We start from the raw sequence: 144,179 nt of genomic DNA, 5'->3' as shown, positions 1-144,179 counted from the left end.
GTATGTTTTAACAATATTAATTCTTCCAATGCAAGAACATGGGATATCTTTCCATTTCTTTGTATCATCTTCAGTTTTCTTCATCAATGTTTTATAGTTTTCAGAGTGTAAGTTTTTCACCTCCTTGGTTAAGTTTATTCCTAGGTATTTTAGTATTTTTGATGTGATTTTAAATGTGATTTTTTTCTTGCATTCTCTTTCTGTTAATTCATTGTTAGTGTATAGAGAAGCAACAGATTCCTGTATGTTTATATTGTATCCTGTAACTTCACTAAATTCATTTATTAGTCCTAGTAGTTTTGGGGTGGAGACTTTAGGATTTCCTATATATAATATCATGTCATCTGCGAATAGTTACAGTTGTACTACTTCCTTTCAAATTTGGATGCCCTGTATTCCTTTTTCTTGTCTGATTGCTGTGGCTAATTCTTCCAATACTATGTTAAATAGAAGCAGCAAGAGTGGGTATCCTTTTCTTGTTCCTGATTTTAGAGAAAAGGCTTTCAGCTTTTCACCATTGAGTATTATGCTAGTTGTGGGTTTGTTATAAATGGGCTTTGTTATGTTGAGATATGTTCCCTCTATAGCAACTTTGATGACAGTTTTTATCATAAGTGGATGTTGAATTTTGTCAAATACTTTTTCTGTGTCTATTGAGATGATCATGTGATTTTTATGCATTCTTTTGTTAATGTGGTGTATCACATTGATTGATTTGAGAATATTGAACCATTCTTGTGTCTGTGGAATAAATCCCATGATCAATCCCACTTGATCATGGTATCTGATCCTTTTTATGTATTGTCGAATTCAGTTTGCTAATATTTTGTTGAGGATTTTTCATTTGTTTTTGTCAAAGATATTGGCCTGTAATTTTTTTTTTTTTTGTAGTGTCTTTGTATGGTTTTGGTATCAGGGTAATGGTGGACTTGTAGCATGAATTTGGAGTGTTCCATTGTCTTTAGTTTTTTTGAATAGTTTGAGAAAGATAGGTATTAGCTCTTCTTTATATGTTTGGTAGTATTCCCCTGTGAAGCCGTCTAGTTCTGGACTTTTATTTGCTTGGACTTTTTTAAAAAATTCCATTTCTCTACCAGTGATCAGGCTTTTCAGATTGTCTATTTCTTCCTGATTCAGTCCTGAAAGACTGTGTGTTTCTAGAAATTTATTTATTTCTTCTGTGTTGTCCAATTTTTTGGCATATAACTTTTCATAGTATTCTCTTATGATTATCTAATATTTATATCGCTTGTTATTTCTCCTCTTTCAATTCTTATTCTATTTATTTGGGTCCTTTCCCTTTTCATCTTGATGAGCTTGGCTAAAGCCTTATCAATTTTGTTTTTCTTTTCAGATAAAACCTACTCTTGGTTTCATTGATCTTTTCTATTTTGAGGGGGTGGGTCTCCATTTTATTGATTTTCTCTCTGATCTTTATTATTTGCTTCCTTCTGCTGACTTTGGGATTTGTTTGTTCTTATTTTTCTAATTCCTTTAGATGGCAGATTAGGTTGTTTATTTGAGAATTTTCTTGTTTCTTGAGGTATACCTGTATCTCTATACACTTCTCTCTTACAACTTCTTTTGCTTCATCCCATAGATTTTGGAAAGTTGTGGTTTTATTTTCATTTGTCTAGGTGTCTTCTGATTTCCTTTTTTATTTATTCACTGACCCATTTGTTTTTTAGTAGCATGCTTTTTAGTCTCCATATGTTTGTGCTGTTATCATTTTTCTTTCTGTAATTAATATCAAATTTCATACTGTTGTGGTGAGAAAAATGCTTGATATAATTTTTAGCCTCTTAAATTTGTGGAGATTTGTTTTGTAGTCTTTCATGTTATTTACCCTGGAGAACATTACACATGTACTTGGTAAGAATGTGTATTCTGCTGTTTGGGGATGGGACATCCTGTAGGTATATATTAAGTCCAACCGATCTATTTTATTAATTAAGATCACTGTTGCCTTAATGATTCTATGTCTGGATGATCTGTCTGTTGATGTAAGTGGAGTATTAAAGCCCCCTACTATATTGTATTTTTGGCAATTTCTCCCTTCATGTCCAATAATATTTGCTGTATATATTTAGTTGCTCCTGTATTAGGTGCATATATGTTAACAAGTATAAAATCCTCTTCTTGTACTGCTCCTTTTAATCATTATATAATGCCCTTCTTTGTCTTTTGTTATAGATGTTGTTTTAAAGTCTATTTTGTCTGATATGAGCATTGCTACCCCCTCTTTCGTGTCATTTCTGTTTGCCTGTCTTTTTCCATCTCACTTTCAGTCTGTGTCTTTAGCTCCAAAGTGAGTCTCTTGTAGGCAGCGTATAGATAGGTTTGTTTTGGCTTTTTTTTTAAATAAATTTATTTATTTTTGTCTGCATTGGGTCTTCATTGTTGCGTGCAGGCTTTCTCTAGTTGTGGCGAGTGGGGGCTACTCTTCATTGCAGTGTGTGGGCTTCTCATTATGGTGGCTTCTCTTTATTGCAGAGCACAGGTTCTAGGTGCATGGACTTCAGTAGCTGTGGCATGCAGGCTCAGTATTTGTGGCTCGCGGGCTCTAGAGCACAGGCTCAGTAGTTGTGGCGCACAGGCTTAGTTGCTCTGCAGTATGTGGGATCTTCCCCAACCAGGGCTCGAACCCGTATCCCCTGCATTGGCAGGTGGATTCTTAACCACTGTACCACCAGAGAAGGCCTGATAGGTTTGTTTTTTATCCAGTCAGCCACCTTATGGCTTTTGATTGGAGCATTTAGTCCATTGATGTTTAAAGTGATTATTGAAAGCTATGTACTTATTGACATTTTATTACTTGTTTTCAAGTTGTTTTTGTAGTTCTTCTCTCTTCATTTCTTTTTCTTTTTGTTTCTTCTCTTGTGGCTTATGATTTTAATTAGTAGTAGGCTTTTGTTCTTTTCTAGTTTTGTGTATCTATTGTAGGTTTTTGATTTGTGGTGACCATGGGGTTCCTATACATTGACTTATAACTATATCTACTTTAAGTTCAAGCACATTCTAAAAGATCTACATTTTTTGCTCCCCTCCGCCACGTTTTGTATTTTTACTGTCATATTTTACATCTTCATGTTTATCCCTTCATTGTTTATTGTAGTTATAGTTGCTCTTACAATTTTTGTCTTTTAATTTTCATACTAGCTTATTTTAGTGGTTGATCCTAGCCCTTACTATTTATTTGCTTTTCCTGGTGGGATTTTCCCTTTCCTTTAGATTCTCACTTCTTGTTATAGCCTTTTCTTTTCCACTTAGAGAAGATCCTTTGCATTTCTTTTAGGGTAGGTTTAGTATTAATGACCTCTTTTAGTTTTTGCTTGTCTGAGAAGTTTTATATGATCCTTCAGTTCTAAATGATAATCCTGATGGGTAGAGTATCCTGGATAGTATTTTCTTCCCTTTAGCACTTTGAATATACATATACATATATATATATATATATATATATATATACATATATTTTTTTATATTATAGGTGGCAGATTTCTTTTCTTTTTTTTTTTTGAGATGCTCATTCCTTTATTTATTTAATTTATTTCTTGGGCTGTATTGGGTCTTTGTTGCTGCATGCAGGCTTTCTCTAGTTGCAGTGAGTGGGGGCTACTCTTCGTTGAGGTGCGTGGGCTTCTCATTGAGATGGCTTCTTGTTGCAGAACATGGGCTCTAGGCACGTGGGCTTCAGTAGTTGTGGCACATGGCCTCAGAAGTTGTGGCACACAGGCTTAGTTGCTCTGTGGCATGTGGGATCTTCCCAGACCAGGGCTCGAACCCACGTCCCCTGCATTGTCAGGTGGATTCTTAACCACTGCACCACCAGGGAAGTCCCACTTTGAATATATTTATCATGCCAGTCCCTTCAGTCCTCCAAAGTGTCTGCAGAAAAATCAGCTTTTATGGGGGGTCCTTATAGCCTTATGGGGGGCGTCCCTTGTATATGACTCTTCGTTTTTCTCTTGCTGCCTTAGAATTCTCTTTTTATCTTTAACTTTTGCCATTCTAATTGTGACATATCTTGCTGTGGGTCTGTTTGTGTTCATCTTGTTTGGGAACCTCTGTGCTTCCTGTACCTGGATATATATATGTCATTCTTCAGATATGGGAAGTTTTCAGCCATAATTCCATCAAATACATGTTCGATCACCTTTTCTTTCTCTTATCCTTCTGGGACTTCTATAACGCAAATGTTGGTATGTTTGCTATTATCCCAGAGATTGCTTAAACTGTTTTTATTTTTTAATTTGTTTTTCTTTTGCTATTCTGATTGGGTGATTTTCATTATTCTCTTTTCCAGGTCACTTATGCATTCTTCTGTATCACTTAGTCTGCTATTAATACCTTCTAGTGTGTTTTTTATTTTAGTTATTGTATTGTTTAGTTCTGACTGGTTCTTCTTTGTATTTTCTAGCTCCTTGTTAAAATTCTCGCTATGTTCATCTATCTTTTTTTTTTCATGTATCTTTTCTGTAATTTATTTAGCATTCTTATTACTAATGCTTTGAATTCTTTAACTGGTAAATTGTGTATTTCTGTTTCATTATCTATTTTTCAGGGGTTTTCTCTTACTCTTTCATTTGAGACCAGTCCCTCTGTCTCATTTTGCTTAACTTTCTTTGTCTCTATGAATTTAGTGAAATAGTTACCTATTGTGGTCTTGAAGGGATCTCTTTATGTGGGAGCATCCTTGTACCCTTCTTGTTCTCCAGTGCCTTTGCTGGGAGAGCTGGATTTGACTTGAAAACAAGTCATGTCTTTCTTCAGGGTTTGCTGGCATCTATAAGTTTGGTAGGAGGTGGGGCTGGAGACAGGCTAGGGCCAGAACCAAGAGTGAAGCAGGGTTTCCCCACTGCTCAGTGGCCATAACTTCCCTGTTGGGTGTGGGGTCTGATCCCAACTTGTTGGAGCAGAAGCTCTGTGGGTCAGGTCCGAGCTGGCTCTGTTCCTTTTAAGTGTATGTTCTCCCCTCTCCCAGCAGCAGCACCCTTGCCCCTGAGGGGAGCATTGTTGGAGCAAGAGGGGTCCATGCAGGCTCTTGGCTGGTTAAGAGGTGGGGGCTGTTATGGGCAGCTGCAGACAGAGGTCCAAACTGTCTCTAATGTTCCACCTGTGCAAGTGCCAACAGTGGCTGCCCTCACCCTGCTCAGACACAGCCTCAGGCCTGAGTCTCCTTTGTTCCTCACAACTAATCACTTCCCCAAGCCTCCATTGCCCCTGCCCCATTGTGGATCTGCACTGAGGGACATGCAGCCCTGCATAGGCTCTCAGTGTGTATGGGGCAGGGACTGTGCTATCAGAGATCAATATTACCCCTGATGAACTCCCTGTGTAAGCACCAGCAGTGGCTGTCCCCACCCCCCTCTGACACCTCCCCAGGTCCAAATCACCTCTGCATCCCATGGCCAAGCTCTATCCACAGTTGTTGCAGCCCTCAGTCCAGTGTTGACCTGTGAGGTGAAGTAAGCAGGGCTGGACCGTTTGCTCGGCTCAGGCTGGGGCACATGCTGGGGCTGTCACAGGAAACCTTACAGCCACTGAAGCACTCCTCAATCTGCCCTCTCCTCCCTGCCTTGAGGGCAAGCCAGTGCAGAGTCCAGGCTCCGCACAGCCCTCCTGTTAGTCCCAGCACCCCTCCAACATACCGAGGGGGCTCACCTTCCCTGAGTTGGACCCCAGAAATGTGGTGCTCAATATTTTGTTCAAACCATTCACTCCCCAGGGTGTATCTCCTGCTGTGTAATTTCCCTTCTCTTCTGAGTCTCCTCCTAGGGGCACAGGTCCTGACCTGATCACTTCTCTTACCTTCCTATTCCGTGTGGATCTTTCTTACAGCCTAGTTTGTACAGGAGTCTTTCTGCCAGTTTCCAGTTAGATTTCAGTGAGAATTGTTCTATTTTTGAGGTGAATTCCATGTCCTCCTACTCTGCCATCTTGATCAATCTCCTGAAATTTGTCCTGATGAAGTTCATTACTCATTTATTGAAAATTAACTTAGAGCCAAATTTTTCTTGGTCTTCCTGTCTCCTCCAATTCCTTTTGTCACAGGATTGAGGAAAACAATTAACCTCCTATAGAGACATAAAGAAAGATAATTTAGGGAACAATATATTAAATTCCATTTAGTGTTCTTCCCCAAGTTCCATTAGAATCCTCACCTGTCTTGCGCCCTGATCCAGTGGTTGGTTGTAGGGTGGATTTCAATGTTCCCTCAAATGCTGGATTGTATTGTTTTCACTTCCTGGAACAGTACAGACAGTCCTTGTTCATGTCCACAGTGCTTTCCTGTAAATCATGCCATATAGACATCTGTGGCAACACAGATCACTTTCGCTCATAAGATTAGCATCGTAACTGAGGGTCATAGTCCTAAATAAGAGACACAAAAACTTTCCAGGTAATTTGCCATAAAAATCAAGTTTCAACAATGAGATATATCTATAATATTTAAACAATAAAAATCATACTCCACATCTCATAAAATGGGCATGGGGCTCCCATCTACATTGATTACACAGTGGGCAAATGTACCTATAGCACTTTTAAAAAAATCAAATTCAGCTATAATATATTTATCATAAATGAATCATCATTAATTTTCTGTTCCTTTTTAGAAAGTGTAGGATAAGTTGTGGTTGTTGGCCCAGATCTTTTTTAAAAGAAATCCAAGGTATCAGCAAATGTGTCTCTACTTTTTTCTTTGTAAATATCCATATACAGTCATTGAAAATCACTCCACAGAGTAGAAGGAAGAGTTTAGTGAATGATTTTAAGGATGATTATAAGAAAAAAGATGACAATGACAATGGTGAGGACCTCCCTTGAAAGCATATTTTCCCTTTAACCTGTCCCAGTGTCTCAACTTATTCAAAGCTGCCTTTGTGGCTGTTTGGAGACAGACCAACACATTGCTACAAGGATCTTACATCATCTCTTTCCCTGATATGTTGGCACTGCCAACATGATATTCTCTTTCTGCTCTGCATAAGAATATTTAGGTAGAGGAAAGCATGAGGAATGGATTTGAGAGATGTCTTCATAGTAAATTCAGCAGAAATTGGATAAAGACAGGACATGGTAGAGTAAAAATGCCTTCCAACTCTTTACTACTTCTTCCATTAAGAGACTGCTTCTCTCCTTGAATCTCAATAGTCTTAGTGCCTTGCTTGATCAATGTGGCAAAGGCGGCATTCTGAGACTCGTGAGGCTAGGTCATAAAAAGTCTTGCAACTTCTTCCTGGGCCTCTTGGAACAATCTTCTTTGTTACTCAGTGACTGTGCTGTGATGAAACCCAAGAAACCCTGCAGGGAGATCCACATGGAGAGGAACAAAGGCCCCCAACCAACAACCCAGCTAAGCTTCCAGCTGCCAGCCAGCAGTATCTCACTCAATGTAATTGAACCATCTTGAGCTACACCAGCCGACATCATGTGGAGCAGAGGAAAACTGACACTGCTGGGTCTTACCCAAATTGCAGATTTGGGAGCAATTAATAAAATAATAATAAATTATTGTTGTTTTATTAAATTTTTTACTGAAGTATAGTTGATTTACAATATTGTGTTAGTTTCAGGTGTACAGAAAAGTGATTTAGTTATACATATATTTTTTTCCGATTCTTTTCTATTATAGGTTAGTTGAATATAATTCCCTATGCTATACAGTAAATCCTTGTTGTTTATCTATTTTATGTATAGGGTTGTGTATCTGTTAAACCCATACTCTTAATTTATCCCTCCCCCACTCTTTCCCCTTTGGTAGCCATAAGTTATTTTCCACGTCTGTGAGTCTGTTTCTGTTTTGTAAATAAGTTCATTTGTATTAATTTTTAGATTCAACATATAAGTGATATCATATAATATTTGTCTTTTTCTGTCTGGCTTACTTCACTCAGTATGATAATCTCTAGGTCAATTCATGTTTCTGCAAATGGCAATATTTCATTCTTTTTTTTACCGAGTAATATTCCATTGTGTATATATACCACATCCTCTTTATCCACTCATCTGTTCATGGACACTTAGGTTGTTTCCATGTCTTGGCTATTGTAAAGAGTGCTGCTATGAACATTAGGTGCATGTATTTTTTCGAATTGGAGTTTTCGTCTTTTCTGGATATATGCCCAGGAATGATATTGCTGGATCATATGGTAACTCTATTTTTAGGTTTTTAAGGAAATTCCATACTGTTCTCCATAGTGGCTATACCAATTTACATTCCCACCAACAGGGTTCCCTTTTTTCCACACCATCTCCAGCATTTATTATTTGTAGACTTTTTGATGATGTCCATTCTGACTGGTGTGAGATGATATCTCATTGTAGTTTTGATTTGCATTTCCCTAATAATTAGCAATGTAGAGGGTCTATACCTGTGCTTCTCGGCCATCTGTATATCTTCTTTGGAGATATGTCTATTGAGGTCTTCTGCCTATTTTTGATTGGGTGGGTTGTTTTGTTTTCTTAGTATTGAGTTGTGTGATCTGCTTGTGTATTTTGGAAATTAACTCGTTGTCAGTCATATCATTTGCAAATATTTTCTCCCAGTCCACAGTTTATCTTTTCATTTTGTTTATTGTTTCCTTTGCTATGAAAAAGCTTTTAAGTTAGATTAGGGTCCAGTTGTTTATTTCTGCTTTTATTTCTTTTGCCTTGTGAGACTGATCTGAGAAAATATTGTTACAATTTATATCAGAGCGTATTTTGCCTATGTTCTCTTCTAGGAGTTTTATGGTGTTTTGTCTTATATTTAAGCCTTAAGCCACTTTGAGTTTATTTTTGTATATGGTGTGAGGCAGTGTTCTAACTTCATTAATTTACATGAGGCCATCCAGCTTTCCCAACACCACTTGCTGAAGAGATTGTCTTTTCTCCATTGTATATTCTTGTCTACTTTGTCAAAGATTAATTGAGCATAGGTGTGTAGGTTTATTTCTGGGCTCTCTATTGTGTTCCATTTATCTATATGTCTGTTTTTGTCTCAGTACCTTGCTGTTTTGATTGCTGTACCTTTGTCGTATTGTCTGAAGTCTGGGAGGATTATGCCTCCAGCTTTGTTCTTTATCCTCTGGATTGCTTTAGCAATTCTGGGTCTTTTGTGGTTCCATATAAATTTAAGGATTATGTGTTCTAGTTCTGTGAAAAATGTAATGGGTAATTTGATAGGGATCACATAAAATTGTCAATTGCTTTGGGTAGTATGTCCATTTTAACAATATTAATTCTTCCAATCCAAGAAAATGGGACATCTTTCCATCTCTTTGAATCAATGATTGTTGTTGTTTTAAGCTAACAAGTTTTGGGGCAGTTTTTTATACAGAAATAGATAACTGGAAAGAGAAGAGAGGCAACAAAGGTAAACAAATTTAATGTTTCAGGCCTAGATTAAACAAGAAGTTAATACATTATCCAGGAGAGAAAGCAAAGGAAAGTTGTAAAGATAGAACATTTGATTGTAATAGTGTGGAAAAACTTGGGTGTATGAATGGTATTGCTAGAGATCAGTAAAAATTATAATTTGAATTTAATCTTGTTTACATTTATTAGCCATGGTATCATATCTACCTCTATAAAATCCAGTTAAATCTAGAGTGAACTACAATTTTATTTAAAAATGTACAGAGCAAGAAGTGGAAGTTTTAAGAAAAAAATGATGGACTATTGTTAAGTAATTTGACTGGATAGTATATAATAATTACCTTTAATAGGATATGAATTGTGCAAATAGTGAATCAGATCAATATTGGTCTTCATTTATTCTCAGGAAGGAAATTATCTTAAAATCCATGAAACAGCGACATTCAAAACTACTTTGACTTTCTCTCTGTCTCTGGCAGGTTTCAGGGGACTTCCAGATTTTGTACATCTAATCAGTGAACTGCAGAGGTCATTTCTTTTTAATATTTATTTATTTATTTTTGGCTGTGTTGGGTCTTAGTTGCAGCGCACGGGATCTTTCGTTGCAGTGCATGGGCTCTTCGTTGTGTCACATTGGCTTCTCTCTCATAGTGATGTGTGGGCTCCAGAGTGCATGGGCTCTGTAGTTGCAGCACTCGGGTGCTCTAGTTGTGGTGCTTGGGCTCAGTAGTTGTGGCACGTGGACTTAGTTGCCCCACGGCATATGGGATCTTAGTTCCCTGACCAGGGATTGAACCCATGTCCCCTGCATTGGAAGGCAGATTCTTAACCACTGGACCACCAGGGAAGTCCCCCAGAGGTCATTTTTATGAGAATGTGTGATTCTAAAAATAAGTCTCAAGAGAATTATTATATTTCAGAGAAATCAATATATATAATCTATAAACAAGTTATTTATCTATTAAAAGGTGTTGGCTAGAATTATGCCTATATGTAGATTGCATTTAAATGCTCTATTTGGTCATACAATGTAGCATATGTAGGCCTCTTTTTTCTCTAAAAGTAGGTAAGCTCCTAAGCACATAATTTTTTTAACATATTTATTGGAGTATAATTGCTTTATGATGGTGTGTTAGTTTCTGCTTTATAAAAAAGTGAATCAGCTATACATACACTTATATCTCCATGTCTCCTCCCTCTTGTGTCTCCCTCCACCCTCCCTATCCCATCCCTCTAGGTGGACACAAAGCACCGAGCTGATCTCCCTGTGCTATGCGGCTGCTTCCTACTAGCCATCTCTTTTACATTTGGTAGCATATATAAGTCCATGCCACTCTCTCACTTCATCCCAGCTTACCCTTCCCCCTCCCTGTTTCCTCAAGTACATTCTCTACATCTGTGTCTTTATTCCTGTCCTGCCCCTAGGTTCTTCATAACCATATTTTTTTTTCAGATTCCATATATATGTGTTAGCACACAATATTTGGTTTTCTCTTTCTGACTTACTTCACTCTGTATGACAGACTCTAGGTCCATCCACCTCACTACAAATAACTCAACTTCATTTCTTTTTATGGCTGAGTAATATTCCATTGTATATATGTGCCACATCTTCTTTATCCATTCATCTGTTGATGGACACTTAGGTTGCTTCCGTGTCCTGGCTATTGTGAATAGAACTGCAATGAACATTGTGGTACATGACTCTTTTTGAATTATGGTTTTCTCAGGGTATATGCCCAGTAGTGGTGTTGCTGGGTCATACAGTAGTTCTATTTTTAGCTTTTTAAGGAACCTCCATACTGTTCTCCATAGTGCCTGTATCAATTTACATTCCCACTGACAGCTAAGCACATAATTTATCACTTTAATCCATAACTTTGGAGATGAACTATTGCTGGAAAAGCATGAGCCTAATGGTTGGGTAGAAGTACAACTTTCACCCTTACTTTTAGCTCATACTGTTAAATAATTTTGGAAAATAACTTCTATTGACTCATTCCTTTTACACTCTATCCATTTTGTTAAGGAGGATTATGGCAACTATTCATGCATCAAAAAGTTTTGAAGACATAACTCATAGCATCTCTTTAGTGAATCAAGAGTCAGTGTATTTTTACAGCACTTAACTTTTCATAGAATGACTTTCACCTTTTCCTGAAAAGGTCAAGATAGAAAAAATATTGGAATCTCTTATCTGTTATGCAATCAACTGTAAATATTCTTTGTATGCACGGTGCCTGGCACATCGTAAGAAAGAAAGGAGAAATAAAGGGAGAGAGGCAGGGAGGGCTCCCTTGGAAACCTGCTTTTGCATCACATTAAGAATTAACCTGAGACTGTTCTGCTCAGTCTTTGACTGTGATTTACAAAACGCAAATATACGCTTGTATCTGTAGGATAATATGTCGTAGACTGGGGAGATGTCATTCCAACAGGGGAAACATTGTTTGAAATACTAAGCATGTCTCTTCTCTCACTACCATTAATGATACCTGGGTAAACCACAGAGTCCTCATGGCATGACTTTTATTAGGGCCATGTCCTATTAGCCATGCCCAAAATCTAGACCTTGCTAGGTCCCACTGCTGAAGATATGACAGAAAAAGGAACATAATTTACCATTCTGCAACAGTGACGAACATAGAACTGGGTAGAGTTTGGCTTTAACTTACTAAGCTATAAAGGTTTGGTATATATATATATATATATATATATATATATATTCTGTGCTATATAATATCAGAACAGCTATTATCAGGAGTGGTTATAATAAGCATCATAATAACTACCACTTAGTGAGTGACCACAAATTGAGGCACTTGGCTAAGCTTTTTTTTTATTATTGTGCTCAATTAATTACAACAACCCTGCATGGTAGTGTTGTTCTGCCTATTTTGAGGACAGGGAAGTAGAGGTTAAATAACTTTGTAAGGAGTGGATCCAGTTATTTCAACTCCATCAGTCACCAAACCTCCTTCTCATTCCACAATTCCCACACATATTCAAAACCACTATATTCATTGAAACGTTTTTGAGTGGCCACTACCATAAATGGTATTTGGTGTAGAATACATGTGAGTTCCCAAATTTATTTAGAGAAAACTGCCATTAAAGTTTTCCTGTGGAAGTCCAACCCCTAGAACTTGTTTCTTCTTTCTTTATCAAAGTCAGTTTCATGGATTTATAATTTATGTAAGACTATTCAAGTTGCCTGAATTTGAGGACTCTAAGAGCAAATGTTGGATCTCAGAATTTCAGGACAGGATTGATTAATTCATTCCACACTGACTGTGTAAGCACTGAGTTTGACACTGAGTATACAGAAGTAATGACGTGCAGATAGCCTTGACCTTGATGAGCCCACCGTGATACCTTTCCTTTAAAGTCCGATGAAACAAATTGCAGTAATGTTATGAGGGTGGAAAATGTATTAAAGAGAACAAATGACACTAATCATTTAGAGGCCCCTGAATTGCTAGGTCTGGAAATTGTTGAACTGCTAAATTCAACACCAGATTGTCTTGGGGCAGGTAAAAATATTGATCTGTCCCAGGACCGGCACTTAGGCTCCCTCTTTCAAAATAAATGTCAGAATATCATTCTATTATGAATTCCCAGACAGAAATGGAAGCTCACTGATGCACTTTAAATTCCGTCAAAGGATTAAAAAGGAGAAGAAATATAAGAGAAGCTTTGGACATGGTTGGGTACCCTTAGATATTGTTAATACATCCTAATTCTGCTTGCAAACACTCCTTATATTGAATAACAAGAAGAAATTAAGATGTGGTATAGTGAAGCATGCTTTGCCAGAAGCTGTTTAGTCCATAACCTATGACATGGACTTTCTTATCTAATACTTCTTTTTGAAACCTTTCTCCGCTATACCCCTGTATAACTGTAAATACATCATCCTATTTATTCCTCCTGCTCTATGCTTCCAACTCACGTCTCCTTCAAGTTAAGGAAATAGGCTACCCCTAGAGTAAAAATATTACTGACAACTCCGAAGTGAAAACAGTTCTAATGGGAAATACCTTGGTACCATTGCAGGGGGCTACCAGCGCGGCTGTTTCTAGCAATCAGTTAGGAACTGGCAGATGTTAAATTGACATATGTTAGGAAATAGCTTTCAGAGACTCATGTTTCCAAACGTATAAAAGAAAAACAGATGACACCACCTTTTTTTGGCTTAAACTGGATAACTAGAAAATCACACCGGATGTGTTAAGATGTTTCCCTTTAGAAATATTTTCTGTTTCCTGAGAAAGAATGAGCAAAAGCAGAAGCGACATATGTGCTCCTCAAAGTGTGCTTTGGTCTTCTTTTATAAATTTAAATTTCTATTGTGATTAAAGTATTTGACCAAAAATAATGGGGCAAAAAAACAATGAATTCAGTATTTTTGTAATTGGTATAGATTTTATAAACTGATGAATTATTCAGTTCTTCATAAGGATTAGTTAGTGGGAGATCTAAATAGAATCCTAATGGAAAACACATCATGGAGAAGCCTGAAATATGAAAAACAATTGAATGAGATAACTTATTCTATTCAATAAGAATTGAAATGTTAATCTCACTTTCCTGACATTTTTATCTTAAATGATTCATTCTGACGTAGGTAAGGTATTAACACAGAAAAACATACTTAGGTTGTTGGCATTTTCACTGTACAGATTACAATTTGACAAAGACATTTATTGGTTTTGCCTGTTTTGTCATTGCTCTCCTTCAGGTGACAGCACGTCTAATATATATTTGAGGAACCATCCCTTTTCCACACTCTATGTAGCTGTTCTCCACACCTGGACGGGCTGGTCTCCAGGGGTGAGTAGTAATCTGAGATTGGCCAATCAGTGGATTCTAATCTCATAGTTGCAACGATTGACTCAGTGTTTGGCACATGGCTCAATTTAGGCCAGTAAGACACATCCATGGAACTCTTGGTAAGGTCATGAAAACATGGACTTCTCTTCTTATTGGAATTCAGCTTGTTGAATATAATCCTTGAGCTCCTAGAAGACATTTTGCCACCATGAAATAAGGGTCTATTCAAGAATTAAGCCAACACAGAGGAAAGCAGGGGGATGGGGGAGGAGTAGACAGGGGAAAGGAAGAGCGAGAAAGAGGAAGACAGAATGAAAGAGAGAGAGGGAGAGACTGAGTCCTGATGGTACCTTTTTAGCCTGTGCATCTAACCTATTCTTGAACTTCTCAATTAGTTAAGCTAATTCCCCCTCTTTGCTTAAGACCAGTTTGCACTGAGTTTCTTTCATTTGCCATCAAGAGAGCATGAAGCTACATGAGAAATCACTTTAGACTGAGGGAATTAGGGATGTTCCATGGAGGAAGTAGTACTGGGCAGGATCTTGAAGGAAGCTAAACTGGAGTAAGCAGAGATGGAGAGAAGGGCATTGCTGAGTGCAGCTGCATGATCCAAGGCATTGGGGTCGATCTGAGAAGGGAAGTTGCTACAGGGTTATAATCTCAGGATCCATGAAGGACTCCACGTTGGCTCTTAGTCCCAGTTACCCCATCTAGACCCCAAACATCCTTATTGACAGCACAGTATTCCATGAGGTGGGATGTACTCTCCTAAAGAGAATGGATGTGCTTTCGTGTGAGGAGACACACAGCCTGGAGCCTGCATGAATAGACACTGTGTACAGTAGTAATGGAGACAAAAGCAGAGGGACCAGCCTGCGAAGCTGGGAACCCTACATCCGTGGTCTGAAAATCCTGGCCCAACCAGCATGGGACCTTCAGGACTTCCCTATAAATATATTGGTTGCTCAGGGAGAACTGTGGAAGTCTAGATTGGCTGGAAAAAGGTCACCACTGAGGATGGTGGCTTTATAACATTTTTGAGCAGAGTAAGAAAGATATGTTATATCAGAGCACATATACAAATAAACCAAACAAAAGTTTACACAATAGGACTTACTTTCACTACTGGTTATGAACCCTGAAATTTTCTATTCTATTTCATTCTACACTCTATTTCTTTCCTTCTTTTTTCTTTCCTTTCTTTTTTCTTTCCTTCTTTTTCTGAACACACTAAAGTGATTTCATGGCCCACTTTCAAACTAGCAGTTTTAAAAACACTGACCTAAAAGAGCTGTTGGGAAGTACCAGCAGATGTCACTGTAGGTGACCACACCAATGTAACAGCTGCAGCAGGTGACCATGGCAACGGCAGCTCCCTGCCAGGACAGCATCCAATTTAGTGTGTTTATTGTCATTTATTTTTTTAAAGGCCATGTAGTAATAAGGTTCTTCATTCCAAAAATGTAAAAGGACACACAGGGAAAACTCTCCTTCCCATTCCTGCCTCTCAGCCCTCCTCAAGGGCAATGAATGTTACTAGTTTCTTCTGTCATCTTCCAAAGATGTCTTCTGCATATATAAGCATAAACATATATTCTTTTTCCCCTTATTTTACGTGAAGAATAGCATAATTCAGGGCTTTCCTGGTGGCACAGTGGTTAAGAACCCACCTGCCAATGCAGGGAACACGGGTTCCAGCCCTGGTCCAGGAAGATTCCACATGCCGCGGAGCAACTAAGCCTGTGCTCCACAACTACTGAGCCTGCGCTATAGAGCCCACGAACCACAACTACTGAGCCAGTGTGCCACAACTACTGAAGCCTGCATGCCTAGAACCCGTGCTCCCCAGCAAGAGAAGCCACTGCAATGAGAAGTCCGCATACCACAACAAAGAGTGGCCCCCGCTCGCTGCAACTAGAGAAAGCCCACGTGCAGCAATGAAGACCCAATGCAGCCAAAAATAAAATTAATTAATTAATTTTAAAAAATAGCTCTTAAAAAAAAAGAATAGCGTAATTACAACATCGTTCTGTACCTTTCTTATCTCCCCTTAGCATATCTTACTGATTATTCCACCAGTACAAACACAGAAGGCATCCCCATTCTGTTTATGGCTGCATAGTATTTCACTGTACCTTGTGCCATTATTTATTGAACCAGACACCTACTGACTACATATTTAGGTTGTTTCCAATATTTTGCTCTTGCAGACACTGATGTACTGAATAATTTTCTGGCTCATCATTTTCCCCATATGAGAATATTGATGCCAACATCCTTAGAAGTGGAATTCCTGAGTAAAAGGGAATATATATTTGTAATTCTGATAGATACTGTCAAATTGCCTTACAGAAACTACTTTTCTAGTTTGTACTAGTTTTACACTTGCATGTTCTTAAAAATAGTGTTATTTAAGTTTCCCAGTGTTTGCCAATGATTTGGTGAAAAATATTATCTCAATATGGTTTTAATTTACATTTCTTTTATTATGAAAATGACTGATCATTTTTTCTATATACTTAAGAGCCAAGGGTATGTTTCCTATTACTCTTTTTTCACTCCTTTACATCCACTTTGAAGAGCAACCATCAGCTGACAAGTAAAGCAAGCACTAGCACTTGGCTTAGCTTGTCTAAGTAGTAAGTAACTGTGTATTTATTGAGCAAATACTATATCCTTGAGAGCATTGTGCAAAGTACTATGGAGTAGAAAAAAATGTATCCTAGTTATCATTAATCTGTGTGGAGACAACCTAATTATTTCAGCTGCTTTCATAGCTGATACGCCCTCAAAGGCCAGACAACCCCTAGTCCAATATCAACCACCGGATCAGATGAAATAATCTGCAATCTAAATCCTAACATACTACACTAGGTGATGGTGATTCAAAGATAAGTAAGACAGAGTTTTGAGGGGGAAAAATAAACAAAATATAGCAACCAAAATAAAGCTATCTGTACTGAAAGTTATTCCTGGTACAAGAGGATGAAGTTGGGAGTGGCCAGTTCTGCTAGGGTGACAAAGTTCACTGAAGGAGTTGTTGCAGATAAGCCCTCAGAGCCCTTTCTTGAGAGGTCTGCTTGGTTACAAAACCCTTTCCACCTCACCATCCTTGCTTGCTTGAGTTCTCATAACTTAATCTGATTTTCTCAACAACTGAATGCTAACTTTGTTCATTCCTTCAAATTACTTGTCCCATTTGCTTTACATTGGTCACTTATCATCCTTCTAAGTTGTAACCATCTGAAGGCAAGGATTAGGTCTTACTTATACCCAAGCCTGTGCAACATAGGCATTCAGTAGATACTCTTGAATGGGTGAAAGGAAGGGTGAATTGATGAGTACATTCCTTCCAAAAGGTCCTGTCTGGTGACAATTACCCTACTCACCACATTATTGATCAGCCAAAGCCATTCTTTGCAGGTGCAACACTCTGCAGATGTCAAAGCCAGCCCTGACCCCTGCTCAGAAGACACTGAGGGACCTGTCTCTTTAAGGGTGTCAATTATGGAACAACCCCTGATTATGGAATATTATCAGGACCCTAGATTATCAAATGGCTGTATCTGGGTCAAGGAGGTGTTACAGTTTTTATAATATCTCAAAGAGTTATTTAATTCATACTTTTGGAAAAGACAGGTAAATAATAAAAATGTTTACTGAACTGCCAGCTTAGGTATATGGTTATGTATATATCCCAAATGTTCCCTAGGATTTGTTTATGAAAATAATGAATATGTCTACTATAGGTACAGTCTTATTAACTAGTAATCTAATTTTACCTGGGAGTTACATGCATATAATTACATATACATATATAAATTGAAAGAAATAAACCACTAGAACATTTCCTATAGGTGCCTGATCTTCAAAGGGACCACAACCTTGGACCACCAGCTAGAAGGCCCATGACTAGTTCTTTGAGCCTTAAGTTTAAGGACGCCTCCAGATGTCTCCCAAATTTCTCTTATCATGCTGCCCATCTTGATTCCAATGGCTATGCTGGCCATGGGAAGCCTTAACCCAATTTGGTCCCCTGAATGGTACTTGCCACACAGTGTTCCATGGCTGGCTCTCTCTGGGCTCCTCTGACCATTGGGTTTAATGATTTCTGTGGCTTATATTTTAGTACATTGCAAAAATATGTCTTCTGTCCATGTTTTGCGGCTAGGAGGAATAGCTTACAGAAGAAGTTACTTTCTCAGAGCTCTTTTCCTCTTCCCTATAAAAATTGCTTTTAATTCCCCTGTCCACAGTTATGACTTGGTAACTAAGGCTGCTGGCAGGAATTAACAAACAAAAATCTTTATCTTTTGGCTATTTCTGAGTCAATGGGAGCTCAAAGCTCAAAATGTGCTTTTCCCCTTGTTTCTCAAGTTAGATTTTGCCATCAGTGTTGTTAATAGCAATGTGAGATAAGAAATCTCTTTTGTGGAAATTTTTTAAAGCTTAATTTTCTTGCTTCTCTGTTTATCTATTTATTTATTTATTATTTTGGCTAAAGTAAGTTTGCCTCACTTCCAACAGTAAAGTTACTTTTCAGGGTTTTACCTGTTACTTATTTGAGATTATAAAGGGTCCAGAAGCCACACTGAAACTCATAAATATTGTACCAATGCCCAGACCTGCCAGGCCAGCTGCTGTATATAACCCTTATGGTGTACCCAGTAGGTCAACCCACAGACCTCAAATGACAGCTATATGGTCCATTCCAAGTGCCCTGTGAGGCAAGGAAGAGTACAGGTATGTTAGATATATGGCCATTGATTCTCTTTTGTACCCAGGATGTCTTCACATTAATAAAGCAAACCAACAGCAAAAATCTCAGCCTTCTCTGACGGCACTTTAAAGTTTGGAAGAGAAACTTTTGTTTTAAAAAATTCATTCTGGTGAAATTCAAAATAGCCTGAAACTATAAAATTTGGGGAAATTTGGGTTCTTATTTTAAGTTAAAAATGCTCCCAGACGAGAGAGAATTTTAAGTTATGAAAATACCTCATTTATCTCTGTGATGTTTATAGAGTATTTTTATTAGATACAATTTCATTTTTGTTAATGTAGGTTCTCAACTACATCAAATGCTTAATGCAGTAAAACTTTTAAGTTTTATTATCAGAGGCATGCAAACCATTTTTTTTTTGGCGGGGTGGGGGTGCGGTATGCAGGCCTCTCACTGTTGTGGCCTCTCCCATTGCGGAGCACAGGCTCCTGACACGCAGGCTCAGCGGCCATGGCTCACGGGCCCAGCCACTGTGTGGCATGTGGGATCTTCCCGGACCAGGGCACGAACCCGTGTCCCCTGCATTGGCAGGTGGACTCTCAACTGCACCACCAGGGAAGCCCCAAACCATTTTTGATGGTAATATTTTTAAAAGCTACACAAAAGTCACGGCTGGAGACTCTCTCTCTGCTTGGCAATACTAAAAACTGATATATTCTTACATCTGCAGTCCCTCCTTATTTGCAATATCCAATTAAAATAAAACAAATTATGACATTAAATCTTGAAAGCAATAACACACCAGGGATGTTCACAAATCCCATGACTGGATGGTCAATTGTATTTGAGTACATGGTTGGTTGAAACATTTCCATCATAAACAGAAGGCATCAGAGATGAGTAACAGCTCTAATTTGGTTTCAGTCATAGAGGTTCTCCTTTTCCAAGAATATTTGGTACTAGAAAAAGTACTTCCAAAGAGTTTACACTTAAAACTGTGGCAAAGGCAATGCTTTGTGTTCACCTAGTCTATTTCATTTTCTCTTCCTGAACACAAGGAAAAATAGCATGTTACAACTTTCCTTAGGGTTGGTTGTGGCCATGTGGCTAATTCTGGCCACTGGCCTGAAAGTGGAGTGGAAGGTGCCTCTACCACAGCAATGATGGCCACCTGTTGAGATGGCAAACCCACAAGATGGGAGCTGCCTGAATCCTTGAGTCACTACTGGTGGAGAGTATCATTCTTACATTAGCATTTTATGAACAAGAAATAAACCTTTGTTGTGTTGAGTCATAGAGATTTCAGGATTCGTTTACTACTGCAAGATAGCCTAGCCTGTCCTAAGTGTCCTAATCAGAAAAACAAATTTTCAATATAAATGGTAGAAAAATTATTTGATTTGGACTTTAACTTAAAAAGAAAAATTATGGAAATCAGTTTATTTTCTCTTATGGCTAATAAAATTTAGATTATAATGTTATAATTGTGCTTAAAATGGAGGATGAATCAAATGTTAGGCTTTTGACATTTTTTCCCCTTAAGGACTCATCTATGCCTAGTAGACTTCAAAAGACTACTCTAAGGTTGGAGTATGTCCCTTTATCACCCTTTGGGACTATATAATATAATACATAACCTAAGGATTTCTCTTAGGTAAAAGTATGAAATTTAACCATTGGAAGGAAGTCTAATTTTTAAAAAGTTAAAAACTGTTAACTTCTTGGAAAATTCTTTTGGAAGTTTTAGAAAAGTTGTTTTATAAACAAGTATTTTACATACTTCTTAAAAAGAATAGATACTGTCATTTTTACTGAACTTCAGGGAATTTCCTAACTCTAGATTTTAATTAAAAAATAAATTGGAATTTATTTTGGGCAGCTCAGCTAAAATCAGTGAAAAACAATCTCTTGTTTAGCTACAAACAAGCCCAGAAAGGAGGGTCTGACAGGTTAGATGTCATCCCAAGACCCCACACAGGGGGTTTGATACAGAAAGAGAAAGTGACTGCGGCAAATGGCATAGAAACGTTTTGAAAGCTTGAATACACAGAAATTATAATATGTAACCAGTGCGTTAAAAAAGTGTCCATATAGGCAGCACTAAGAACCCATAATGTTAGAATATACCACATATAAAACAAGAAAAAAAATCCTTAGCCTATCTGATGGGATATTTTGGACACAAATACTTTGACAAGTATTCCTTGGAAAATAGAATAATTCTATCATTTTCATTATTTCATTTTCCCAAAGGAAAGTTGTGTTTTTAACATTCTTCATTCTTGTATAAACTCCACGATGAACATAAAAATTTGATACCTCATTAGGTATACATAAATCTTGTATTTCAGGTGCATTTCATTTACTTTAAAATAAAAGGATTCCAGAAGCTTTGTGAAATCAAGAAAATGCCTTATACAATTGGAAAACATCCTCTGTTTTCCAATTCAGTATAATAAACAAAGGAAAAAATTATTTTCACAAGAATTTATTGTACAAATTTCATGCAAGTGTTGATTAGATCATTTGACCCATTAAACTCAATTTTAATTTCATATAAAAATTTTAGAAGTTTGTATATTTTGTTAATTTGATATGAACATTAATGAGTTACAGTTAGTCTAATTAATGTTAATTAATTTACTGAATATGTGTTACATTAACATAATTCTAATTTAATTTACTGAATATGTATTACATATTCTGATTTAATTTACTGAATATGTATTACATTAACATAATTCAAAACTCAATAACTTTAGAAGGTATGCAAAATGTAAAAGTCAACCTTCCATCCATATTCCTTATCTGCCCAGAGCCTACTCTCCTCTGTAGGTAACCACTGTTCTTAGATTTTTATGAATCATTCCAGTGTACTCTATGTGCATTGAAGGAGATACAAATATAAACCAATGATTGTTTTCACTTCTTAGCTTACTTGTTTTCTCTGCGGCAGTGAACAAGGCTCACTATGCTCTATGTCTGGAAACAGTGGTTCCTTGGCTTCTCTCCTGGTTTTTCTTGTATCTCTCTAGCTGTTCCTTTTCCTTCTCCCTTGCAGGCACGGCTTCCTTTGTATGTCCATTTACAAACCGATTCTTCTTTTTTCACATGACGTGTTCCCCACGTGAAGATCATCTATTCCCATCAGGGAGCAAATAAAGGTATTGGCATCAAAGTAATTTGTGGACAAGAAAGTCTTTTCAGAAGAGATTATTCTGCAGGAGAAGGAGTTAGCTAGAAAAGAAAAAGGGTAAAAGGATATTTCTAGGTGGAGGGAAGAGTATAAATATCTAGAAAGACATATAGATAAAAGAGAGACAAAATTTGCAAGTGTAACTTAATAAATATTTGCTGTGAATATTGAATGAAAGAATGAATATTATAGAAGGATTTTTTACCAGAAAAAAGTAATTATTTTGCTAAATCAGCCCTGCAAATTATACAACCTGAATGAAATTAAACTAAATCTATAAGAACTGATCTGTGAGTAATTTGAATGAATAAAAGTGAAACTATAGAATCCTCTAACTAGTAAACTAATGTCTCAATCTGCTGGTAATTGTCAACATAGCACTCTGCTTTATGTCATCTTGATGTATGGGAAGCTTGTCTGGACAGCTTTGCAGATTGACAGTCTGTGAACCTCTCTCCAGATGCTATAAAAGATTTTGCAGCAAAACCTTAAAGTATACTTCACCACAGGGTGGAAGACCTTCATTTTTAGTTGTACCACTTTTTAAGTCTATCAACCATAAGGGCATGTCAAAATCCAGTTGCTTTCAAATGTAATAGCCCAATGACACACTGAGTGGTGTATATCCCCTTTGCGGATACAGTTTTTAAAATAAACATTTTCATTTTCTTAGATTTCTCATTCTCTCAGCAGAGAGAATAGAATAGTCTCTCAAAGTTACAAATTCATATCCAAAAGCCGGAATGAAAAGAAGCCACTCTCAGCCTCTCTGCCTCTGTGAGGACAGTATTTTGACTATGTAGGTCATGGGATTTTTGCCTTTAACAGAATACTTCCTGTTGTTTAATCTTTATGGTTTTTTGAACTGATTGTTTCCCTGTCTGTAAGATTCCTATAGTTGCATCAACAATGACTAAGAGCTTGAGGAGCAGTTCCCTGTGCAGAGTCAGAACTTCAACCGAGTCCTGTTGTTCCATTTCTCTGGACCACATCGTTCTCATCTGTGCTAATATCACAGAACTGTTAAGAGAATCATAAAATAAAATTGCTTCTTTACATTGTAGAATGCTATCATAGAGTTATTGTAGAAATCTCCTAAACTTACAGGAATTACCTCCTGTTTGGGTTAAACTTCTTTTTATTGCAATGAGAAAGAATTAACAGGATATCAACAGATAGAGCATTTCATACTCCCTTCATTCCCTATGAATTCCCAATTAATAGTTCCTCCTAGTTCTTTGTCTAATGGTGAGAATCTTGTCTGAACTGTCCTGAGCCCCAGAGCTGAGGTCTCTTAGGTGGCAACTGGGGAGTATATGACACAAAATGTTTTTTCATAGTTCTAAATCCAAGTCTCTATCGCGGCAGGGTGCTCCCTACATAAAGAAGGGTATATTCTGACCCTTTTTATTATTTTCCACAAGGTAAAACTGTGACTTCAATGAGAAATTCAATTATAGATTCATTGCAGGAGTTGCACAGATATTACCCACATACTCACACTCCAGACATACAGCCTCTTTTTCAGAAAGGGCCCTGTGACCCTGGGATACTTTGCTGAAAAACAATGGTCATGAGCTAATAATTCCATGTTCCCATAAGAAAAAAAAATCATCGCATAGAAACACCAGAGGTCTCAAGCCCATTCGGGAATTTTTGGGAAACTCTCTCATAACAAGTAGTATAGCATGGTTGCACAAGAACTGCCCCAAAGTAAGTAGAGGTGGATTCTAGTCTGGTCATCCTACTCTGTATTATGTAACTCTGACAAGCCACAACTGTTGCAGTGTATGTTTCTTTACCAGCAAAACAAGTCCATATGATCTCCAAGACCCCTTACAACTCCAACATGCCATGATTTTTCTCATTAGAGCTGTCTTTAAATACACAAACGCTGATGTCATGTATTGGAGGGGAGAACAAAACAGAGTTTGACATTGAAATTATTGCCCTCGGTCATCCATACCTAAAAACTTAAGGTCTGAATAAGCATACTTTATAACTTTAGCTTACCTAAATGGTCACAATTGTAGAAAGGTAAATAAACAGTCTCATAAAAGCAGTAAGTTATAAAGAATCTGTTTTATGGAACAAGATTAAACTTTTTCCAAAGGAAAAACTAAAAAAAAAAAACCAGAGTTTGAATCTCTGTCTGTCTCAATGACTTAAAAAGTTACAGTTTTTAATCAGAAAGGCAAAATCTTTAGTGGTGATAATGAAGGACCAATAATGATTTTCTCTTCTTCATGCAAACGTAGAAGGATGTTATCTGCATAGAGGCTAATTTCGTACACCACTGAACCAGAACAGATCCAATGACTAGGCCTGAACATCTATCTCAGTGAGATTGCAAAGGGCATTGATGAGAGAGGAGGTGAGAGGAGATTAGGTCTCTGTATCAAATAAATTATCTATTTGCATCTAAAAGCCACAGTGTCTATTCAAATGCCATGTTTTTGAAAGGGACAAATATTCCTTGACTAGTTCAAAAGCTATGAAGCCATTTTGGGGTTTCTATTCAATAGAATAAAAGGGAAGAACCAAGAATTCTAAGTTCAGTTCAGGATTGAAATACTCCTAAGTGTCAGCATACTGCTAAATATATGCTACATGCATAATTTCCCAGACATCACTGACTATGTCTCTCAGTTTACTGATAACTTTGAAAAATTAATTTGATTCAGTATCAAAAGTTGTCAACATATTATTTTAAAGTAGTGACATTAGGGTTTAAGTATAGGGGAAGTCATCTTAGAAAGGTTGAACTTAACAAAAAAGCCTTGATTTTCTCCATACAAAGATGATCTTAATAAATTCAGATAAAAAAAATTTGTTTAATTAAAATCATCTGCAAGCCCACCAGTCCATTAATATTATCATGTTTTTTCCTTTGTATTTTTTCATATACAGGTGGAGTTGCACTTTTTTTTAACAAAAATGGGACCATGGTGCACGTACTGCTTTTTAATTTGCTTTTCTCACCAACCCTCCATATTGAATGTCTTCATAAATCCCTGAATTTTCATGTATAAACAGTTTCAAACTGGCACTTTGAAGAGACCTAGAGCTTCCTCTGAGATTCCTGAGGTGTTTTCAGGGTTTGGACTGTGGCTGAGTGGACAGGGTGCCTCCCCACCCCCACCCCATCCCAAATCCAACATTCATCAATAGGAGATTTGTTTTTAAACATGCTTTACTTTAAAAAAAAAAAACTTATCTCTTTAAAGGGCTCTGCTGCTAAAAAGAAAAATTAAAAATCACTGCTCTATATAAATTTTAATGTCTGTAATTTTAGGCATATACATATATATGTATATCATATTCTGATTAATAGATCCCTTTTGATATAGTAGGTAAGAGTCACACTTCCTAGGTTTGAATCCCAACTCTGTCACTGACCAGCTGTGTCACTATAGTGGTCTTAAAATACCCACAAATTCTTCGACACTCCTGCCATAAGTATAGTTATAGATAGATATTAAACAAAACCTGTATTAATCAGAATACATTCAACTTCAATGACAAATAATCCAACCCAAAATGATCTCTGCAAAAAGAAAAATAAAAGAATTTATTTATTGGCTTACATAGCTATTCATATTAGCTTCAGGCAAGGCTGGATCCAGGTACTCATCAAATCTCAGTCTGTTTCTAACTCTTGATCATTCAGTCATCCTCTCTTTTATGCTAACTTTATTTTCAAATTTATCTTCTTGTCAGGGCCCCTGAAATTTCTAGGTTTATATCTACCAGTTTTACATTATAGTCAGAGTTCTTACTTGTAACCACAGACTCTGAGTCTGAGGATTAAACAGAAAGTGAGTTTATTAAATGACTACTTTGTAGGCTACAGAATGGTAAAGGCTAAAGAACCATGCCGGCAGCCAAGCTTCCACCAAGAATGGTCTAAAGAAACTACCATGATGCTGCCACTGACACCACCAAGGCTGGGTGCTTTGTTTACACCGGTGCCAAAAGCTCAAATGCTGATGGTAGTAAGGCCACTGCCAGTCCAGAACTCAACCGTGCAACCACTGCCACCCTCAAAAGCCATACACCTTAGTCGTTATCCTCGCCAGTCAAATAGGGCCCCCAGAGCTTCCTTCCTTGAGTTGTTGACTTCCCAATGAAAGTTTCACATGACAGAGTGATTGAGGGAGGCATAAAGGTCATATGCCTGTTTCCTCACTGCTAAAGAGACTGGATTTTCAGTGTTCTACCTTGGTGAGGCAGACCTCATAAAGTAGAAATTCTGTGAAACTTGGGCATTTGTTCAAAAATGCTGGGCCAAAACCACGATGAATATCCAGAAGAACAGCTCCAGGGTAGAGTGACTGTGCAGGAGTTACTGGCTTAAATACAGAACCAATTACTCTATTATCCACATCCAGAGCATAGTTTGACTTCAGCCTCGTCTCCTCTCCAGAGTCAGAACATTAGCCCGTATGAACCAAAACCAAGATGGAACGGTGTCTTCTTTCCAGAATCCTTCCAGCAGGCAAGCTATTTCATACAACTAACGTATCGTGAGCTTTAAAATAAGTGCCATGTGAGAAAGGAAGTTAACCTGGCAAATGATCAAAACATAAAATTGCAAATGAGTTAATGACATTTCATAATTTTAAACTTTGCCTATTTGAAAAATAGTTGAGATTTACCACTATCTCATACATGAAAAGTTTAAGAAAAGAAGAATAATGTGCAGATGCCATTATCTGAACAATTTTTAGCTGATACCGTAGTCCCTTTGGTATTGTTAACATGCTTGGATCTCTCACTCAGATATGTGCTATGGTCTTCACAAAGGGTTTTAGGACATTAATCACTCATTCTGGAAACAAATTTACCCTCATCTGATGCTGATTGCTATTATACAGTTAATAAGATAAAAATGCATCAAATATTAAAAATCAATTAAGTTACAGAAAACATGATGAATGATCCAAAAGGATTGAATGCCGTCTAGACTAAGAACAAATTTTTGCTTTTATTATTTTATGGATATATCTTCTATAATTAATTTAACTTGGCAATTCAACATTTATGCACCTGTCTATTGCATTGCATAATATAAAGATAAATTTCTCAGGCTATTATCCATGCTTTTCTTACATGTTTTTCTCCATATGGAAACAAATTTCTTACATGCTTTTCTCCATATGGAAACAAATTGAAAGTGCTGTGCTTGTCAGAAGCTAGATCTGGTGTGTATAGAGAACTATATATAGAGATGGCCCTCAAGAACTTAGAAATGAAGGAAATGGATTGCTTTATGAGACAAACTGTGAAATGAGCATAACTACCATATCTTTGATGGGCAAATTATCCTGCAAAAGAGATAACTTTCTAGCCCTTCAGAACTATAAAGTTTGGATGATGCTTATATCTGTACCTGTCATGTCAGCCCAGGAAATCCAGAAAAGGAGAGTCATGGAGTGTAGTTTGGGATCCTTCCCTGCACACACAAAGGAGAGTTATCAAGGATAACATTGGCAGTGTCCATCTCAATGGGTTCTTAATGAGAGGGAGTCTTAGGCATCATACTTTGAATACTGTCTCTAGGGCAAGACTATGTCCATGGAGATTTGGACACATCAGCCCTAATAGTAACAATCATTTGATTTATCTATTGCCTGTTGCTAAAATTTTTATGTTCAGATAACCTTTTAATCACATAAACTTGATTATAGAGAGGGAAAAGCTCTTCATTCTGACTGTGGGTCTTCTAGTTCCCATGACAGTTGTTTTTCATTTTTAGTTAGTAAGTTCTCATTCTGATATCTCCTGCAATCTCCTGGGCAGCTTATGTTAAATCAGTGTCACAGGACTTCTAGAAATTGACCATATTCAGTGGCCTCTCCCTGAGCCCACTTGCAAATGCTGATCTACCTGGGAATTTCTATACTTGATCCTAAACTAAGCCACCATGGCTACAATATTAGAAACCAAATCAAGGTCTGTAAACCACAGTTTGCTAAGAAAAAAAAGAATTGGGGATGTCTGATATCACAAGGTGGATTTCAACATCCACCACTGTGTAGGCAGCCCAATCAACTGAAACCTACAAATGAGCATATTCTCAGAGCCTGGAACAGATAGATGTATGTGGCTCAAGCAGCCCTTGAAATGAGATGTTCCTCCCTGCATAACTGTTAGTTTTATGGTGAACAGTGTGTGTGTGTGTGTGTGTGTGTGTGTGTGTGTGTGTGTGTGAGAGAGAGAGAGAGAGAGAGAATCTAAATAGATTTTCCTGATGTCCGACCTAGAAATCAAACTAATACCAGCTCATAATTGTCACTGTGGTGGCCATTGTGATAGGTATCGATCATGCAAGTAAGAAAGGGGGAGCAGGGTTGGAGTACCTTTCTGTGTAGCTGTGTATCGTATATCCTGGGTCTGACCTAATAGAGGATAGAGGATAATTCCCCGGCCAGCATCGCTGCCTCCATTACGCCCACTATGGTCACTATTACCCTCTTTCCAAGCTCCCAAACCTAGAAGGGGACTGTGTTTCAATTTCAAGCTGTCCATGAACAGAAATTTTCTCAAATGTGGGTTTTGCCACAAGTCAAATAACAATTTACTAGCTGACATTAATGGACTGCTTGGTATGTATCAAGTGGTTATGACTGACCCTGTTAACTAGAACTACTGGAATGGAAGAACACTTTTTAACAAAAGGTTAAAGGCTATCTCCAAAAGAGGAAAGATGTTCTGCAAAGACAAAATTAGAAATGTTTTAATTTGTATTTCTCTAATATAAGTGAAATTGAACAGCTTGTCACATATTTAACAGCAATTTTTATATCTTTTTTTTGTGAATTGCCTGTTTCTCTCTTTCCCCCATTTTTTCTAATGATTTTTGATCCTCTCCCCCTCTATTTTTTATCTTATTTTATTTTGAAAATAGACATTGTTTTAGAACAGTTTTAGTACTAGTTAGATATTCCATACGATGTCCCACTACTGGCATTTGTCTTATATTTTCCTCATGATAAGACTGGAGTCATGGGTTAGGGGGAGGAAGACCCCACAGGTCAAGTGTTGTTTTCATCACATTTCATTAAGAATATGTACTACCAGCAAATGATTTATGAATATTGATGTTGATCTTTATCACCTGGCTGAGGTGGTATATGTCACATTTCTCTGTTGTAAAGTTACTCTTTCTTCCCCACATTCCATACGGTCCTCTTCAGAAGGAAGTCACTGTGCACAGACTGCCCTTAAGGAGTGGGGAGTTATACTTCCCTTCCTTGAGGTTGGAGTATCTACATAAATTATTTGAAATTCTTCTTCACAGATTTGTCTCTTCTCTCCCATTTGTTACTTCATTTAATCGTTTGTTTCTATCAGTATGGACTCATTGATATTAAGTTTCCACTCTGGGCTGTAATCCATACTACTTTATTTTCTTGCTCAAATTGTTCCCACTTTGGCTAGTAAAACCATGGGTATGGAGATTTCTCTTTTAAAAGGTTTTAAACTACTAATTCAATTTCTTTGATAATTATAAGACTGTTATATATTTTATCTTTTGGTGTTAAGGAGTTTGTCCATTTTATCAAATTATTGAATTTACGTATGTAGGGGGTTATTTTAGTGTTCCTTTATTATCCTTTTAATTTCTGAAGAGTCTATAAATATCCTCTCTTGAATGCCTCATATTGATAGTTGGTGTCTTCTATTTCCATTTGTCAGACTTGCTAGAGTTTTATCAATTTTATTAATCTTTTCAAAGAAACATGTTAATTGATTTTTCTCTTGTTTTTATACTTTAAGTCTCATTAATTTCTGGTCTTTATTATTTTTTAATGCTTGCATTGGATTATTTTGTTCTTTTTCTAGTTTCTTGAGGTGGAAGCTTTATTTATTTGAAACTTCTTTTCTTATAGCATAAGAATTTTAATACTATAAATTTACCTCTAAGCACTGCTTTAGCAGTATCCCACAGATTTTGCTAAGTTGTATTTTCATTTTTATTTAGTTCAACATTTTTTATTCCCCTTGAGAATTGTCCTTTGAGTAGTGAACTTAGGATTTTAAATCCCAAGTGTTTAAAGATTTTTCTGTCATTTTTCTTTTATTGATTTCTAGTTTAATTCCATTATAGTCAGAATGCATTTTGCATGACTTCAATTCTTTTACAGTTGTTAAGGTTGTTTTATGACCTAAAATACGATCTATCTTGGTAAGTGTTTGTGCACTTCAAAAGAATGTGTTTTCTGCTGTTGTGGATGGAACACTTTATAAATGTTAACTAGATTCAGTTGGTCGATAGGATTCAGGTTCTCTCTGTCCTTGCTGATTTTCTTTCTACTGGGTCTATTTTACTGATAGGAGAGTGTTGAAGTTTCTCCTGCTTTCTTCAGTAACAGAACTTCCAAATTATAGCCGGGCATTTCACTGCCTAGCTAGAGGTTGCATTCTCCAGCTACTTTACAGCTGAGTGTGAACTTGTGATTAGTTCTGGCAATGGGATGTGAGCTGACGTGATATGTCACTTGCTAGTTACACCAAAAAACAAAACAATACAACTACCTTACCCTTATCCTTTCCCTTTTTATTTGTCTGGGAAATGGGAAGAGCTAGAGCATAACTATCTTCATCCCACAGAAGGAAACCACATGTTGAAGATGGCATAATAGCCTTGTACTGCCCAACTTTGGACAATTATGCTGCAAAAGAAATATGCTTTTATCTAGTTTTAAGCAACTCTGCTTTGAGGGGGTTTGTTACTTCTCTTTAGCTTATGAACTACTAGATACCAAAATTTAATGAATTATATTTATATATTTCATCATGTATAAAAGCCCAAAATACAATTTTCAGTGAAAAGAAGTTGTTGAATGATTTATACAGGTTTATATAAGTGTGAAAATATGAAAAAGAAAACTACATATTGTTTATATATAAATAAATAAAATTATAAAATGTATGCACAGGAATGATACATTCAGGTTAGGAGATATATCTAGGGAAGGTGAGAGGGAAATGAGATTAAAAAGACTGCACTAAAGGCACTTTGTTATATTTTATTTATTTTTAAAAATACTGACGTAAATAATTGTATCAATAAATATAATTGCAAAACTGTATGGTATACATGTATATTCATGATAAATTTCTCTAGATTTTTATAAATGTTTGAAATATTTCACAACTAAAAAATAATTAAAAATAAAAGCCTACATGGAGAAAGTGGTATTTCCCTTGAAGGATATATGGGATTTACACAGTCATATTTTATCAGTCTTAGTTTCCTACTGTTGCTGTAACGAATTGCCACAAAATTAGTGGCCTTAAACAACACAGATTTATATCTTACAGTTTTGACGGTCAGAAATCCGAAATATGTCTCACTGGGCTAAAATGAAGATATCAGCAGGGCTGTGTTTTTCTGACGGCTCTAGGGAAGAATCCATTTCCTTACCTTTTCCAGCTTTTAGAAGCTGCCCACATTCATTGGCATATGACTCCTTTCCATCTTTAAAGCCAGCAATTGTGGGTCACATGTTTCTCTCTCTTTCTGATTCTTATGCTTCCCTCTTCCCCATTTAATATTGTGTGATTACATTGGGCCACCTGGAAAAATCTCTTCATCTTAAAATCAGCTGATTAGCAATCTTAATTTCATCTGCAACCCTAATTCCCCCTTGCCATGCAGCGTACTATATTCAGAGGTTCTGGTGATTAGGTTGTGAACATCTTTGGGGAGCCATTATTTTGTCTATGACGGAAGCCATCAGTATTCTTCGTTTACAAGCAACAGAAATTGTCTCTAACTTAAGCAGATAGGGAATTTATTAGATGGATAAAGGTTTAGGTCATAGAGTTACAGAGAAGCTGAATAATTTTGTGTTGGAATGGATGTGAAACAGAGCAGCTCTGGATAGCTAGAAAGTAGATGTTTGACAATCTTTTTAATAGACACTACTATCTTGATGAATAGTTCCAACTATGTTTATTCTTATGCTGCTCAAGATTGAAATTCCAGGGAGAGATAGATTCTGACTGGCTTTCCATAAGTAATATATCTATTCCTTAGCCAGAGTTGGGATGAGCACCTTGATTGATGGACCCACAAAAATTGTATACAATGAGAGGAAGTTCTTCCCCAATGGAAAATCTAGATATTATTATCAGAAGAAGAAGAAATGTATGTTAGACAGGCAAAATAAAAGATGCCTCCTGTAGTAGGAAGAGGTATCTTGAGTAATAATAGCATTGTCAGCTAGTTGTAGTGGAATCACAATAAATTTTATATATTATCAATAAGTTTAGTTTGGCTAACGTAGAGCATGTAAATAGCCCTTCCAGGATAACAACAGGAAAGTAGGCTCAGCTGTGTAGAACTGTCCCTGAGTGTGCTGGTGAGAGATTTTACCCAAGGTCACAGGGCATAGACAGCTACCAAATGCTTTAGGATTGAGGAATACTAATAGCCACTATAGTTAAGCAATCTCAGGTCAATGGCTTTGGGAACAAACGGAATAGCAAGTTAGATTCAGAATACAGTTATGCCACTAATAGCTAAGAACAAATCTTACCTAGTTATTTCCATTCTCTCTTGCATTAGAAACAAAGTTTCTAATTAGTGAAAGACAAGTATGATTTCCTAGAAATCAATTATTTCTTCAGATCTTTGGGGAAGAAGGCAAGATTCATGATTTTCTGTAAAGATGTATCTAAAAAGTCCTACACAGAGACTCAGCATAACCTCCCATAATGACAATCATAGAAGCAAGCATACACAAAAACTTCTTTATCCTACTCCATTAATTTTTGTCTTTCAGGCCCCTTAATTATCTACCTCATCGTTCTTCCTACCCAGTAGCCATTTTTTCCCAGTTATTCAGTAAAGGAATTTGTACATTCATCCTAGCCAAATCCTTAACTAGAATATGCTCCACACAGAATTGTTAGATGATTTTCAAAGAAACTAATTTTAAAAGTCACACATTTGAAGGTTGATGTTTAGGCTTCACAAAGAAAAATTGCTAAAGTAAGTAATTTGATGCTCAAAAATATTTGCAACTTACATCCACGACAAAGATAAAAAGAATTCCTGGCCAGAACTACTACTCCTCAGGAATCCTGGAAGCAATATGAAACTCAAGCTGTGAATCTGAAAAGGAATGTAAAGTATTAACAAGTACTATCAATGTACCATCATCATTGACTAGAAATATTTTCCCCTTGCTTCTGAAACATCATCCATTTTTATCTGGATTATAACAGCTCCTCTTCTGTCTCTCTTGTTTTGTTGGCCAGTGGAATAGATGAGTCATTTCACCATCTGGGCTAGAGGAAAAGGAGATGTATTGCTGAATAAAGCTGAATATTATCTGCATAATGATGGCCCTGCAGTCCAAAATATCTCTCTTTCTCAGTGTCCTCATCTACACTTAGTCTTTCTTCAAAACAAAATTAAGGGGTATTCTACAAAAGCAATTTCTGGCTACTTCTTCCCATCTCTAAGTCAACATTTCCAAACTTTTGGCAATATAAACTCCAGGCAGCATTGACTTTTCAAAGGCTTAGTAATGGCTGAAAAGCCTGGATTAAATTAATTTAGCAAAACAAATACACCATATTTTTTGAGGTGCCATTCAAATTTCTTCATAGCAACATTCCTCAAAAGCAAAGTCAGAAGTTGAAGAGATAAATGTCAGTTTTTGTTTAGAGGTAGAATTAGGGTTGCCCAAATGTTGCAGGTAGATTTAGGGTTGCCCACATGTTGCAGGTTTTCAGTTCATCGTGTGTGTGTGTGTGTGTGTGTGTGTGTGTGTGTGTGTGTGTACATTCATGTATACTTTGCTAAATGCCAGGACACAGCAGAGAAAAGGAAAGACATATATCTTGTCTTCATAGAGTTTATAGAGGAGTGTGATCCAACATACAATCTACAGGATATATATGTATTTCTAGGAATATAAGACCTGTGTTTAAAACACAGGTAATCATATTTTGTTTGTGTAAGATTACTTTCTTTTCATGAGTTAATGCAAGCCATATGGTTCATCGCTTTATATTGTTGTATTATATATATACATATATATGTTATGCTCTATTTTCAATTTTTAAAATACGACTAAGAATTTCAGTTATCTGAAGAAACAAGCCTACTAATAAAATAATAGCTTGAGTACTGACAAGCATTGCTGAGGAAACGTGACAAATGCTGCGAAGAGTCTATTAAGTTATACAAGGTACAATTGAGGGAACTGGTAATGTTCAGTATGAAAAACAGATGACATGTGTATACAGAATCTCAGAAGTTTAGAGATGAAAGGGGCTTTATTAAGATAATTTAATCCAAGTGTTTCATTTTGCAGAAAGAATGATATGGTAACTTCTTTTAGACTATGGAATTTGTCAGTGGTAGAATCAGGATTGCAACCGAAATCTCACAACAGTTCAGTGTTCTTTCTTCAGTTTCATTCGACATTTCCATGGCAGCTGACTTTCAGTTTCAGAAATGCTGTTATCATCATCATCTTCAGTCAGTCAATCATTATCATCACTAATATTTGTTGAATGCTCACTCTGTGTTGGTTACTGATCTAAGCACTAAATTACTATATTATACCTCATAATAACTCTCTAGGGTAGGTGCTGTTATAATCCTTATTTTTCAGATGAAGAAAATAAGAATTAGAGAGGTCACCCAGCTAGTAAAAAACAAAGTCAGGAATCAAATATTGATCTGACTCCAGTAGTTAAAATAAAACTTTTAAGTATTGCACTCTATTCTGAATAACTAGAGTCATCAGATCTAGGACTCATGGGTGGATGTTATAAGAGAGAAAAGTTCATCTTATATGAGGAGGAAATTTCTAACATCACACTACTAACAAGTCTGTTGGAATGAAACCCCATTTCGATGAGCTCCCTAAATACTACAAGGGTTCAAATGGATCTTGGGGAAGGATTTCTGCATTGAGTAAGAAGCTGAACCATTGATATCAACTCTTTCTCTTAAATCTTCAGATATTTTATCTTTCAGAAATCATTTGATACAGTGTTGTAGATCTCACAGCCTATTTATCTCTGCATTTTGCTGTTACTATAATTAGAAGAATCTATTTTCTAAACATATTTAAGCATTCACATTTCTAAAAGTTATGCCGAATATTGGTTCTGAATATCGGCTATGTGCTCTGCGGAGGCCATTTATTACTTCTTTTGGTTACCTGGAAACCAAACTTCTTTGCTGTTTGAGGAATTTCTTACTATGCAAATCCTAAGGAGAGGCAGAGCTTCCCATTATAGTAGCAGAAAATGCCAGATACCTGCTTTCCTACTCTCTACTGGCACATGACTTAGGCTCTGGTAATCAGATGTCCCCTCCAGTGACTTTGACTCAGGAGCTGGTGATGTTAAGAAGCATAGTCAGGGAAGAATTCTTTTGGCAATAACAGCAACCAATTTTCAGAGGCAGAGTTGCCAAGAGTAAAATCCAGCACTGGTGCAGGCTGTATCATCCAGTGCTCAGTGGGGTGGCAGCAGTGTACTGATAGCACGGTTATGTGGCGTATCTCAGGCTATGATTCTGCATGCCAAACCTCTATTTGTCCCTACCATTTTCCCAAGCTTACTTCTGCAGTCTTCTATACACTTCTGGGAACTACCCAATATATATATTTTAATTGAAGTATAGTTGGTTTATAATATTAGTTTCAGGTGAACAACTTAGTGATTCTAATTTTTAAAGATTATCCTGCATTTCAAGTTATTATAAAATACTGGCTATGTTCCCTGTGTTGTACAATATTTCCTTGTAGCTCATTTATTTTATGCATAGTAGTTTGTACCTCTTAATCCCCTACCCTGATCTTGCCCCTCAATCCTCCTCACTCCCCACTGGTAACCACTAATTTGTTCTCTATAACTGAGTCTGTTTCTGTTTCTTATATTCCTTTGTTTATTTTTTAGATTCTACATATAAGTGATAAAATACAGTATTTGTTTTTCTCTGTCTGACTTATTTCACTAAGAATACTACGCTCTAGGTCCAACCATGTTGTTGGAATGGCAGAAATTCATTCTTTTTTGTGGCTGAGTAATATTCTATTGTGTATATTTTAAAAACACATCTTCTTTATCCATTCATCTGTTGATGGACACTTAGGTTGCTTCCACATCTTGGCTACCGTAAATAATGCAGATCTGAACATTGGTTTGCATGTATTTTTGGGAATTTGTGTTTTCATTTTCTTTGGATATATACCCAGGAGTGGATTTGCTGGATGATATGGTAGTTCCATTTTTAGTTTGTTGACAAACCTCCGTACTGTTTTCCACAGTGACTGCACCAATTTACATTCCCACCAAGAGTATACTAGGGTTACCTTTAATGCACAACCTCACCAACATTTGTTATTTATAGTCTTTTTGATGATAGCCATACTGACAGGTGTGAATTAGTATCGCATTGTGGTTTTGCTTTGCATTTCTCAGATGATTAGTGACGTTGAGCATCTTTTCATGTGCCTGTTGGCCCTATGAGTGTCTTCTTTGGGAAAACATCTATTCTTGTCTTCTGCCCATTTTCCAATTGGGTTACCTTGGGGCTTTTTTTGATATTATGTTATATGAACTGTTTATATGTTTGGATAGTAACCTGTTATTGGTCATATCATTTGCAAATATTTTCTCCCTTATAGTAGGTTAGCTTTTCATTTTGTCAGTGGTTTCCTTTCCTGTGCAAAATCTCTTAAGTTTAATTAGGTCCCATTTGTTTATTTTTGCCTTTGTTTCCTTTGCTTTAGGAGACCAATCCAAAAAAAATATCGCTATGATTTATGTTAAAGAATGTTCTGCCTATGTTTTCTTCTAGGAGTTTTATGGTCTTACATTTATATCTTTAATCCATACTGAGTTTATTTTTGTAAATGGTATGAGAAAATGTTGTAATCTCATTCTTTTACATGTAGCTGTCCAGTTTGCCCAGCACCACTTATTAAAGAAACTGTCTTTTCTCCACTGTAATTCTTGCCTCCTTTTTCATAGACTAATAGAATAAGTGCATGGGCTTATTTCTGAGCTCTCTATTCTATTCCATTGATCTGTATATCTGTTTTGTGCCAGTACCATGCTGTTTTGATTTCTGTAGCTTTGTAGTATAGTCTGAAGTCAGGAAGTATGATAACCTCCAGCTTTGTTCTTTTTTCTCAAGATTGCTTTGGCTATTCAGAGTCTTTTGTGGTCCGATATAAATTTTAGGATTATTTGGTCTAGTTCTGTGAAAAATGTCATGGGTGTTCTGATAGGGATTGCATTAATCTGTAGATGGCTTTGAATCGTATGTACCTTTTAATAAAATTAATTCTTCCAATCCATGAACATGGGATATCTTTCCACTTATTTGTATACTCTTCAATTTCCTTCATCAGTGTCTTATAGTTTACAGAGTATAGGTCTTTCACCTCTATGGCTAAATTTATTCCTAGATATTTTATTATTTTGGGGGCAATTGTAGATAGGATTGATTTTTTAATTCTCTTTGTGATAGTCCATTATAGTGCATAGAAAAGCAATGGATTTCTGTATATTAGTCTTATATCCTGAAAATTTACTGAATTCAGTTAGTAGTTCTAATAGTCTTCTGGTGGAGACTTTAGGGTTTTCCATATATAGTATCATGTCATCTGCAAAGAGTGACAGTTTTATTTCTATGTTTCAAATTTGGATGCTTCATATTTCTTTTCCGTGTCTGATTGTTGTGGCTAGGACTTCCAGTACTATGTTAAATGGAAGTAGCAAGAGTGGTCATTCTTGTCTTGTTCCTGATTTTAGAAAAAAAGGCTTTCTGTTTTCACCATTATGATTTTAGCTGTGGGTTTTTTGTATATGACCTTTATTCTGTTGAGATATGTTCCCTCTATACCAACTTTGATGAGGTTTTATCATGAATGGACATTGAATTTTGTCAAAAGCTTTTTCTTCATCTATTGAGATGATCATATGGTTTTTATTCCTCAGTTTGTTAATGTGGTGTATTGATTGATTTGCAGATATTGAACCATCCTTGATGATCAAATCACTGATTGATTTGCAGATATTGAACCATCCTTGCATCCCTGGAATAAATCCCACTTGATCTTGGTGTGTGATCCTTTTTATATATTGTTGAATTCAGTTCAGTAATAGTTTGTTGAGGATTTTGCATCTATATTCATAGAGATATTGGCCTACAATTTTTTTATATGTGATGTCTTTGTTTATAGTATCAAGGTAATTGTGGCCTCATAGATGAATTTGGGAGTGTTCCATCCTCTTCAATTTTTTGGAATCATTTGAGAAGGATAGTATTAGATCTTCTTTATGTGTTTGGTAAATTCCTCTGTGAAGCTGTTTGGTCCTGGACCTTCGTTTGCTGGGAGTTTTTTAAATTACAAATTCAATTTTACTACTAGTGATTGTTCTGTTCAGATTGTCTATTTCTTCCTGATTCAGTCTTGGAAGATTGTGTGTTTCTAGAAATTTATCTATTTCTTCTATGTTGTCCAATTTGTTGGCATATAATTGTTCATAGTATTCTATTATTATTTTTTATATCTCTGTGGTATTGGTTATTTCTCCTCTTCAATTTCTTATTTTGTTTGTGAACGTGGCTAAAAGTTTATCATTTTGTTTATCTTTTCAAAAAAAACAGCTCTTTGTTTCATTGGTATTTATATTGCTTTTTTGATCTCTATTTTATTTATTTCCTTTCTGAGCTTTATTATTTCCTTCCTACAGCTGTTTTTGAGCTTTGTTTTTTCTTCTTCTTCTAACTCTTTAAGATGGTAGGTTAGGGTGTTTATTTGAGACTTTTCTTGTTTCTTGAGGTATACCTGTATCGCTATAAACTTCCCTCTTACAATTGCTTTTGCTGTGTCCCTTAGATTTTGGAAGGCTGTGGTTTTATTTTCATTTTTCTCAAGGTATTTTCTGATTTCTTCATTGACCCATTTGTTTTTTAGTAGCATGCTCTTTAGTCTCCACATGTTTCTGTTTTTCTCATTTTTCTCTCAGTAATTGAATTCTAGCTTCATAATGTTGTGGTCAGAAAACATGCTTGACATAATTTTTAGCCTCTTAAATGCATTGAGACTTGTTTTGTGGCCTAGCATGTGATCTATCCCAGAGAACATTTCTTATATTCTTGAAAACAATGTGTATTCTGCTTTTTGCGGATGGAATGCCATGTAGATATCTGTTAAGTCCAACTGATCTATTGTATTAATTAAGACCGCTGTTGCCTTAATGATTTTATGCCTGGATGATCTGTCCATTGGTGTAAGTGGAGTGTTAAAGTCCCCTACTATTATTATATTATTGGCGATTTCTCCCTTTATGACCAATAATATTTGCTTTATATATTTAGTTGCTCCTGTATTGGGTACATATATGTTAACAAATATAAAATCCTCTTCTCGTACTGATCACTTTATCATGATTTAATGTGCTTCTTTGTCGTTTGTTATAGATTTTGTTTTAAAACCTATTTTGCCTGATATGAGTATTGCTACACCCACTTTCTAGTCATATGTTTGCATCATCTCACTTTTAGTCTCTGTGTGTCTTTAGCTCTGAACTGAGTCACTTATAAGCAACATATAGGTGAGTCTGTTTTTTTTTTAATCCAGTCAGTAACCATATGTCCTTTGATTGGAGCATTTAGTCCATTGCATTTAAATTGATTATTGACAGTGCTTAATGTCATTTTTTAACTTGTTTTCTGATTATTTTTATAGTTCTATGTTCATTTATTTTTGTTTTAGTTTCTTGCCTGTGGTTTGATGTTTTCTTTAGTGGTATGCTTGTTCCTTTCTCTATGGTTTTTGTGTATCTACTGTAGGTGTTTGATTTGTGGTTATCATGGGGTTCATATATGTTGACCTAGAACTATATTTACTTGTTTTAAACTGTTAGTCATTTAGGTTCAAAAAGAATCTAAAGCATCTAAAATATCTACATTTTTTACTCCCCTCCCCTACATTTTGTCATATTCTACTTCTACTTCTTCTACTTTGATGTCATATTCTACTTCTTCAAGTTTATCCCTTCACTGTTTATTGTAGTTATTGTTGATTTACTTTTTTTGTATTTTAATTTTTGTACTATTTAAGTGGTTCATCCACAGCCTTCAGTATTCATTTGCTTTTACTAGTAGGATTTTTCCTTTCGTATAGATTCTTACTTCTTGTTGTAGCCATTTTTTTCTACTTAGAGAAGACCCTTTATATCTTTTAGGGTAGGTTTAGTATTGATGAACTCCTTTAGTTTGTGATTGTCTGAGAAGTTCATTACCTCTTCTTCAATTCTAAATGATAATCTTGTTGGGTAGAATATCCTGAATTGTATGTCTTTCCCCGTAGCACTTAGAATATATCATGCCACTACCTTCTGGCCTGCAAAGTTTCTGCAGAAAAATCAGTTGATAGCTTTATTGCCGGGGTAGGGGGGACGTCTCTTGTATATGACTCTTTTTTTTTCTTTTGCTGCATTTAGACTTCTTTCTTTAACTTTTGCCATTTTAATTATGATATGTCTTGGTGTGGATTTGTTTGAGTTCATCTCTTTTGAGACCCTCTGTGCTTCTTGTACCTGGATATCTGTTTCTTTTTTCAGGTTCAGGAAGTTTTCAGTGATAATTTCATCAAATCCATTGCCTACAACTTTTTCTCTCTCTTCTCCTGGAGACCCCTACAATGCCAATATTTGTACCCTTCATGTTGTCCTAGAGGTCCCTTAAACTGTAAAGTTTTTGTTGTTCCTTTTGCTGTTCTGAATGTGTGATTTCCATCATTGTATCTTCCAGATCACTTCTGCATTTCCCCATATCACCCAGTCTGCTATTAATTCCTTCTGGTGTATTTTTTATTTCAGTTATTGTATTTTTCAGTTCTGACTGGTTCTTCTTTCTTTAGTTCTGACTGTTTCTTCATATTTTCTAGTCCCTTGCTAAAATTCTCACTGTGTTCACCTATTCTTTTCCCTAATTCACTTAGTATTCTTATACTAATGCTTTGAACTCTTTATCTGAAAAATTATTTGTGTTTCATTAGCTATTTTTTCAGGGTTTTTCTGTTGTTCTTTCATTTGAAATAAATACCTTTGTCCTCTCATTTTGACGAAGTTTCTCTTTCTCTATGAAATTAGGTGAAATAGTTACCTATTGCAGTCTTGAAGGGGTTTTCTTATGTGGGAGTGTCCCTATACAGTCTTTGTGTACCCAGTGACTTGGGTGGGAGAATTGGATCTGATGTGAGCATGAGTCATGCCCTCCTCCAGAGTGTGCTGATGGCTATCACCTTGGTAGAAAGTGATGCTGGATCTGGAGGGACTAAAGCCAGAGGCAGGTGTGAGCCAGGGCTTCTCCTCTTCTCAGTGGCCAACACCACCCAGCACCTTGTGGGGGCAGGGTTGGGTCCCAAGTTGCTGGAACAGAAGTCTTGATGGTTGGGTCCAAGCTGGCTCTGTTCTCTGTAAGAGTGTGCTTTCCCCCATTGCAGCACTGACACTTTTGGCACAGAGGGGAGCAATCCTGGAGCAAGAGCATCTGGAGCAGGTGCTCATTGTGAAACAGAGTGCAGACTGTGTCAGAGTCCTGGACTGCTCCTAATCTACTGCCTTTATAGGCACCAGCAATGGCCACCTTACCCCATTCGGATGCCATTCTGGGTCCAGGCTTGTACTGTGCCTTACAATTCCACACTACCATAAGCTCTGTCAGCCCTTACCTTAATGTGGAGCTGTGCCACAGAGCAAGTGTGGCCAGAGCAGGAGCTTGGCTCAGACTGGGGGGCACACAGTGGCAGTCACAGGAAAATGGCCAAAGTCCTGGGCAATTTCCATCTGCTTCCTCTGCCTTGTTTTGGGAGTAAGCAAGTGTTGGCTCACCCTTCACAAGAAGAGTCTAGGTTTCTAACAGCCCTTCTGCTAGTCTCACTGGTTTTCAAACCAGCTAAGCAAACCAATCTTCCAGGTTTGGATCCCAGGGCTGTGGTGCCCAATATGGGGCTCAAACCACTCATTCCCCAGGGAGGATTCCCCTCTTCTTCTGTGTTCCCTGCTAAGTGTATAGGTCCTGACTTTTCTACCTATTACGTGTGGATTTTTTCTTACAGCCTTGATTGTGCAAGAATCTTTCTGCCAGTCTCCACTTTGTTTTCAGTGAGCATTGCTGTACATATAGATGTATTTTTGATGTGTTCATGGGGGGAAGGTGACACCATGTCCTCCTACTCCACTATTTTGATCTCCACCCCAGTTTCTTTTTCAGTACTTTCACTTACCTCTTTAATTAACCACTTTGGGTTAATTACAGCCTTAACTGATACAGTCCCCAACATAAGGAAACAGAATTCATCACTTTCAGTTTAAATATATACTCTCTTTCTCTTACAAGTATGGATGCATTCGAAATTAAATGAATCCCTACTGTTTTTAGTGCTCCTTGCCAGGCAATGCTGAAGACATATCCGAGTATAAGATCCAGAGAAAGACTTATAGGCTTGAATAATCTATTAGATCAAAGAGTATTTTTGAAACAGCATGTTATCTCCTCTTCCTCTTGAATCTACATAAAAATAATATTTTTTAAAATTTATAAGTATAAACCCTAAATTATAAAGGTAATAGGAGGAAGGACATCAGCACATGAGAGACTTCAATTAATTTATAGGAAATAGAAATCAAATGGAAAATGTAACTGATGGCACCAGTCAGAAAAAAGCTAAAATCTCAAGGATACTTAGAAGGAGTTATAGCTGATGTGGGAAATTAGCAAACTTAAAAGAGCTTCAGATATACTTGGTATTCAGCAAGCTAGATACTAGAAGTACGAAAAGCATTAAGTAAGATATGGAACTGAAAAATGATCATTGAAAGCTCTAAAGAAATGCTAAGCAATAGAAATATACTTTGAGCCAAATATATAATTTTAAATATTATAGTATCCAAAGTAAAAAGAAACAGTGAAGTTAATTTTGATATATTTAAATTAACCCAACACATATCTGAAATACTAATATTTCAATAAGTAATCCATATACAAATTTTAATGAGTTTTCTTTTTTGTACCAAATCTTTACAATCTGGTGTATATTTTATACTTATAGCCATCTTAATTCAGACTAGACTACATTTCATGTGCTCACATGAATATAGTAGCCACATGTAGCTAATGGCTACTATATTGCACAATGTAGCTCTATATGAAATTCCATGGGGAAAAGTAAAACAGTCAAGTGTTCATCTCCAAGACAGAATAGTTAAATATGCTTTCACTCCCCTGAAAAAACTGAATGTCCCTGGAGCAATATTTTGGCATTTAAATATCTGTGATTCTCGCAGAAAAAGAGCTTCCTCCGCTTAAAGACAAATAAAAGGCTGTCTTCCAGTCAACAAGCCCCATTCATATTCACAGAACTTGCAATTTACTTATTATTTTCAAATCAGAACACAAATCAAGGGTCATCATATATGTAAAGAAAGCTTGTAATAGAAGGGAGAGGAATACTGATATTAAAAACTACTGTAAGTAACATTGAAGGAAACATAACAGAAGGGAGCTTTAAAAAAATAAAAGAAACCTTTAATTAGAATTTTTGGGGTCAGCAAGATGGCAGAATAGGAGTTTTCTATCATCATTTCCCCCACAGAACATTGATTCTGACAACCATCCATGGATAAGAGCACCTTTGTGGGAGTCCAGGAGTCCAGCGGAGAAGTTTCAGCACACCACTGGAACAAAAAAATCCAAGAATAGATGTATTGAAGAAGGTACGAAGAATAGTTTCACTTTACCCATGATACCCCTTCCCCAAGGCAGCACAGCTCAGTGCTGAGAGAGGTCCCTTTAACCAAACAATTTCTCCCACAGGGGAAAGTGAGAGCGTAGTGAATGAGTACCCACAGAAATGAGACAGATAGAGGTATCTATCTATGGAATACTATTCTGCCTTTTAAAAACTTGCCATTTATACACGTGTGAACCTGGAGGACATTATTCTAAGTGAACTAAACTAGACACAGAAAGACAAATACTGCATGATCTCATTTACTTGTGGAATTTCAAAAACTCAACTCAGTAACAGAAAGTAGGATGGTGGCTACCAGGGTGAGAGAATAGGGGAGATGTTGATCATAGGTACAAACCTTCAGTTATAATATAAACAAGTTCTAGAGGCCTGATAAATAGGCCTAACATAATATATGGTGACTATAGTTAATAATGGTGTATTGTATACTTGAAATTTGCTAAGAGGGTATATTACAAGTGTTCACACACACACGCACGCACGCACACACACATAAAGTAACTGTATGATGTGATTACTATGCTAATAAGCTTGATTGTGGTAATCGCTTCAAAATGTATATGTATAGCAAGACATCAGATTGTATACCTTAAATATATACAATTTTTATTTGTCAATCATACTTCAATAAAGCTGAGTGGGGTGGAATTAATCTTTGGAAAGATTCAAGAAAAGATTACATCCAAAAAATAAGAGCAGTATGGCATAAAAAAGGAAGAAATCTTAGAAATAAAAAATATGATGGCTGAAAAAATAATTCAATAGGAGGAATTAATAGTTACAAACTCTTAGAAAGCTGAAGAAAATTTTAGAGGATGAAAGAGTGAGAGCAAAGAATTGAAAGATACCTAGAGAGAGAGCAAAGAAAAGAGAGTGAAGGAAATTATCAATTATAATAATATTAAAAAAAATTTCCCTGTGCTCAGATTTGTCTTCATACCAAAATGTACCCAGTGCCTAGCACGTGAATCAAAATAGACCCACAATTTAGAACAACTTGTTGTAAAAGTTTAGAACACAAAAGATAAGGAAAATGTGCTAAAAGCTTCCAGAGGGGATAAACTACAGGTCACCTACTATATCATTTAAAAACAGTTTCAGAAAACTGAAATCCACTCTAGTAAAATTTCTTATATGATAAAGAATGGCTGGGAGGAAGGGCTGATGAAATAGGCTCTGATTTGGGCATCCAAGAACTATCCATAAAGTCGCACTGAAAAGCTGGACAACCAAAAGAACTTCTGCCCTTACCATGAACAGAAAAAAGAGTATCAGGAGCTGTTTGGCAATTCAAAGAAATGATCACCTTAGTTCCCAGCTCCAGAACTGCATCATCTCCACAACAATCGACACCAACATAATGGATATCTCACCTCCTAACTCTGGACTGCCACAAAACTTAAGAGCAGACACCAGGATCTCGGCCACAGTTGCTAGAGATAATTCCAATTCTTACAACCTGGGCTTACAGCAGAAATAAACAGAACAGTAGAAGGGTAGCATTGACTTGTGAGATTCACTTTCATCTTACAAATCTCACATGAGTGCATGTAATTGGCAGAACCTAAATCATACCTGGAAACTTAGCAGCAATAGAATCTAAGAAGGAGAGTTCTTAACTTTCCAGTTTTCAGATATCTCAGAAGGTTGTAAGGAAAGCTGAAGAGGTCAATAATCATTGTCTGTCATACTACAGCCCCCACTTTCTTCTTTTCATACTTAAACTTTCACACAAAAACAGCTACCATATAACTGCATTTAGTCTTTCTAGGAAAGAGAACCAAAGTCTTATCAGTCACTGCACCCACTTCTCAAACCAATATTGATGTTTTGAAACCCAGTGATTCTCAAATCCTAGCCTGCATTTGATTCTCCTGGAAGGCTCATTAAACACACAGTGCTGAACCTCACCCCCAATGTTTCTGATTCAGTAAGTGTGGGATACACCTTGAAATTTTGCATTTTCAACAGGTTCCTAGGTGATGCTGTTGCACTTCTGCAGGTTCAATAGGTTGAGAACCACAGGTGTAAGTTTTTTTTTTAGGTCTTAAAGCAAAATTCATATTTGCTCATCACATTTTTTTAATTTTATTTTATTTACTTTTTTATACAGTAGGTTCTTATTAGTCATCAATTTTATACACATCAGTGTATACAGGTCAATCCCAAGCAACCAATCATCACACCACCATTCCCACCCCCCCACAGCTTTCCCCCCCTTGATGTCCATACGTTTGTTCTCTACACCTGTGTCTCAATATCTGCCCTGCAAACCTGTTCATCTGTACCATTTTTCTAGGTTCTAAATATATGCGTTAATATACGATATTTGTTTTTCTCTTTCTGACTTATTTCACTCTGTATGACAGTCTCCAGATGCATCCATGTCTCAACAAATGACCCAATTTAGTTCCTTTTCATGGCTGAGTAATATTCCACTGTATGTATGTACCACAACTTCTTTATCCATTCGTCTGTCGATGGGCATTTAGGTTGCTTCTGTGACCTGGCTATTGTAAATACTGCTGCAATGAACGTTGGGGTGCATGTGTCTTTTTGAATTATGGTTTTCTCTGGGTATATGCCCAGTAGTGGGATTTCTGGATCATATGGTAATTCTATTTTTAGTTTTTTAAGGAACCTCCATACTGTTCTCCATAGTGGCTGTATCCATTTACATTCCCACCAACAGTGCAAGAGGGTTCCCTTTTCTCCACACCCTCTCCAGCATTGGTTGTTTGTAGATTTTCTGATGATGCCCATTCTGACTGGTGTGAGGTGATACCTCATTGTAGTTTTGTTTGCATTTCTCTAATACTTAGTGATGTTGAGCAGCTTTTCATGTGCTTCTTGGCCATCTGTATGTCTTCTTTGGAGAAATGTCTATGTAGGTCTTCTGTACATTTTTGGATTGGGTTTTTGTTTCTTTAATATTGAGCTTTATGAGCTGTTTATATATTTTGAGGATTGATCCTTTGTCTGATGATTCATTTGCAAATATTTTCTCCCATTCTGAGGGTTGTCTTTTAGTCTTGTTTATGGTTTCCTTTGCTGTGCAAAAGCTTTTAAGTTTCATTAGGTCCCATTTGTTTATTTTTGTTTTTATTTCCATTACTCTAGGAGGGGATCAAAAAAGACTTGCTGTGATTTATGTCAAAGAGTGTTCTTCCTATGTTTTCCTCTAAGAGTTTTATAGTGTCCGGTCTTACATTTAGATCTCTAATCCATTTTGCGTTTATTTTTGTGTTTGGTGTTAGGGAGTGTTCTAATTTCCTTCTTTTACATGTAGCTGTCCAGTTTTCCCAGCACCACTTATTGAAGAGACTGTCTTTTCTCCATTGTATATCCTTGCCTCCTTTGGCATAGATTAGTTGACCATAGGTGCAGGGGTTTATCTCTGGGCTTTCTGTCTTATTCCATTGATCTATATTTCTGTTTTTGTGTCAGTACCATATTGTCTTCATTACTGTAGCTTTGTAGTATAGTCTGAAGTCACGGTGTCTGATTCTTCCAGCTCTGCTTTTTTCCCTTAAAACTGCTTTGGCTATTCGAGGTGTTTTGTGTCTCCATACAAATTTGAAGATATTTTGTTGTAGTTCCGTAAAAAATGCCTTTGGTAATTTGATAGGGATTGCATTGAATCTGTAGATTGCTTTGGGTACTATAGTCATTTTCACAATATTGATTCTTCCAATCCAAGAACGTGGTATATCTCTCCATCTGTTGGTATCATCTTTAATTTCTTTCATCAGTGTCTTATAGTTTTCTGCATACAGGTCTTTTGTCTCCCTAGGTAGGTTTATTCCTAGGTATTTTATTCTTTGTGTTGCAATGGTAAATGGGAGTGTTTCCTTAATTTTTCTTTCAGATTTTTCATCATTAGTTTTTAGGAATGCAAGAGATTTCTGTGCATTAACTTTGTATCCTGCAACTTTACCAAATTCATTGATTAGCTCTAGTAGTTTTCTAGTGGCATTTTTAGGACTCTCTATGTATAGTATCATGTCATCTGCAAACAGTGACAGTTTTACTTCTTCTTTTCCAAGTTGTATTCCTTTTATTTCTCTGATTGCCATGGCTAAGACTTCCAAAACTATGTTGAATAATTGTGGTGAGAGTGGACATCCTTGTCTCATTCCTGATCTTAGAGGAAATGCTTTCAGTTTTTCACCATTGAGAATGATGTTTGCTACTGGTTTGTCTTACATGGCCTTTATTATGTTGAGGTAGCTTCCCTCTATGCCCATTTTCTGGAGAGTTTTTATCATATATCGGTGTTGAATTTTGTCAAAAGCTTTTTCTGCATCTATTGAGATGATCATATGGTTTTTATTCTTCAATTTGTTAGTATGGTGTATCACATTGATTGATTTGCATATAGTGAAGAATTCTTGCATCCCTGGGATAAATCCCACTTGATCATGGTGTATGATCCTTTTAATGTGTTGTTGGATTCTGTTTGCTAGTATTTGGTTGAGGATTTTTGGATCTATATTCATCACTGATATTGGTCTGTAATTTTCCTTATCTGTAGTATGTTTGTCTGGTTTTGGTATCAGCGTGATGGTCGCCTCATAGAATGAATTTGGGAGTGTTCCTTCCTCTGCAAGTTTTTGGAAGAGTTTGAGAAGGATGGGTGTTAGCTCTTCTCTAAATGTTTGATAGAATTCACCTATGAAGCCATCTGGTCCTGGGCTTTTGTTTGTTGGAAGATTTTTAATCAGAGTTTCAATTTCATTACTTGTGATTGGTCTGTTCATATTTTCTGTTTCTTCCTGGTTCAGTCTTGGAAGGTTATACCTGTCTAAGAATTTGTCCATTTCTTCCAGGTTGTCCATTTTATTGGCATACAGTTGCTTGTAGTAGTCTTTTAGGATGTTTTCTATTTCTGTGGTGTATGTTGTAACTTCTCCTTTTTCATTTCTAATATTATTGATTTGAGTCCTCTCCCTCTTTTTAATGATGAGTCTGGCTAATGGTTTATCAACTTTGTTTATCTTCTCAAAGAACCAGCTTTTAGTTTTATTGATCTTTGCTATTGTTTTCTTTGTTTCTATTTCATTTATTTCTGCTCTGATCTTTATGATTTCTTTCCTTCTGCTAACTTTGGGTTTTGTTTGTTCTTCTTTCTCTACTTCCTTTAGATGTAAGCTTAAATTGTTTAATTGAGATTTTTCTTGATTCTTGAGATGGGTTTGTATAGCTATAAACTTCCCTCTTAGAATTGCTTTTGCTGCATCCCATAGGTTTTGGATCGTCGTGTTTTCATTGTCATTTGTTTGTAGGTATTTTTTGATTTCCTCTTTGAATTCTTCAGTGAGCTCTTGGTTTTTTAGTAATGTATTGTTTAGCCTCCATGTGTTTGTGTTTTTTACATTTTTTTCCCTGTAATTCATTTCTAATCTCATAGCATTGTGGTCAGAAAAGATGCTTGATATGTTTTCAGTTTTCTTAAATTTACTGAGGCTTGATTTGTGACCCAAGATGTGATCTATCCTGGAGAATGTTCCATGCACACTTGAGAAGAAAATGTAGTTTGGGGATGGAATGTCCTATAAATATCCATTAAATCTATCTGGTCTGTTGTGTCATTTAAAGCTTCTGTTTCCTTATTTTTTTTCATTTTGGATGATCTGTCCATTGGTGTAAGTGAGGTGTTAAAGTCTCCCACAGTTATTGTGTTACTGTCAATTTTCTCTTTTATAGCTGTTAGCAGTTGCCTTATGTATTGAGGTGCTCCTATGTTGGGTGCATATATATTTACAGTTGTTATATCTTCTTCTTGGATTAATCCCTTGATCATTATGTATGACAAGATCACTTGTCTCTTGTAACATTCTTTATTTTTAAGTTTATTTTATCTGGTATGAGTATAGCTACTCCAGCTTTCTTTTGATTTCCATTTGCATGGAATATCTTTTTTCCATCCCCTGACTTTCAGTCTGTATGTGTCCCTAGGTTTGAAGTGGGTCTCTTGTAGACAGCATATACATGGGTCTTGTTTTTGTATCCATTCAGCAAGCCTGTGTCTTTTGGTTGGAACATTTAATCCATTCACGTTTAAGGTAATTATCGCTGTGTATGTTCCTATTACCATTTTCTTAATTATTTTGCATTTGTTTTTTGTAGGTCCTTGTCTTCTCTTGTGTTTCCTACTTAGAAGTTCCTTTAGCATTTGTTGTAGTGCTGGTTTGGTGGTGCTGCACTCTCTTAGCTTTTGCTTGTCTGTAAAGCTTTTGATTTCTCCATTGAATCTGAATGAGATCCTTACTGGGTAGAGTAATCTTGATTGTAGCTTCTTCCCTTTCATCACTTTAAGTATATCATGCCACTGCCTTCTGGCTTGTAGAGTTTCTGCGGACAAATCAGCTGTTAACCTTATGGGAGTTCCCTTGTATGTTATTTGTCATTTTTCCCTTGCTGCTTTCAATAATTTTTCTTTGTCTTTAATTTTTGACAATTTGTTTACTATGTGTCATGGCGTGTTTCCCCTTGGGTTTATCCTGTATGGGACTCTCTGAGCTTCCTGGACTTGGGTGGCTCTTTCCTTTCCCATGTTAGGGAAGTTTTCAACTATAATCTCTTCAAATATTTTCTCTGGTCCTTTCTCTCTCTCTTCTCCTTCTCCTATAATGCGAATGTTGTTGCATTTAATGTTGTCCCAGAGGTCTCTTAGGCTGTCTTAATTTCTTTTCATTCTTTTTTCTCTATTCTATTCCACAACAGTGAATTCCACTGTTCTGTCTTCCATGTCACTTATCCGTTCTTCTGCCTCAGTTATTCTGCTATTGAGTCCTTCTAGTGTAGTTTTCATTTCAGTTATTGTATTGTTCATCTCTGTTTGTTTGTTCTTTAATTCTTCTAGGTCTTTGTTAAACATTTCTTGCATCATCTCGATCTTTGCCTCCATTCTTTTTCTGAGGTCCTGGATCATCTTCACTATCATTATTCTGAAGGTTTTTTTTGGAAGGTTGCGTATCTCCACTTCATTTAGTTGTTTTTCTGGGGTTTTGTCTTGTTCCTTTATCTGGTACATAGCCCTCTGCCTTTTCATCTTGCCTATCTTTCTGTGAATATGGTTTTTGTTCCACAGGCTGCAGGACTGTAGTTGTTCTTGCTTATGCTGTCTGCCCTCTCCAGGTGTATGATTTAGAATAAATTGTGTCACAGGCTGTAATTGGTATATTATTTGTAACCTCTTTTTCAACTACCTATTTCTTTTTTCTTTTGCCCTCTGGGTGGTCAAAGTTCTTTTTCACTATTTGGTGGGGAGTCTCAAAACAAACTTGGAACACATGGTTGTAGATGACTCAGGCTCTCCAGGATGGGTGATTGAATTACAGTATAAAAAAGTACCTCTCCCCCATCCCCTTTCTCTCCCACCAGTAGGTGGTCCTTATGTCTACAGCAAATACCACTAGACTTCTCTTGAGTTTCTCCATAACATTTTAGGGTTTATCTGTTACATTATCTAGTTTTGCTTAATTAATACAAGATTTCTTATAACAAAATATTGTAAATACATGGCACTGACCTAGCAGTTGGTCAGCAGATGGTAAAGTGTCTGATAGTAGATGCTAGAAAAATGGAGATCCATGCTATGCAGTCTCAAAGCTTTTGGTTATAAAAGAGCTGTCACTGTGGTAATTTGAGAGGAAGATAAGGTGCCTGCAGAGTCTACAAAATTTTGAAAACAGAATGTTAGAGGTGTGTGCTGTTGCCACCAACAGTTTATCAATGTATAAGATGAAAGAGATGAGCTCAGGCAAGAAATGGTTGTATGCAAATAGAAATAGAGAAATTCCCGAAGTTTGGAGCTGCAAATTACTGGAAAAGTGGACTTCCACTCTAAGCTGTGAGATAAAAGACAGAAAGGTTTTTATCAATACAGGCCAATGAAGACTAATCTTTAGTCTTTCCCACCCAAGCCTGATGGCCTCGAGGTAATCACCATTAAATGGAAATAGAGAGGCATGGAGGTTAGAAAGCAAAGAATTAAACAAGACTTGGGAATAAAATCTGGGAAAGAAGTCTTGATATGTCTAATATCACCTAAGACTGCATGGAAGAAAAAATGTCAAAAGTTTAAGATTTGAAATGAGTTTTATTGATAAAGAACCATGATTTTAAATGATGGTTCATGACTAAAAATGTGTTTCCTTGTTCAAACTTTAAAACAATCATCTGGTGTACTTCTGGTTGCAACCACAATTGATAAACATCCATCAGACTAACCTTCCCACTGAAAGTAATTATAAAAATGGGGAAAATATATAAAACAATGTTTGAAGGCATTGAAGAGGTACCAACACAGGTAGGAGTTAAGAAACTATGATTCTTGAGAGAAGTGAAACATATGGGAAGCTTCACATTCATCCTGGATTTTTCCTTGAGAGCATTTACCATATTGTGGTGCCAAGTACTAGAGTTGAAGCCAAAAGTGGCATTCTTAGTACACAAGGAGACAAGAAGTCAGAAGACAGGGCTGTACATAAATGATATTATTACCAATGGTTTACACAATCCAGAATCAGCATTCCAGGAAAATAAGATGGTTTTTTTCAGTAAAAAAAAAAAAAAGATATGAAGAATGAAAATGCATTTTGTTAAAGGGAAAAAGGGTAGTTTTGTTCTAGAGCTGGTTGTTTCTGAATGGAAAAGAAAATAGGGGACGGATCAATATGGATACAGAAAGTTATGGAAGGTTTGTGGAAGAGCAACACTGAGGGAGTTTTGTACTTGGTCAGGATTGGCTAAGATAAGATTGAGTTTAATTAAGAAAATGGATTTAAAGGTAAAGTGGTACTAAACCTGAATTTGGTTTTCTCTCTGAGAGGACAAAGTTTTCTTAAAATATTGAACTGCTTTTGATAATAGGTTGTGTGAGTTTCTTTGTATTTAAGTGATTTAATACAACCTTTGAGATCTTTTATTGTCACTTTGGTTGAGTGAATGGATATTGTTTCACATTGATTTATGATCCTATTTGACCAGGTGTTTTAAAACTTTTTGATATTTTTGACAAAATTCCCAAACATCAAATTTTAAATAAAGTTCATTTGACTTCTAGCTAACTTTGAGGTTTTCCAAAGCGTCTCTGAAACACCTCAAAATATTTGGTTTTTTTTTTCTATCTCAGAGAGAAATATTAAAGTAATTAAACTTATTTGGTATGTTGAATTACATGGGAAACATTATTGAATGAGTGGTGATAAAACTTCTTTGGTTGTATCATGTGGGTAAATGGTATTAACATAGATATTCTAGAAATTATATGGAACTCCTAAAATTCTGGTATGTCCTGGTAAAATGTTATCAGTCATATTTCTAGTAATTATCTTAAATTGCTATATGTCATAGCAGTAGCCAAGTTTCTTTTCAACTGCATTGTAATCAGTTCTTTAACCTTGACTTTTTAAGTCTTTTGTCATTTATTGTTGCACTCTGATGCTTTTGCAAAAATGCTTTATCTTCAAGAAGATTCATAGAAATGACTTTTTGACAAGTACAGGTTTCTGATAACTTTCAGATCATACCACTGAACTGGGTAAGGAATTAAAGAATTCTAGGAAAACCTGATGACTTCAAAAAAACTACTAACAGAAGATTAAGATCAAGGATAAGTTACATAGGACTGAACAAACTTATGAGTATGGTTATAATTTTTCTTCCTGTCTAAAATATCACTGTTTTTTAACCTGTGTTTTCCAGATATAAGGAAAGCTTTAAGTTACACCTCAATAAGTAGAATTGAAACATTTATCTTTCCTCTCTACCTGATCCCTCCAGAATTTGGAAACTCTTAAGTTCCCAGAAGCTTTCTCAGGCATAAGGAAGGCCAATTTCTAAAAAGTGCCAGAATCTCAAGGTATTTGGCAACCTCCAGAAGAGAAGAATTCACCCAAATCCATCACCCAAATCTATAGATATCACAAGTGGAATCTATGACACACCCCTGGTGTGGCTTTCCTGGCCTTGAGAGTTTTTGTTTTTTGTTTTTTTAAAGTTCAATCTGAGATTACTTATGAAAAGTTCCAGCACAGCCAGTTTGAAAAAGCCTATGTCATCAATTAACCAGACTTATTTTACAAACAGATTAGTCTTAATTTGGCTATATTTGGTAGAAATGAGGGTAATTTTAGGGAGAAAAAGATTATGTTTTAGTGAATATTAAATTCTAGTTTTGTTAATTGAGGTCTGTACTTACTGGCAAAGACTCACTTTCTAGATAGCTCCTTGTAAAGTTTAGTTATTAAAAGGACACTCTAAATTTGTTTCTGAAGCTTATCACGGTGATCTAACTTTGGCTGAAGTTCGGATTCACCATGACCTGCAACCAGGAGATTATTCACACTGGAAGAGATTTCACATAAAGGACTCTCTACAGCCACCTTGGAAGAAACCATCTCAGCCCTCTCCTGGATGAACTGCAACTCCTGTTTTTGACACTTGACTACAACTAAGACCAGCACTACCAGGGATGAGAAGAGGATGACATCTGAAGTATACAGCTAACCCAGGACACCAGACTAGGCCTGTATACTGATTACTTTGACAATTGCTCATGCTTTTGCTTATAAACCAAATGTATTTCTTCTTTGTGCTCAATCTTATGCAAGTTTCAAAAACTAATCAAATTGCTGAGTTTATGGCCAATTACCTATGTCCATTACTCCCTGTTTGCCTTGGTGGATTTCTCCTCTCCAGGGCTCTAACTGGATGGCTCTTAGAACTTTTTATTTTAAAGGAAAGAACTCTAGCACCACTCAAGCTAATGTTACCACCAATGTCACTGAGACCCTCTTACCCAGCCAATTAATAATGCCTATTCTGAACTTGGCCATAAATACTCATTTTCATTAGATATTGAGTATTAGGTGGCTCCTAACAGGACCTAATGGATTTCTGGAAAAAGTTTATGACCTTGGCTCTCCCCAGATTGCTTAGGAAGGTATATAATTGGTGAAACAGCCCCTGCCAATCTGCCAATCTGCCTTTAATGCAGGCACATGGGGCTTGATCAGTTTTCCAATAGTACGATCATTTGATCTCATTATTTGTTCCTTCACTTGGAATAGAAGATATCATTATTCATATAAAGGCTTTAACAAAATTCACTCAGCAAGATTAGAATGATAGTAATCAAACCATTAGGTGCTCAATTTGGAAGTCTCCATGATGAAAAAAGCAATCTTACAGAATTGCATAGCCCTCAATATTTTAGCTACTTCCCAGGGGGGAACTTGTGCTGTAATATGTACTGAATACTGCATCTTTATACCTGATGAGTCTTCAAATGTAACCAGTCTTATGACCCATATGAAGTGTCACATTTCTGCTCTGAACAATCCTCTTCCCAGTTTAGGGGAAACATTAGGAAAATGGTTTGATTCAGGAAGATCTTGGCTTAAATCTTTGCTAATGATGTTGTTGATCCTAGTGGCAATTTTAGCTACAGTTTGTGGAACTTGCAAGGTAAGAGTTTCTTGCCTTTCACACTATGTTTCACTTGCTCATACTAAGATAATGATGTCTAAATGACTTGAAAGTATAGATTACACCAATAGTTCTCTATAAAATAATGGACATACACAATGGACATGTGAGAAAAATAGGCTTAAGTCTTACTGGACAACCTAGAATTGACTGTCAGTCCTTGCCAAACATTCTGCTATTATAATAAAACAGAGAACCAGGCTATTAAGACTTGGCATTGGGACTTCCCTGGTGGCGCAGTAGTTAAGAATCCGCCTGTCAGTGCAGGGGACATGGGTTCAAGCCCTGGTCCGGGAAGATCCCACATGCCGCAGAGCAACTAAACCCGTGCACCACAACTACTGAGCCTGCGCTCTAGAGCCCACAAGCCACAACTACTGAGCCTGTGTGCCACAACTACTGAAGCCTGCACACCTAGAGCCCATGCTCCACAGCACGAGAAGCCACCACAATGAGAAGCTCATGCACTGCAACCAAGCGCAGCCCCTGCTCTCCACAACTAGAGAAAGCCCGTGCACAGCCACCAAGACCCAATGCAGCCAAAAATTAATAAATAAATATATTAAAAAAAAAAGACTTGGCATCAAGGGACATGATGACGCAGTGCAGGCAAGCAACCACCCTGGAAAATATTTGCTCATCTACTGCTTTCTATCAAAAGGTTAATGATCAAAAGGGGGAAATTGTGAAATAAAATTCATATTTTATGACAAGACAAGAAACAGTTAACCATAAAAAATTTTTTTTCTTCTCCCTTTGGCTTCCTCTCTCCCCTCTACTCTGCATTATATATTGACCAAACCTCCCCCATCAGCAGAAATAACTGCTAACCATAAAGAGCAACATTTTCCTGGCATCAACAAGACAACTCCTTAAAAGATAACATTGCTTCTTGATCTTGTAAGGGACCGCGATGATGCTTAGATATGGATTATGTAAACCTTCAATAATACATCATTTAATGCACAGCCCTGTCTCAAAAAGCTTATATAACTGTGCCTTGAATTCTAATGGGCAGATTATTCTCAGAGCTTTCTGAGTTGCTGTTCCCTGGGTTATAATTCTCAATTTGTCTTGAATAAAATTTTCCATTTCTTTCTTATATTGACTGATTAAGTTTTCATCAGCAGTGGTGTGTGGCCATTGATGATTCTGTTTGGTTAGCTTCATGCTCATCTAATGATTAGACAGAGATTTCCTTAGATGCCTTGAATCAGTATGTCTCCCAGGGTTTGTTGAGGGTATGTGTGTGTGTGTGTGTTTTGGGCAGGGCTTCAACACCAAGCCAGGCAGTTGACAGTTCTCCCTTAGCTTTCACTTCTTCCTTATGCAAAGCCTCAAGGTCAGCCTTAGGTGAATGTTTAGGGCCTTCTCAGGTCTTTCCTGAGCTTACACACTGCTTAGCGCAGCCCTGGGCATGTGTGTGAGTTTCTGGATTCTCATGAATATGTTGGAGCTTACAAAGTTCCTACAGACAAATCTCCAGCTTTTCCTTTTAAGCTTTTTGGTTAACCTATTGTCTGCCCCAACCTGTTTCCACTGCCTAAGGTGTGGCAAAATTAATCAATTCCCTTTCATTGTGTTTTTTTGTTTGCTTGCTTGTGTTTTTTTTTGTTGTTGTTTGTTTTGTTTTGTTTTTTACAAACACTTCTGGGGAAAAACCTTTTCCCCAGAAAACCACTGGTTTGGCTCTGAATCAAATCAAATCAAGATAGGCTTGCAAGTGAGATCTTCTGGGGAACCACCAGATAGGTTAAATGATGACTCTTCTCTTGGAATTAGGCTTTGGAGGAGTTCCAGCCTCATTCTGCCTTGTCTGATATCTGCCAGGCTGCTCTTTTCACCATGATTGTCAACTATTGTTTTTCAGTGCTATAGTGGAGTTGGAGATGATGGGATTAGATTAGAACAAGCCAAAACATTACAAACCTTGCTCTTCTTACTGAGATTCAGCTGTTTTCTTGAATAAATGCTTCCTGGGTTGCTGCAAGCCCTTGGTTGATTTCCACAGTTCTGAAAAAGTTGACTCTGACAATTTTGCCAGTTTTCTCATTGCTTTTACGGAGAGAAGAATTTTCAGAGGTGCTTACATCTGCATTTTTGCTGATGTCACTCTAAGGATGTAATTTGAATTCAGGTCCTCTCACTCCTTTACCAATCCTCCTTCTGTTACATCTGTGGTTCTCCAACTTTGCGTGCATCAGAATCACCTCAAAGGCTTGCTAAGATACAGGTCGCTTGGCTCCACACCTAGAGTTTCCAATTCAGGTCTGAGGTTGGACCTACCTGAGAATTTGCATTTTAAAAAAGTTCCCAGGTAATGCTGATGCTGTTGGTATGGGGATCACTCTTTAAGAACTAACTACAGCATTACATCCTGTGGTACCTTCAACTCATTGCCTTAGGGAGTGTTTCCCACCTCTGAAATCAATAATAATACATATGTCATTAATACATATCTCTCTATATATTATGTAATAATATAATACATAAGCCAATATAAATATGTATTTAGTACTTACTACATGCTAGGTATGATATGTTCCACATTTATTAGGTTATTTAGTCTATAGTACAGCAGGTCATGAGTAGGCTTTATTACTTTCCACATATTTAAACTGGAAATTGAGGCCAGATATGTAAGAGTCCAGAGGCACTCAGCAATAAATGCGGGAGCTAGGATGAGAGTATAGGCTTTTGATTCTGGAATACATGCTATAAGCCTCCACAAGAGTGTTTCTCAAAGAGTAACATAGATCACTTCTGATGCCTTGGATAACTTTAGTTGGGACATGCATGCAGGATTAAAAACAATGACTATTTTTCTAAACTTTGATTACATCATGATAAAAATGCCATTTGCCTACCTGCTTTTTAAATGTTTCTAGTGCTTAGTAACACTCCCTTTTTACAGGGAGTAGTCTTTAGCCTGAGAGATCTTAGTAGAAAAAATACTCTCTATCCCCAGAATTTAAAAACATTGTTTTATGTTCACTTTTCTTTCAGTTACTTTCAGCTTAGGAGAGGTGACACAGGTTTTCCATTAATAGTCATTTATAAAGGTTTTACTCTTAAAGAAATTGAAGGAAAGACACATTTATTTAAAGAAAATAATAAATACTACTGCGAGTGGTATACACAGATATGGTATGAAAGAGATTGAAATTTGGGGAAACCCTGCCCCAACAAACTGGTTAGTGTACCCAATTGAATCAATATGCAACAACCTAAAAGGAGATCAAGGAAATGTGATTAAAGTATCAATTCTCTTTCAAAGAAGGAGAGACTTGTATGGAGAAAAAGCCACAACTTCTAGAGCAACATGTGTAAAGCAGAGAAATATCAAGTGGGAAATGGTTTCTGGGTAAGAAATGTACTACTGGAGTGGGCTGAGAGTTAGTTTGGCTTCACAAAATGTCAAGCAAATTCTCATAGTCCAAGTTTTATAGGAAATCTGGGATAATTTGTTTTCATCAAAAGCAAAAAAATGAGTCTTGGTTCACTGGCAGGAGATTTCGCAGTTGCCAGGGACAGCACAAGAAATGGGGTTCTTAACTCTTGGCGGAGGGGATGCGATAAATATATCTTGGGCATTGGGCATGTGTGCGGAGGGGGTGAAGAAGTGAAGAGAGTTGGGGGTAAGATGGGAACAGAGTGGTACTGTAATCAGAGAAGCGGACACGTTCAGGATGAAAAAAGAGGACATATACAGGATGAAGAAACAATTAAGCACCAGTGACATGACTGCCTAAACTGTTATCCTTGTTTAAATTAAGCAAGGTGTCCAGGGACTACAGCTGTTGTTATTTATTTTGGTTGCATGTGATGTTACTTCCCGGCTTGACAACCCATCAGCCCCAAGGTGCAACTGGAAGTCTCTGGTCAGGCCATAGCTATACAGAGGAAACGCGGGCATCCCCTATAACCCGCCCCCACCCCCAAAAGAATCAGAAAAGAAGGGGCAGGCGACTGACTGGGGGACTGCGGAGTGGGAGGGGAGAAGGCACTATATAGTGTGCAGGCAAGGTGGGTTGGGAGGAAGACCTGCCCTTCCTCCGTCTGCTATTTCCTCTTGGCCCATCCATATCTGAACTGCAAAGGTTTGAACTTCATGCCAGGAGACCCTAATCTTGTTAGTTAGGTTTCCAGTCAAATTAGGATTGATTTTAACGCCTCCATCTTGGTTGCTGCTGTTGGAATTTCTGAAAGTCTAGCTGCGCCAGTTCTTCCTTTAACTCTCCGCACCCGCTTCCCTTTCCCTGAGACCCCGCCCTTTTCTCCCAGCCCAAACCACAAAAGGCCTGCTGTTCCAGCCCTAGCATGGTGCCCCGCCCCTGCCCCCCAACGTCGCAGTGCTGCAGGGAACGGAGGCGGGGCCAGGCAGGGGTGGGTTTCGTCCTTCCGCTCTACGGCCAATCGGTGAACTTGCCCCTGGGCAAGAAAGCGGGACCAGGGTGTAAAGACAGTCCAAGTATGTTTCCCTTTTTCTGCCACGTCCCAACCATTGACGTGAGCCCACTCTCAGGTTCCGATTGGGTATGTGGAGTTTTCCCGCAGAGGTTCTTTAAGCCTATTGGTCGACCCTGTTTTGGGGGCGGGGGTTGCGTTCCCTCCTCCTTCTCCTCTACCGCGGCGCAAGGGGCGGGACGCGCCGCGGCAGCTTCTGCTTCCGCCGCCGGCGCCGCCGCCGCCGCTGCCGCCGCAGCCGCCGCCGCCGCCGCCAGCCGCTGCGCGTTCGGCGGGGGAGGAGTCGGAGGCGGAGAAGAAGGCGGTGGTGGCTGTTGCAGGATCGAGCGCTGTTCCCGCTCCGGAGGCGCTGCACAGTTCGGTGAGGGTTTTTTTTTTTTTTTTTAATCTGGCTTGTTCTCATGTTGGGAAGGTGAGGGACAAGGCGAGGAAATTGCTGCCTTCACCTCCTCCGTTTCTTAATTTCTGTCCTCGAGAAGGAGTGGGGCCTGTCCCTGGCCCGCCGCGCCGGCCATGGTGGGTGGGGTTGATGGCTGGGAGAGGCCTTCTTCTCCTTCTGGGCCCTGTCCAGCCCGAACCTGGGGCCACGCTCTTGTTGGCGGCCGCAGCGCCCGCTGCCTCCGGCGATGGCATAGATTGGTATTGGGGTCTCCACCGGCCGCTTTTTCTTGCTGCCTCTTCTGCTGTCCTTGGTGCCTTGGCCAAGGACCCCGCTGCCTTAATCCCTACAATCGCAACTGTGTTAGAAGAGTGTGTCACCTACTAACACCTCTCACCCGCCCTCTCTGCCCATTTCCAGTCACCCTGTGTAGAGCTGATCCATCTTACGCTACAGGCCTGCATCAGCACCCCTTCCTCGAAAAACCTTCCATTGCCGTCGCTCTACTGACTGTATTTGCATTTTTCCCGATTGTCACCGAGGCTCTGTCACGCAGACACCCTGTACAGACCATAACAATCGTTCATCTCCCGATATTAGCACCATTCCATCAATGCTTCGCCTAGTTAGAGCTGTCAGGTCAGAGCACGCCTCTGGCGGATGCACCTTCAATTTCGGCCTCCCTGAGATTACTGCTTGTTAATCATTTTGCGCACATTCAAAATGGTGAGTTTAAAGCCGCTCAGACCAAGTTGAAGAAGAGGGGAGGAGGTAGTCTTTTTTACTGAGAGGAAGAATCTAATATTTAGGAGACTTAACCTTTCCAGGCATTTTTTTTTTCTTCTTTTTCTTTTTTAACATACGCATAGGCACTGCTTTGAGTCTGCTGGTTCGGGGAAGTTTATGATTTTTTTAAAGGCCTAATATGTTGTTATTTTTATCATATCTGGTAAGTTAAATTTCTTTACATTGGCAGCCACCTCTGGTGAAGACTATAGATCATTTGCAGAGTATGTAAATAAACATGAAGATAAACGTTTTAAAGATTTTTATAAACGTTTAAACTATTTTTCCCATGTCCTCTGGAATTTATCATTTTTATATGAAATAACTTTAATTAAAAAAAATTAATTACAGACATACGAACTAGATGTAAAATTCAGCAATACAGAAAATGAACTATTAAGTAAAATGTGAACATTTCCTTTCATCCCCCAGTCTCATTCCACTGTCTAGAGTTAACAGTATTGTACTTCTTTCTCATGTACACTTTTAAAAACATATGCATACATGTAAAGTTGGGGGAGTTTGGTGGGATATACCAAACACATTGGTATATCACTTGCTTTTTTCACTAAATTACATATCTTGGCCATCTTTACTTGTTAAACCTGTCTCCCTGATACTTTTTAAAAACTAAATGATGTTTCAATAGCTTCAGTGGGCTGTAATTTACTTAACCATTCCCTTACTGAAAGACATTTGAATTAATTAGTTTCTTTTTCCTATCACAAATAATGCTTTATTTGAAGCCAACTTTTACATTTATTTGTTTTTAATTACAAACTTTAAATCTTCTTAAATTTTAAAACTTCAGACAGTATGGAAGACTGTAATGTAAAAAGTCTTGTCCTTCTAGTTCTACCTTCATCCTAAGAGCTGTTCAGGAAACTTCCTCTTTATGTGATTATTTCTGGAGCATGGATTCCTAGAAATGGAATTGCTGGGTTAAAAAGAGAATGCATATTTAAAATTTTGATAACCATTTCTCCCTCCTTATTACTCATTTTGAAATTATTCTTGACTCTTATGCATTTCTTCTCCAAATGAACTTTAGACTCAACTTGTAAATTAAATTAAAAATCCTCAGGTATTTTGAATGAGATTATATTGAAATTTTAGATTAATATGGGGCAAACTGACCTTCGTGATAACTGGGTCTCTCCCCTCAGAAATATGTGTATGTATGGTATGTCTCTACATTTTATTCACACCTTGCTTAGGGAAAGTTTTATAGTTTTATTCCCATATGTATGACATTCCTTCTTAGTATTCCTAGCTATTTTATGATTTGATAGCTCTGGTGGATGGAAAGTTTCTAGTAACATTTTTTCTCTTTTTTTCCCCCTCCAGTTACATGAAAGCTTTTGAATTTTTTTCTGCTTATCATGTATCTAATCACTTTATTGAGTTATCTGAAAATACAGTTTTGTGGCTTTCTTTTAAATTTTATAATTTATGTGTTTTCCTCCTTGCTTTGGCTATTATACGTTTTATATAATGTTAAATAATAGCAGTGATAGTTCAACTTGGTGTTGTTTCAGACTTTAAGGGGATTGTTTCTGATGTTTTAGCCAGCAATTATGATGTTTGATGAAGCTTTCTGATAAATGGAGAGTATAATAGGTTAAAATGTGTTTTTGTATTCTTAGCTTTCCAAGATGATTTTATTGTTGTTTTTCATTTCTGATGACATTTTTAAAAGCCATAAATGGATATTGAATTTTATTGATGTTTTTGATATCTTTTGAGTGGTCGTATAGGGGCATCACCAGTATTCCCTGGTTAATATTTTCCCAAGAGAACTCTTTTTTAAAGAATCAACTTTATTGAGAATAATTTACATACAATAAAATGTACAGCTCGGTGTGTTTTTTCTTTTTTTTTTTTTTTTTTTTTGCGGTACGCGGGCCTTTCACTGTTGTGGCCTCTCCCGTTGCGGAGCACAGGCTCCGGACACGCAGGCCTAGCGGCCATGGCTCACGGGCCCAGCCGCTCTGCGGCATGTGGGATCTTCCCGGACCGGGGCACGAACCCGTGTCCCCTGCATCGGCAGGCGGACTCTCAACCACTGCGCCACCAGGCAAGCCCCAGCTTGGTGTGTTTCGACATAGTATACACCCATGTCTCCACTACCACAATCAAGAGTAGAATATTTTCATTACCCCAATAAAGATACAGAATATTTCTGTCATCCCCAAAAGTTCCCTACTGCCCTTTTGCAGTAAGTCACATTTTCACCCTCAGCTCTAGGAAACAGTTTGTCTTCTTTTTCTCACTATAAATGGGTTTCATTTGTTCTAGAATTTTATATAAACAGAATTATGTAATATGTATTCTTTTGCATCCATGTTTTTTTCTTTCACTATGATTTTGAGGATAATGCATATGTTTGTATGTTTAGCTGGTTCACTTTTATTGCTGAGTAGTAGTTTATGGTATTGATTTACTACAGTTATTGACCATTTCACCTATATATGGATATTTGTATTGTCTCCAGTTTGGGGTTGTTATTAGTAAAGCCGCTATGAACATTCATTCATGAGTTATTGTGTGAACATATGTTTTCATTTCTCTCGGGTAAATACTTAGAAATGGATTTGTTGGGTTGTATTGTAAACAAATGTTTAATTATAAGAACCTGCCAGACTGTTTCCCATTTTACAGTTCTAGTTGATCTACATTCTCATCAACACTTGGTTGTTTTAGTCTTTTTAATTTTAGCCCTTCTAGTGGATATGTGGTAGTATGACACTGTATTTTAAATTTGTATTTATCTGATGATTAATGATATTGAGAATTTGTTCATGTGTTATGGGTCATTTGTATGTCTTCCTTTGTGAAGTACGTGTTCAAATCTTTTGCCCATTTTTAAACGTTGAGTTGTTTGTCTTATTGAGTTGGAGGAATTCTTTATACATTTTTCTGTACAAGTCCTTTGACCCACACAGATGCATATACAGAGAGTGCAGTCTGAAGCTTACCTTTTCATTTTCCTAACTGTTTAAAATAGAGGGGCTTTTAATTTTGACTAAATTCACTTTGTCAGTTTTTCCTTTTATGATTTGTATTTCTGTGTTCTGTTTGCTCAGTGCAAAGTTACACATATTTCCTCTTACGTTTTCTTCTACAAATGTTATAGTTTTTATGTCAAGGTGTATCATCCATTTTGAGTTAATTTTTGTATATGGTGTGAGATAGGGTCAAGTTTATTTTCCCAATTCTAGCACCATTTTGGGGGAACACTTTCCTTTCCAGCATTGAATTAACTTAGTCAAAAATCAATTGACCGTGTATGTGAGTCTGTTTCTGGACTGTCCCCTTGATCTTTGTATCTGTCATTTTGCCAATGCCACATTGTCATGATTATTGTTGCTTTATAGTAAGTTTTTAAATCAGGTAATGTAAGTTCTTCAGCTTTATTTTTTTCCAAAATCATTCTGGCTATTCTAGTTCTTTTGCTTTTCCATAAATTTTTTAGAAACGACTTGTTGGTTTCTACAGAGAGTACTGAGGGGACGTTAATTTAGATTATATTGAATGCATGGATCCATTTTGGAAGAATTGACATCTTAATATTGAGTCTTTCAATCAATGAACACAGGATATCTCCGTCTATTTTGTTTTAATCAAAGATCTTCATTTTCCATCATTAGCATTTTATAGTTTCAACATACAGATGTTCATATTTTGTCAGATTTATATCCAAGTATTTCATCACTTCTGATGGTATTATAAATATAATTTTCCTAAATTTCCATGTCCAGTTGTTCACTGACAGTATTTAGAAATACAGTTTTGTATACTGACTTTGAACCTGGCAACCTTGCTAAACTCACCTATTCTAGTAACATTTTTTTTTTGTAGATTCTTTTGGATTTTCTCATGTAGATAGTTGTATCATTTGTGGATATAGGACAGTTTTGTTTCTCTTGTTTTCAGTTTGTGTGTAACCACCTCCCCTACCACCCTTTTTTCTTCCTTATTGCACTGGCTAGGCCCTCCAGTATGATGTTGAACAGGAGTGGTGAGAGCAGATATCCTTGTTTTGTTCCTGATCTTAAGAGAAAAGCTTTCAATCTTTCATTATTAAGTATACAAGGGCCTTTTATCAGGTTTTATTATATACTACATATTATTATATTAAGTATAATAATCCTTTTATCAAGTTAATGATGTCCCCATTCTGTTTCTAGACTGCTGAGAGTTTTTTAATCATGATTGGACATTGTGCTCAAATGTTTTAACTGTACTTATTGAGATGATCTTATGGTTTATCTTCTTTGGTGTGTTAAAAAGATAGATTACATTGATTTATTTTCAGATGTTGAGTCAACCTTGCATTCTCTAGATATGCTTCACTTGGTTGTGATGTATTATCATTTCCATAAATTGGTGGATTAGATTTGCTAATTGTTGAGTATTTTTTGGTATCTGTGTACATGAAGAATAACTTTTTGTGTAATATTTTTGTATCAGAATATTGCTGGCCTCATAGGTTTAAAGTGTTTATTCCTCTTATATTTCCCGAAAAATCTTGGATAGGATTAGTATTATTTCATAAATGTTTGTCAGAGTTTGCAAGCTAACTCATCTGGGCCTAGTTAAATATGTTGAAAGGCTTTAAAGGATAAATTTAATTACTTTAATAGGTATAGGATGGTTAGGGTTATCTAATTTTTCTTAAAAACTTCCAGTCTTTGACTATGTGAGTGACCTACAATATAAGCTTTAGTAGTTTGTATCTTTCAATGAATTTGTCTCTTTCATCTATTAATTGCCATGAAGTTGTTTCTTTATTGTCCTTTTAATGTCTATAGCATCTATGGTGGTGTCTTTTCTTTCATTCCTGATATTGGCAATGTGTCCCCTCTTTTGTCTTTATTAGTTTGTTTCCACGTTTACCAATTTTGTTAATTTTTCCAAAGATCCAGCTTTTTATTTTATTACTCAAAAAACAAATGTTTTCAATTTCATTGATTTCTGCTCTTTACTATTCCTTCTTGTGTGCTTTGGATTTAAATCCACTCTGTTACAATTTTTTAAGGTATAAGCTTAGGCTATTGATTTGAGACCTTTCTTCTTTTCCTTCTAAGCACCACATTAGATGGTCCCACAATCTTTTTAAAAATTATTGTTTATTTATTTATTATTTTTGGCTGTGTTGGGTCTTTGTTGCTGCGCGGGGGCTCTTTCTAGTTAGGGCGAGCGGGGGCTACTCTTCTTTGTGGTGTGCAGGCTTCTCATTGCGGTGGCTTCTCTTGTTGTGGAACACGGGCTCTAGGTGCGTGGGCTTCAGTAGTTGTGGCTTGCAGGCTCTAGAGCGCAGGTTCAGTAGTTGTGGCACATGGGCTTAGTTACTTCATGGCATGTGGTATCTTCCGGGACCAGGGCTCAAACCCGTGTCCCCTGCATTGGCAGGATTCTTAACCACTGTGCCACCAGGGAAGCCCTGGTCCCACAAAGTTTTATGTTGATATTTTCTGAGTTCTTATTTGACTTTCACATTGACCCATGGGTTGTTTAGAAATATATTGTTTAATTTCCAATTATTTGTTGATTTTGCCTAGCTCTATAATTGATTGCTACGCTTAATTTTGTTTTAGATGGAAAGCATACTTTGTATAATTTTGTTTGAATTCTTTGAAGTTTTATTACTCAGAACATGGTAAGTCTTGGTAAATGTTCCATGTGCAATTCAAAATAATGTATATTATGCTGCTTTGGGGTAGAATATTCTATAAATTCTACATTCCATATTAAAAACTAAATTATATATTTATATGAAATATTCTGTAATTGTCAGTTGACTGGTGGTGCTTGTTAGGTTTTCTATTTCCTAACTGAGGTTTTGTCTACTTGTTTTGTTGGTCACTGAGAAGAATTGAAGTCTCCAAGTATAATTGTGGATTTGTCTATTTCTCCTCTTTGTTCTAACTATTTTTGCTTCATGAATTTTGAACCTCTGTTGTCAGATGCATATATGTTTAGGATTGTTATGTCTTCTTGGTGAATTGACCCCTTTGTCATTATATAGTATCCTTCTTTGTCTCTGATAATATTTCTTCTTCTGCAGTCTACTTTATCTGATATTAATACTGCCACTCCATCTTTCTTTTGATTCATGTTTGCATGATTAAAAAAAACACCTTTAAAAGCATTTATTTTTAAAAAAGAAAAGCACTTTAAAGGCACACATAATATGAAAGTAAAAAGATTGGATAAATATTGTTTGCAAACACTCACCAAAAGAAGGCTGATGTGCCTATATTAATATTGTACAAAATAGACATAAAGGAAGAAGTATAAGAGATAACAGGAAAGTATCATAATAAGTAGGTCAGTTCATCAAGACGATATAATAATCCTAAGTGTGTGTTTACCTAATAACATAGCTTCTGAATATAGAAGTTAATATAATTAGCAGTAAAGATAGTATGCATTCATAGCTGGAGATTTTACATATACATTTGATGTAACTGATAGAACAATTATATAAAAATATCAGTATGGGAATAGAAAATTTGAATGACATGATTAATCAACTTGATATAATTGACATTCATAGCACATATTATCTAAAGACTGAAGACTATACTTTTTTTTTTCAAGTGCACTTGGGACATTTGCCAAAATATTCTGGTCCTTGAAGTATGATCAAATTTCACAGAATTGAAATTATGCAGTACAAGTTTTCTGATCACTGTGGAATTAATTACAACTCAGGAACAGAAAATAACTTATCAGGGCTCCAAATGTTTGAAGATTAATCAAGACATTTCTAAATAGCCCATGAATCAAAATGAAGTCACGATGGAAATTAGAAAATATTTTGATCTGAAAAACAACAGAAGTATTACATCAGAGCTTGTTGAGTGTAACTGAAGCAGTGCTTTGAGAGGACTTTATTGCTTTATACAGGCACGCTTCATTTTTATTGTGCTTTGTTTCATTGCACTTCACAGATACTGTGTTTCTCTACAAACTGAGGTTTACGGCAACCCTGCAATGAGCAAGTTTATCGGTGCCATTTGTCCAACAGCATTTTCTCACTGATAGTTAGCACTTTTTTGACAGTAAAATACTTTTTTTTTTTTTTCTTTGCGGTATGCAGGCCTCTCACTGTTGTGGCCTCTCCCGTTACGGAGCAGAGGCTCCAGACGCGCAGGCTCAGCGGCCATGGCTCACGGGCCCAGCCGCTCCGCGACATGTGGGATCCTCCCGGACCGGGGCACGAACCCGTGTCCCCTGCATCGGCAGGCGGACTGTCAACCACTGCGCCACCAGGGAAGCCTCAGTAAAATACTTTTTAATTAAGTTGTGTCCATTGGGTTTTTTTTTAACCACAATGCTATTACATGCTTAATAGACTACACTATAGCAAAAATGTAACTTTTATACACACTGTGAAACCAAAAAAAAATTTACTTCCTTTGTTGCACTGTTCACTTTATTTTGGTGGTTTGAAACTGAACCCACAATATCTCTGAGGTATGCCTGTATGCATATATTAGTAAGGAAGAAAAGTTCAAAATCAGTGGTGTAAGCTCACAACTGAAGGGAGCAACAAATTAAACCCAAAGAAAGCAGAAAGAAGGAAGTAGTAAATATAAAAGTAGAAATCAATGAAACAGAAAAATTTACAGTTTGTTGAGAAGACTTTTAAAAAATAATAAGCCTGTAGTGACTGATCAAGAAAAAATTGGGGGACAACAGACAATACCAATACTAAGAATGAAAAACTGAAGCATCACTACAAATTGTATAGATATTAAATTGTTAAGGAAAATTATGAACAATTTTATATTAGTACATATTTGCTAACTTGAATGAAAGGTCATAATCTTTGAAAAACAAATTGAATTTATTAAAAACTTTTCCATCAAGAAAACCCCAGGCCCAGATGGCTTCACTGGTAAACCTCTCAAACATTTAAGTAAGATATAATGGTAATTTTACACAGACTTTTTCGAGAACTGAAAAAGAAAACATTTCCCTGAACATTTTATGATTTTTGCATAATCTTGGTAGGAAAAACCTAACAAGAACATGAGAAAAAAGAGATAATTACAGGCCAATAATTCTCAAGAACATAGATACAGAGATAATCCAGTGATATGTAAAAAAGATATCACAGATTTGTTCCAGGAATACAAGGTTGGTTTGTTGTTTTACAATTAATCAATGTAGTCCATCTCTTTAACAGTGTAGAAGACTCATACGATCATCTCTGTAGATAGAGAAATCATTTGACAAAAGTCACCATCTGTCGTGTTAAAAAATCCTCATCAAATTAGGAATAGAAGAAAATACTGTTAATTTTCTGGAGTATCAACAACAACAACAAAAACCCTACAGCTAATATCATACTCAATGAAAAACCTTGTTTCATGTCCCATATCTTTTTTTTTCTATTTAACATTATGCTGGAATTCTAACCAGTGCCCTCAGGATAAAAAAAGTTAATTTTAAAAAATGGAAAAAAAAATTTTTTTTTGCGGTACGCGGGCCTCTCACTGTTGTGGCCTCTCCCGTTGCGGAGCACAGGCTCCGGATGCGCAGGCTCAGTGGCCATGGCTCACGGGCCCAGCCACTCCGCGGCATGTGGGATCTTCCCGGACCGGGGCACGAACCCATGTCTCCTGCATTGGCAGGTGGACTCTCAACCACTGCGCCACCAGGGAAGCCCTAAAAATTGGAAAAAAATTTTAAAAGTGTTTACCAGCAAAGTTTTAGAATAAGTGAATTTAGCAAGGTGACTGGATACAAGGACAACATGCAAAAATTAACTGTAAGTTGTGTGTTAGCAACCAAAAAGTATGAAATAAAATTAGAAAAGTACATTTAGAATAGCATCAAAATATGTAAGATACCTAAGGATAAATATAATAAAAACTTGGGCAAAACTTCTACACTGAAAAATATAAAACAGTGCTGAGACATTTTAAAATACTTAAATAAGTGGAGAAATATTCCATCTTTATATGGTAGGAACTCAATATTGTTAAAATGTCAATTACCCCAGGTTGAGCTATAGGTTCAATAAAATGTCAATTAAAATCCCAGAATTTAAAAATTTTAATCAAATGGATTCCAAAATTTATATCAAAATGTAAATGTCTCAAGACTTGCTATAAAGTTACAGTAATTAAGACAGTGTTATATTAGAACCAGGTAGACAAAAAGACCAATGGAAGAATATGAGTGTCTAGAAATAGACCTTCACGTATGTCGTTTCTTGGTTTATGACAAAAGCTCCACTGAAGTTAAGAAAACATTTACTTTTAATAGTGTTAGATAAATTGGATATTGGATATTTGGGAATAAATGAACCTTGATTTTTACTTGATACTATATTCAAAAGCTCATTTGAGTTGGATCATAGAACTAAATGTAAAAGCTAAAATTATCAAGATTCTAGAAGAAAACCTAGAAGTATATCTTCATCACCGTGGGGTAGGCAAAAAATTTTTTAAATAGAACATAAAATTGATAAATTAGACTACAATCAGTTACAAATTTCTATTCATGAAGACATCATTAAAGAAAAGAGGCAAGCCACAGACTGCAAGAATATACTCGCATTAAGTAAATCTGGTGAAAGACTTGTATCCAGAAAAATATAAGTAACTCTTAAAAATCAAAAAGAAAAAGGCAAACAACACACATTAAAAAATATGCAAAAAAGCAGGCAGGTCTTCACAAAAGAAGTTATCAAAAGGCCAATGTGCATAGGTAAAGGTGCTCTACCTCAGTGGTCCCCAACCTTTTTGGCACCAGGGACTGGTTTTGTGGAAGACAGTTTTTCCATGGACCGGCAAGGGGGGATGGTTCAGGCGGTAATGCGAGCAGTGGGGAGAGATGGGGAGTGGCAGATGAAGCTTCCCTCTCCCGCCGCTCATCTCCTTCTGTGCGGCCTGGTTCCTAACAGGCTGTGGACTGGTAGTGGTCTGCGGCCCGGGGTTTGAGGATCCCTCCTCTACATTATTACTCATCAGGGAAATGTCACAATGAGGCACCATCACACCCCTGTCAGAATGGCTGAAATTAGAGACTGACAGTATCAAGTGTTGCCAAGGATGTGAAACAATATCAAGTGTTGCCAAGGGTATGAAACAACTGATACTTTTTTTTTTTTTGCGGTACGCGGGTCTCTCACTGTTGTGGCCTCTCCCGTTGCAGAGCACAGGCTCCGCGGCCATGGCTCACGGGCCTAGCTGCTCTGCGGCATGTGGGATCTTCCCGGACCGGGGCACGAACCCGTGTCCCCTGCATCGGCAGGCGGACTCCCAACCACTGCGCCACCAGGGAAGCCCACAGCTGATACTCTTATATATTGCTGGTGGGAATGTCAGGTTGTTTCAGCCACTTTACAAAACTGCCAGTATGTGTTATAGCTAAACATAGCTGTGGACTGTGATCCAGTAATTTCAGGTCAGATGTACCCAAGAAAGGTAAACAAAACAAAACAAAACATGTACAAGGATGTTCATAACGTGAATGAATCCCAGAAACATTGTGTCAAGCAAAAGTAGACAGACACAAAAGAGTTCATGATGTATGATTCCACTTGTATGAAGTTTAAAATAGGAAAAACTAAACTGAGGTAATAGAGGTCAGGAGAGTGGTTGCCTTTGGTTCGTGAGGAGTCAGTGTCTTGGAAGGAGAGAGAGAGAGAACCCTCTGAAGTGATGGTATATGATTTACATCTTGACATAGGTGGTAGTTTTTCAGATATATACCTATGTAAAAATTCATTGAATTGTAATGTGTACTTGAGTTTTATACTTTATTATATGTAAACAATTCTTCAACAAATGATTGCAGAGAAAAGGAAAATAATTTAAGTTTTTATCATGAAAAGTTCCAAACAAATTTCAGTAGAGTACAAGGAGCCCCCACGTACATATCATCTTGCTTCAACATTTTGCCATGCTTGTTTCTGTATCTCCCCAACCGCCATTCACATATGTTCCGTTTTTTTTTTGTTTTTTTGGTAGTGCTCACATCTAAATGTCTATCACAGATACATTAATTTATTCTGAGCATATTTTGTGTTTTTTAACATCAGATGAAATTTGCTACCTTTTCATATGCATAACATTTTATTTTTTATTTTCCTTATTTCCTGTACCCTTGTTTTTTCTTTTCCTGGCTCACTGACATGAAAATAAATTTCTGCAGCTTTTTTTTTTTTAATTGAAGTATAGTTGATTTACAGTGTTGTGTTAGTTCTCTGCAGCTTTTTTATTCTGAGCTGATTGACTTGCACATCTCAAAAGAGGGTGGGTTGAGCAGCATCCTTATTTGTGACACATTTGAATCAGAGATCTTCCTATCTAAATGAGGTAAATTTGACGAATGTTCTTCATCTTGTTTTTTAATGAATTGATACTATATTTTTTCATCTTACTTTTCTTTTGTTAATCTTTTTCCCCCTTAGCCAATTACGCTTCCAGTAAAACACAGAAAATATTGTTCTACTGTGTTGGGTGTATGCTCATTCAAGTCTTTCTTCAAGGATTGCTGTTGATAGTCTTTAAAAAAAACAGTATTTTGTTAACACTTTTTTTTTTAACGGAATGAGAAGTTTATAAACACATGGTGAGATAGAGGGTTTACCAGAACAGAATTTGAAAATACAGTTTTTTACCTACTTAAATATAACATTTTTGGATTATTTGTTTCTGATTATGTATATTTTATGTCTGAGTTATGTTTTGTAATGTAATTTTCACTGTACCAATGCTGAGTTTACTGTTCCTCTTTTACAGTGGTTTACAAAAAAGTTTTCAGAGAAGAGTAGTAGTTAATCAAGTATAGCCTTCTATCAGGTTACCTCTTGTAACTAGGGATAGCAAACCCATTTCATCTTAGAAGTTTAACAGTTGTACCTGAAATTTTCTCTCTGATTTAGGTATTATCATTTCTACAGCTGCTCCTTGCAGAATTTGCCAGTCATAGCCTGGAAGTTTGCTTGTGTAGCAGCTTGTAACTTTCAAGTCTTGTGGTTGATAATAGATTACTTGATTTACTGAATGTGTCCAGTTGCTTACAGTGATATATGGGAGTAATGTCACCTCAGTCCTTATTTATTGTTTACTAGTGAGATGTACTGAATATTTTGCAGTTGTATATATGTATAAGCAACTATTTGTGCTTGTGGATAGAAGACATGAAAAATCTAGAGATACATTAAAAATAATATGTAAGCGTGAAACAGAATCAAGTGCAAGCTTACATTGTTCAAAATGGATACTTTATTAATCTCCTGGGATATTTACTTTGCCTTAACAGCTGAAAGTGGAACAATGAGATAATGTTAGGAAGCTAAGTTTCGATGTAATTGGTTCCAACATATATGAAACAGCTTTCTAGTGGCATTTGTCAGAGTTTGTCATAAACTCATTTTGTCATGAAGTGTTGATTTCTGAATATATAGCTCAAGTGTGGTAATAATTACAAAATTTTGTATGACTAAAGAATTATCTTACTAAAAGGAAATGCAGGCTAGATAATTATAAAAGTTTGTTTTTTTGTGTTTTTTTTTTTTTTTTTGCGGTACGCGGGCCCCCCACTGCTGTGGCCTCTCCCGCTGCGGAGCACAGGCTCCGGACGCACAGGCTCAGCAGCCATGGCTCACAGGCCCAGCCGCTCCGCGGCATGTGGGATCCTCCCGGACCGGGGCACGAACCCACGTCCCCTGCATCGGCAGGCGGACTCTCAACCACTGCGCCACCAGGGAAGCCCTATAAAAGTTTGTTTTAAGAGGAATCTTAAGAAACATTTCTAGGGCACTTTGGAAGCATATATGTAAAGCTAAATATGGGAGAATATAAAATAAATATTCCAGTGGGCTTGGAAGAGTAATCAAGACTTCCCTCTTCAAATAGTTGGATCAAATTGTATTTGTTTCTGAACTTTTTGTTTTGTTCTGTTTCTTATATAACAGTATCTGAGTTTTAGGTGTCCAACATTATGATTCAACATCTGTGTTCATTACAAAGTGATCATTACCAAAAGTCTAGTTACCATTCATTACCATATATTCTTGGTGGGAATGTAAATTGGTGCAGCCACTATGGAAAACAATATGGAGGTCCCTCAAAATATTAAAAATAGAACTATCATCTGATCCAGAAATTCCACTTATGAGTATTTATTTGAAGAAAATGAAAACACTAACTTGAAAAGATATATGCACCCCATGTTCAGTGAAGCATCATTTACAACAGCCAAGATATGGGAACAGCCTAAGTGCCCATCCATGGATAAATAGATAAAGAAGATGTGGTGTGTGTGTGTGTGTGTGTGTGTGTGTGTGTGTGTGTGTGTGTATATGTATATAATGGGATATTAGCCATTAAAAATAATGAAATCTTGGTATTGTGACAATATGGGTGGACCTTGAGGGCATTTTGCTAAGAAATCAAACAGAGAAAGACGAATACCATGTGATTTCACATGTGGAATCTTAAAAAACAAAAAAACCCAAACTCATACATACAGAGAACAGATTGGTAGTTGCCAGAGGTGGGGGTTAGGAGCAGGCAAAATGGATGAAGGGGGTCAGAAAGTGCATATTTCCAGTTATAAAATATGTAAGTCATGGGCATGTAATGTACAGCATGTTGACTAATAGTTAATAGTACTATGTGGCATATTTGCAAGTTGCTAAGAGAGTAGATTTCAAAAGTTCTTTTCACAAGAAAAAAATTTCATAACTGTATAGTAACAGATATTAACTAGACTTGTGATTATTTCACAATATATATAAATATTGAATAATTATGTTGTATACCTAATACAATGTTATATGTCATTAACACCCCCCCCTTTTTTTTTTTTTTCCAAGTGAGTTTTTTCTGGCTCCCAGCAAATGGATCACAGTGGTATAGATACAGGCTTTCAGTTGAAACTTTTCCTCTGGAAGTTCAACTGATTTCTCTTTCTGCCTAAAACTTCATTTAAATTATTTAGATGTAAATTCTAAAAGTAAGTGTTCCTGATCCAGTAGCTTTTCAATGAGTATCTACTAGGTGATAGGTGGAGTGTAAGTGCTAAGCAGCAGTTCTGACACTGTCAACAAGCAAAAGGCCAGTATAATTAATTTTGGTACTGTTATCCCTAACATGGCATTTTCCAAGCTGAGAATAAGTAGATCTTTTAAAGGGAGAAAATGTACTTTCATGAGATGGTATTAGAAAATCTTCATTCTGGTGATAGGTGGAAATATAAGAAAATTCAGAATCTAAGTACACGTAATTGAAATTGCTTGTATTTATCTAATACAGGATAATTTGTTATGCAGCAATAGACCTAGCAGCTCAGAACACTTATTATCTCATAGTTTCTATGGGTCAGAAATTTAGGAACAGCCTGGCTGGGTAGTTTTGGATCAAGGTCTCATGAGGCTACAATCAAGATGTAGGCTGGGACTGCAGTCATCTGAAGCCTTGACTGGGGCTGGAGGATCTGCGTCCTAGGTGGTTCATTCACATGGCTATTGCCAGAAGACCTCAGTTTCTTCTGGCTTTTGGCAGAAACTGCCAGTTCCTCATCATGTGGACCTTTCCATAAGACTGCTTGAGTGATCTTATGGTGTAGCACCTGGCTTCTCCCAGAGAGAGTGAGCCAAGAGAGAGTAAGGAGGAAGCCACAATGTCTTCTGTGCCTGAATCTTGTACATCACACACTTCTATCATTTTATCTTCATTAGAAAAAAGTCACTAATTATAGCCTACACTTAAAGGGAACAAATTAGGCTCTGCTTTTTGAAGGGAGAAGTATCAAAGAATTTGTGGACATATTATAAAACCAGCACATTATTCTAACAGAGGTATGGTGATGTTACTGAAGTGAGTGGGCTACATTGCAAAAATAATAATAATAAATGTGTAAGTTTTAAGTATTATACAAGCTGGTGTGTTAGTTGACTACTCAGTGGTGTAGGAGAACTATGATTCTGAAGGCAGTTCAAGGTGTAGGCTTAGTATATATCAACTTCAGTGTATATTGTGTTCATTTAGATATATGAACATTCATTATTCTGTTTGCTTAAGTCTTTTGCTTTATTACTATTTTATTTATTTTTTAACATTTATTAAAGTATAGTTGCTTTACAATGGTGTGTTAGTTTCTGTTGTACAACAGAGTGAATCAGCTATATGTATACATATATCCGCATATCCCCTCCCTCTTGCGTCTCCCTCCCACCCTCCCTATCCCACTTCTCTAGGTGGTCACAAAGCACCCAGCTGATCTCCCTGTGCTATGTGGCTGCTTCCCACTGGCTATCTGTTTTACATTTGGTAGTGTATGTATGTCCATGCCACTCTCTCACTTCATCCCAGCTTACCCTTCCCCGCCCTGTGTCCTTAAGTCCATTCTCTACATCTGCGTCTTTATTCCTGTCCTGCCCCTAGGTTCTTCAGAACCACTTTTGTTTTTAGATTCCATATACATGTGTTAGCATACGGTATTTTTTTTTCTCTTTCTAACTTGCTTCACTCTGTATGACAGACTCTAGGTCCATCCACCTCACTACAGATAACTCAATTTGGCTTCTTTTAATGGCTGAGTAATATTCCATTGTATGTATGTGCCACATCTTCTTTATCCATTCATCTGTCGATGGACACTTAGGTTGCTTCCATGTCCTGGCTATTGTAAATAGTGCTGCAATGAACAATGTGGTACATGACTCTTTTTGCATTATGGTCTTCTCAGGGTATATGCCTAGTAGTGGGATTACTGGGTCATATGGTAGTTTTTTTTTTTTTTAGATTTTAAGGAACCTCCATACTGTTCTCCATAGTGGCTGTATCAATTTACATTCCCACCAAAAGTGTAGGAGGGTTCCCTTTCCTCCACACCCTCGCCAGCATTTATTGTTTGTAGATTTTTTGATGATGGCCATTCTGACCTGTGTGAGGTAATACCTCATTGTAGTTTTAATTTGCATTTCTCTAATGATTAGTGATGTTGACCATCCTTTCATATGTTTGTTGGCAATCTGTATATCTTCTTAGGAGAAATGTCTATTTAGGTCTTCTGCCCGTTTTTACATTGGGTTTTTTTTTTTTTTTTTTTTTGATGTTGAGCTGCATGAGCTGCTTGTATATTTTGAAGATTGATCCTTTGTCAGTTGCTTCATTTGCAAATATTTTCTCCCATTCTGAGGGTTGTCTTTTCATCTTGTTTATGGTTTCCTTTGCTGTGCAAAAGTTTTGAAGTTTCATTAGGTCCCATTTGTTTATTTTTGTTTTTATTTCCATTTCTCTAGGAGGTGGGTCAAAGAGGATCTTGCTGTGATTTATGTAATAGAGTGTTGTGCCTGTGTTTTCCTCTAAGAGTTTGATAGTGTCTGGTCTTACATTTTGGTCTTTAATCCATTTTGAGTTTATTTTTGTGTATGGTGTTAGTGAATGTTCTAATTTCATTCTTTTACATGTAGCTGTCCAGTTTTCCCAGCACCACTCATTGAAGAGGCTGTCTTATCTCCATTGTATATGCTTGCCTCCTTCATCAAAGATAAGGTGACCATATGTGCGTGGGTTTATCTCTGGTCTTTTCATCCTGTTCCATTGATCTATATTTCTGTTTTTGTGCCAGTACCGTACTGTATTTATTACTGTAGCTTTGTAGTATAGTTTGAAGTCAGGAAGCCACATTCCTCCAGCTCCGTTTTTCTTTCTCAAGATTGCTTTGGCTATTCAGGGTCTTTTGTGTTTCCATACAAAGTGTGAAATTTTTTGTTCTAGTTCTTTGAAAAATGCCATTGGTACTTTGATAGGGATTGCATTGAATCTGTAGATTGCTTTCGGTAGTATAGCCATTGTCACAATGTTGATTCTTTCAATCCAAGAACATGGTATATCTCTCCATCTGTTTGTATTATCTTTAATTTCTTTCATCAGTGTCTTATAGTTTTCTGCATACAGGTCTTTTGTCTCCTTAGGTAGGTTTATTCCTAGGTATTTTATTCTTTTTGTTGCAATGGTGAATGGGAGTGTTTCCTTAATTTCTCTTCCAGATTTTTCATCATTAGTATATAGGAATGCAAGAGATTTCTGTGCATTAATTTGGTATTCTGCTACTTTATCAAATTCATTGATTAGCTCTAGTAGTTTTCTGGTTGCATCTTTAGGATTCTCTATGTATAGTATCATGACATAAGCAAACAGTGAGAGCTTTACTTCTTCTTTTCTGATCTGGATTCCTTTTATTTCTTTTTCTTCTCTGATTGCTGTGGCTGAAACTTCCAAAACTTTGTTGAATAATAGTGGTGAGAGTGGGCATCCTTGTCTTGTTAATGATCTTAGAGGAAATCATTTCAGTTTTTCACCATTGAGGACTATGTTGTCTGTGGGTTTGTCATATATGACCTTTATTATGTTGAGTTAGGTTCCCTCTATGCCCAGTTTCTGGAGACTTTGTTATCATAAATTGGTGTTGAATTTTGTCGAAAGCTTTTTCTGCATCTACTGAGATTTTCATATGGTTTTTATCCTTCAATTTGTTAATATGGTGTATCACATTGATTTGCAAATATTGAAGAATCCTTGCATTCCTGGGATAAACCCCACTTGATCATGGTGTATGATCCTTTTAATGTGATGTTGGATTCTGTTTGCTAGTATTTGGTTGAGGATTTTTGCATCTGTGTTCATCAGTCATATTGTCCTGTAGTTTGAGAAGGATAGGTGTTAGCTCTTCTCTAAATGTTTGATGGAATTCGCCTGTGAAGCCATCTGGTCCTGGGCTTTTGTTTGTTTGATTTTTTTTTTTTTTTTTTTTTGTGGTACGCGGGCCTCTCACTGTTTTGGCCTCTCCCGTTGCGGAGCACAGGCTCTGGACGCGTAGGCTCAGCAGCCATGGCTCACAGGCCCAGCCGCTCCGCGGCATGTGGGATCTTCCCGGACCAGGGCATGAACTTGCGTCCCCTGCATCGGCAGGCGGACTCTCAACCACTGCGCCACCACGGAAGCCCTGTTTGAAGATTTTTAATCACCGTTTCAATTTCAGTGCTTGTGATTGGTCTGTTTATATTTTCTATTTCTTCCTGGTTCAGTCTTGGAAGGCTGTACTTTTGTAAGAATTTGTCCATTTTTTCCATGTTGTCCATCTTATTGGCATACAGTTGCTTGTAGTAATCTCTCATGATCCTTTGTATTTCTGCAGTGTCAGTTGTTACTTCTCCTTTTTCATTTCTAATTCTATTGATTTGAGTCTTCTCCCTTTTTTTTTTTGTTTGTTTGTTTTTGCTGTATGCGGGCCTCTCACTGTTGTGGCCTCTCCCGTTGCGGACCACAAGCTCCGGACGCACAGGCTCAGCAGCCATGGCTCACGGGCCCAGCTGCCCCACGGCATGTGGGATCTTCCTGAACCGTGGCACGAACCAGTGTTGCCTGCACCAGCAGGCGGAACCTCAACCACTGTGCCACCAGGGAAGCCCTCCCTTTTTTTCTTGCTGAGTCTGGCTAATGGTTTATCAACTTTGTTTATCATCTCAAAGAACCAGCTTTTAGTTTTATTCATCTTTGCTATTGTTTCCTTCATTTGTTTTTCATTTATTTCTGATCTGATCTTTATGATTTCTTTCCTTCGGCTAACGTTGGGTTTTTTTTTTCCTTCTTTCTCTAATTGCTTTAGGTGTAAGGTTAGGTTGTTTATTTGAGATGTTTCTTGTTTCTTGAGGTAGGATCGTATTGCTGTAAACTTCCCTTTTAGAACTGCTTTTGCTGCATCCCATATGTTTTGGGTCATCATGTTTCTAGGTATTGTTTTATTTCCTCTCTGATTTCTTTGGTGATCTCTTGGTTATTTAGTAGCAAATTGTTTAGCCTCCATGTGTATGTATTTTTTACAGTTTTTTTTCCCCTGTAATTGATATCTAGTCTCATAGTGTTGTGGTTGGAAAGGATACTTGATATGATTTCAGTTTTCTTAAATTTACCAAGGCTTGATTTGTGACCGAAGATATAATCTATCCTGGAGAATGTTCCATGAACACTTGAGGAGAAAGTGTATTCTGTTGTTTCTGAGTGGAATGTCCAATAAATATCAATTAAGTCCATCTTGTTTAATGTGTCATTTAAAGCTTGTGTTTCCTTATTTTTTTTCATTTTGGATGATCTGTCCATTGGTGAAAGTGGGGTGGTAAAGTCCCCTACTATTATTGTGTTACCATTGATTTCCCCTTTTATGGCTTTTAGCATTTGCCTTATGTATTGAGGTGCTCCTATGTTGGTTGCATAAATATTTAAATTGTTATATCTTCTTGGATTGATCCCTTGATCATTATGTACTGTCCTTCTTTGTCTCTTGTAATAGTCTTTATTTTAAAGTCTATTTTGTCTGATATGAGAATTGCTTCTCCAGCTTTTTTTGATTTCCATTTGCATGGAATATTTTTTTCCTTCCTCTCACTTTCAGTCTGTGTGTGTCCCTAGGTCTGAAGTGGGTCTCTTGTAGACAGCATATATACAGGTCTTGTTTTTGTATCCATTCAGCCCCTCTTTGTCTTTTGATTGGAGCATTTAATCCATTTACATTTCAGGTAATTATCAAAATGTATGTTTCTGTTGCCATTTTCTTAATTGTTTTGGGTTTGTTATTGTAGACCTTTTCCTTCTCTTGTGTTTCCTGCCTTGAGAAGTTCCTTTAGTATTTGCTGTAAAGCTTTTTTGTTGGTGCTGAATTCTCTTAGCTTTTGCTTGTCTGTAAAGGTTCTAATTTCTCCATCAAATCTGAATGAGATCTTTGCTGGGTAGAGTAATCTTTGTTGTAGGCTTTTCCCTTTCATCACTTTAAATATGTCCTGCCACTCCTTTCTGGCTTGCAGAGTTTCTGCTGATAGATCAGCTGTTAACCTTATGGGGATTCTCTTGTATGTTATTTGTTGCCTTCCCCTTGCTGCTTTCAATATTTTTTCTCTTTGTATTAATTTTTTTATAGTTTACATAATATGTGTCTTGGCGTGTTTCTTCTTGGATTTATCCTTTATGGGACTCTGCGTTTCCTGGACTTGATTGACTATTTCCTCTCCCATGTTAGGGAAGTTTTCAACTATAATCTCTTCAAATATTTTGTCAGTCCCTTTCTTTTTCTCTTCTTCTTTAGGACCCCTAAAATTCGAATGTTGATGTGTTTAATGTTGTCCCAGAGGTCTCTGAGACTGTCCTCAATTTTTTTCATTTTTTTTTCTTTATTCTGCTCTGCAGTAGTTATTTCCACTATTTTATCTTCCAGGTCACTTACCCGTTTTTCTGCCTCAGTTATTCTGCTGTTGATTCCTTTTAGAGAATTTTTAATTTCATTTATTGTGTTGTTCATCATTGTTTGTTTGCTCTTTAGTTCTTCCATGTCCTTGTTAAACGGTTCTTGTATTTTCTTCTATTTCCAAGATTTTGGATCATCTTTACTATCATTATTTTGAATTCTCTTTCACGTAGACTGCTTATCTCCTCTTCATTTGTTTGGTCTGGTTGGTTTTTACCTTGCTCCTTCATCTGCTGTGTATTTCTCTGTCTTCTTCTTTTGCTTACCTTACTTTGTTTGGGGTCTCCTTTTTGCAGGCTGCAGGTTCATAGTTCCCATTGTTTTTGGTATCTGCCCCCAGTGGGTAAGGCTGGTTCAGTGCGTTATGTAGACTTCCTAGTGGAGGGGACTGGTGCCTGTGTTCTGTTGAATGAGGCTGGATCTTTTCTTTCTGGTGGGCAGGGCTGCGTCAGGTGGTGTGTTTTGGGGTGTCCGTGAACTTATGATTTTAGGCAGCCTCTCTGCTAATGGGTGGGGCTGTGTTCCTGTCTGGCTTGCTGGTTGTTTGGCATGGGGTGTCTTGCACTGGAGCTTGCTGGTCACTGAGTGGAGCTGGGTCTTAGCATTGAGTCGGGGATCTCTGGGAGAGCTCTCGCGGATTGATATTACGTGGGGCCCGGAGGTTTCTGGTGGTCCCGTGTTCTGAACTCAGCTCTCCCACCTCAGAGGCTGATGCCTGACACCCGGCTGGAACACCAAGACCCTGTCAACCAGATGGCCAGGTACATGGGGGAGTTTCTTGCCTTTTGGGAGGTCTGAGGTCTTCTGCCAGCGTTTAGTAGGTGTTCTGTAGGAGTTGTTCCACATGTAGATGTATGTTTGATGTATTTGTGGGGGGGAAGGTGATCTCCACGTCTTAACTCCTCTACCATCTTGAAGGTCCTCTTTTATTACTATTTTAGATTTTTAGTTTTCTGAGTTAGTTCTACTACCACTAGCTTTCATTTAATGTGTGTAAGTATAAGTGTTGGAGTTAGAATATAAGTATTCCCAACTCTTCGTCTCTTTTCATTATATTTTCATATTTCCATCAGAGAAAGGAGCACAGAATTGCCATTCATTCATTCATTCATCCCTTTTTTCACAACTGTTTAAATTCATATCTTGTTAGAGAATGTAAAGACACAGTGCATTTAATAGACATAATGCACTTAAAGCAAGGTCTTTATCTTTAAATTCACCACAGTCTTTCAATTCTGCTGTGGGAAGTGTACACCCCATACCCATGCTTTTCCTTGTATTCTTTTGAAGGTTGTTTCCATTGCCTATCTAGAGCTGCTGGTGTACTATCCTAGTTAAAATTATAAATGATGCTATCTAGGTAAAAAGCTGGAAGATCTAGAATTAATACTTCCCTGATTAACTCCTTTAATTCTTAGACAGCAGCATATTTATGGCGTTTTTTTGGGTTTTTTTTTTTTTTGGTTATTGTTTTTGCCTTTATAATTAGGAAGACGTATATGAAGATTCCACAGCATTTGAGATGAATAATCGTCACAAGTAGAGAGGAATCATATGTTACTTATTAGGTGAATAGTACTAGCAAAGGAAACGTTTCTTTAGAGAAGACTCAGAAACCAAATGTTCCCAATAAACTTTAGATACAAATTTGGCACTGATGAATTAATCATTTTAATCTTGACACACGGCTAGGTCTTTATTCTTTATTATTTATCCTCTCCTCCCTGTTTTGCTTTGTTTTCTCTTTTATACTTCAGAGATAGGAACGAGTTACATTTGTCTACATAGCTGGCCTCAGATAAAATAGAGATAATTAGTGTCTACAGAGAGATTCTAGTCTACATTTTATTCGTAAGACAAGAGCCACTATTGAAAATGATGATGATGATGATAGAAGAAGAAGGGAATAAGAAAGTGCAAGAAATTTCAAAAATTATTGTAGAGAATGTTGGAAGGCTGGAATTTAAAGCAGATGAAAGCTACCATTCCGTAAATTGAAAATGAGAAAGAAAAGTTTAGAGACAAAGGATTAAACTGCGTGGGCCAAATACAGTGAAAATAGGAAGGAAAAGAAAAAGGACATCTTTGAGACAATCTAATGAAAGCCTTTAAATTAAAGCAGCCCTACTAGGGCTATGGAGTAGAAATTTTTTAAATGGTCTAAGAAAGTCCTTGCGAAATTATAGAATACTGTTTATTAAGAGAAAATCCTAATTATTCCGAAGAGAAAAATTGGTTTCCCTACAAAAGGATGAGAAATAAACTGGCAGAACAGTTTCTTAACAGCAACATGGGATGCTTAGAAAACATTGCCTTTTAGAGTTTGTAAAAAATGATTTTGTTTTGACCTATATCCAAAGTGTAAGGGAAAGATGAAAATATTTTGACATGCAAAGACTCAGTGTTTACCTCCTTAAATAAAATTCCTGAAACAATTACTTGAAGATCTTCTAGTAAAGACAAAACAAACAAATGCACACCCGGTCCCAAAACAAACAAAAGAAAGGAAAACATGGGTTTCAAATCAGGGGACCTAACTCAGAAGTACCATCAAAAGTTAGCACAGAAGTAGTTGGATCTTGAAAACAAGTAGACTAAATTTATATCAGGATGTTGGAGGGCTCCAAAAATAATCTTTTAGAAGGAAGTGGATTCATGTTGAAGAAAAGTATGATTAAGAAACAGAGCGATTTTCATGATTTTGTACTCTTAACAGCACTCTCTCTTAACAGCACATTCTGCAGGCATTTATACCCACTGTTCTACCAAAGGTGCCCCGTGTCAGGAACTCCAGTAATCTTCCATGTTGCTAAGTCTAGTGGTCAGTTATAGATCCTTGTCATACTTTACCTTTTAGCAGCATTGGCACAGTGGATCAATTCTTTGGTCTAAAGCCCTGTCTTCATTTGACATCCACACTCCTGGATTTTTTCTTTTCTCTCACAAGCCCCTCTCATTGGTCGGTTTTCCTGATGCTTCTTTTTCCCTGGCCTCTTAATTTTGGATCATCTCAGGGTTCAGCCCATGAACTTCTTTCCTTCTCCAAGCCTACTTAGACATCTCTTCCAAGTTCAAGCCCTTTTGAATATTGTCCATATCCTGATAACTCCCAAATTATACTGGCAGTTCAGAATTGTCCAGTGAACTCCAGCATCCTATTTAACATTTCTACTTGAATATCTAATAGATATCTCAAATTTAGCACATCCAGAACTAAACTCAAGATACTTTCTCCAAACCTATGTCTTCCACAGATTTTCCTGTCAGTTAATGTCAACTCTGTTTTTCTAGTTGCCCAGGCTATAAAACTTAGAGTCAGCCTCAAATCCTTACCTTCTTTCATAACCTACATCAGAAAACTTTGTTGGCTCTACTTTCACAATATAGACAGAATCTGACCATTTCTCACCACCTGTTTTTACTCTGGTCCAAACCACTGTGATCTCTTGTCAGTATTTCCATAGCTTTCTAGCCAGTCTTCCTGCCTTTGACCTTGTTCCCCTTCATCTGAACACAGTAGCCAGGACTTCCTTGGTGGCGCAGTAGTTGAGAGTCCGCCTGCCGATGCAGGGGACACAGGTTCGTGCCCCGGTCCGGGAAGATCCCACATGCCGCAGAGCGGCTGGGCCTGTGAGCCATGGCCGCTGAGCCCGCGCGTCCGGAGCCTGTGCTCCGCAAGGGGAGAGGCCACAACAGTGGGAGGCCCACGTACCAAAAAAATAAATAAATAAAAAAATAAACACAGTAGCCAGAGTGTTCCTTTTAAAACAGAAGTTCTCTTCTCAGAACTGTTTGGTGGTTTTCCCTCTCACTCAAAATAAAACCTACATTTCTTCTATTATCCTGTAAAGACCTATGTTGTTTGTTCCACCTTACTCCCTTCTCCCTAATTAACTTTCTGACCTCATCTGTTACTTTCTCTCATCCTCATTCCATCCCAGACTTCTTGCTAAGGTAAATTCTGGAAATTCTTACTTCAGGATCTTCTTTTTATTCTGCTGAGAATGTTCTTTCCCTAGGTTTACACGTGGCTCCCTCCTCACAGGTGTTTGCTCAAATGATTCCTTCTCAGTGAGGCCTTCCCTAACCACACTACTTTAAACTGCACACCCTTAGGAGCTCTTTATTCTCTGCTCTGTTTTGCTCCATAGTATTTATTGTCTAACATATCTTTATTTTTTACTGATTTGTTTAATGTCTATACCCCATACTGCAGTTTTAGGAGGGCAGGAATATTTATCTATTTTGTTCATTGTTATATCCTCAGCACTGAAAATAGTGCCTGGAATATTGCCTTATTTCAAAGAAAAGACTTTGGGTAAAATACTCATGAACTTAAATCCATGGCCGACCTTTGAGTCTGCATGTATTATTATACTGTGAATCTGTGAAGATTCAAGTTAATTGCACATTATTTTTCTTACTATTAAAACAATATTAATCAGAGCTTGTGTTTTTGCCAGTATGGTAGAATTATTTTCTTGATATTCCTTTACCCTTTAGCTATTGTTAACCATCTGACTTGATTTAGCTATATTAGAACATTACTGTACAACCTATTGCTGAATTTATAATTTATATGGGAGGATATGTGTACTTTTATGTATGTTAATTTATAGCTATACATGGCTAGGTAGATATATACAGTTAAACTAATTTTCAGAACTATCATCTTGTGACAGCTTTAAGTTGGTGATAGGCAGTTTAGCAATAGCTCGTTTTTAAGTAATTAAAGTATTTAATTAAAAAGCTAAGCTCTTGACAAACTTTAAAAAAAGGCACAGGTTGCAACTTTTAAAATAGTAAATAAATGGATTAACTTCAAAACAGATGAAGTCATTTTATACTTTGCATGGTAAATTTTAGTTCTTCTAATTTAGAATGGGTTTTTCTTTGGGATTAAAATATCTGAATGATCAATTGACTATTATTGTAAAGAACAAGTGTATCATTTTTATACACGTTAATTATTAATTGTCATAAGCCACTATATATTTTTAAAATGTACCACTATACATTTTTAAAATGAAGTTTGTATTCTTAGGGTTAACTTCTTTTAACAATGCCAGGGCTAAAGGAACTTAGTGTTTGATGGAGAAGCAGATAGTGTGTAGTAGACCCCCAAACAGTTTGGTCACATACCCCAATCAACACTTCTCCCAATATATTTGCTTATTTCCTTATAAATTATTTGTGTGTTATTATCATTGTCAATCTTAAGGATGATACATACTTAAGGCAAGGTTTTTCAAGAGGAGATCTAAATCTCTTTCAAATAGCCATCTTCATAGTTTTGAGGTTTTTTGATTGACTTGTCAGATCCAATTGTGTTTTTCTCTGTTATTATGGGCTAGCTAAGAACTTCACTAGGAGAAGTAGTATTAGTTTTGCTATTTTTGTTTTGTGCTGTATTATTACTATTTTGTTTAATCCATGGTTTCTTTGTAGGAATCTCCTGCAGCTTATCCATTGTGTGAGTAAAAACTAAATCACATCCATAATTCCACTGAACTGGGCACACAAAAACTGCCATATATGTCACAGTATACTGAAAAAGAGCCAGCAGGTAAGCAAGGTGTCTCTGTCAGTTCCTCTACATTGAGAACTTCATATTTTTCCTTCCAGATTCCTTGAGTACCATACGTGATGTGTGATCGTCGTCTTACTTAAGGCTAGTTTCAATCCATGTATTGAATATTTATAAAGCTTAATTTCTAATTTTTGATACAAAAATGAGTATAAATAGAAACTCATATTTCCTTTCCATACCCCCTTGGCATCTATTGTGCTTTCCACTTTGGAGACTGTTCTTTTGGAGGTGTTGTTAAGGGTACTGGTTGGGAGTCATAATATTGGGTTATTGGACAAGTTTCTTAAATAATTCATTTTAACCCTAGTTTTTTATTCTTTAAAATAAAATACAGTATCCACCTCAACAGGTTTGTGAGGGGATGAAGTAACAATGTAACACTTGGTATCATATATTATAATGTTATAAATACAGGTTTTTGTGCTTAAAAGCAATTATATTTCTTATTCTAATGCAATAAAAGAAAAATGTGTAACTTTTTCATTTATTGACTATTCCGTATACTGTGAGAAAATATTTTGTTTAGTTCCTGCATAATATATGTAAAACTCAATGGACTAAGCAAACTTTTACTATATGTATATATGAGATAATGTCCTACCCAGTAAAAGATGCTACTGTTGCTACTATATATCCCTCAGGCATCGAACTTAATATTCGAGTTGTTCAAATGTTGATGGCTTTTTCTTTTCATACATACTATATGTATACCATTGGTAGTTTTGAAGAGTTTGACTTGGCTCACCACTGTTTTCTTTTGGAGAGTTTTACCTGACCGTGATCTTTGGGATATATTTTATTGTGGTCCCGTTAGTTCTTTATAATAGTACAGATACCATTTAAAGAAATTACTTGTTACCTTTGACTGGAATTTATTCACTTTTAATGTAATTGAAACCATCGTATCATGTACGTGTGAATAATTCACTCAACAAATATGTATTGAGCACTTATACATAAGGTACTTTGATAACTTGGAGAATCATTCTCCAATCCTTAAGGAGCTTTTACAGTATAGTAATTTGGCAAGTGGAAAAAAATTGGGGTAAGTAACATTATAAAAATCTGAAATACCTTAAAGGAGCCAAACTTTAAGATATTTGGGGGATAAGGGGGTCACATAACTCTCATAATGTAGTATTTCATGTTTTCTTTTCAGGTATGTTTTATATTGCTAGTAAGGGGCATTCGATGTTCAGTAGCATATGATTTGGCAATATATGTTGAAACATTACCCCAAATGTCAGAATAAGTCATTGCTGTGTCTCTTTTATTTTTAACTTTGTTTTTCAGCAATGGATCAAGAATCCAGCAAGGCGGCCTGGCCCAAACCAGCAGGAGGATATCAGACAATCACAGGCAGGCGATATGGCAGAAGACATGCATATGTCAGTTTCAAACCATGTATGACCAGGCATGAAAGAAGCTTAGGTAGGGCTGGTGATGACTATGAAGTGTTGGAACTAGATGATGTTCCAAAAGAAAATTCCTCAGGTATGCAACATGGGATTATTTAAAAGCTATTAATAACCATGTAAGAATTGATCTTGTAATATTTGAAATAGTGGGTTTTATGTGTGTCTCTGAGTATAAATGCTATACATTTCCTATCAAGAAATTCATTTCAAAATTTTCTGTTAACTTAATAGTGTATACATTTAAACATAGAAAAAGATAGAATATGGCCAATCAATAACTACATTGTCATGGCAGTGATTACATGTTGTCACATCCTTCAGCCAGAGGAATTCTTCATCTTTCAATCCAAAAAAATTTTTAATGTGAACTGAGTATATTTTTCCCTGCATATTACATTTAAATAGCTTTTTGTTTTATTTGTATCTCAATAATTTAGCTTGGTTAAGTTGATTCTTTTAGAATCATATAAAATATAAATGTCAAGTAATACATAGTTATTTAATTAAAATTTCCTAATTATTCATTAGTTTGAAAAAGTATTTTGCAGGTATCCATGTACTATAACTACACATTTTTGGACTGGAATGTCATCTTCCTCTTGTCCTGAGCAAACTTGATAATTCTAGGTTATTTTTTTTACTGTCATTTATATACAAGAATCTGAATTATTACCTAAGGTCCTTCTGTTAAAGCAGCCTTTTTGTGATATGATAAGACTTCCCTTCAGTTATTTATAAATTTTTGTTCCAACAGGTCTTAGCATCTTCATTTTTTGTTATTACATTAGTGATGGTAAAAGATAGTCATGTTTAAAGTAATTTGTGGAGTAGATAGGATTTTACTCTTGTCTCAGAATTCTGACAAACTATGACAAAGAGAATCAACACATTGACTCTTTTGTTGTTTTTCACTGATAGCTGTAACATAGTTAAAGTTAACTCATTGTAGGTATATTTTAACAATTCATTTTGGGGATAGAAATGTAATATTATGTATCTAGGGACTGAGATATAATCTTCTGAATTGACATAAAACACAGTAGAGTCTCATTTCTGTTAGATCTGTATATAGCCTGTTCTTATATCTATTATAACCACCTTTTAAAATATCTATATGTAAAAAAAAATCTGCATGTAATAAAGTAATTTAAGTCTGAATTGCACAGTCCAACAACTGGGAGGGCAGATTGGTTACCCTGTGACTTCACTTATGCCTCTCATTGTTAGTCTCTTATTAGCCTCTCTTTTAAATGTCTTTTACAGAATGTTTTAGGTATTAGGATTTAGGTGAAAAACCTACAGAAGACATCTGAGGGAGAGGATATTAAGAGGCTACACAGTGGCATAAATGAACTCATAGGGTAACCAGTCCGCCCTCCCAGTTAAGTTAGGGAGCCTATAAGCACCTGTCAGAGAAATTCACTCATATTCTCAAATAAGTAATAATTGGTATGATTTCTAGTTAAAGAGTCATTATTAAATAAAACATTATCTAAATTAATCCCTCTAAATATGTTTTCTTTTGTTCCCTATGAAGGTTCCAGTCCATTGGATCAAGTTCATTCTTCTTTACCCAATGACCCTTTATTTGAAAAAACTGAAGCAGAAATTCCCATTTGTGATACAGCATTGAATCAAACCATTGAGAGCAGTCCATCCTTTGCTGCAGTACATCATAGCGAGGAAGGCAGGGAGACCTTAGGAAGCAGTACGGATCTTCACAATCATTCTGAGGGAGAATATACTTCAGAAGTTTGTAATGCTTCAAGTGTTCAAAATGGAATTACATTGGTTCATACTGACTCTTATGATCCAGATGGCAGACATGGAGAGGATAATGACAGTCATCAGCTCTCTGCAGATGTTGTGGAAGGTGGTAGATATCAGGAAGCATTGGGCAATACAGTGTTTGAGTTGGAAAATGGAGAGGTAGAGGCATACACTGGTCTTTCACCGACAGTTCCCTCTTTTAACTGTGAATTAAGAGATGAATTTGAAGAGGTAGATTCAGCACCTTTAGTGAAAAGTTCAACTGGTGATACTGAGTTTGTCAATCAGAACAATCAGGAATTTCAGAGGTCCTCTTCTGAAGATGAAGTGGTTAGAAAGAAACAACAAAATAATACTAGCCAGGAGAGACAAAGAGAAAATTCAGTTGAAGATTCAGCCTGTGCTCCCAGGCATATTTGCAGTGAGCAAAATACCAGTGATAGGGGCAAAAACCAGGGAAGTTCTCCTGAACAGGTAGTGAGGCCCAAAGTTAGGAAACTGATAAGTTCAAGCCAGGTGGACCAAGAAACAGGTTTTAATAGGCATGAGGCTAAACAAAGAAGTGTTCAGAGGTGGAGAGAGGCTTTGGAAGTTGAGGAAAATGGCTCAGATGACCTCTTAATAAAATGTGATGACTATGATGGAGAACATGATTGTATGTTCTTGGATCTGCCTTTCGCAAGAGTTACACAGAGAGAAACAGAAGATAACCAAATAACACCAGAAAATGGAGCCACAGGAAGGCAAGAAGTTGTGGATAACACGTTTTGGAATGGCTGTGGAGATTATTACCAACTGTATGACAAAGATGAAGATAGGTAAGGTTTCGTGCTGTGCTTTATGAGATGGTTTAGTGAGCAAAGTGGTTTATTTCTAGTACCATGATATTTGGTGGATGGGCTGTCTGACATAGTCAGTGAGTTAGATATTTTGACTTATCAAATATTCTTATTTACTGAGTGGTAACCATACATGTAAACTACTCGTTAGTTTTTCACAGAAACTTTCTTTGAGGGATTTCAGGATTTTACAGAAATTATAAGTTCAGGTAATGGTTATTCATTATTATAGAAAGATAGAGCTACTAATTATTTCAGTTCATGGTATTTCAGTTAATAAAATGCAAGGTAAACATTTATTGTATTAAAAAAAATTTCTAAGCCAGTCTGGGTTTAAAAAGTGATTAAAACCACAGAAAATTTTGATTGGTAATATTGCATTAACTTTGCCAGTATTTACTAATATCACCTGTTTATTCTTCCTGTTGCTGTTCCTGTCACTGTTTATTTTTTTACTTATTTTTGTTTAGCATTTAATTTTCATTAACAACTTTATGTGGTACATTCTATTATTTTCCGCATTTATAGATGAAACTGAGGCATAAGAGCACTTACTAACTTCCTAAGGTCACAAAGCTAGTAAAAGGTGGAGCTGGAATTTGATTATCTACTTATTGACTAACTCCAGGCTCTGTGTTCTTCACCACTATAATTTACTATTTTCAAGAGAACATATAACTTTTCTTATAATAAGCATTCTGTTTCCTCTTACATAGATTCCTTTTTTTCCAAACTGTAGGACAACAGAAAGAAGAGAGAAATGGAGAATTTCTTTGTCCAACTGCTGACTTTTCATTACCCCAGAGTCACTTTCACCTATCCTTTTAAGCTAGTGGGAACCCTTGCCATGCTCAATTACAGTGCAATTTCAAGATTTTATTAATTTAAAGAAATAGTTTTTTTTAACTAGAAAGTACTACAAGGGAAGAAATTTATCCTTTTGAATATGAATGCATTTTATATATTTTATTTCATATCATAAAGTTAATAAAATCTTTTTGATTTTCATTGGATGTATGAATTAAGCTTCCGTAGTATAGTATAAGTAACTTGTAGAAATAATTAAAATATTTCTACTGCTATCTTGAAGTTTGTAAACTTCAAGGATTAGCAGACAGTATTTATGTAACCTACTATTTTCTAAGCTAAGAATAAAGTTAGTTAAGAACTTGTGCCTGAGACTTCCCTGGCAGTCCAGTGGTTAGGATGCTGCACTTCCACTGCAGGGGGTACAGGTTCTATCCCTGGCTGGGGAACTAAGATTTTGTATGCCATGTGGTGCGGCCAATTAAAAAAAAAAAAAAAGAACTTGTGCCTGATTTATTTCTGTTTTTTCAGTCTAGGTCCACAGTCTTTTATCCAAAATCCACAAAGTTCTAAAAACAGAAATTGACAACAAAACCTGACCTAATATTAACTTACTTGATGGCGGATCTAGATCTAAATTAAAACGAGGACTATTTTCAAGTATTCATACATTTTGCTACAGAAATATGAAAGTGTTTGATTTCTGGGTGCTGGCTTAGACCCCAGTGGGAATTGTTAAGTAGTATTTCTAAGCATTTTTTACTACATTTTGCTTTTTTTGAAGAAAATCATTTAATTTGGCTGTGCTTTCTCCATTATAGACACTAATCAAAAATAAAAGCTTCTTTTTTTTGCTTTTTATAGTTAGGCCTGATGTCATCTAATGAAGTTGATGAAATATTTACACTGTTTTCCACCCTCAAGAAAAAGGGTAGTTTACTTGGCTCTTGGTTTTTTTTTTTAAATTATTTTATTTATTTATTTTTTTAACATCTTTATTGGAGCATAATTGCTTTACAGTGGTGTGTTAGTTTCTGCGTTATAACAAAGTGAGTCAGTTATACATATATACATATCCCCATATCTCTTCCTTCTTGAGTCTCCCTCCCTCCCACCCTCCCTAACCCACCCTTCTAGGTGGTCACAAAGCACCAAGCTGATCTCCCTGTGCTATGCGGCTGCTTCCTACTAGCTATCTATTTTACATTTGGTAGTGTATATGTGTCCATGCCACTCTCTCACTTCGTCCCAGTTTACCCTTCCCCCTCCCAGTATCCTCAAGTCCATTCTCTAGTAGGTCTGCGTCTTTATTCCCGTCTTGCCCCTAGGTTCTTCATGACCATTTTTTATTTGTTTTTTAGATTCCATATATATGTGTTAGCATACAGTAGTTGTCTTTCTCTTTCTGACTTACTTCACTCTGTATGACAGACTCTAGGTCCATCCACCTCACTACAAATAACTCAATTTTGTTTCATTTTATGGCTGAGTAATATTCCATTGTATGTATGTGCCACATCTTCTTTATCCATTCATCTGCTGATGGACACTTAGGTTGTTTCCATGTCCTGGCTATTGTAAATAGAGCTGCAATGAAAATTGTGGTACATGACTTGTTTTTTTCTTTTTTTTTAACATCTTTATTAGAGTATAATTGCTTTACAATGGTGTGTCAGTTTCTGCTTTATAACAAAGTGAATCAGTTATACATATACATATATCCCCATATCCCCTCCCTCTTGCGTCTCCCTCCCTCCCACCCTTCCTATCCCACCCCTCTAGATGGTCATAAAGCACCGAGCTGATCTCCCTGTGCTATGCGGCTGCTTCTCTCTAGTTATTGGTTTTACATTTGGTAGTGTATATATGTCCATACCACTCTCTCACTTTGTCCCAGCTTACCCTTCCCCCTCCCCATATCCTCAAGTCCATTCTCTAGTAGGTCTGTGTCTTTATTCCCGTCTTGCCCCTAGGTTCTTCATGACCATTTTTTATTTGTTTTTTAGATTCCATATATATGTGTTAGCATACAGTAGTTGTCTTTCTCTTTCTGACTTACTTCACTCTGTATGACAGACTCTAGGTCCATCCACCTCACTACAAATAACTCAATTTTGTTTCATTTTATGGCTGAGTAATATTCCATTGTATATATGTGCCACATCTTTATCCATTCATCTGTTGATGGGCACTTAGGTTGCTTCCATGTCCTGGCTATTGTAAATAGAGCTGCAGTGAACATTGTGGTACATGACTCATTTTGAATTATGGTTTTCTCAGGGTATATGCCCAGAAGTGGGATTGCTGGGTCATATGGTAGTTCTATTTTTAGTTCTTTAAGGAATGTCCATACTGTTCTCCATAGTGGCTGTGTCAATTTACATTGCCACCAACAGTGCAAGAGGGTTCCCTTTTCTCCACACCCTCTCCAGCATTTATTGTTTGTAGATTTTTTGATGATGGCCATTCTGACTGGTGTGAGATGATATCTCATTGTAGTTTTGATTTGCATTTCTGTAATGATTAATGATGTTGAGTGTTCTTTCATGTCTTTGTTGGCAATCTGTATATCTTCTTTGGAGAAATGTCTATTTAGGTCTTCTGCCCATTTTTGGATTGGGTTGTTTGTTTTTTTTAATATTGAGATGCATGAGCTGCTTGTAAATTTTGGAGATTAATCCTTTGTCAGTTGCTTCATTTGCAAATATTTTCTCCCATTCTGAGGGTTGTCTTTTCGTCTTGTTTATGGTTTCCTTCACTGTGCAAAAGGTTTTAAGTTTCATTAGGTCCCATTTGTTTATGTTTGTTTTTATTTCCATTTCTCTAGGAGGTGGGTCGAAAAGGATCTTGCTGTGATTTATGGCATAGAGTGTTCTGCCTATGTTTTCCTCTAAGAGTTTGATAGGGTCTGACCTTACATTTAGGTCTTTACTCCATTTTGAGTTTACTTTTGTGTATGGTGTTAGGGAGTGTTCTAATTTCATTCTTTTCCATGTAGCTGTCCAGTTTTCCCAGCACCACTTACTGAAGAGGCTGTCTTTTCTCCACTGTATATTCTTGCCTCCTTTATCAAAGATAAGGTGACCATATGTGCGTGGGTTTATCTCTCGACTTTCTATCCTGTTCCGTTCATCTATATTTCTGTTTTTGTGCCAGTACCATACTATCTTGATGACTGTAGCTTTGTAGTATAGTCTGAAGTCAGGGAGCCTGATTCCTCCAGCTCCGTTTTTCTTTCTCAAGATTGCTTTGGCTATTCGGGATCTTTTGTGTTTCCATACAACTTGTGAAATTTTTTATTCTAGTTCTGTGAAAAATGCCAGTGGTAGTTTGATAGGGATTGCGTTGAATCTGTAGATTGCTTTGGGTAGTAGAGTCATTTTCACAATGTTGATTCTTCCAATCCAGGAGCATGGTATATCTCTCTATCTGTTTGTATCATCTTTAATTTCTTTCATCAGTGTCTTATAATTTTCTGCATACAGGTCTTTTGTCTCCTTAGGTAGGTTTAATCCTAGATATTTTATTCTTTTTGTTGCAGTGGTAAATGGTAGTGTTTTCGGCTCTTGCTTTTTAAATTGATTTTTGCTGTTGTTGTTGTTAATAGTAGCATTGTTTTCTTTGCCTAGAATGATTCTGGCCTTTTAAGAGTTATAGGGTGTTGTCTTTGTATATTTATTTATAAGTTTTTTCCTTGAGTCATAATGTCAGTACTCTGAAAAATGACAGATTTTTTAATAAACAAAATATAGATGAGAAAAACACAGTTAATAGAAACTTTTTAGTAATATATTGACTTATAGAACCTGTAGTTGGGTGTACTTAGATGATGGAACTAATTTTAGAGTATTCTTTAAGACACATTGAAATGACAGAAACACTTACTACTTTTTTTTGTTTCTTTTTTAAGGCTTTCATCAAGGATAATGATTCTACCTAGGATTCTACCTATATATGCATCTGTGAGCCTTAAGATATATTTTAGGACCTCATTTAAAAAGTCTGTACAATCTTGGGGAGTAATTCTATTTCTGTGCTACTGTTTCCAGTTCCTCTGCCTTACTCTCTGCAAGAGATCACAGTTCCAGAATGCCTTTTAATATGGCGCCAGATAAATGTTGAAATTTCGTAGCTGTACACTCCTGTTTAGTTTCATTTTGCCACTTGTTCATCTTCCTAATGTTTTACTGTAGTTCTCCTAAGTTCTGGTATTTGCAGATTGGAGAAATGGGGAAACACAGTGACTCTCTCACCAGTGCCTTGAGAAGGAAAGTATAAATAGCTTCTGCTTTGCGTCTGTGAGGGATTTTTGCATTTTCTCTGCTTTGTAAAACTTGAAGATGATATATTTGAAGAGTTTTCTTGTCATGTTAGTATTATAATAACTACAGAACTGTCTTATAAATAACATAAACTAAAATTTACTGTGACATTTCAAGGTATAGGAATTTTTGGCCCCTTAAAAAGTATATAGTTTATTCTTTACAACTGGAAAAATACTTTAATGAATGTACGGCCTGATTCCCTGAAAAATTCTAAATGATCACTTAATCACATCTGAAACATTACACTTTATGGGATAAGCATTGTAGCTGGTTGCATTGCTCTGAGCTGTTTGACGAGAACTGAACGCCACCTTATTAAATTACAACTGCAAGGGGAATTTTAACAGGCAGCATATAATTACCAGACTTGGAATTAGACCGAAGAGTTAGGTTAATACCCTGCTCTTTTGAAATATACCCTGAGAACTTTAATAACTGTTTGAGGACAAGATCTTGAGTTTAAAAGAACCTTTCAGCCATGCCAGCACATTTTAACCTTAGGCCTAATCGCTCTGAAGAGAGGTGTGCTATCTCTTAACCACTTCTTATAGTACTTGAGGTTTTTTGGCAGAGTTTTTGTCCCTAGGCCTTAACCTTGCTTAAAAGGTAAAAAACCTTACCAAAGATAAAAATGTCAGGACAACTTTTTTGTTGTTGTTGATGACTTTGGGAGAATAAAAGGAATATTGGTTATTTAGTTGATTACATTTGATATACTTAAAAAGGATTATTGAAATCCTCCCAGGGGTCACATTTTGTTTCAGGTACTCTGTAAATACAAATAATCATGATTCCTGTTGCCTTGGTGTTCACCAGCCTTATGAGGAAGACAGAATATACAGATAATTATCATGAGGCTAAATTAAGCTCCTTTCCTCTCCTGTATGTTTGCTGAAAGCCATGAAGAAAGCTCCTCTGATCTCGCTATCTCCCAACAAGTAAAGCATCTATGAACAGCCAAAACAAAGATCTTTAAGCACATGCTCTAATATTTTAGGAAAACTTTATATCTTGTTTCCAAGTTCATAGAAGTTTAAAAGGAGTAAATTGGGGATAAATATCTTCGTTCCTCAGGCATGCTAGGGAGTCATAGATTACAATATTTTGATACTAGGGGAAAAGATCAGAAAGTTGTAAAAGGCAGGCAGAATTCAAAAAGAAAAACCAGGGACTTCCCTGGAGGTCCCGTGGTACTGCCAAGGGCTCAGGTCCGATCCCTGGTCAGGGAACTAAGGTCCCACAACCTGCCTGGCACAGCCAAAAAACCAAACCATTTGGGCCTTATTTACTAAATTAAGTAGACATAGATTTGAACAGCTTCCATTTGTATTACTTTATTACAACATAGTTCAGTGTTAGTACTAGTAAAAAGTCTCAAACTGTTAGATTATGTTTAGTATACTATTTTGGAAAATGCATTGAATTATATAATATGTTTTAATATAATTTCCTTCCAGAGTATTTTCAATAAAATTCAAAAGTGTTTTTGATCCACAGATGGTCAGATAAGAAAATTATCTAAAATTTCACTCTTCCCTAAGCTCCTATATAGTTGAGTTTTTGTGGATGCGATAAATATCAAAGAAGACAAACAAACCATTCCTTGGGGGACTTAGGGAATAAGAGGTGGCTTTTGCCTGGTTTTACTTCTGTATCTGATTTCTACCTAGATTTGTACATAAAATGTTTTGTCTAGAAACCACATATAATTTTATTTATGTGAAAAAGGTTTTTTGATTCACAATTGAATCTGTAAAGAGTGTAATACTTGAGTAAGTTATAGTTTTTTGCTCTTGCATATAGCTCTAAATGTTAATGGGAGACAGTACTAATGAAAGACCATATAAAAGTCACAGTGGTATTTTAGTTTTTACTTTGAAAAATTTTTAATGTTTAACTCATACGCTTTTATAATCAAGAACAAATGGGTCCTCGTTAGTCCATGATCATTTTGTGTCCTGTTTGTTCTGTTGCTTGTTCTCCTTGAAAAGTTATTTTAAAATCTTTTCTCTTTTTGCTTTTAGTTCCTTATACTCCTGTCATTCTTAGTGGATAACTTTGTCTCTGCTTTCCTGGAGATACTGAAATAATTAAATGTGAACTTTCTTGTTTTCCTCTCCTCCATCAGAATACATATTAACATACTAACATATTAGAATATGTTGGTATTGGTTCCTATTTTAAATTTCTTCTTCAATGAAGAGAGCTGACTTTTCTCATTCTGTGCCTGCAGTCATATCTGACACCTTACATATCTGTTACCTTTACTCCTGGGTTCCTTCTCTAAATTTTCTAAATCCTGGGGGCAGCTTTCATTGATCTTGCTCCCTCTTTTAACTACTTGCCTGTTTATATTTTCTCTTCCACTGCTGAATTTTCAGAATAAATGTTCCACATACTCTGCTTCTGTTCCTTCACTATCCACTATTATTAAATGCCTCAAAATCTAACTCCCTGTATTATTTCTATATTCTCCCATGTTAACAGTGACCTCCCAATTTCCATAGCCAATTGATTTTTTTCTCTACCCATTTTCTTTGACTTCAGTGCTACCATTGAGCTGTTTGCTCACCCTTTTCTGCTCCATGGTTTCTCTTCCATTGACCTATGTTCGATGCTTCTTTGCTGCGTCTTTTTTGGGGTCTGCAAACTTTTTTTAAAAGGTTGACCAGATAGTAAATATTTTAGGTTTTGTGGACCAAAAGGCAATATTGAGGATATTATGTGGATACTTGTATGACCATTTTAAAATGAAAAACACATCCTTAGCGTCCGGGCCACTAAAAAACAGACAGGTGGCCGGATTTGGCTTCTGCTCCAGGGCATAATTTGCTGACCTCTGGTATAAAGCTGTTGGGTGACCAGGAGGCTGATACTGCTATTCAGTAAGACCAGAGGATGTCAAGTAGATTTTCTTTGGTAGAGAAAAGAGGAAAATGGTGGTGTGCGGGTAGAAAATCCAAATGAAATTTCTAAGCAAACAGCTTATATAATGAAAGAAGGAACTACCTTTATTAAATGTTTACCATTTTCCAAAAATTGTGCAAAACATTTTATCTGTGGTATTCATTTAAACAGCACTGTAGACCTGAAAAGTAAATATTAATATCCTCATTTTACAGATGAGGAGAAGTGAGCTCAGGGAAGTTCATTCATTGCCCAGGCTTGTACTAGTAAGTACTGAGCAGATCCTAACCTAAACTCTATCAGACTTCAGAGCTTGCTCTTGCCATTGTGGTGTTCCACTGCCACGGTGAAAAAGGCTATCATATGTTGTAGATGGAACTTTCACCTGATGTTAAATGTAGTATTTTGTTTCTTCAGTAAAGAAATTGCCTGTGGTAGATTTTTTGTTTTTCATAGTAAAAAATCTTAGCCATCAATTCATAGTTTCCTCCGACTAGCCCTCTGAGCCAGTTTGGACTTTTAGAGCTACAAATTATTAATAGACATTAAGTTTGAAATTTGTCATAGATAATAACGTTCAGAATGAATTATTAATAGGAAATTATTGATATATTACTTTCTATCACTTATATCACAAATGTATGTTAATTTCTGGGGAACGTACTTTAAAGACGATTAATTGTTGGCCCTTTTTAAATAAACTGATATCACTGAAAGTTGTCTATGTAAAGTCGTTCGATAGCACAGTCTTAGTTAACTTCCAAGAGCTTACAGGTGCTTCACAATTCAGACAGATCTCCTTAGATGCTTTTCTGGGAAAAGGAACTGTGATTTTGCACTTAGAAAAATACCTTTAAATGCAGTGTTAAAGAAGCAGCTGCACTTTAGTGGTTTAGACTGAACGAATAAGAAGGCTAGTCCATTAATTAATTGAAAAACAAAAGAAGCAGTGTTGTAGAGGAAGGTCTTGAAAGAGTGATCTGGTCCTGAAATGGGAAAAAAGGTGAAGTGATTGTGAAGACATTCTTGGTGGTGGGAGGAATAGTTGCGATGAAAATTCGTATTTGGGGGACAGCATTTGGAATAGAGCATATTGGAAGGAAAGAGTTGGATGTAAGGATGTACTCATAACTGGGATCAGATGTAGTAAATCATAAGTGCCATTAGAAGTTCAAACTTTTTTTTTCTGTAGGCCAGTATTTTTTAAAGAGGGTAAAATATATTAAGTGGCACGCAGACAAGTGTTTTTAATTTTTATCATTATATATTTATATTAGTGTGAATCAAAAAAAATATAGCTAGCACATCAAATTTGGAACTTTATGGATATTGCTTAAGAGATAACTAAAATGTATTTGAGTGAAAAAAAAACTGTTGTTTAAAAAAAGATTTGATAATAGTTGCTGATGACATTATTTACTAAGCACTGTTAGAATGTTTTCTATATATTAACTCATTTATTCCTCAAATGAACTCAAGGAGATAGTGGATACTATTATATTTACCTGATAGGTGAGGCAATAAAGGTACAGAGAGGTTAAGTAACTTTTTCACAGCTAATAACTGGTGCATTCAAATCCAGGCCAGCTGACTCCAGAACCTGTGTTCTCAACTGCTGTACCTTAAGACACAGTGTTAATGTACAACTGTAGCAAAAATTGTGAGTACTGTAGGCAAATGGCTTAAGTTTATGAAATGCAGCTTTAGTAGAGAGGAACTGTTGAAAATTTTTGGAGTAATGTTAGAAATGTACTGTTTGATATAAATGGAAGTGATAGGGATATTCAGAATGCGTTCTTTGAGTTGAGGGATTTGGGATTAAGTTTAGGGACACCAGTTAATAATTGATTGTCTCAATCTAGTTTGGAGAAAAGCACTTGAACCAAGGTTTGTTAGGGGAAATGGAGAAAAAGGAGATAGTACATAAGAGCCATTGAACAGAAAGAATGGAAAGTAAAAAAGGACTTAAAAGTGGGGAGTTTCTGAAGAGTCAAAGATATGTGGTTTCCAGCTTAAGGGCAGGATAATACCATTAGATAGAAAATAAAGAAAGGGACTTATATGGCAGATGAATTTTGTTATAAAACTATAATTTTTAAAAGGCTGAAAATCTAAAAATGTTTGGTGGGCAGTTAGTGGTTATAAAAGCTTAGTATGGTGATCAGGGCTAGGGATATATATTTAAAAATTATCTACTTCGAGGTGAGTGTTATATGTAATGAGTAATAATGATGTAGGCCAGGGGTCTGCAAACTTTCTTAAGGGGCCAGATAGTAAATATTTTAGGTTTTTTAAACTAAGAGGCAAAATCCAATATAAATAGGTAAAAAAAAAAAAAACATTTTTAGCTCACATACCATAAAACAAACAAACAAAGCAGGCAGCAGGGCCAGATTTGGCTAAAAGGCTATAGTTTGCCAGTCCTTGACATAAACTTCTTAAATATGTTGACTGTTTATCATAGACATTCTTTTTCTATTGAAATTCAGAGATATTCCATCAGTTATTTCATTAATTCAGAAAAGTTCAGAAGTTTCATATGTTATCTTTCTGGACAGGATCAATCTCTGAGAGAAATGTTTAAAAAATGAAATTCACTTTTAAGTAGATGTTAAAAATTGCCAGAAATTAATCTAGAAATCCAACTCTACTTCTTAAAAACATTTCAAAACTGGAGTTGGTAATTTAGCTGTGAATTTGAGAAGCTTCATAGTCAAGGGAAGTTAGCTCAGTAAGCTCCTTTAAAACTATTTTCTGTGTTAGATTTTGACACTGATACAAGTCTGGAAATGATTTACTTGATCTTAGATTATTCTTTGGGTCACAGAAAATTTTACAGAATATAAGCAGTTTTGGCTCATACCCAGTGAAGGAACACCTTTTATTTGCTATGCCAGGGCTGTGTTCTATTTCTTCTCCAGGATGTTTGGGCCCTGAAAATTGGAAGTTGATTTTATTTTATTTTTTTACTTCTGCTAACTTCTCAGAGCTCAGATTAATGCTGCTCTTCATTAATTGCATCTTGGGTTTATCTGCCTGTAGAAGGAGACAATACCAATTATCACTTCCTTTCAAAAAAGTAGATTAAATTTTGTTATTTTTGGGTTTCTTAAAAGTCAGTGCACAAAGGGTAATATCTTTAAGAGAATTCTTGACCAGAATGGTTGCTATGGTTAGAAAAAGCATTTAAGATTTATTTTCAACACTGTTAAATAGTATTTTAGCTTCTGGTAATATAAGATGTCTGATGCTTTGCGAGTTGTTGAATGTGACCAAATTAACCAAAGTTAAATATGCATACTATCTAAAAGTAATTCTTCGGAGATTTTTTATTAACCCTTTTATCACACTTTTTCATTCCTTATCGAAATATTCTCTTGAGTTGAAATTTATTTTGTGTTCACAATCTTACCAAAGGACTTCAGTAAAGATTTGTCAGTGCTGCTTTTTATGAATTGAATCTCTCTCCATTGTAAAGTGTTTTTTGTAAAAGGAAGAAAAAAGTAAGCTTTTAAAACATGGTAATAGTGAAAATATATTCATAGAGGATGTAATATCAGTTGTCAGTATGTAATTAGAAAGTTGTTTTAAGTCAGGTGAGTAATAACTCTATTATTTATTCCAGATAGCATTTAACCTGGCATTATCGAATAAATTACTGAAAATTTTGTGTAGAAGTATGTCTAAAATATAAAGAACCTGTGTCTAAGCACCACAGAATTAGTTACTTTAATGAAGAAAATAATAAATTGATAATTTCATAACTTGCCATATGCTATGTTCATTTGAAAAAGTTACATTCTGCTGAATATTTATCTCTGTATTTATTTATTTATTTATTTATTTTTTTTTTTTTGCGGTATGCGGGCCTCTCACTGTTGTGGCCTCTCCCATTGCGGAGCACAGGCTCTGGACGCGCAGGCTCAGCGGCCATGGCTCACGGGCCCAGCCGCTCTGCAGCATGTGGGATCCTCCCGGACCGGGGCATGAACCCGTGTCCCCTGCATCGGCAGGCGGACTCTCAACCACTGCGCCACCAGGGAAGCCCTGTATTTATTTTTAAAATATGTTAAAATTTAATTGGCACCTGATGAAACATGTAGAGCATCAGTACTCCACTCTCTACCATGATGCCTGGTTAACACTCCAAATGATAAATGCACTTGTAATGACAGTATATTTCTGTTCTAAATTTGCAGTTCAGAATGCAGTGATGGAGAATGGTCTGCCTCTTTGCCTCATCGATTTTCTGGTACGGAAAAAGATCAGTCCTCAAGTGATGAAAGCTGGGAGACTCTGCCAGGAAAAGATGAGAATGAACCTGAACTACAAAGTGATAGCAGTGGTCCCGAAGAGGAAAACCAAGAATTATCTCTTCAGGAAGGGTATGTTAACAGTAAGATTTGTTATTTTTATGCATACTGCACAAGAGTGTTATACATCACATTCAGATGTTGGATATGCTATTAATTGCATTACAAGCCCTATGTAGGATCAGTAGATCCTGCTGAATTTTGTTATGCCTTCGGTGTTTTCCAAAGAACAATTAAATTGAAAATACTGGTAATTACAGTGTCTTGTCTTAGATACAGTATGTGTTTCCATTTTGCTTTATTGAAGAAATGTTGGACATTTAAAAGATCATTTGGTAAGTCAGGTATGAGTGAATCAGAGCTGCCATTGCTATTCAGTGAAGATAATAGCAAGGGAGAAGGGAAGCCCTCAGAGGGAAATCAGTGATTTTTTCATGGAAATGCAGGCAGTAGGAAAAGTTGAAGTTTTAATATTTCTCTCTAATTGCATTGGATATCTCCAGAAATTAGTGGTTGATGATATATATCTTTGTCTTTTCCTAACTTTAATGGGAATGCTCTAGTGCAGGGCTTGTCAAATTTGTATTACAAAGGGCCAAATAGTAAATATTTCCAGCTTTGTGTGTCAGTCTCTGTTGGAGCTCCTCAGTTCTACTGTTATAGTGTAAAAGTAGCCATAGACAATATGTAAATGAATGGGTGTAACTGTCTTCCAACAAAATTGTATTTATAAAATTGGCAAGCTGGAAATAACCTGTAGGCCATAGTTTACCAGCCCTTGCTCCACTAGTATTTCCCTAGTAAGAATGATTTGGGGTTTTAGGTTGATTTCATACATGTACACACACACATACACAATTTTTTTGTCTTAAATCACACCAAGGAAATTAAAAAAAAATTTGTTTTTAAATTGGGGTATCGTTGCTTTACAATGTTGTGTTAGTTTCTGCTGTACAGCAAAGTGAATCAGCTATATGTATACATCCCCTCTTTTTCTGGATTTTCTTCCCATTTAGGTCACCACAGAGCATTGAGTAGAGTTCCCTATGCTATACAGCAGGTTCTCACTAGTTATCTGTTTTATACATATTCGTGTATATATGTCAATCCCAATCACACTAAGGAAATTTTACCTGTTTGTATTTCATAGGTTTCTGGCAAGAATGTTTGTTGAATTTTATTAAAGTCTTGTTAGCACCAATGGAAATGATATAATGATTTTTTACTTTTGGCCTAATGATCATGAGCAATTTTATATATTTATTTATATATTTGTGTGTATATATACACACACACATATATATACACAAATATATATATATATTTGTGTGAGAGTGTGTGTGTATATCTTTTGGTGTTTAAATAGCTATTTATTCCTTTAAAGACTGTTAGTATTTGCTTGTGAAACCTTCTAGGCTTGGTGTTTTGTTGTGAGGGAGTATTTCTTTGATAATTAAATTTTTTTTCTATAATAATTGGTTCTAATTTAGTCTCTCAAGGGAACTATTTTGGTAAATATGTTTTCTTAGGAAACACCTATTTCAACTTGGACATTACAATTTTTACTTTTCAACAAGTTTAAATTTCCAGTTTGAGATTACTTCTGTAAGAAACTCTGGAGATAAAGCATATTAGAAAATTTGTAAAGAAAGAAATGTAAGAACATAATTGGTTTTGATAGTGGTAGGTTGAGGTGGCATTTTTTTCCTCTTCCTAACTTTATGTTTGATCATCTCTAATCACTATTAGTTAGTTTACTACGTTTTATTAATTTTTTCATATGTAATTTGTGATAGTAGCTATTCATGCAACAGATATTTATTGAGCATATAGTATGTGCCAAGCATGGTACTGGATCCTGGGATTATTATCAGTGAACAAGACAAATAAGATTCTCCCATGAAGTTTACATTATGGTGGGAGAGGCAGGTAATAAACAAGATACAAATATGATAAATTACAAACTGATAATTACTGTGAAGGGAATAAAACACTAATGTGATAAAGTAACTGACAGAGGCTTACATTAATTAGAGTGATCAGGGAGGACTTCTCTTAGGAATTGACTTTTGAGCTGAGCTCTAAAAGATGAGAATTAGCAGTTAGTTGAAGGAGAGCTTTCTAGGCAAAAAGAAAGATGAGAGCAGAGGTACTGAAAAGGAAAGGGCTTGGTATGTAAGACGGTAGTGGGGCTGAAGCAGATGAGTGGAAAGAATAGTAATATGAGATGAAGTTGGCAGGAACCAGACTATGCAGGACATGTAGCATCTGGAATTTATTCAGAGAGCAGTGAGATTTTAAGTGAGGAATTAACTGATTTGACACACATTTTTAAAGGATCACTCTAACAGCTTTGTGGAGATCGAATTGGAAAGGGACTAAAGCAAAAAAGAGGATGAGAGTGGATTAGGCTGTGAGGGGATGGTAGTGAGAATTTAAAAAGGTGAAGAGGTTTCAGAATATTTTTGAGTTATAAGTATTAGGAAGGATTGGGTGTGAGATGAGGGAGAAATCAGTCAGTTATGCCTAGGTTTTTTGGTTGGAACATTGGGTAGATGTTAATGTTGTTGACTGAGATGAGGAAGCCTGAGGAGAGGACTGGGAAGTAGGAACTCCTTTTTGAAATTTTCAGTGCCAGTGAGACATGCATTGTAGACGGCAGGAGGCACTTGCATATTTAACCTACAAGTTTAAGGAAAGTATCCTGAATTGTAGGTAGATGTACAGGTATATGTATAAACAGAAACACATTTGAAAATCATCAGCTACTTGCATTGATATCCTACAATAATAAAACCGGTAGTTTGATTTAAAAAAAATAGAAGTCAAGTGGTGAGGGGGGACAGAATTAAAATGCTGGACAGCAGTAGTATTTCAGTTGATGGGGGAAGCTCAGAGTTGAAGTGTATAGTTTGGGAGAGGTCTGAAAGTTAACTGTTGACATGTTAAATTTGTATGGTAAAATTTCAAGGGTAACAACTACAAGAATAAATACAGAGTATATGTATTGGAAACCAGTAGAAGAGGAAAAAAGGAGTTAAGAGGAAAAAATGGAAAAATAACATTTAAAGTCAATCCAAATAACAGTTAAAAAAAAAGGAAGAAAAAGCATAAAAAAGGGAAGAAAAATAAAGATGAAAAAGCAGGATGTAAGAAAAAGTCCTGTAATAAACATAAATTGCTTACTCTCTGCTTGTGAAAGAAAAGCTTCAAATCAGTTGGATTTTTTTAAAGTTAAATGCTGTTTACAAAAGACACACTTAAAGCATTAATATACAGAAAGATTGAAAGTAAAAGGGCAGAAAATGATATTTCAGGGAAACACTAACTAAAAGAAAATGGACTAATTATACTAACATTAGCAATTTAGACTTAAAGACAGAGAAAGCATTAATGGGGAGAGTGGAGGTCACTATGTAGTAAGTCCAATTTACTAGTAAAATGTAGCAGTTTTAAACTTGAATGCACAGACTTAAAATATATACATCAAAATTTAACCAACCTAGAGAATATTGACAGATTTTCTGTCATATTAGGAAATTTTTAAATACCTTTCTCAATTAATAATTCATGGATATAAAAAATTAATTGCAGATTTGAACAACTTACTTAAGCTTGCTTTAATGAACACTGCATGCTGTGGAATACACAAACACACAAAAACTGAACATGTACTAGACTGCAAAGTACAGGTTAACACATTTCAAAGAATCAATGTCCTAGAGACCATTTTCTCTGACCACAGTGCAATTAATTTAGAAATAAATAATACAAATATAAATTCTTAATATATAAATATACTTTATATAAAACCCTCCATGCATTTTAAATTATCCATCCTTTTAAAAAAGCAGTAGGACAGGGCTTCCCTGGTGGCACAGTGGTTGAGAGTCCGCCTGCCGATGCAGGGGACACGGGTTCGTGCCCCGGTCCGGGAAGATCCCACATGCCGCGGAGCAGCCATGGCCGCTGAGCCTGCGCGTCCGGAGCCTGTGCTCCGCAACGGGAGAGGCCACAACAGTGAGAGGCCCACGTACCACAAAAAAAAAAAAAAAGCAGTAGGACGAAGAAATCATACTAGAAGTTTAAAATGCTCACCAACTCAATGATAATGGAAATACCACCAATCAAAATCTGTGGAATTGCAATGAAATTGATATTTAAAGGGAAATTTATCTTTATAAATGCTTATGTTAGAAAAGAACAAAAGCTGAAAGTGGAGTAGCTATGCATTTAACTTAAAAAACAGAAAAGGAATATTAGAATCAACAAAGAAACTAAGGAGATAAGAATTAGAATTAGGGAAGATAAGAACAAAATTCAATAAATCAGAAAACAGTTACTATAGAATCAAAGAAATCAGAAGCTGATACTTTGAAAAGATTAAGAAAAAGAGACATTCTACTTGATAGTGAACAGGAAAATAAAGATGACACAAATAAATAATACTGAAATACAAAAGTGGACACAGCTGCAAACACAATAAAGTTTGTATAGACTTTTTAAAAAGAGTACTATGAACTTTATACCAGTAAATTTGAAAACTTAGAAGAAGTTGACAAATTCCTAGAAAAATAGAATTCACCAAAAGTCACTCAAGAAGAAATAGGAAACCTAAATAATATGATAACTATTACAGATACATAGTCAGTGGTTTAAAATCTTCCCATGGAGAAAACAACTGATCCAGGTGATTTTAGAGCTGAATTCTCTTAAACTAAACTTTCAAGGATCATATCACACTACCCTTCGAGAGAATGGAAAAAGAACTATTTCTCCAAGTCATTCAAATAAGGCCAATATAACCCTAATACCAAAAGAGTTTGTGAAGGAAATTATAAACCTATTTCGTTTATTAAAATACACATCAAAATCTTAAACAGAATTATTGGAAATCTGAATTTGTAAGTGTATTTTTTTAACAGATAAAACTCAGTTACCAATCTGAGTTTATTCCAGATATGCAGAAGTAGTTTCACATTGAATACCTGTAAATGTCATCACCAAATCGTTAGCAAAATACAGGAGAAAATTCATATGATAAATTCTGTAGATGCAAGGGAAAAAAAAATCACTTAGTAATGTTCAGTGCCTCCTTATGATAAAAATTCAGAAACTAAGATCAGAACAGAATTTCCTTGCCCTCATAAAAACTGTCTAAAAAAAAATAGAAATCATTTCAATAAGGAAGCATTAAAAAAAAATTCCCCCTTAAGATCAGGAGCAAGACAGGTTGCACCATTTCTGTAGCCATTGAGGGGGAAGTATTAGCATGGCAGGATGGGAGAATAATAAAAGGCAGAAAAATAAAAGAAGATGTAAAGGAAGAGACACCGAAAAGGAAAGAACCAAACTAGGAAAATATATTTATAGTATAAATTCTTAATGTGCAGAATGTATAAAGAACTCCTAGGGCTTCCCTGGTGGCGCAGTGGTTGAGAGTCCGCCTGCCGATGCAGGGGACGCGGGTTCGTGCCCCCGTCCGGGAAGATCCCACATGCCGTGGAGCAGCTGGGCCCGTGAGCCATGGCCTCTGAGCCTGCGTGTCCAGAGCCTGTGCTCCACAACAGGAGAGGCCACAACAGTGAGAAGCCCGCGTACCGCAAAAAAAAAAAAAGAACTCCTAGACATCAGTAAGAAAAACTGACAGTCTGATTGCAAAATCACCAAAACATTGAGCAGGTAATTCAATGAAGAAGAAATATTAATGGTGAATAAAAATATCAAAAGATGCTTACTTAGATCATTAGTAATCAGGGGAGTGTACATTAAGATTACAAGGAGGTATCATCTTTTACCCACCCATCAGATTAGCAAATATTAAGAAATATGACAATGTCAGGTGTTTTGGAGGATATAAATCAGTTCTTACACACTGCTGGTTGAGGTGGATATTACCCAAGTATTAATTAATAAGAGAAAAATTAGTGGCATATTCGTACATGGAGTATTACATAGCAATGGTAATGAATGAGCCACAGCTACATGCAAAAGCATGGATGAACCTTAAAGATAGAATATTGAGTGAGAACAACTATTCCTGGGAAAATGTGTATGATACCTATTTCATAAAGCTTAAAAACAAGCAGTAGTAAATATCTTGTTTAAGTATGCAAAAATAGTGAAAACATCTTTCAAAAAGCAATGGAGGTGGGGCTTCCCTGGTGGCACAGTAGTTAAGAATCCGCCTGCCAATGCAGGGGACACGGGTTCAATCCCTGGTCCAAGAGGATCCCACGAGCCATGGAGCAGCTGGGCCCATGCGCTGCAACTGCTGAGCCTGCGCTCTAGAGCCAGCAAGCCACAACTACTGAGCCTGCGTGCCACAACTGTTGAGGCCTGCACGCCTGAAGCCCCTGCTCCGCAACAAGAGAAGCCACCACAATGAGAAGCCCATGCACCGCAATGAAGAGTGGCCCCTGCTCGCTGCAACTAGAGAAAGCCCGCGTGCACAGCAACGAAGACCCAACGCAGCCAAAAATTTAAAAAATAATAATAATAAATATTTTTTAAAATTAAAAAAAAAAAAAGCAATAGAGGGACTTCCCTGGTGGTCCAGTGGTTAGGAATCCTCCTTGCAATGCAGGGGACGCCGGTTCAATCCCTGGTTGGGGAACTAGGATCCCGCATGCCATGGGGCATGCACACCACAACTAGAGAGCCCATGTGCCACAACAAAATATCCGGTGTGCTGCAACCAAGACCCAACGCAGCCAAAAAAAATGAATAAATAAATAAATATTAAAAAAAAGAAAAATGCAGTGGAATGACAACAGCATCAACAAGATAGTACTTTGCTCTGTGGTCATGCCAAGGGGATAGGAAAAGTGTAGAAAACAAGGTATATGCTAGTCAGTGGTAATATTCTAGTTCCTGGCTTAAGTGGTGGGTTTATGAATGTTCAGTATAATATGCTTTATAACTAAAATAGATTGTATATATTTTGCATTTGAAAAAAAAGAAATTAAAAAATAAAGGGAATTGAAGGTGAGAAAATGGAGATACCCAATTCTTTACTAAAGGGAAGGGATTACAGGTGGATTTGGGGCCTAGAAAAGTGTTGTTCTCACCCCTAAAAACCTAAAAGCATGATTGTTTGCTTGTAGAATGTTCAAGAAGAAAGTAATTAACTGATAATTATAGCAAAGATAAAGTGAAGTTCTTGAGAAGATAAGAAGATGAAAAGGGATCCAGAGCTCAGGGAGAGGGTCTATAGGAGCAGAGACTCCTCCATTGTAACTAGTGGAAAGGTAACAGGTAGGTACAAGTGTAGGTGAGTCTGTAGATTTGCTGCTGGGAAGAAAAGATGAGTCTCAAGTGACTTCAGTATTCTCATTGTTACTAGATGTTGAGAGATGGGGAGGATAGGAAGGTGACATTTAAGAAGAAAAAGGTGGGAAATGGGCTTTCAGAGAACCAGGCAACAGACTTACTAGGTAGACACTTAGTAATTGCTGGGCAGTATTAAGTGTCCATTTGAGATTTATGTTTTTGAATTTAAAGTTAAATTAGAGACATCACACTTCTGTATTTTTCTTTAGACTTTTCCAGCTGTTCTGGTGACTTTACAAACTTTTAATGTAAATACTCTTAACATTTTTTAGTAAAAATTTAATAATAAAATTTTTCTATTAATCAATGCTAAATATATTAGACTAAAGAAACAGTTCTTCAAATTAAGTGTTGGGAATCCATCTTAGCAACTGGATGCCGTGGAATCCATGCAAAGGATTTGCAACAGGGTACCCTTGATTTTGTAAGCTGTAATTCCCTTTAGGCTTTTTTGACTCTTAAGTCAAATTTCATTTACTTTCTTCTGTACCTTACCTCCACGATAGGGATTAGAAATCTTAAACATTTGCTATACAATTAGTATTATTAAAAATGAGCTTATATCTAAAGCTTAGCAAGTACTTAAATGTATGTGTGTCTTGTTATAAAATGAAAACCGGTTAGTTAAATACCATTTAACTAGGAATGTTTATTATGCTGTCCAGAATTTTATAAAATAAATTTCTTATAATATAGCTATATTACTTTAAAATGCTGGTATTAACCTGAAGATTTAATATTCTGTGCTGTTTTTAATGGATACTGAAATTGCTGATTTTATTAGCTAAAGGAAGCCACTCAGATTTGTAAAATCAGAGTAGTTAGTGTTTTCAGGGATTTAATTTGATTTGTCTGCCTTTCAGAAATTCTACGATGCATGATTATATAATAACATATTTTAAAACTTTTTAATGAAAATTTCTTTAAGATACCCAATAGTATTAGTTTATTGGTATATCTTCTTTTAATATTGCTATTCCAGTAATGTTATTAAATTTAGTTTCTGTTATTGAAAAATAGAGATCTTTAACCATGAAGCATAAATCATAAAGGGAGCAACAGTCTGTTTATCTGAAGCTTTGAAGTAACAGTATGGCCTGTAATTAAGAGAATATCATGTGGGTGGTCTTCTAGGATTTTCACTGGAGGTAGGTTGTGCAGATACCTGATGGGGCATTTTTGGCTTCCTGTTACAGCAGCAGCATTCATTTCCTCCAAACTGTGCTGAAATTGCTCAAAAGGAAAGAACAGATTGGCAATTTCCCTTCCCAGGTGAAATACTTGTGACGTTGGTAGTAATGGCAGTAGGGCTTCTGCATCTTCCATCTACTGGGTTACTTTTTTAGACTTGACCATTTGGAGGTATGATTAAATAATATGTCTTCTTAAGTCTCATAAATTACTGTGTAACATTGTAATGACATTTTGTTGATTTTTGAATTACCAAAATGAAGAAAGGGCCTTGGAGGTCTAAATTTTTGTGAATGTGTTACTTATGGTGTGTGTGTGGTATGGGCATATGTGTATATATATAGGGAGGAAGAAAACAGAGATTGCTGAAATGTTTTCAAGATTTTTTAAGCATCTAAACTTACATTATATACTTACATTCCCATGGGGATATTTGTTTCTCTTGTTAGCTACACAAAATGAAAGATACTTTTGACCCTATTATTCAGAATCTCTCTTTTTTTTTTTTTTTAAGATCAAAATTCCTTTTGTTATAGTTTCAAGCCAACTCTGGCCCAGCACATGGCTACTCTTCTAGCCTGATAAGTTTTGTGTTAAATGGTGAATGAACTTTATGTAACATGTTGAAAGCATATGCTACACAGCACTTATTTTCTGTTTCTGTAACTGTGTTATAATGAGTCGTGAAAGACAATCAAATGTTTAAATTGTTTATATAGTAAAAGAGTATTAATGACATTTTTGTTTATTGATTCAGAATTATTTATTTTAGTTTCCTTCTTTGAATTTAAAAAACTCATAAATTAATGTTTATTTCTTATGCTGAATCATTTTCACCAATGTATTTGAGTTTTATGTTATGTATCTGAAGTACAGAGTAACAGAGTCTTTTTTTTTTTTTTTTTTTTTGCGGTACGCGGGCCTTTCACTGTTGTGGCCTCTCCCGTTGCGGAGCACAGGCTCCGGACGTGCAGGCTCAGCGGCCATGGCTCATGGCCCCAGCCGCACCGCGGCATGTGGGATCTTCCCAGACCGGGGCAGGAACCCGTGTCCCCTGCATCGGCAGGCGGACTCTCAACCACTGCGCCACCAGGGAAGCCCACAGAGTCATTTTGATGGCTGTATAATAGGAAACAGAAATCTATTTAGAAATAACAGACATTTCCAAGGACTATTCTGGGTTTAATCTCTAAATTATTCGACTTTTAAAAGATTATTTTTCAAGGATTTATTATTACATTTGCAACACAGAGAGAGAGAGAGAGTACCTATGATGTGTCAAGCACTTGTTACAGGAAGTGAGGCTACAATGATGAGAGACAACATTGTATGCCCTTGAGAAGTTCCCAGTCTAGGAGAAGACAAATGAGTCACCAGAAGAGTTACAGTACAGTGTGGCAAGTACTCTCATAAAGGTGTGAAGAGAGATGTGCTGCTTAGGAATTTTTAGTTTGATTTTGTATTTTAAAACCATTTGAGGCTTAATTTTTCATTGGACCTAATTATTATGCATGAAAATAAAGCATCTACTATCTTTATGTGTTAGACATTAAAAATTTAACAAAATAAGCACATTTTGTTATGCTAATTTCTCTAATTTTACGAGACTAAATCTTATAAATGTGTTATTCTGAAGTGTAGTTTAGGATCTGAAATTAAAGAAACATTTATGAATTTAGCTATACAAAGAGATACTGTTTCTTTGTATTTAAAATGTGTTGATTCTTGTATGTGGGCATTATCTGCATCTCTTTCATAAATATTTTTATCCCTCAAGTTAAATTTGCACATTAGAATGAATAGAATTCTAATTAGAGTTGTTCTTCAAGTTGAAATACATAAATTGTTGTATAACATTATTTCTCATCTTAAAACCCAAAGTAAAATTAAACTTTGCCAAGACTATATTTAACCTCCTTTTGATATAGTAAAAGGTATTTTTTTGTTAAATAAAATGAAAAAGAAAATCCTACCAGTATAATTTATTTATAAATGGTCATTGCAGCCTTGAAATACCTTTTTTTCTTATATAATTATTAATATTTCTCAATGTGGTCTTTGTGTCCAGATTTTTGGTGTTTTGACTTTTCTGTAAGTGTTTTCTTTAATGTGTATGTTGTGAAATTTAACAATCTGTTTATCTTTGGCTTCAAGGTTTTGTATAATGTTTAAAATGACACTGAGATTTTTGTAAAAATGTCTCTCCTGATTCTTCTTGTACTTTTTTTGTTTAATGGTGTTGAGGATGGACATGCATTTTTTAAAAGTAGATATGGAATTTATTTAAGGCTAAATAATGACATAGAGATTTAACTCCCTCCCTCCAGGTGGATACCCAGTTGTCTCAATAGCATTTATCAAGTGATCCTTTTCCTTATAGTTTTGAAATACTTCTTTCATCTTTCTTATTTTCTTTATTGATTTCTCTGTCCCTGTTTCTGTGAGCTTATTTTCTAGTGGGAGAATGACTAACAGTAAACAAATAAGAAAATGATAAGTAAAAGTAAGTTCTATAATGAAAACAAGAAGAATGACATATAGTCAGTGACTGGTGATCTACTTAAAATGAGTGGTCAAGACAGGCTTCCCTGAAAGAAGTGACATTTACTCTGAAAACCAAGGAAGGAGGCTGTGCAAAACTCTGGTGAAAGTACATTTCAGGTAGAGGAAATGGCCCCAAGGTGAATGACCTCCATGTGCTCCAAGAGAAGAAAGAATAGTAGGAGTATAGTAAATGAGGGATGGGGGAAGAGCTGTGAGGAACATAAGAAGAGTTGGAAAAGAGGGCTGAGGGGAAAGCATGTATAATGTAGAGATTTGTAGGTCGGGCTGAGCACTTGGGTTTTATTTTAACTGTGAAGGGAAACTACTCAAGATCAGGGCTTAAAGATTCAGATTGTCTAGGATGAGTTTTTCTTATTTTTCTCCTGCAAAAGAGGAAATATGTATATCAAATAAATAGGTTATTATGTAATTATGAGCTATTTCTATATACATATGACTCTATAACAAATTTGCTTCCCTTTTAAATAATTTTACATTTTAAAGAAAACAGATTTTTAGAATCATCTAAGTACCAAGAATTTAGAACTCAAAGAATAAAGTATCTACTTGCACTAAATAGAACTCTTTAAAGAAAAAATTTATGATGTGTTTTAAAAATAATATTTTTTTCTTCCATTAAAATGTTTGTATTAGGGAACAGACATCCTTGGAAGAAGGAGAAATTCCTTGGTTACAGTACAATGAAGTCAATGAAAGCAGCAGTGATGAAGGAAATGAGCCTGCCAATGAATTTGCACAGCCAGAAGCTTTCATGCTGGATGGTAACAATAACCTTGAGGATGACTCCAGTGTGAGTGAAGACTTGGATGTGGACTGGAGGTATGTAGCACAGTGTGTTTACCATCCTTAATTGATCATTGAGTAGAATTTGTTTTTGATTCTGAATTATGAAAACTGAATCTTTGATAATCAGCTAAGAAATAGCTCAATTTTCTCATCTGTCAGTCTTCCTCTCCCTCAAAGCTCATTTCAGGTGTCACTTCATACGTGAACTTCTTTCTTACTCCAGTCATGACCTCTTCCTTCTTTGACCGTTAGCTCTGTGGAAGCTTACTTTATATCCTAGTTATTTATACAATTAATGGTTTGAGGATTCTGACTTTTAAATTTGGCTTTTTTAAAAAAAATTTTTTATACAACAAATGCATGTCATGTATCCCAATCTCCTTAATATAACACTTAGTATAATCCTTTAAAAATAAAAAGTCCATGATGAATACTACCTGAAGAATTTCAAAACCTGTAATTGAATCATAAGACTATAGTTTTCCTTCTCCATATGCAAAATATGGAAAATATAATTGTACCTTCTCAGAAATGTTGAATGTATTAAATTTACTTTATGCTGACAAAGAACAGTGAGCTTCAAATAAAAGTAACATATAAATTAAATGGATTATAGAATTGTTATGGCTCATGATCAGAATTTAACTGTTTTGGTTTATAAACTTAGACTTATTTTTCAAGTGTGCAGTAACCCTCTGGAAGCAGCTAGTTATTGAGATATAGCGGGAATGTTCCAACTAATCCCTTTTTGTTACTTTTTCTGGAAAAATCATGACTTGGTACTACCCTCGTTTTCATCTCTGCACAGATATATTTTTAAGAATTTGTCTTGTTTTTCCAGTTAAAATTCCATTACAGAAAATTTAGAAAAATAAAGGTAAGAAAAACTCATTCATACCCCTGGTAACCCTGCAAGTTTCTAAAACTTATGTTTTTAAGGCCTGCTTTGTGTCTTCAGTTTCTCTTTCTGAGTGTTTAGTTACTTCTTTGTACTTCTCCAAATTGTTCCAGACATGAAACTCAACATCTCCATGAATTCCTCCTTACTGTTTCCTTTTCTCACTCCCCAGGGGAAGAAAAAAATTATATGTTCAGAGCAGACTCTTATTGACCATGTTGTGGAAGTAGAAGTGGGGTTTCCTTACAGCCACACAATTTGTAATTCCATCCTAACTATTCTCCTCCAAAACCTATTTTCTGTCTTCCCAAACATTGTGGAAAATCAGTGGCTTCACCTAGTCCTAGTCTTGGTGATCTTGACACCCCCTTCATCTCTTCCCTCTTTTATGTCTGCCCATTCCCCTGTTACTGAACTCCTTGTTAATTCTGATGTCTTCTCTGATGACATTATACAAAGTCATTACAGTGCTCAGCAGGTGACAGAATTGCCTATTTAGTGTCATCTATGTGTGTTGGGAAGCAGTTATGGTTTTATATGAGGAATTATGTTTTTTTGCACATTTTTGAAATTTTATGAATATAATTTTTACAGCTCCATTATATAGGTGCTGCATCCTATAGATGCACTAAAATTTAATTATTTCCCCATTGAAATAGTGCAGTAAACTTCCCCCCCATAAAACTTGATTTGTACTTCAGTTTATTTCTTTAGGACAGATTAGCAAGAGGTGACATTACTGAGATGTGTGATATTTTTTAAGATCTTGATGTATTGGATATATTTCTAAGTAACTTTCAAAACAGGTCTCACATAAAAAGTTTTTTTCTCCACTTGTTTTTGCAGTCCATTGGTCCCACCAGCTTTTTTTTTTTTTTTCTTAATTTACTTATTTTATTTTATTTATTCTTGGCTGCGATGCTTTTCTCTAGTTGCGGTGAGCGGGGGCTACTCTTTGTCGTGGTGCGCAGGCTTCTCATTGCAGTGGCTTCTCTAGTTGCGGAGCTCGGGCTCTAGGCACGCAGAGAGTGCAGGCTCAGTAGTTGTGGCGCACAGGCTTAGTTGCTCCGCGGCATGTGGGATCTTCCCGGACCAGGGCTCGAACCCGTGTCCCCTGCATTGGCAGGCGGATTCTTAACCACTGTGCCACCAGGGAAGCCCTCACATAAAAATTTGAAGGTATAATCAAGGTCTTTATTGAACAAAATTTAGCTTAAATTCGAAAACTTCTAATTCATTGATGATCTTTCTAGATATGGCTGTTGTATTAAGATTTTAGAGACATTGCTGGTTGTTCCAAAATTTGGGGAACTTCAAAGTACTTTTTTTTTTAATATGGAAAACAATTTAGCATTGATTTTAAGACAAAATTTTTGAAGGTTACTGTTCTGAATTTTGTCTAGATATGGCAATACCTCCTTATTTGCTTTTGTGGTACTCTATTCAATTTATATGGTAGTAGCTAAATGTTGATAAGGTGAAAATGTGGTTTGATTTTCATATTAAAATAGCATGTCATTTTGACAACTAAAAGGAAAAGCCATGACAAAAAGCAGCAATTCTTATCTAAAGCCAAAATTTGAGACACTTTCTTTTCAGTTTTGCCACTGCTTAGGAAAAAAATTAAATCCCTTTGGTTTTTTTATTTTAGCTTAAAGGAAAATGGAAAAAGTCCTCTATCAAAAGTTTGTTGGTTTATTTGTTTTGACTAAGTCACAGAAATATTGTAGAATAACCAGAGAATATTTCATAGATTGGTGTGGTAGGAGTTGATGTGGAGAAAACATAGATTTTGGATTTAGACATATCCCAAATGTACCATTTATTTATTCTTTGATAACAACTTAAGCTTTCTCTTGGCTAGAAATTGGGGTTATAATGATTATTTTTTAATAATTATTAACCTAATAAGAAATCAGGGTTGTAATAATTAACCTAATAAGATTGTGAGAAATTAATTTTTTGTGGATATTACCATGCTTTAATAATAGAATTTTTAAACTCTTTTGAAATTATTTCAGACTTACAGAAAAATGGCAAAAGTAGTACAGAAAATTCCCATATATCTCTAAGATTCCCTAAATGTTAACATTTACCACATTCGTGTTACCATTCTTTCTTTCCTTTCTTTATATTCATATTTTTTTTCTGATGCATTTATGTGTAAGTTGCAAACATGATGCCTCTTTACTCATAAATAGCCTAGAATGAATTTCATAAAAACAAGGATATTTTCTTATATAGCATAATAAAATTGTCAAAATGAGGACATTAACACTGATACAGTACTGTTATCTAATCTACACACCTATTCAAATGTCTGTAATTGTCCCACTAAGGCCATTTTTGGTCCAATCCAAGACCACCATGTTAGTTAACATGTTTCTTTAGTTTCTTTTAACCTGGAATATTTCCTCAGTCTTCTTTGTCTTTTATAACTTTGACATTTTTTTAAGTACAGGCCATTTATTTTGTAGAATGTCCCTCAGATTGGTTTTGTCCAATGTCATAATTAGATTCGAGTTACACATTTTTAGCAGGAATACCTTAGAAACAATGTTCTGTTCTTCTCAGTTCATATCAGAAGGCACATGGTGTCGAATTGTCCCATTACTGATGATGTTAATTCTGATCACTTGGTAAAGGTTTTATCTTTCAGATATCATCACTGTACAGTTGCCATTTTTAGCTTTATGTAAGCGTCTAGTGGGAAGATAACCTGTTTCCTTTCAAACTATCAAGCTACCAACTACCAGTTTTAGTGTCCTTGGTGATTGTTGTCTGAGACAGTTATGACCATAGTGTTTACCAAATGAATGATACTAGAATTTTTAATATTAGCTGATTATTCTTAAGTTACCAAATTACAACCAAATACCAGGCTCTGAGTGTCTAGATTTGTTTGGCCTAGAGAAGAAAAGAATTCTTGGGGGATAGTTGACTCCAATCATTTGAAGGAGTTTTCTGCGAAGGGAAAGTGGGCATAGTTTGTGTTGCTTCAGCAGGCAGAACTAGAGCACTTACTTCACATAAGTTTCAAACTTCTATTAGGGCTCTCCCATAATGCATGCACCTGCTTAGAAAGCGGTGTGTTTTCCGCACGGAGGAAATGGTTCTACTGTTTCTTGAATGCCTACTCTGGTGCCATCTCTGTGCAGGGCACCTGTGTGCATCTACTCATTTAATTTGTTTTACAGATAAAGAAACAGTAACAGTTAAATAATATTTTCATACTGTTTAACTATGACTCAGTTAAATGTGACATTAAATTCCTATCTGACTCCAAGACTCTTCCTCTTTGCACTACATTTCACTGATAGATGAATGAGTTCTAGTATTGCAGAAGAGGTTTATTCAGTAATCTTAGTTTTAATTCTAATTCTAAAATCTGTGATTGTAGGAAAATGTCTGTTCCTTTGTACCATGTGATGTCTGCTGATTTCTAGATACTACGAAGCTTTAATATATTCTTCATAGGAGTACTTCTGTATCTCTGGGCAATAGATTTGTAATTTTAATGGTGGCAGAAAGATTGACATCATAACTGTTTTGAGCTAGCATGTGTAACTGGATTTTTCTGACTATGATATTCAGTTTCTGATAGAAATGCGGAAGTCAACAGAAGTTTTCCTTTAGGTAGACAAAATAAGCTCAGTTTTGGAGATCTTGGATTTGAGGTGGTAGGAGTTCATTGAGGTAAAGTGCCCCCACAGAAAACTAAAAATGTAGGTCAAGAACTCAAGAGGGATTTTGGAATTAGAGGTTTAGGGATCATCTGTAGAAAGGATAATTGAAGGGGTGGACTTGAATGTAATTGCCAAGGGAACAAGGTTTAGAAAGAAGAGGACTGAGGATATACTTAACGTTTTCTGAATCTTGAAATACTTAGTATTTCTAAGACTAGAGAAAAAGGAGGGATCCATGTATATGTAGGCATGAAGGAAGCAGATAAGGACCAGATTAAGACATAATATTTTTCTTCAAGGGGCTTACAACCCTTCAGAAAAAAATAATAATAATAAAAATGAGCAGTTAGGAGCTAAATCTTTTCAAACTGAATAATAAGGGAGGAGCCCTAGTTTTTAGAAGAATAGAAGAGAGATTAATGAGATAAACTTGAGAAAATAAAATTTTCTTAAGCCTGAAGTAATTAAGCAGTACAAGGTAAGAGAAGAAAAAGAGACTTTGACCAATGAAAGAAATAAAATAAATGCAGTATTCTTAACATGTTCTCACCTAAATTTAGATTGGAAACTAAAATAAAGGGGAAAGATATGGTAAAGAATTAGGAGGGAAAAAGTACTACCTTTATCCCAGCCATAAACAGTTCCCAGAGCTAGAACTAGAAACAGAGAATTTTCTTACAAACTTTGTGCAGTGAGTGTGGCAGCCTATTGGGGCTGGGAATGGTATCTTACCTCCTTATGCTTAGCATTTAACTCTTCTGTTGGGTTCTTCCTGCCCCTCACCGCACGAGATTTATATTAAAATATGTTAAGGTTTTCTGCTTGTAGCATCTTTATTGGCTTGTCAGTATGCTAATATAATTATGTCTTCACTATAAAGGTTTCCCAAATCACGGTTGTACTTTTTTTTCCAGCCTGTTTGACGGCTTTGCAGATGGACTAGGAGTTGCTGAAGCTATTTCTTACGTGGACCCTCAGTTCCTCACTTACATGGCACTAGAAGAACGCTTAGCCCAGGCTATGGAGGTATTTTAGTGCTTATTTTAGTGCTCTGGTACCCATATATAGGTTGGTGGGATGCCAAGTGATAACAATTAAAGGTTTCTTTAACTGCTTTTAAGAAAAGGTGAATAATTTTCTAACCAATTTAATAACAATTACTGAATAGTGATTCAGTATGTGTATAGAAATTGTACTTGACATCCTGCCAATTTGCCTAAAATTACAATATTTTCCAGTTTTTACTACAGAATGTAAAGTGTTTGTTTTGCTTGCATTTAGAAAATGTTCTTCCTCTATAGAATTACTGTATACAGGTCTGTGAATCTGAATATTTTATACACATACACACAGGTATATTTGTTAAGTGCAATTAAAGATCTCTAAAGATATATTACAAATCACTTCCCTTTTTTGGTTCTTAAGGCTTCTAAATCTATCTAGCTGCTTAATGTAGTTAGAAAAGTTATTCCCTTTCATCCCCACACACATACACAGGTTAATAAATGTGGCACATTTGGTGCCTGTTTGTCTTGCCTTCTTTGCTTTATTTGACCAAAACACAACAACTTGTTCATAATTGTATTTGCCTATGGTCAAAAGCCCAAGCATTTTCATGTTTGGGAACTTCCACTGCACTAGTGGATTTTGTTGTAAGAAATCTTTCTTTAAATCACTATTTCCACAGTGATTTCCAAAGTAGATGAACAGTAATAATGTGAATGAGTCAAAAGTGAGAGAACAAAAATGAAAGAGGGAACTTTCAGGAACACTATAATACCATTTTATCTTGAAATGTTATGAGATTAGAAAGCCCAGTCCTGGTGGCGCAGTGGTTGAGAGTCCGCCTGCCGATGCAGGGAACATGGGTTCGCGCCCCGGTCCGGGAAGATCCCACATGCCGCGGAGCGGCTGGACCCGTGAGCCATGGCTGCTGAGCCTGCGCGTCCGGAGCCTGTGCTCCACAACGGGAGAGGCCACAACAGTGAGAGGCCTGCGTACCGCAAAAAAAAAAAAAAGCCCAGTTTAGATTTATAAATTAGGTATTAGGTAGATAGAGAGATCTAGACCTATTTATCTACACACACATATGCATGCACAGGTACACACACAAGTTAGCTTTGCATTGGTATCACTTTTTTAAGTGTGTGTAATCTTCCATGGAGATCATTGCTGTCAGTTACGCATTATAGTGTATGTTTTTCTCAAAGTGACCATAGCAGAAATACTGTGTATCATGGTGATCATTTTGAAATATATAGAAATATCAAATCACTATGTAGTGTAACGAACTAATACAGTGTGCTAGGTCAATTATACTTCAAAAACAAACTCAGGAAAAGAATCAGATTTGTAGTTACTAGAGGCGGGGGGTTGGGGGGAGGGGGAATTGGATGAAGGTAGTCAAAAGGCATAAACTTTCAGTTATAAGATAAATAAGTACTAGGGAGGTAATGTGCAACATGATAAATATAATTAACACCGCTGTATTTTATATATGAAAGTTGTTGAGAGAGTAAATCCTAAGAGTTCTCATCACAAGGAAATAACTTTTTTTCTATTTCTTTAATTTTGCATCTATATTGAGATGATGGGTGCTCACTAAACTTATTGGGATAATCATTTCATGGTGTATGTAAGTCACATCATTATGCTATATATGTTAAACTTACATGGTGCTGTATGTCAATTATATCTCAGTAAAACTGGGAGAAGAAAAAGAAAAATACTATGTACTAGAAGAAAAGTCAGAATATCATGAGACAGGATAATACACTTAGGACTTTTCCCAGATTATATAACTTGCCTTGCCAAATTCTGACACATGGGAAACAGTGGCACAGCATGATAACCTGCATCAGGAATAGAATATATAAAGATTAAGGATCACTAACTTCCTTGAGTTAAAGACATTTTAAGGGACCACATGGAATATACATCAATATTAGAGTCTGGTTTCACAGTCGTTAAATAGTTTGTTTCCATTATTATGCTAGTGGTTTATGATTCCTACAATATGGAGATGTCTTTATAAAGAAGTTTTAAAAATTAAAAGTTTTATTGTTTATTACTAATGGGAACTGTGACATTTGATTGGCATCTTGAAAGAAGAGCGAGAGAGACTGATCATGAGAGGTCAGGCTAGGTGAAGGCATTAGCAGAGTGGACAAAGACAAGAGGAAGGAAAGACTGTAGTATGTCCAGGGAACATAGAGTCTCCGCATTGTTGCCTCCTGCTCTCAGGAACCCAGTGGCACTGCCGCTTTCAGTTGTTCTTACCCACCTATCCTTCTGTTTCAGATTAATAGCATTAAATGTCTCCCCTTCTCCGCAGCATAACAGCTTCTTCAGATTTAGTGCTCAGCTTTATTTTATTTGAATTTGATTGAGACATGCTTCTCTTCTAGAGAATCAATACAGTTCCTTCTTCCTATCACTCTCTAGAAATCTTTATTTTTCTAGCGTGCACTTACTTATTCATTTTGAAAAATGAAACTGAAATAATTTATAATTTAGGATTTTTCCTTTTAAATTTAATACTAACATTCTTTAAATAAAGCAAAAACAAGTAATAAGACAAACTGAGTGCTTTGATTTGTTTTTTTCTCAGCAGCCCTATCTCTTTCTGTCAGTGGTTGTTTTCATTTCTGTTATTTTTCCAGTACTAGGCTGTTCTTTCTTTTCAGGTAGTAGATACTGGTGAATATATTGGCAATAAACATTTGCCTCATATCTCTGTCTCAGATATGAGGGCAAAATATTTAAGATATTTAACTGTTTGAAAAAATGATTTTAAAGCTTTTTACTCACTCCCAAAGAAATCTTGGGGGAAAAAAAGTATTCCTTTGCACATCTTTACGTTGACATCTAAAATTTTTTGGCATAAATCTTAAGTAATATTATTTACCCTATTATATCACTTTTGCAATAAAAATATGTTCAGGAATTTAAATGTAAAAAAAATGGTTTAGATTGAGTATAAAATGTTTGTTGTGTCTATTGATCAAAAACGAACTGTTATAAAATTTGATAAATAATTACTTAAACATAAAGTAAAATTTTACTAGAAATGTATCTCTTAATGAGATAGAAGCTTTTTTCCCTTCCTAATTACTTTGTGAGTGAATTTTATTCCTAGAATGAGGCATAATTCAGCATCAACTTTATTTCTGTTTTTTATCTTATGAATGTAGATTGAAAATCCTTATTCAAATAAGTAAATTGGTAGGGATGGAAGGAGTTTATCATAGCATTGTCACTGAATTCTTCTCAGATATTACCAAAATCACAAAAACTTGGCAAGTTGTTTAGATCCTCCTATTTTTTTTGAAAGTAGAAAATTGGAAGCCATCTACAAAGATTTCTTATCAGTCATTATAGTTCAGTTTGACCCTGGTATTTCAGATTGCCCCTTTGAAGGGGGAAGAAGTATGCTTTTATTTATAAAGTGGAAAAACGGTGAGTATAAAAAGGAATGTGGGAACAGGATCAGAAGCAAAGCCCTTTTCCTCCTGCACTGTCTCTTCAGCATCCTCTATGAACAAAGCTTAACATCATGACAACTGTCAGAAGGGAATATATTTAAATGGCCCAAATCCATTTTCACAGAGCTTACAAAAACAGTGAATTTAGATCTGAGAAGCAATAATTGATTATTGGAACAGTCCGTATTTTTGACTACTTGGATTCTGTATACACATTTCTACACACATTTCAACTGCCGTCCAACGACAGTACAGCTATATTTCTACCCAACAAGATACAGCTATTCTAACAAAAGAAGAAGTTTCACCTTTTCCCCAGAATGAACAGATGAACAGTCCCAAGAGTCGTTGTATTCATCGCTGGCTATATTAATTACTTCATAAATTGTCAGTCATACTGAATATTCTCTTATATAAAGATTAAATTGTAAAGTTGACTGCTATATAAAATAAAAATGGGAAGATCGGGAAAAAAGAAAATGGTTAGTAGATACAGATAAATATATACATATAACAAGCAAATGGAAAATATGCAAAGCTACTAGTCCTTGTTTCTGTATTTGGTCACAGGCTGTAATTCATAGCTATAGTGTCTTTCTTCCTTATTTTCTCTGTCATCAACAAGAATCTCACCTGGTTGGGATTCTTTACTTGGTGGTGTGACCCAAACCTACATTTCTCAAGAGTCTGTGTCCTCAATCATCCTGCCTTTTTTGGCTGCTGTAGTTTTCTGGTAACTTTATACTATTGGGCATAGAAGTACTAAGAGATGTATACTCTATACTTGAAATTATCACAGGATTTTCAAGTAGAGAAAGGCTGGTTTGTGGAGGGTAAGCTACTCCTACTGGTACAAGGAGGCTCAGAGTGACATGGGGATTCAAAATAGTCAGTTTCATCTGAGTTCAACCAGATGTCCCCATTCTAAGTCTCAGAATCCTGTTTTTTAACCAATCAGTGATATAATTTTTGAGAAACTTGACTGAGAATTAATTTAATTTAAAATGTATGTTTGATTTTCAAAAGTAAGAGATTTTTTTCGGGGCTATCATGGACATGCTCTGGTTCTTATACCGTGCTTCACTTTGAGAGTTAATGGGCCCAAGTCTGTCACTTTCTCTTTGTAAATGTGCAGGAGCGCTCAGAAGGATCCATCCCACGTCACAGTTTTTATAGTCATCATTATTGCCATTAGGTCAGGTGCAGCAGCCACCTGGGTTCCCAAGACATGTGCTTTAGTTGGCACTTCACTGTGTTCAACCACAGTGATAGTTTAATTTTGATTCCACTGAAGACCATGGATTGATAGCACCCCTCTTCAGTTGGTAAAGAGCTCAGCAGTGAGCTCAAGCCCAAAAGCTCAACCAAACCAATCCCATTCTTACTTCATGGAATCATGCCTGATACCAGTTCTTTATCAGTCTGAGCTCAGTCACAGGGAGAAAACAATTAATTTGAATGGGGTAAGTTTAGTATAAAGAATTACTAACTATAGTTAGGCTACTAGGAAGTAAAGTGAATTCTAAAGAATATAGGAGTAGTAGATTTAAGGAATAACCTTAGGGCTGAGATGAAGCACTCCACCTCCCCACCCCCCAGGGCTGAGATCTAGGCTGCGTTGAAGAGGACACAACCATGGCTCTTAGAGAAGTGTTTATGCTATTATGCTGGCAGAACTTGCTGGAAATCTGCCCTCTGGATCTTGGCAAAAATCTACCTTTGGAGTGCTAAAGAAACTATTCACAGGGAAGAGACTAACTGGAAGCGCTCCTGCTACAAAACCACCCAAGATGGGTGCCAGGGGAAGCTGCTGGCCACCTTATACTGCAGCTGTCAGGCACTGGGGAAACTGCATGTGCTTCCGGATCCAAGTGCTGGAGAAACCTTTCATCACACTGGAGGAGCCTGGCGCAGAAGCCGTCTGTGCTCCAGAAGCCCACAACAGGGAAGCCTCACACACTGCTCCCAACAAGCGCACTAGAACTAAACAGCCCATTCCTCCTGTGATGTCTCTCCAGCACCCTCTCCTGCACAGCCTAAGATCATGGTAGCTGACAAAGGAAAAATATTTAAAGGGCCCAGATCTATTTTCACAGGACGGAGATGAAAGGTGAATTTGTCAGAGGCAATACTTCTCTTACTGGCACACTGTTTTTCTTTTTGCAATATCTATCTGCAAATCCAGAGTCAAATTTGGTGTTCAATGTTATTAACTATGTTTATTAACTTTTATTACCGTGAATTTTTTTTGCTCGCTCTTTTTTTAGTCCTGACTTTGCTTTGGCCTTGGCCCTATCCTTTTTTGTAAGTCATCTCAAATCCTTTTTGGAAAGACAGTTGCTAAAATATCTTGGCTAGATCTTGAGGAGTATACAAAAGATTATGTTTGCCATCCAAGAGAACGCAATGTTAACCATCAGGCAGAAAGAATCCTATTCCTACCTAGGAAGCCTAGTTTGTTTATTTTTTATTGTGGTAACAGGCACATAATGTAAAATTTACTATTCTAACTACTTTAAAGTACATAGTTAAATGGCATTATACATAAACAATTAACCACATTCCCTCCTTTCCTCATCCTGTGGCAACCATCATTCTACTGTTTATCTTATGAATTTTACTACTTTAGGTACCTCATATCAGGTATACAATATTTATCCTAATGTAACTGGCCTATTTCACTTAGCATAATGCCTTCAGTGTTCATCCTTGTTTTAGCATGTGTCAGAATTCCCTTCTTTTTCAAGGTTGAATTCTACTCCATTGCATGTGTATACCACATTTTTCCAGCTTTATTGGGATGTATTTGACATGTAACATTGTGTAAGTTTAAGGTGTACAGTGTGTTGATTTGATACACATATATTGTGAAATTATTATCACAGTAGGGTTGTTAACCTCCATCACCTCACATAATTACCATTTCTTTCTTGTGGTGAGAACATTTAAGATTTACTCTCTTACCAACTTTCAAGTATATAGTACAATTTGTTATCTATAATCACTTTGCTACCTTGGATCCCCAGAACTTACTCATCTTATAACTGGAAGTTTGTACCCTTTGACCAGTAACTGCCCATTTCCCCCAACTCCCAGTCTCTGGCAACCACCATTCTACTCTCTGTTTCCATGAGTTCACCTTTTTTAGATTCCACATATAAGTTATATTATACAGTATTTGTGTTTCTCTCTCTGACTTATTTCATTTAGCATAATGCCCTCAAGTTTCATCCATGCTGTCAAAAATGGCATGATTTCCTTTTTTCTCGTGGCTAAATAATATTCCATTTTATAGATAGATATATAGATAGATCTATGCGCGCACACACACACACACACACACACGCCACACCACACCTTCTTTATCCATTCATTCATAAGTGGATGCTTAGGTTGTTTCTATATCTTAGCTATTGTGAATAATACTACAGTGAAGATCCTGATTTTATTTCCTTTAGATAACTATCAAGAAGTGGGGTTGTTGGATCATATGGTAGTTCTATTTTTAATTTGGGGGCGGGGAACTTTCTGCTGTTTTCCATAGGGGCTGCATCAGTTAACATTCCCACCAACAGTGCATGAGGGTTCCCTTATATCCCCAGCTTTACCAACACTTTGATTTCCTGTCTTTTTCATGATAGCCATTCTAACAGGTGTGAGGTGGTATCTCATTGTGGTTTTGATTTGCATTTCCCTGATGATTAGTGATATTGAGCATCTGTTAATGTACCTGTTGGCCTTTTGTATGTCTTCCTTGGAAAAATGTCTATTCAGTTCCTCTGCTCATTTTTTTATTGTTTGTTTTTTAGCTCTTAAGTTCCTTACATGTTTTGAATATTGATCCCTTATCAAATACATGATTTGTAAATATTTTGTCCCACTTTGTAGCTAGGCTTTTCATTTTGTTGATTGGTTTTTTTCCAATGCAGAAGCGTTTGAGTTTAATGTAGTCCACTTATTTATTTTTGCTTTTGTTGCTTATGCTTTAGTTGTCACATCCAGAAAATCATTGCCAAAACCAATGTCAAGGAACTTTTTCTCAGTATTTTCTTCTAGGAGTTTTATAGTTTCAGGCCAAGTTTTTATTCCATTTCAAGTTAATTTTTGTCAGTGGTGTAAGGTAGGGGTTCAGCTTTATGCATGTGATTATCCAGTTTTCCCAGTACCATTTACTGAAGAGATTATCCTTTCCCCATTGAGTATTCCTGGCTCCCTTATCAGTTGTTCGTATTTGCCAGGGTTTATTTCTGGTCTCTCAATTCTGTTATTTGGTCTATATGTCTGTTTTTATGCCAGTACCATACTGTTTTAATTACTATAGTTTTGTATACAGTTTGAAATCAGGAAATGTGACGGCTTCAGCTTTGGCTATTCAGGATGAGGATCTTTTGTGGTTCTGTACAGATTTTAAGATTTTTTTCTATTTCCATGAAAAATGCCATTGGAATTTTGATAGGGATTGCATTAAACCTGTATATTGCTTTAGGTAGTATGGACATTTTAACATATATTTTAATTCTTCCAATCCATGAACATGGGATGTCTTTGCATTATTCATGTCTTCTTTCAGCAAAGTGGTATAGTTTTCAGTGTATAGATCTTTCACCTCTTTGCTTGAGTTTATTCCTAAGTATTTTATTAAATTTTTTATGCTGTCATGAATGGGATTTTTTAAAATTTCTTTTTCAGATATTTTATTATTAATGTATAGAAACACAAGTGATTCCTATATGTTGATTTTGTATCCTGCAACTTTACTGAATTTGTTGATTAGTTCTAACTTTTTGTGTGTGTGTGTGGAGTCTAGGAATTTCTATACATATAAGATCTTATCTGCAAACAAAGACACTTTTACTTCTTCCTTTCCAATTTGATGCCTTTTATTTATTTTTCTTGCCTGATTACTTTGGCTAGGATTTCTGTACTATGTTTAATAGGAGTGGTGAGAGTGCGCACCCTTGTCTTGTTCTTGATTTTAGGGGGAAAACTTTCCACCTTTCACTGTTGATTATGATGTTAGCTGTGGGCTTTGTGTGCCTTTATTATGTTGAGGTATGTTCCTTCTATACCCATCTGTGAAAAGTTTTTATCATGAAAGGTTGCTGTGTTTTGTCAAATGAGTGTTTTCCTTTTCTTTTTCTTTTTTTTTTTTTGCATCTATTGGGATGATCATATGCATTTTATCTTTTCATTTTATAAATGTGCTGTATCATATTTATTGATTCATATGTGTTGATCCACCCTTGCATCCCAGGGATAAATATCACTTGATCATGGTGCGTGATCCGTTTATGTGCTGTTGAATATGGTCTGTTACTATTTTGTTGAGGATTTTTGCATCTATGTTCATCAGGATTATTGGGCTGTAACTTTCTTTTCTTGTACAGGCATACCTTGGAGATATTGCGGGTTTGGCTCCAGACCACCGCAGTAAAGTGAATATCACAATAAAGCAAGTCAACAAATTTTTTCATTTCCCAGTGCATATAAAAAGTTATGTTTACACTATACTTACTCTATTAAGTAGGCAATAGCATTGTCTAGAAAAACAATGTATATACCTTAATTTTTAAATACTTCATTGCTAAAAAAGCTAACTGTCATGCAAGGTTGCCACAAACCTTGAATTTGTAGATAACACAATATCTATGAAGCGCAATGAAGCAGAACTCAATGAAGCAAGGTATGCCTCTTGTGTCATGAACTGGCTTTGCTATCAGAGTAATGCTGGACTCATAAAATGAGTGTGGGAGTGTTCCTCCTCCTCTTGAAAGAGTTTGAGAAGGATTGGCATTAATTCTTTAATGTTTGGTAGAATTTCCCAGGGAAACCATCTGCTCCTGGGCTTTTCTTTTGGGGGAGATTTTTGATTACTGATTCATTCTCCCTGCTTGTATTGGTCTGTTCAGTATTTCTGTTTCTTTATGATTCATTCTTGGTAGGTTTTATGTTTCTCTTCTAATATATCCAATTTGTTGGTGTACAGTTATTCATGATAGTCTCCTCTGATACTTTGTATTTCTGTGTTATCAGTTGTAATGTCTCCTCTTTCATTTATTATTTTATTTGGGTCTTTTGTCTTTTTTAGTCTAACTAAAGGCTTGTCAATGTTACTTTTTCAAAAAAAAAAACAGGTGTTAGTTGGTATTTTCTATTTTTCTGGTCTCTACACTTTCTGCTCTGATCTTTGTTACTTCCTTCCTCCTGATAACTTTCAGCTTAGTTCCTTTTTCAGATATTTTGAAAAAAATTTTCAAACTATTTTCTACTTCCTTGAGGTGTAAAGTTAGGTTGTTTGGTATATTTCCTTTTTCTTAATGTAGGCATTTTTTTGCTATAAACTTCCCTCTTAGAACTGCTTTTGTTTTGTCCTGTAAGTTTTGGTATATTGTGTTTCCATTATTGTTTGTTTCAAGATATCTTCTGATTCCTTCTTTGCCTCATTGGTTGTTCAGGAGTGTGTTGTTTAATTTCCACATTTTTGTGAATTTTCCAGTTTTCTTCCTATTGTTGATTTTTCATTTCTTGCCATTTTGGTCAGAAAAGATAATTGGTGTGATTTCAGTCTTCTCAAATTTGCTAAGACTTGTTTTGTGACATATATGATCTAACCTGAATAATGTTTCATGTGCATTCAAGAAGAATGTGTCTTCCGCTGCTGTTTTGTGGAATGTTCTGTATATGTCTGTTAGGTCCATTTTACCTAAAGTATAGTTCAAGTCCAATATTTCCTTTTTGTTTTCTGTCCGGATAATATATCCATTATTGAAAGTGAAATATTGAACTCCCCTAATATCATATTGTCTAATCTCACTTCAGATCTGTTTTTATTTGCTTAATATATTTAGTTGCTCTTTTTTTGGGGTACATATTCATTTATGATTGTTGTATTCTCTTGATGAGTTGATTCTGTATCATTGTATAATAATCTTCTTTGCCTCTTGTTACCATTTTTGGCTCAAAGTCTCTTTTGTCTGATATAAGTATAGCTGCCCCTGCTCTCTTTGGTTTCCACTTGAATGGAGTGTCTTTTTCCATCCCTTCACTTTGAGCCTATGTGTTTCCTTAAAGCTGAAGTGAGTCTCTTACAGGCAGCATGTAGTTGGGTCTTGTTTTTTTTTCCATTCACCACTGTATGCCTTTTGATTGGAGAATTTAGTCCATTTATATTAGAGTAACTATTGATAGATAAGAACTTACTAATGCCTTCTTATTATGTTGTCTGGCTGTTTTGTAGTTCCCTTGTTACTTTCTCCCTCTCTTATTGTCTTCTTTTGTGACTTGGTGATTTTTTTACCTTTTGTGAATCTAATGTAGACTTTTGCTTTGTGGTTACCATGAGGTTTACATAAAACATCTTAACAGCCTACTTTATGCTGATAACTTCAATTGCCTACAAAAACTTTACCCTTTTATTTCCCCACTCTTATGTTTTTGATGTCACAGTTTACCTTTTCTTATATTGAGTATTCATGAATAAGTTATTGTAGTATAATTATTTTTAATACTCTTGTCCTTTAACGTTTATTCTTAGTGAAGTGGTTAATATACTACCATATTATGATATCAGAATATTCTGAATTTGACTATATATTGAATATTTATCTTTACCAACCACATTTTGTTCATTCATCTGTGGATACTTGGTGTGTTTCTACCTTTTAGATCCTGTGATTATAGGTCCTGTCTGCGGTTCTAACCTAATTGTAGCCATAAGGGCTAATCAAGCCACAAAAAGATGAGGGTGACTCGTACTAGATGGTCATATGATTTGCTGTTCTTTCCATTCCTGTTAGTGACTTTTTCCAGACATTTGAACTCCTAAATAAAGTTCACAACCCAGATAACCTAGGAATACAGGCATACCTCAGAGATATTCCAGGTTCAGTTCAAGAGCACTACAATAAAGTGAGTCACACAAATTTTTGGTTTCTCAGTGCATATAAAAGTTATGTTTACACTATACTGTAGTCAATTAAGTGTTCAATAGCAGTATGTCCAAAAAAATGTACATACCTGAATTAAAAAACACTTTATTGCTAAAAAATGCTAACCATCATCTTAGCCTTCAGTGAGTCATAGTAGTAACATCAAAGATCACTGATCACAGATCACCATAACAATTATAATAATATTGAAAAAGTTTTAAATATTGTGAGAATTACCAGAATGTGACACAGAGACATGAAGTGAGAAATGCTGTTGGAAAAAGTGGCACTGATAGATTTGTTTGAGCCAGGATTGCCAGAAACCTTCAATTTGTAAAAACATGCAGTACCTGCAAAGTGCAATAAAATGAGTTGTGCCAGTACTAGTGAACCAGTAATGTGGGTGTGCTGACTCTATACCAATAGTAGATACAGCTGTTCAGAAATGCATTATTTGCTTCCCTGCCTTGAACATCTTGTAACCTTGGCCACATTTTATATTTCATGAGTTGAACCTGTTCAAAGTATTTATTTTCTTTCATGTTATTGATCTCATATATAAGCTCATAAGTTGGAAGAGGTAACCACTCTTGAAAATATAAGTATGATGGACAAGTAAATGGTTATTGAGACAAGATAGATTTTTGTTGTACTTGTGAAAAGTAGGGATTTTTTTTTCCTGTGTTTTTTGATTTTTTGGTTTGGTGATGGTTCCTTTTTGGAAGGGGCAAAAAGCGCAGGGACTGAAGCAAAAGAAACCAGTAGGAAGAGGATAATGGTGGATATAATTTTGGAAGATACCTTTAAAAATAGTTTTTCATTACTGTTTTAAAAAGTGTTTCCTAACAAAGAAATGTGACTTTTCATTTTCAGACTGCCCTGGCACATTTAGAGTCTCTTGCAGTGGATGTTGAGGTGGCCAATCCACCAGCCAGTAAGGAGAGCATTGATGGTCTTCCAGAGACCCTTGTTCTTGAAGATCACACTGGTAAGGGCAAAGCTGATCTCTAATGTTGAACGACACTTTGCATATTCAAGTATATTACCAATGCACCTAGAAGATAAAATAGTGACTGTCAGAAACTTTCATTAGATTTTGTATGAAACCTAATTCAGACAGACTTTTACCTAGTGGAATTTTTTAATTTATCAAGTGATAGGCTGGGACAACTTTTCTACAAAAGCAATGTTTATTAAATTCCAAATTGTCATGTATTAAGCTGAAACACTTTTGCCAATTAATTCACCAAAGTCTGGTTCTTTTGTCTTTCATAGGTGTTGTCTATGAGTTAATATGTTGGTTTTCAATTTTATTAAAATTGAACTTCATGGGATTGATAAATCAAATTATTTGTTTTCAGCTATTGGTCAGGAGCAATGCTGTCCAATCTGTTGCAGTGAGTATATTAAGGATGATATAGCAACAGAGTTACCCTGTCATCATTTCTTTCACAAACCTTGTGTCTCAATTTGGCTGCAGAAGGTGAGTTGCAGATTTACTTTTTTAAAGTTAATAGTTTCTCCTACAAGTTAATGATGATAGTAGTGTCTTTTAAGCCTATTTTATTTAGCTACATACTCGTAGTAATTTTTAATTCAGTGTTTAAAATTGTTTACCTTTTAATGATTACAGATTAATGATATATCAAACTATTTTACCTTACTAACATTGTCTAAAAACAATATAGGCAAATGATTTTAGGATAAAGCTAATTAGATCTTTGATTATATCCCTGAAATTTGATGTTTTCAAAAATATCTTAAGCAAAGAAGCCTTTAGGACTACTCTGTACAGATATTCTGCTAATATGAGATGGTATCTTTAAAAATGTCATGAAGAACCTAGGGGTAAGGCAGGAATAAAGACGCAAACCTCCTAGAGAACGGACTTGAGGTTATGGGGAGGGGGAAGGGTGAGCCGTGACAGGGCGAGAGAGAGTTATGGACATATACACACTAACAAACGTAGTAAGGTAGATAGCTAGTGGGAAGCAGCCGCATGGCACAGGGATATTGGCTCGGTGCTTTGTGACAGCCTGGAGGGGTGGGATAGGGAGGGTGGGAGGGAGGGAGACGCAAGAGGGAAGAGATATGGGGACATATGTGTATGTGTAACTGATTCACTTTGTTATAAAGCAGAAACTAACACACCATTGTAAAGCAATTGTACCCCAATAAAGATGTTAAAAAAATAAAAATAAAAAAAAAATAAAAAGTTTAAAAAATCTTAAAAAAAAAAATGTATATGAGGAAAAGCAACAAGATCCTACCATATAGCACAGGGAACTATATTTAATATCCTGGGATAAACTGTAATGGCAAAGAATATGAAAAAGTATATATGTATAACTGAATCACTTTTCTATATAGCAAAAATTAACACAACATTGGAAATAAACTATACTACAAGAAAATAATTTTAAAAATTAAAATGTATATGATAAATATTTAATAACCTACCAAGTACCTCCTATTCAAATTTTTATATACTGTTTTTCAATGTTTACCCAATAATTTTTAAGTATATTTGAATTCCTTAAGAAAAAAAAGGTTTTACTTACATCTTCTCAGTGAATTCTATTCTTGCATAAAAGATATTTACATGCAGTTCAGTAGAAATTCCCAAATCACATTCCCAGCTTAATTACTTACGGATATGGCTCCCTTTCTTCTCTATAACCACTCCCTTCCTTCTCTCTTCTCTTATTTCCTACCCTCTCCTTTCTCCCTTCTTTTCTTTCCTTTCTCTTTCTTTGCTGTTGCTCCCCCTCTACTGCTACTTCATCTTTGTCAAAACTCTAGTTGATATCTAAAATCCAGTGCAGAAATGTTCATGATTCCTTTATAAAATCTAAAGTTTCGGGCTTCCCTGGTGGCGCAGTGGTTGAGAGTCCGCCTGCCGATATAGGGGACGTGGGTTCGTGCCCCGGTCCGGGAGGATCCCACATGTCGCGGAGCGAGCCATGTCCACTGAGCCTGCGCGTCCGGAGCCTGTGCTCCGCAATGGGAGAGGCCACAACAGTGAGAGGCCCGCGTACCACAAAAAAAAAAAAAAAAAAAAGTAAAAAATCTAAAGTTTCTGTCTAGGCTTTCCAGGGCTTCTGTGATCTAGTCTATCTCATCAGATTTACTCCTCTGTACATTTACTCATGTTTGCTTAGCCTGGTGTGATCTTCCCCTTACTGTAAGAATAGATGATCTAGGTAGGTCCGCTTAAATTCGACCTTTTCTATCCTTAATATCCTCTTTCTTAAACTCCCACAATAGTATCAGAGCCTTAAGAAGGATCTGGTGTTGTCTGTGCCTGCTCTGTGTCAGGTATCGCTGGATGATTGATGTGTGTTTTCCCATTTAATCCTAACACTAACTCTGGGACATATTGGTATCCTTATTCTCATTTTCCAATCATTGTTATTCATCCAAGGTTACACAGCTAGTGTGTGGTTGATTGAGACTGTACTCATACACTTGACTCTAAAATGTTGCTCTTTTGGCCCCATCTGTATGGCAAGTGCACAATAAATGTTTGCTGAGTTAAATTCTTGAATTGTAAATATTATGTATGTTGTACATCTTGAATTGTCATTGATTTTGCTTTAACCCAAGGTAATAATCTCTTTAGTCTGTCTCCTGTCAGGAAGCAGCTTATTGTGAAGCCTTTCCTCTAGGGAGAAGGTTTCCAGGTTCTGAATCTTTGTCACCTTCAATAGCCTGATTTCTTCAACCTTTTTTCTATCAGGGAGATCTCTGGGAAAAAGACAAGATTTGGGAGGGGATAACATATCGCCAGATGACACATCTCTATAACCTTCCATTGGTCCTAAAATAATGTACTCCCAGTCTAACTGCTTTCCCTGTTCCACCTTCCCTCATTGATTTGTTTTATCATTTAGAAGGCACCTAACTCTCCATATCTTTTTGAAAAGGAAGTATATGGCTTATAAAGAAGGTCTGCGGTCCCTCTGCTTTGACATATCTGTGCTACACTAAAGTAAGGCTTTGGTATATATGAGGAAGGTCCTAGGGGGATAATTTGGTGTAATAAATATGTGAATTAATTAGGTCTCTGGTTTCTCTAATATATGCATTCAGTGCAGGTGAAGACATGCCCTGTGACTCCTTGCTCACCCCTGTAGCACCAGTGCCAAGTGGAGCATGTAATAGACTCTTAATTAATACTCACTACATGAAAGATGAGTGACCTAAAAGATGCAAACATGATTAGGAGACACTGTTTACCCTCAGAGAAATTGAGTCTGATTGGGATGAAGAGGAAATAGCATCAAAATTTTGCCTCTCTGTACTGTGTGGATTTGAAGTTTATTTGGTTTTGTTTTTAAGTTATTTGACTTGTTTTGAGGATAATGATACTGCTCTGATACTTTGTAGCAGTTAAGATCTTTCCATTGGCTGTGAACTTGTTTTTTTCTCTCCCCAGTCAGGGACGTGCCCTGTGTGCCGCCGTCATTTCCCACCTGCTGTGATGGAAACACCTGCAGCTGCTTCCTCTGAGCCTGATCATGATGCCCCACCTGCAAATGACAGTACTGCAGAAGCCCCCTAAGCCTGAACACTTGAATGAGATCGGTCTATCCAAGTAAATCTGCAGATCCTTCTAAAATATGATGTGCAAATAATTATATATAAATATATTTAAAATGCTATATATAGTCTATGCCATAGTTTAGAAAGAGAATATTAACCTTTCTAAACTAAATTTAGGTTTGCAGAAAGTACTAAACATTTTCAAGCTGAATGTTGAAGTAGTGCGTTCATTTTCTTTAGTTTAATATGTTATTAATTGTAATGTCAAGCTTATTGATTAACTTGATCCAGAAGAAATAATCATCTGTGTGGCACACATTACTGGTTTTGTCTGAAGTACTGCCACTAAGTGATTATAATTAAGTTTTCCTATTTGCATCAAATGTGAAGATTGTGATCACAACAGTAGTAAAATTTGGTTTCGTTGGAAATAAAAAAGAATTCTAAAGCATGCTTTTTCATTGGTCCCTTTGCTTTTGCTTCATCAAAACCTCTTGGTTCATAATACTGAGTGGTTTTGTAAGAAGATAACTTACTCTTTCATCTTTGTTTAAAATTAGGACCTTTTAGAATGCCAAACAAAACTTCTGGCTAGAGCATCACAAAATTTTAAAATCTTAAATGTAATCTCCTTGAAATGGTTAGGTAGTAAAATAAGTTATTATATTTGAAATGGTGGATGTGCTTAAAGTAAGGTTAGTAAAGCATATAAACAATCTCATGTGCTCAGTGCTTGGTACAGTGAGATGAATTAGATGGCCTTATGAAGTCCTTTCTATTTGGTTAAAATTATACTTGAAGGTCCAGAACACTCATGGCACATTTGTGTAATAAACACTGGATATAGTTAAAGGTAATTTTGGCTCTGAAATATTTTGGAAAGTCTGAAAACAAGCATAAAGTGTTTTAAAACACTCATTCTGTTGTATCCCGAAGGAAAATCTGAATCCTTAAAAAACTAGAAGAACTAATTGTGCTGTCTTGTATAAAGCATAAAACTGATGGGGTCCAGGACAGATTTGGCCATACCTTTTTACAACATATCTAAACCTTATTGTGTTATAATTTATTATTTTAAAATATTGTTGAACAAGGATTAGTCATACTACATTATCAGCCTTTGTTTCTTTACACTATTTTGGGAAAATTATGCACCTGGAACTAAAATAAAAACAAGTAATTAAGCCATGGGTGAAAAAGGAATAGATTGTATGATTGCCTAGTGATTGTATGAACAGAACTGAACAGGTTCCGTTCTTAATTTCCTTTCTCTAAAAGAGAAAAGAAGATGCTGACCTCACATTTATCCTCTGAAAGAGATCTGTTCACAAGCTTTTACAAAAGTGAGGAAATCAGCTTTCCTTACTTTACTTTTTTTTTAATGGGAAATTTGACCCACAGGGTCATCTTCGTAATCATGTAACCAAACTAAGAGTGCACAGCTTTCTGTTTAGGTGATCACACCCAGTAGGCAAGTATGTATCAACATGGACATAATATTAATTTACAGATGTGATTAGGTATCAACACCAGAGAATGATGGGTGTTAGAATGCCACATTTGAGCAAGTAAAATAGTAAAACACATAGTGAGTGTACATCTATCCAAGTAGTACAATGATGATTTAGTTTAGACACATAAAAAGAATGTTTATATGGCTTCCCAAATGCAAAATTACATTTTATTTGTGTAATCTCTCTGCATATTTATATTCCACCTCTTTTCTTCATTCTTAAAAATAAATGAATTTTCACTGTTGGCACATTTGAGGCTTAAATATAAGGAACATAACACTTGCATTCTAATTTTTGCATATATTGTAAATGTGTCTGGTACTTACAGCAAAATACTGTGTATCGTTTTATGGGTAAAACAAAACTGAACATTGCATGCATGTAATGTGGTGACTTTGTAATTTAGGGGTTCTTTGGGGCTTCTGTGACTTTGGAAATGCTTACATTCAAGCCTTAATGTTGCATTAGGTAGCATGTTTTCCTTCTGATGTATATAGTCACTGTTGTATAAACTAATCATTGCTTGTTTTCTACTCTGTGATCTTTCCATACCGTATTTCATTGATGATCAGTTAGTGTCAAGGAGTCAAATCAAATTAAAATTAATTCTCATGTGTATATTGTGGAAATCTGTGGCTAGTGTGATTTTTATTGTTGTTGTTTGTTTCCTTTAAATAATTATGATCAGTTGTGACACTTAGTGGTTAAACTGACATTGTTACAGATTTCTCTGTAATAAGCCACACACATTATATTTAGGCAGTGTAAAGGGACCTTGGTTTTCTCTTCCTAGATAGCAGCTGTCCCAAAGAAAATATTTCTTCTTTGGCTGTTAAGATTTAACTATTATCTGCCAGTTGTTAAGAGGTTTTGGTTCCAAATTCAACCAGCAGTGTTGAGAGCTGAACTTAAGATAGCTGTTGTACTTTTTGCTTTCCATCTGTTTCTGCCCTTCATTCTTGGCTCCCTACTATCTGTAAACAGCTGCTATGAAGGAGAAAAGTTGAATAAGAATTGGCTTAAAAATTCTTTTAAAAAGAAAATTGAGGTTTTAGAATTTTCATTGTAACAAGCTGATAGAAGCTGAGGCTGACAAGTTAGGACACCTAAATATTGTTTGATCACGTCTTGGCTCCTTTTGAAAAAGTAAAGAATATATGAAGGTAAATTAGAAATATAAATATTAATAAAAGTACTGTTTCTCTTATTTCTGTATTATATGTTAAGTGACTTGACCTAATAATTTTATTTTTTTAAACGTCGTCTTCTTTCTTGTAATTTGAATGCTGATATTTAAAGGTAGATCTATGTGGTTTTCTTTCGTGTTTCTTAATTGTTTATCTCTAAGCTAATTAACTCTTACTTGTGATCTGCATTTATATATAAACTGTTAAATATATGTGAACTGTTAAAATGGAATGCAAGTTTTTCAAAAGCCCAGGTCTAAACGTAATGATTGTTTTATTGTTCTACAACCCCAATCCATCATTTTTCGTGTAAATCATAAACAATAAACAGGATATACTCAGTGGTCATTTCTAATATTTAATTGTGTAGCCTTATCACTTCTATAATGTAACCCCCTGGAGGATTTAGTGTTTATAGCAAAGTACACAGCTACTAAGGAAGTCTGGAATAGGCTCCTGAGCACGTGATTTTATACTCCTTTAACTGTGATCTAAGAAGGAAAACCCTAAAAGAGACCTCAGCTGTACAGAAGTGGTTGATGGACTTCCAGAGTTGGAGCCACTCAGCACCCCTACAAGGGTTGGATTTCGTTAGAAAAGTATCACCCAAATATTCCTATAAATAGCACATATGTGAAGCTAGGCAGAAAAGTCCTGTCTCTTCTGTGTGACCACCTCTTCCTGTCTTCCCTCAGGCTTTACACTTTTCTCAGATCTTGCGTGATATCTATTCTAGACCAACCTGGCATTGGCTATTCCCATCCCTCACTTAAAACATGTTGCTCAGAACTAAACACAGTTCCTCTGACTAGAGCAAGGTCCAGAAGCATTATTGCCAACATCAAAGTGACTCTCATATGACTGTTATGACTCGTATATGTTGATAGTATTATCATTACCATCATTATTAGGCAAGCGTAGCACGTTGTTGTCTCTTGCTAAACTTCAAGGTATTGCTGGTAAGCCAAGTCTGTTCCTAATAATTACTTACACAATTTCTTCTTAACCTAATTGGACTACATTCATCCTTACTAAATTTAACTTGTAAAGGTCCATATGAATTCTGATTCTTCTTTCATCCTGCATCAGTCCCAATTTTGATGAAGTATGCCTTTGGTGTTTAGTGGCTTTGTCCAAGTTACTGATAAATACTGAATAGAACAGGATGAAATACAGACCCTCTTCAGAATGCCACTGTAGACTGCCCTCTAGATGACTTTGATCCACCAGTCAGTACTCTGGGTACAGTTGTTGAAGCAACTACCAGTCACTTAAGTGCTTTTGTTTCTTCATGGTTCCTAAAAGGACACCGTAAGAAATTTTGTCCTGTTTGGTCGACAAGCACTATGGAAGTAGCCTAATCTGCTAGTATATTAAATCAAGAAAGCAAATGACGTTAGCTAGAAATGCTTCACTCTTAGTGAAACCATGCAACCTCCTTTTCTAACTGCTCACATGCCATCTGTTCATCTTCTCTAGAATTTGATAAGTGATCAATGTCAACCTCATTTTTCTAATTTTTGGAATCTTCCTTTTTTCCTCTCAAAAATTAATGATATTTGAAGTAACATGACCTTGACAAGTCACTTACTCACTCTGCTTCTGTTTTCTCTATAAAGACTAAATTAAAGGTTCAGTACTCCTGTTTGTGCATGGGTAAAGGTTTGAAAAAAATGTTCTTTGTTGATGTGCAAAGTCATGGGGAATAAAAAAGCATCTTAATCACCTCTCAGGAGTGGAAAGAATTTGACACGGAAACTTTATTAAATCAAAAGAAATAAAATGTAATTAATGTCAGTTTTACTAAAAGGCTACATGCCTGGATGTGGCAGTTTATTCCATTTTGTATTCTTAGTATATAATCAATATGCAGTTTTTTAGTAAATATTAAGAGAGGGGAGGTCTTTATCTTATTTTTTTGGAAAGATAATACCTTTTAGCCATTCACTGTCAGTAAGAGAAATTATGCAAGCCACCATTATTTCTTTTCCTTTGATTATAAAGCAGCAATTCTTAATAAGATTCACTGAGAAAAATGCATTTTTACATTATAAGAATAGTTCCCATTTATGAAGTACTAAATATTAGACATTGTGTTAGGCTTTCTGTTTTAGCTAATCTTCATAATGAATCTGCAGTGTAGTTTATATTGCCCCAACTTTTACAAATGAAAAAATTGAGTCCTCTTCTTAAACAAGAGCCTGAGGGTTCTGTGTAGTTCATGCCACCTTCCTGGGTAGGAACAACCTGTATGATCAACGTTAATATTTACTAAGTTGTTTGAAATGTAGTCTGAGTTTTAAAAATGGGAAAAGTGGGGGGTCTTTAAAATTCTGAAAAATATTTTGTTAGTTTTTCCTTTTTGTATTATTTTGCTAAATTGTTATAGAGAGACATTTTTGCCTTAAGTAATATACTGCTGACCAAAGTTATAATGTCCTACTTAGTGAAGTTTCTTAGTCACCATTAAGATCTGATGAGAACTTCCTACCTTGGCCGTACTATTTGGGATCCTTAAATTATTCTGCGGAAACTCTCTCTGGCCTGAGAGGTGTGTGGCATCCCCTTGTCTCTTCAATGAGACCTTACTAATGCAGATATCTGTCTATAAGCAACTAGCCCTACCCTTTCCAAAAGTCTCTGGATTTCTTCCTTCAGAAGCCATGGACATTTGCCCTCACAATTGCAATCACTCAGAGTGGAGAACTTACCCCCAGACTGCTTCATCATTAGAAACAAACATTTGACACAGGGTTTCCTTTTGATTTCAGTCCTTAAATGGTATTTTAAATTCTTTCCAGGCATTTAAGCTATGCCCTAGTTCTCTTGTCTATTCTATTTCCATTTTCTTGTTAAAAGACCTCAAGTGTTGCAAATATTATAAGGGGCTTCACTATGTACCACCATTGTGATCGGCCTTTGGCCTCCACAAACAATTCCTCCTCCTGACCTGGAGCAAGGATCCTTCAACCCTGGTATTGCAGTACCCTAGGTTTGGTGCCAGTAAAGAATGTCAGAGTTTTTATTTTAGTTTAAATTCACATTTAAGGCAGATGAGGATAGGAATCGGGGAGCTTACAAAATCAACCTTGTCTGGAAAGCAAGCTCTAGCCTAGATTGGATGATGATGACTCACAAGTGAACCGGGGTTATAGCCCAATCTAAATGAGTAAAGAGCACCTGAAGGAAGATGCTTAAATTTTTTTATAAAAATTAGTTGTCTTATAAAATAATAAACATATCAGGCTGACGTCCTCCCTGAATCTGTGGACACAACACTTTCATCAAAGCCAACAAATTAACTCCATGTGCTGAGCTGCTATCTGTTTAACAAATGTTTATCAAGTGCCTAATCTAGCACAACTGTTAACAAGATCATCAGACTCCCTGGCCTCCTGGAGTGTTCCCTGTATTGAGGAGACTCTATTACACATTTCTTCCCAAAGCAGCTGGATTCACTGTATGGGAAGGAGTTCCTCTTGGCCTGGAGGGTGCCTATGATTATCCAAACAAGAAACAACCAAAGCAGGGAGAAAGAATAACACATGCCGAGCCCCCCAAGGTGACTAGCTACCGGCAGCTACCCTCATTCCCCAATGATCTATAGCTGTGTTACTGTATTTATAGGCTGAAGATCTCTTAGGAGGTTATATGCCCTATGGCCCCCAGCAGGTCATGATATCTCACAACCAGAGAATTTGGAAACATATATTTTTTTTCCAGAGATGGGGCTGGCCATAATGGAGAGAAGCAAAACTTAAAAGTGTTTCACCTTATTTGTGTTGTATTATTACCTTTGCTTCCTACTCCCTGTGCTCTAAGGCATTTACACATAAGCATCCAGTGTGTTTTTCCCCAGAAAATGGAACATAACGCAGGCAATTCTGAGACATTGCTTTCCTGCTGGCTTTTGTAACCATGCTGGAAAACCAGGGCTAACATACCCTGAAAACTGTCTTACTAAGGGCTGGACAAGCAGTAAGCACCACTGTCAAATTTGCTACACTGTGATTACCATAGAAGCTGAATGAACTGGGCAGCAAGGGCACTAAACGCTATGCAGATGCACAGCCGTGTTAGGACAGCCCCTGCCTGACTCAGCAGCAGCACCATGGTACACAGAGGTGCCACACCTACGCATGCCAAGGCTCACTCAGGGAGGGCGGAAATGCTGCACAATCCTTTGGGTTCTTGTCTCCTCGCCACCCCCACTGCTGTATAACGCATTTTTCTCCCCCAAATCAGGTCCTGGAGAAGCCCCTAGAGCTTATTTAATCCTTCTGTAGGTGACACTTTATAAAGAGGAAGCAGAGTAGAAGGCTGCATTAGATGGTGCCTGCCACGGCCACCCTACTTGAAGCATCCCTTCTCATTGTCCAGAGCTGCCGACCCTGCTTGTAAGCTAACACATTTCATAGGTTCTAGCTGAATCTATGGGACCCCTGGATCAGAGACAAAGGGTTTTATTTCTCCTGGTACAGTGGGCAGCATGAGCTACATAATCGCCTAAACAGTTCCCGTTGCCCCCATGTCCCTCACGGACAATGCAGAGCTTGGCCCAGGTGGACGCTGGACACACAGTGAGTCTGTAGCACAGATGAGAAAACTCGAGCTTAGGAAACCCTAGTCTTATAAAGGGACTGCTGGTAAGCCTGCCTAACCTTGCCCTGGAGAAAGACATTATATGTTATCTTGGTCAGGAAACAAATCTGTCCTCTGACCTGGGGGGATGAGGGAGGGATAATATATATCTGTTTTCTAG

General features: G+C 36.3%; 1 protein-coding gene across 1 annotated transcript; it reads left to right on the top strand.

Moving 5' to 3' along the window:
- The first annotated feature begins 60,007 nt into the window (after positions 1 to 60,007).
- Positions 60,008 to 139,855, top strand: PJA2 (praja ring finger ubiquitin ligase 2). The gene is made up of 10 exons (XM_079915309.1): positions 60,008 to 60,251; positions 86,781 to 86,898; positions 88,216 to 88,416; positions 89,878 to 90,928; positions 103,188 to 103,373; positions 115,023 to 115,208; positions 120,674 to 120,785; positions 133,045 to 133,159; positions 133,533 to 133,654; positions 136,610 to 139,855. The coding sequence occupies exons 2-10, from the start codon at positions 86,868 to 86,870 to the stop codon at positions 136,733 to 136,735; spliced, it is 2,130 nt and encodes a 709-aa protein (XP_079771435.1). The 5' UTR covers positions 60,008 to 60,251; positions 86,781 to 86,867; the 3' UTR covers positions 136,736 to 139,855.
- The last annotated feature ends 4,324 nt before the right edge of the window (positions 139,856 to 144,179 follow it).

The sequence above is a fragment of the Stenella coeruleoalba genome (assembly GCF_951394435.1).
Source record: "Stenella coeruleoalba genome assembly, chromosome: 3".
Lineage (NCBI taxonomy): Eukaryota > Metazoa > Chordata > Mammalia > Artiodactyla > Delphinidae > Stenella > Stenella coeruleoalba.
This window is presented reverse-complemented; position numbering and strand designations above follow the sequence as displayed.

Bases quoted from the DNA above. Each gene is read 5' to 3' on its own strand.
- PJA2 (XM_079915309.1), top strand. From the start codon at position 86,868: ATGTCACAGTATACTGAAAAAGAGCCAGCAG. The intron at 90,929-103,187 runs GTAAGGTTTCGT...CTAAATTTGCAG, and splicing joins TATGACAAAGATGAAGATAG to TTCAGAATGCAGTGATGGAG. The intron at 120,786-133,044 runs GTATTTTAGTGC...TTTCATTTTCAG, and splicing joins GCTTAGCCCAGGCTATGGAG to ACTGCCCTGGCACATTTAGA.